General features: G+C 36.5%; 6 protein-coding genes across 14 annotated transcripts in view; all 6 read left to right on the top strand.

The window, feature by feature from the left end:
* The window catches only part of spa17 (sperm autoantigenic protein 17), a 9546-nt gene extending 8443 nt beyond the window's left edge, over nt 1-1103 (top strand). For 2 of the 4 annotated variants that reach the window (XM_059514470.1, XM_059514468.1), the window contains exon 6: nt 346-1103. In XM_059514470.1, coding sequence (XP_059370453.1) covers nt 346-363 — 18 coding nt within the window. In that variant the 3' untranslated portion in view covers nt 364-1103. Of the gene's footprint in view, nt 1-342 lie in introns of all 4 variants that reach the window. The other 2 variants (XM_059514469.1, XM_059514467.1) reach the window with 1 other exon arrangement.
* Nucleotides 1104-6175: 5072 nt separating this feature from the next.
* On the top strand, nt 6176-12257 carry hepacama (hepatic and glial cell adhesion molecule a). Its single transcript, XM_059514471.1, has 7 exons — nt 6176-6404; nt 8552-8890; nt 8964-9245; nt 10919-11012; nt 11311-11378; nt 11692-11762; nt 11831-12257. The coding sequence occupies exons 1-7, from the start codon at nt 6317-6319 to the stop codon at nt 12143-12145; spliced, it is 1257 nt and encodes a 418-aa protein (XP_059370454.1). The 5' UTR covers nt 6176-6316; the 3' UTR covers nt 12146-12257.
* Nucleotides 12258-16656: 4399 nt separating this feature from the next.
* On the top strand, nt 16657-24914 carry pde9ac (phosphodiesterase 9ac). The gene is made up of 19 exons (XM_059515125.1): nt 16657-16807; nt 17986-18056; nt 18167-18244; nt 18325-18368; nt 18513-18567; nt 18668-18738; nt 19275-19362; nt 19484-19565; nt 19669-19743; nt 19817-19903; nt 20012-20116; nt 20195-20277; nt 20460-20616; nt 22882-22995; nt 23146-23250; nt 23331-23459; nt 23568-23663; nt 23840-23926; nt 24108-24914. The coding sequence occupies exons 1-18, from the start codon at nt 16739-16741 to the stop codon at nt 23888-23890; spliced, it is 1560 nt and encodes a 519-aa protein (XP_059371108.1). The 5' UTR covers nt 16657-16738; the 3' UTR covers nt 23891-23926; nt 24108-24914.
* Nucleotides 24915-40967: 16053 nt separating this feature from the next.
* On the top strand, nt 40968-56331 carry oafa (OAF homolog a (Drosophila)). Its single transcript, XM_059514459.1, has 4 exons — nt 40968-41705; nt 52713-52847; nt 53139-53319; nt 54715-56331. Exons 1-4 carry the CDS (start codon nt 41475-41477, stop codon nt 54981-54983), a joined length of 816 nt encoding a protein of 271 aa, XP_059370442.1. The 5' UTR covers nt 40968-41474; the 3' UTR covers nt 54984-56331.
* A 250-nt stretch (nt 56332-56581) lies between these two features.
* Nucleotides 56582-60762, top strand: LOC132108021 (TLC domain-containing protein 5-like). Of its 2 annotated transcripts, none has more exons than XM_059514460.1 (3): nt 56582-56910; nt 58596-58806; nt 59568-60762. In XM_059514460.1, exons 2-3 carry the CDS (start codon nt 58611-58613, stop codon nt 60098-60100), a joined length of 729 nt encoding a protein of 242 aa, XP_059370443.1. In that variant the 5' UTR covers nt 56582-56910; nt 58596-58610; the 3' UTR covers nt 60101-60762. The 2 variants fall into 2 exon arrangements, with proteins under 2 accessions (XP_059370443.1, XP_059370444.1); XM_059514461.1 differs by lacking the exon at nt 56582-56910 and adding an exon at nt 58121-58513.
* A 991-nt stretch (nt 60763-61753) lies between these two features.
* LOC132108022 (rho guanine nucleotide exchange factor 12-like) lies at nt 61754-140283 on the top strand. Of its 5 annotated transcripts, XR_009424396.1 has the most exons (42): nt 61755-62360; nt 62894-63057; nt 91067-91161; nt 93552-93608; nt 103259-103357; nt 103926-103975; nt 104167-104224; nt 104299-104471; nt 104652-104726; nt 105150-105260; nt 105958-106059; nt 106206-106334; nt 106414-106512; nt 106584-106694; nt 108730-108828; nt 109305-109347; nt 109971-110076; nt 110182-110307; nt 111220-111252; nt 111816-111933; nt 112585-112684; nt 115392-115607; nt 115701-115830; nt 116938-116973; nt 117408-117550; nt 117682-117828; nt 117919-118004; nt 118110-118235; nt 131856-131970; nt 133709-133809; nt 134204-134281; nt 135280-135355; nt 135437-135604; nt 135701-135788; nt 135860-135937; nt 136107-136186; nt 136274-136459; nt 137574-137774; nt 137911-138131; nt 139320-139395; nt 139487-139786; nt 139903-140283. XR_009424396.1 is itself a non-coding variant. In XM_059514463.1 (41 exons), the coding sequence occupies exons 2-41, from the start codon at nt 63026-63028 to the stop codon at nt 139522-139524; spliced, it is 4203 nt and encodes a 1400-aa protein (XP_059370446.1). In that variant the 5' UTR covers nt 61754-62360; nt 62894-63025; the 3' UTR covers nt 139525-140283. The 5 variants fall into 5 exon arrangements, 4 of the variants coding, with proteins under 4 accessions (XP_059370446.1, XP_059370448.1, XP_059370445.1 ...); XM_059514463.1 differs by having other exon boundaries at nt 61754-62360; nt 137914-138131; nt 139487-140283; XM_059514465.1 differs by having other exon boundaries at nt 106212-106334; nt 139487-140283.
* Nucleotides 140284-144179: the final 3896 nt, after the last annotated feature.

Here is a 144179-nt window from a genome sequence, read left to right as displayed (position 1 = left end):
TTTATTTAGCTTTAGTTATTATACTTCAATATATTGTACTTCAAAGAAAATTTACTTTTTTAATATCATTTCAGTTAATGTTTGTTTTATTTCAAGTAATAAAAAAAGTTTTTATAGTTTTATATAGATTTCCTTAGAATTTAATTGAATTTGTTTTTCATACCCCATTGCCAGATATTTTTTTCTTGATATTCTTTCAGATATTTTTCATGAATTTGAATTTTTTTTTTGCAGTGATTGAGGTTACATTATTGTCTTGTCACTTAGTAGTTGCCTAGACAGCTGTTTGTTTCCATACCGAAGTGCAGTAAATCTAAAAAAAAAAAAAACATATTTCACAAGCAGGGGGAACAGACGGAGTAGAGACAGACGTCACATCTGGACCAGAGCAGTGAAGACCCTTCTCAAGGTGGATGGCTTAAAGGACGCTTTCTCCAGGGATTTTTTTGTGTCCAACAAAAGTAGTACAATTAAGCTGGATATGTCATCTGATGTGTGAACTCTTTCTCTATTTTCTGCTTCTTATCCAGTCCGGTTAAATATCTGCTCCAGCATGCGTTTGCATCCCACAAAAGGCATCTGTATACTGCATATCTGATATTTGTATACCGTAAATTGGAGAACGGACAGTGTAGAATTTAACACAGCCTTCTTCAGTCAGACAGTCAAGTAGACTTAAAACAATGCATAATGATTGAGTTTTCTCCTTTTTGTTGCTTGATATTCCTTTCTTGTGGTAGTATGTTAATGATTGCCTTGATTTGACCATGTAGCCACTATCACATTAATATGTGAGATTTGTTTATCATAGAATGTTATCAGTTGTTTATAATTGTGTTGACTGATCTGTTTGGTTTGCTAGCTGTAATATGTTGAAAATGAAATCAGAGCTTCCAAAGCAACATATGGCATGGCAAGATTGACTATAATTTATTTAATTCTGTTTAATTTGTAAAATGATTGATACTAGGTCTTTCGTATCATTAGAAATATAGAAACTGAGTTGTGAAAGCTTAACGAGTGATAGTCAAGATTACCTTGCATGATGACATCAGCGTCAAGCTCTGTATCAGTTGATAAATGAATAAAAACTCAGAAATGTGTGTTGCCTGCATTGAAAATGATTTTGTGCAGTCAGGGGCTGATCATAAGTCGTTTGAAGTCTTTATATAAAGAGTCCAATAACAAACAGGCAGCTATATATACAGCAGAAATTGAAATATTAACATCAGACTCATTAGTCCTGCTGGAGCTTCTGACTGGAGGGCTCACAGCTGGAAGGCTGTGCTAATGAAGCCTGGACAGTCATTTATCAAGGTCAAATTGCCACATGCCCTGCGCTATACTCAATATTGCATGTCAAAACAGCATTTAGGCCTATAATAGCATTAACTGTTTTCAAATCTGTTCCAGTGTGTTCAAGCCACCACAAAATTAAACTTTAGCACCTCTTCTTACTTTGAGATTTTTCTGAGGTTAAATACAGATTCAAAATCATATTTAGTTAATAGCTATGATGCTGTTTTTTAAATCAAAGCTTTGCTCAGCTATAGGACAATGTCTTAGAAAAACATCTAATAAAAAAAAAAAAAGCATATCCATAAACCTAAAGTGGACATAAAGCAGTTATTAAATAAGTATGTGTCCTAAACTCCTGAAACTTTGGTGTCTCATATTCAGTTTGGGAAAGCAATCAATTAAATCTGTGTATGTGTGTGAAAATATTCAAATTTAACCATCTTTGTAATCGTTAACATTTTCAAAAGTAACTGTAATTTAAATACATATTTTATTCAGTAACTGTAAAATTACAGCAACATTTGTTTTGTAATTAAATTGCATAATTCTGTTACGTGTTACTCCCCAAGACTGAATTTGCAATAGCATAAAACTTGTAATAACGAATCGGTGTCAGAATGAATCAGAATCATTGAATACTTTGGTCCATTTCAAAACCAAAGCTAGACTCGTGTGCTATATTTAAGTCTTCTGATGTTGTACAGTAGCTGTTTGGGAGAATAGGACCAAATGAATTATCCACTGATTGATTATTTGCTTGTTCATTGTTCAATAATTCATTATCATTTTCAGTCGGTGAGAACCAGATCTGTCTGTGCTGTTAAGAATCAGTACCTGTTTTGTAAAGCAATCACTATAATTTCAGACTATATTCATCACACAAAACTATCAAATTATTCTAAAACTTAAAATTTAGTGCTTGAGTTGTATGAACCATTTTTATAATACTTTTTATGGTGCTTCTGTGTCCTTTTATAGAGCTTAAAATCTTCAGCATACATTGATTGTAAGTTGAAAAATATCTTCTTTTGTGTTCCACAGGTTTAAAATGACATGAGGGCGAGTAGCTAAATGACAAAATTAGCATTTTAAGTTTAACTATCCCTTTAAGAATGAGATGTTTGCTGTTTCCCCATGACAATATTAATCTCTCAGCCATTACATTAAGAGCTGCACTTAATTAGACTGTTTACTGCAGTTCCTAATTAAAGACATATGGCACTCTGTTAATCTTGTTTTTCAATTGCGTCTCAGCTGACATACCGTGAACATTTATTACACACTGAATCACATTTCTCAGATTTAACAAATGGGAATGACTTCAAAGATCCCGCTTCTTGGATAGGCAGGAGGAAAAACTGGACAAGATGTCCTCCGCACAGCAACAAAGACCTGCCATAATTGTCTTTTTGTGTGTGTGTGTGGCTCAACTCTTCTTTCCTGGGTGTGAAATGAGCGTTGGAAGTCAGTCGCCCACGTTCCCTCCTCCGCATGCAGGCCTCAGCTTTAGGGGCTCCAATGTAGCCTCTCAGAATGAAGTCTGTCACTGGCTCCTCGACTTACAGTCTCCTAACAGCATTTTTACAGGTTGCCTATGGCAACACAAAGTGCCATGATAAAACAGTTTTCTCTCAGACTTCTGTGTGTGTCCCATGGTTCCTGCCCTCTGCAGACTGCTGCTGACAACACAGCACTGCTGACCTGAGAGCTGCCATACACCAAAAAATACTCAGCTAACATGCACAACACAGACACTTTATGTATTTTTAGCCTGTAAATGACCGGATTACATTTGAAAATGTGTGCGTGTGTTTTAACACAAAACAGAAGAGTGGATTTGCATAACAGTGACAGCTCGTTTCTGTTTTGCCTCACGGAAACATGCTAGCATTAGCACTGGCTGGCTGCTACATTTGTAGAATATTATAGCATCTCAACTCTCCACATCTGAAATACCTGTCTTAATCTCAGCACTTCGTGAACTTTTCCGTTTTCGTGCTTAATTGGCTCTTATGTATTTTATTATAGCATTACATCAAACCCTCCAGCAGAGGGAGCCTGTATATAACAAGTTTACCTCTCGCAAACAGATTCATAAGGCGATTACATTTTTATTATATGCACTCTTTCTTTCCATGAGCATATAAAAATAGTTTTTGATCATTTAAATTAAGATAAAATAACATTACCAAGCCTCAGTTTTTAAATGAAACTTAACAAAAATAAATAATAAAAATTAGAATTGCCTTAGCAGCTAAATGAAATATAGTAAGTTTGGGATGAAGTGTAAAAAAAGAATTAATAAAAATAAGGTTAAAAAAAAATATAAGAATAAAAGCAACTTATTAATAATAATTGTAAATAATATAATACAATTATTAAAAAATAAAATGATACATAATACATATTAGAACAGTATACAAATAATTCTAAAATAATTACATTTACGAATTATATATAATTTTAAATACATTATAATTACAATCGCAAACAATTATTCTTAAACAGGAAATGATAGTTTAAAAGTTAGTTATAATTTGACCTGTATGTTATATTTCAAGTCTTGTGAATATACTGCACACAAAATGTAGTGTATTCAGCATTGTGTAATGAAATAGATGAAATTTGTAATAATTGTTGGAAAAAATAATACAATGAAGCATCCTACAAAGCCCAAAAGGGACATGGTGATGAGATAGAATTCAGATGGGAGGAAAAATTATATTTGAATGTTTTTGTTTTCTTGCGAAACCAACTTTCCTGAGAGATGTTTTTAACAAATAAAAAAAAAAATTCCAAGGCAAAAACTTTTTTTTCATAAAATATTCTGGCATCTCATAAAGTCCAGTACAATATAGCTCTAAGAAGATATTCTCCGGCTGAGCCATGTGTAAGGATCTTTCATGCTTTCAGTGCACTTTTGACCTTGGATGTTTCTACTGACTCTACTTGACAGATTTCTTCCCAAGATGAAAGCGTCCTGGAGGACTTTTATCCTCCGGAGGACAATGGCTAATGCCAAGCTTTGTGTGTTTGTGTCTCAGAGCCCTTCTAAAGCCTTGATCAGCCAGAACAGAGGAGACCCTTGCAGATAACAGACTGCATGTTCTGTGAAAAGCTGCTTCTGCTTTGCCATTTTGCATACATCATCTGCCCTATTTACTGAGAGGGAGAGTAACATTTCAAAGTCTGATATGGGACAAATACAAAGTCTGGATCAAAAATATTAGCTCCCTTTTGCTGTCTTGGGTTGGCAAATATTATCAGAAATGCAACCTGTAGTTTTCTTTATAGTTTTCACTGTGTACTAAACAATTAGTTATTTTTGCTAATAATTGGCATTAAAGGAATAGTTCACACGAAAATGAAAATGTATTCTCCCTTCAGCCATCCAAGATGTAGATGATTTGGAGAAATTTGCATCACATCACTTGCTCACCAATGGATCCTCTGCAGTTATTGGGTGCCATCCGAATGAGAGTCCAAACAGCTGATAAAAACATCACAATTATCCACAAGTAATCCACACAACTCAAGTCCATCAATTAGCATCTAAGCTGGATGTTTAGAAGAAATCCATTATTAATACCTTTTCAAATTTCAAACAGTTGCTTCCAAAATAGAATCCCATAATCTAAGATATCGCCTTTCTTCATTTGAAAAAGTAGCCTTGTCTGAATCTGGAGAGAAATACGCATAGATCAAGAACCGTTCAAGTGTAAACAGTTCTAAATAAATACACTACTGGTTCCATCAAAGAAAGCTGAAACAACATATATACATTATAACATTATAATAATATTCTGTTAAGCAAAGTTTTCTGAAATATCATGTGACAGCATTGATGACGCTGAAAATTTAGCTTAAAGAAGTAACTACTGAAGCAACGTTTTAAAATGCCTCAATTATGTTTATGTTTATTTTTCTTACAAAGATGCAGCTTTTCACTTCACAAGACAATAATTGATGGGCCGTGTGGATTACATGTGGATTATTGAGACATTTTGCATTCATATTTTTTTATTCTTCTACACTCATAGTGAATATTATTGTTATTGTTATGAATGTGAATATGAATGTTACATTTATTTTAATAAATTAATACATTAATGACTGAATATAACATAACATAATTTTATAACATTTTATTGTTCAAATAAATAGTCATATGATATTTGTTATTAAAATAAATTAATATGAAGCTGGCCATGTACTGTAAATCCATTATGAAGTGACTCTCTAGGAACTGTTTAAAACAAAGCATCCAGGTCTTGTGCACAAAGGCCTTTTTGGTGAAGACTGATGGCTTAGCAACCTGTAGGTCCTCTTTTCATCCGTCATGGCCTGGTGGGTCAAAGATATATAGGGCTTTCAATGTGCTCATATGGGAGGGCCTGGTAAGGGGTGGTGAAGTAGAGAGGGGTTTGTTTTTGTTTTGTTTTTTAGAAAAAAAGCACTTGTCCCTGAGCAGTTGAATAGTAGCTTCAAAATAAGTTCTACTTCAAGTGACAGAACTTGAACCCTTCAACTGATTTGCCTGATTAACTTAATGGCTTCCACTAAATAAATGTCCATGATGAATAACCTACCACTGCATATTCACAATGGCATAGCTGAGGCATTATAGCATATTTCCTGTGTGGTCTAATATGTATCTTGTGTCATTTATGACTGTTCAGATCTGTCATGTAACAGCAATAAGTCTCAAAGCTCATCTCACCCTCATCCTAGTGCCTTTACTGCAGAGACAAGCACACACATGCACAAATGTACACACACAAAGGGCCCCTGAAAATAATCACTGTGGAGAATCTTATAAAGCGAGCAAAGCACACACACACACACACACACACACGAGTTCACACATAGAGCTGTTGTTCAGGCTGGGGTCCTGAGAGCGGGGTTCAGAGCAGCCAGTGTCCCGTCTGGCAGGAAGCACTCTGCATTCTCAGCGACGTGCCCTGAGTGGACAAATCATGCTGATTGTGTGGGTGAGAAACCCAGCGCTGCTCGCAAGATGAAGGCAGAGAGGCAGGCATCATGCAAAGAGACAGCTGCTCCTTCAGCATTTCTTCTCCTGTGGCTTTTCATTTTTTCTTTGGCAGGTAAGACATCGTCATGACTTTTCTACTGTGCATGTTGAGGGAAAACTTTCTAAAGAAGGAGAAGAAGAAAAAGTGTATGTCATTGTCAGTTTCCCTTTTCCAGTGTGTGTTTTGTTTGTGGGTGGCTCTATATCACAAATAGAGCGATCACTTAAGGGAATTAATTAGGGCACTTGATGAAACTGTAATGCTTAATGTTTTGTTTTATTAGAAATACTGTGTTCTTAATATGAATGCAATAATAAGGAAGTTAAAATGCAAATGGAATGATTATGTGACACAGACTTTAAAAAATGCCCATCGCAAAAAAAGTTTTTTTTAAATAAATAATCACACCACAGACCAGTTTTTATTTTTATTTTTTACGTTATGGCAAAAAAAATCATGCTGTCTTTAATCTCTATCTATACATTACTGTAGATTTATTTTAGAGGTCGCATTTGTGCAAAAAGTTTAAAAATATTCAGTACAATCACAACGGCATGAGTGAGTTGGCATGAGCTTTGCGTGACATTTTCTTAAAACCAGGTACAGTTGTGTCAAGGAAGGAGGCGAAGGCAAGAACATGTCCCAACTAAAGCTTAGTTTTCCTTGGAGAGCTTTGATTAGCAGAATCACTGGGCCCCACTGTCTACATCCCCCCATCCACAAAAGAGCATGTCTCTTGTACCCTGCCCCTGATTGGAGGAGAGCGAGCCTACAATCCAGACCTTTGTTAGCTCATCCTGGCAAGACCTTAACACTGAGAATTGTTGCCACAGCGATTGAGCCATGCCACACTGACTCACACTGCCCTGGCAAAGCAGGCAAGGACATCAGCAGGTGTCGCACTGGAGAGTTCAAGCAATGTGTATTTGTGGTTCATACTCCATAAACAGGCTGAAAAAAATACATATATAAATAATAATAATAATAAAATATATATCTGTGTAGTTAGGATATAAAAAGTTAAGACAAAATATTTAATTTAATAATGTACCATATATATATATATATATATATATATATATATATATATATATATACAGGGGTGCAAATAATTTTTTCAGCCTGGTTCTCATCAGAGAACCTGGAGATTTGGTTTGGTCCTTACACTGCATATAGCGTGACACATTAAATATAACTATAAAAAATTAATTCATAATAGTTATAATATTATTGCACTTTATTATTTTTTTTTAATAAAAAAAATCTAAAAATAAAGAAATAAAACCGTTCAAACTTAAAATCAGCAGGCTTTTATTTTGGCAGGTTGCCGGCAAGTAAGTATACGCGCTTCCGGATTTAGCGCTGCTGATTAAAGAGCGTCAGTGAATGAATTTCACGGTTTTGCATTGTGCTTTGAAAACGGTATTGCATAGCCTAGATTCATTCAGGCTGAAAATAAAACTTATAGTACAGTTTGTGATCTAAAATGGTAATTGTGTATTAACAGCTGTCAACCATGTTGGTACGCAAATGCGCTGTCAGAACATATTTTTTATTTTTATTTTATATATATATATATATATATATATATATATATATATATATATATATATATATATATATATATATATATATATATATATATATGCAATATCACACAAATAGTAATGCGTTCTTTCTATATTTTGGACGTAATAGTTTATTTGATAATTTTGATTGAATAATTATACAATATTGAGTAATATATATATTGATATATTTTTTATTAAAAAATTATTTAAAAGATAAAAGAGTATGATGCTAACTGCAGACTGAATCTTCTACCCTTTTTGAACTCATAGTTACAAATTTCAAAATAATTTATTTGAAAATAATTTCAAATTAAGTTGGAAGATGCATTTTGAGTACATTTTACTTTAAAATATAGTAATTTTGTGTAGTTTTAATACAACCCAAATTTATATTTTTTCAGTTTTCGGAAATGTTTATCCAAAGCCATTTACAGTACATTTAAGGTATTTAGTGTAAAGTTGTCACACGTTTTCCTCCAGTCAGTGAATACTGATTTGTACAGTATCATGAAAAGTTATAAGTCTGAATGGAAAATTCTCTTTTCCCCTTACTGCTCAGGATCATTTAACACATATTGATTTTTGTGACAACATGCCCCCATTGCTTTAATGTGTCTGCTTGTGAATGTATTTTCTGTGTGTATTTAGGTGTATGTGGGGTGAACATCAGCAGTCCGTCTCCTCTAGTGCGAGGTACACTAGGAGGCTCTGCTCTTCTCTCTGTGACCTACACCAGCACCAGCTCCGACCAGCCCGTTATTAAGTGGCAGCTGAAGAGGGACAAACCTGTCACTGTGGTCCAGTCCATTGGTACAGACATCATCGGGAACCTGAGGCCCGAATACCGTGGCCGAATCCTCCTGTACGAGAACGGCTCCCTGCTCCTGCATCACCTGCAGCTGTCAGACGAGGGCGCATATGAGGTGGAGATCTCCATCACTGATGATACCTTCACTGGGGAGAGATACGTCAACCTTACTGTGGATGGTAAGACAGACATAGACATTCCACTTAAGCCAAGAGCAACTTTCCCAATACATGTTGTCCTGTTCTCTCACAGTTCCAGTGTCCAGGCCTTCTGTTCACATGGTGGCCTCGTCCGTCCTAGAGCTGACTGAGTTCTTCATACTGAACTGCACTCATGATAGTGGCACCAAACCCACCTATAGCTGGCAGAAGGGTGGGAAATCTTTGACCAATGACTCGCGTCTGCTGCTGTCACATGACCAGAAGGTCTTGACCATCTCCCATGTTGTGATGTCAGATGATGACGTCTACAGCTGTAAGGTGGAGAACCCCATCAGCAGTATGAAGAGCCTGCCTGTCAAACTCACTGTCTACAGTAGGTGTTGAGACTCTACTGTCATCTTCATCCGTGAACTATGACCTAAAACGTTACATTAAATCTTGCTATGTTACATAATAGACAGGAACACATACAAATTGGAAAGCAGAAGATGCATGATATCTACATTCTTGCATTTGGCAGACAGGTTTATCCAAAGTAACGAAACTTGCATTCAGTGTACACATTTACATTTGATCAGTTATTGCTTTCCCTGGGAATCGAACCCATGACCTTGGCATTGCTAGCACCATGTACTGTTTGAGCTACAGGAAAGCCTTGATACATTTACCCCTATATGGGTGCCTATTAGTACCATAAATGTATATGTATTAGTACCTAAATGGTACATTTGAGTGAGTTGTAAAAGAGTACTGCCCCACTGATAGCTTTTCTACCTTTTATATATATATATATATATATATATATATATATAGAGAGAGAGAGAGAGAGAGAGAGAGGTAGAGTATATTTAAAAAATGACACAAACAAATAAATAGAGGCATTTGCATGTAAGATGGTGTAAAATAATGTGAATATTGTACATTACATTTTGAATACAAATTATACTTCATATACATATATTCATATTCAAAGCTTTAAATATTTAAAGGGATATTCACCCCCCCAAAAAATAAGTAAATTCTAACATTATTTAATCATCTTCATATTGTTTCAGAAATTTCTGTGCAACATAAAGATTTTTTTTTATGTAGCTCTTTTTCAGTAAACAATAGTTAATAGAGGGAAAAAATAAACCATAACAATATATATATATATATGTATATATATATATAAAATTGTGCACTATTCTAAGTCTTCCGAAGCAGCATTGTTGTTATTGTTGCTGTAAACTAAAACTATTAGAAATCTGTTTTAGTAACCGAAATAAAACAAAAAAATAAAAAACCTAAACTTTAAAAATAATAAAAATTAAAAAATAGAAATTTAAACTTAAACATAAATAAAAAGAATTAAAGTCCTAAAATTGCTAAAACCAAAAAATGAAAAAGTAAGTATACAAATGTTTATAAAATATATTTATAGAAATATTTGAAACAAAAACAAAAAAGCACATAATAAACTAAAATTAAAATGGAAACTGAATAAAAATAAGAGAATTAAAACATATAAATAAATACTATAATAGTATATAAATAATACAAAAATAACACTGTTCCACAGTCAAGTCAAGAGTCATAGTCACCGTGAAAAAGGGCGGCAGATTCTTCAAAAACTGAAGAAAAACTAAATAACCGCATACGGCTTTGGAACAACATGAGTGAAAAAATGAAAGAATGTTCATTTGGGTAGTTGGGGTGTTTATGAAAGGGCTGACGAAGGACATTGTTTATGAACAAGTGTTTTGCTCCACTGGAGCTCAGCTGATCCTCTCATCCATCTACCTCTTCACTTGCACACATTTCTGTCAGAACACTGAGCCCAGCAGGGTCCTGCATTCCTCCACACAGTCTACCCTTTAAAAAGCCCCAAGTTGACCCATTCATTCTTGCACTTGGTATTCCTGGCAACCTGTGCAATCAATCTTCCATTTGAGCTCTCCTTAATTTGGACCTTGTCTGCAGAGTTTGGTCCTTTAGAGCACTGTTTGTATTCTGGAGAGATATTGATGTACTATGTAACCTTGTATTCTGCTTTAAATTTTGCAGGACGGAGTTCTCTCTATATCATCCTCTCCATGGGAGGCATTTTCTTACTCATCACCTTGGTGACTGTGTGCGCCTGTTGGAAACCCTCCAAAAAGTACCAGCTCTATTGTCCTTATCCGTTCTCTTTGATAGGTCTAAAGCAAGCTGCAATAAATCTCAACAGCTCGCACTGTTGTTGTATGAAATGTCTTTGTGCTTGAAATGTTAGGAGGTCAAAGTTCCACAGATCAGACGAAAAACAAAGACCAAAGCAACTGATTAAACTGGAAAGAAGACATCTTTAACACATTTAGGCTTCTGTTTGTACACCACATGAATATGGTATTGGATTTGATATTTCTATCACAGTCGGTTATGTTGCTAACCAGAATACATCATTGTTTTATCTACAGAAAAAGGCAAGAGCTTGCCGGACAGAGCAGACAAGATGTAGCAGAGCAGAGCAACGGCAATCATGAGGGTAACGACAATTCACTGTTGTAGAAGTACACAAGATGAATCTCAATGTTTAATGAAAAAAGTCATTTTTTTCTCATAATAATATATATTACTTATAGTAAAAATATGTTACAAAAAAATATGTTGTTACTATTACTGTAGGGGAATATTTAGTTATCTTTCAATAGTATTTATTAATATTTTGAATAAGCTTATGCTTATATATTTTTTTCTTTTTACTTATTTTAACTTATATATTTTGTAACTTTGTAATCTTTATTATTATTATTATTTAATAACTTGCTTTTAAATCTTGAACATTCTCTTTACTGTAGTTGATATTGTGCCTGCTAGAAATTACCAGAACCGTCGGAACCCGGGTGGACTATATGTCCTCAAAGAAATGGTAAGAAATTATTTTTATTAATATAATGAATTGTTGTTTTATTTATTATTATTGATTATTATTTCCAGGATTTCCCTGATGGAACAGATGAGTCTTCTTGCAATTATATCAATCCTACTGATCCCCTCAGTCCACCTTGTTATCCCAGCATGGCTTCACCTTCTGTTCACTCTCCAGAAGCTTATATGCATTCAGGAAGAAGATACCCCCGTACCCCCGTCCCCTCTCCTCCATCAACCCCTCATCTGACTCTCACTCCGCCACACATGGGCAGCTTAACACACAAAGCCCACCCTCAGATACTAAGCCCCTCCCCTCCACATGCAGAACAATTTCCGATTGAACAAGAAAACAATATGCACCACCACAGCCTCCCGCGATGAGCAAGACGATAGAGAGTTAATGTGAGATGATGAGACTTTGTGGATATGGTAGTTTTAATTTGTCATTTGTATTAGTTCTCTTATGAAATTTTAGTATTTTATGCTTTTCAAATGCTATAGGTGACTGAATGATGTACAGGAGCAAAACATGTAGTTGTGTAGTACAGGTGAGTTTGTGGATGTACCGGATGATTTAATTGTTTTTGTATACTAATAGAAACATTCGATTTTTATCAGAATCATATATGGTTTCTAGCTACCTTAAACTAAGCCAATATAATATTTAAATAAAATAAATATAATATAATATATAATACTTTCATACTGTTTTATTTCATCTATATTGGGCATTTTTGGGATCTCTTAGGATTTACTGTAAATATTATTTCACACATCAGTATTAAAATGATTTTATTCTTTTTGTTTGTTTATTTGTTTTGAAGGAAAACGAATGTAAATGTCATATACTGTATGTTCAAAAGGACAAAAAGACACAAACCTTTGGGTAGGCCTACAAGGTTGGCAATTTACACGTTTTAACCACCAGAGGCTCCCACATCACTATCAATCAATTAAACATCTGCGTCATTTCAAAGCCTAGCTGGACCACAAATCAGCTTCTCTCTCATTCACTTTTCCTGCAGAATAATAGAAATAGTTTTTAATCGAGTCACTTTAACTTGATTAATTGATAGCATTTCTCACTCATTATAGAAAGTTTTACCTGAAGGTTTTAGTTTTGTTATCCAAATACTTAAAAGAGCATGGTGAAAATGTCTGTATTGTGTATAAATCTTAACATTTAATCGAAAATGTAGTAAACACTGATTCCGTCATCAGATGATGACGCTCTATCTTGTTCATCTAATCCTGTCAATCACAACAAGAGCGGGAGTTTACCTCAGACACTCCTGACAGTTCTACCAACACCTCAAACACCTCAAGTTAACTACAGCTTGGTTTATATATAGCCTATATATATAGGCCAAATATAATGTGAAGCCTGTCTGCTTTAAATAAAGGAACAATGTCATTCCATGTCAAATGCATGGATGATATTTTGGAAACAACCTATAAGTTTATAGTGCATTGTTTATCTGTTGAGCACATCTAACTTGCAGTTAGACACATTATAGTCACACTGTCAAACATTAGGTTTGTGATCAGTCAACCACAATGTTGGGCCGTAACTAGTTACAGTAATAATATTACTTTGTGCAGTAACTAGTAGTGTAATTACTAATAAGATTTCAGTAATATTATTAGTTACCATCCATAAAACAGCTAGTTACTTCATTACTTTTAATGCCTCAACGCCTACTTATTTAAAGTCCAACAATTCCTAGATTTATTTTCCTAATTTTCACGACTCATGAAAATTCCTGAACACATGAAGTCACCATGAAGTCACCAGAGCAGCAGGAAAGCTTGGAATATGGAAAAGCTTACAATCAACTGCAGAAAATATTGCCGTTACATTGATTTTGTGAGAAGATAAGATAATCTGAACACCAGTGTGTAAATTGTGGCATAACTTTACTCTGGCATTACATTGCTTGCTCACCACATCCCTCTGATCCCGATATAAATTGTATAACTATAATGAAAAAATCTTTTTAGAAACCTAAACATTTTCTTAATAACCTATCTATTCCTTTTGATAAAATAAATCATGAAATATAATCGTATATGGGTAACAGAGAAATGATAGCTACAGTTAGCTTCAAGCTACATATCACAATTGAATGGTGAATACAACACTTATAAGTCACTATCAATCTGAGTGTTTGTAATAAATTCTGACTGCGATCCAGTGTGGATTATCGTCAAATGATGAGGAAGAAATGTACTGTTAGTAACATTTTAGAATATCTTTTTGGGGTAAGATACACAATTACAAAGTAATGTAACTAGTGTAGCTATACTGTTGCCAGAAAGTAAAATTACTTTTGAAAGGAGTAACTGTAGCCTAATAAAGTAAATTTTCTCAGTAACAAGCCAAACACTGGTAAACCAATCAAATGTCAGGCATGGTAAAGTTGAGGATTTTATTTTCACAATAGACCTGTCTTGGAAAAACAAAATGAAACAGAAAATATGTAACTCTTACTCCATAAATAGCTCATTCACCTTGTTTTTAAATGCAGAAGGATGAGTTAATGGTAATATTGCTGTTTTCTGAATTATTGAAATTATTGGCATTAGGTTTGTTTAGATTCCTCTCAAGGGTTGGCAGTTCTATCACTCTTCTTTGCCTATGAACGCTAGTACTTGACATGGTAAAAAGCATTGTGTGTAAGTGGTGATTATGCAGAATGGTTGCAATCAAGGCTCATGGGAACATTTTGGAGTAGATACTCTAATCAGACCAGAAAACCCCAAATCAGAACGTCTGATTCTAAATGTAGTAGTAAGCTTTTAAAACAATCTTTCCACTCACTCTTTAACCTATTTCTATAAAGAATATAGTGAAATTGTGTGCTGGAACTTACTTCTACATCATTAAACATCCACAAGTCTTTCGCTGTGTTCAGTTATGAGCTGTTTGGTAGATTTTGTGTGGATTTTGAAGTCAATACAGTGTGGTTGCTTTTCCCATCTCAACAGGTCAGAGAAACCCAATATGAATCCTTCAAGAAGACTTTCAAGCTTCAGACACAGAGAGTGGGTGAAACATTAAGGATGCTGAAAAGCAAAAGGAGAAGATGAAAGGACCCTAATGGAGGAGTTTTCCATATTCCTACCCAGATCTGGCCCGGACACACATCCATAAACTGAACAACCATAAAACCTTTTATTATCAGGATAATGTCTTCCCCTTAGATCCTTTATTATTGAAATATGACCGGACTCCTCTCTTTTGTCCCGTGATTAGCAGCAAGCATATGCATTTCTGATTAACCAAGGTGTGGTTTTCTTTCTCACCTAGTCACATAAGCTTTTAAATTTATGCTTTTGTGCATGTCCGTTGTTAAGTCACCTTTGGTGATGTTGAAAGTTAGACATGAACTGCATTGGCCAAATGGTTAAAAAACAGGTTTGATCTCTTATTATCCACATTAGCCCTATTCAGTCTTATGTTCTTATCAAAACCGTCAAAACCCTTTTGTCAGCATTAAAAGAGCCCCTCTGGGCGGCTCAGACTAATAATCTATTTCCGCAGAGGAGTGTAGTCAGTGGCACATGAGACTCGGAGAATTAAGACGTAGGAAGCTTTTCTGGCCCCTCGGGGATGAGATTAGAGAGGAAGGAGGCTCAGAACAGGTTTGCGCTTGTATCTGCTGTTCACACTTCCATCCCCAGTTTGTTCAGGCTGTTAATGACCCAGCCGCAATAATAATGTTCGTGATCCAACGTTTTTGTGAGTGGCTATTTCAGCTGACCAGAACATATGTTGCTGTGAGTGGACACAGAAAACTGGCACATTACATTGACGGAACTGTCATTGTATTCAGCCACAATTACTTTCACACAGTTTCGGTTTTATAGTAATCGCTTCATTTTTATGTAAATGTGTATTTAGTATCACCTCAAAATTCTTAGTTTTTAGTTAAAAAGTTACGTTTCTTAGTTCAATCGCTGAAGCTGCATATGACATAATCATTTTTTCAGACGTAAATATAGACTGTAGGGTGGGCTGCTAAATTAAGCAGGATAAAAGAAAGGACTAAATTAAATGATGACAACAGACAACAAGGGGTCTGGGCACCTTTTCACCGTAGTAACTGTTTCCCTTGACAACAGTGGAGAGTGACAATTATATTCAGGGTCCTTCAATACCCCCCGGTTTCCCTTGCTCAGTTGCTCTGTTAGGCTCCATTGAGCACCTGGGACGGCTGAGAACGCTGCCTGCATGCGGAGAGAACTGGGAGCTGCTGACACCACACAGGCAAGACTGCTATTTTCTGACTCAAACATTTTATCTGCAATGCTACGAATAGAACATTTCATTACGTCCAGATTAAGTTACATGGTTAGAATTAAAGGTGGCCTGCTATATCTTTAAGAAAGTTTCCATGAAAGTCTCAGGTGACACTATGTCTGATTGTTTGGCAATCAGAGTCAATTGAGAGTTATTAAAGTTGTACTTCTGCACAGATGTGCACTATAAAGTGTGTTCTGTGGATTTGATTGGTCTTGTGAGAACACTTAATTGGCTTTTTGAGAAATAATTCACCAATAAAATGTAAATTATTTTCTCATTTACTCCAAACTTTTATAATTTTCGTCCTTCTGTAGAACACAAAAGAAGGTATTTAAGAATGTTTCAACTTCATACATTCAAGACTGGACCCTACTGACTCATTGTATGGGAAATAAATAAATAGCTTGACCCTTGTTTCTGCAAAGTGTAACATGGTTTAACCCTAGGTTATAGCTCTGCTCCATAGCCTGGTTAGGACAATTTTAAGGGTTAGCTGAATCTTCAATTACTGCTTAATTGTTTGTTTGACAGTGCAAGACTACATGGCTAAAGACATGTACTTATAATTCTTTATTTATTTAGAGAGAACATTTTGAGATCTGGTCTCGGTGGATCTGCTCCTGGATAGGGGTACCAGGGCAAGTGGCTAACTAGTTTATCCTGTCAGCATGGGGTCTGGCTCCTCCTCCTATGCTCCCAAAACCATCTATTTGGATGTAGATGGTAAAGTTCAGAAGGTGAGTGGCTCATTTTAGTGTATTTTTTTTTTTTTCTGGATTTAAACTCACAAGCTAGTGTTCCTCTTGCAATCTTGAAGTACTATTGGTGGCTGACCAATAACTAGAAAGCAGGATGTCTGATGGCCAATATAATCATGACAACTTAATGAGTGGGTGAATTAAATGCACACACAATTGCTTAAATTATATTAATGCATTTTATAGAACAATATTGAAACAGAAATATTATCAATTAAAAAAAAAGTGGTCCTGGTCAATATATATGTTTATTACAAATATTTGAGTCCTGAAATGCTGAATCAAAATCAATAGACTATTAAGCAGTTTGTCATATCACTAAATCTGTCGAGAGGAGTTCTGGGAGATCAGGTTAAAAATAAAGCTGAGGATGGTGTGTTCCACGGGTGTGACTGACATTGCATTCTATTGTGACACTTGACACATTGTTTTCTCCTGTTGTTTCCCATGAATGACTGAAGAACTGTTGTGTTTAAGTCCAATTTACAGAGCGTTGTTCTACCTACAGATCTAACAGATGCTCAGTCATACTCACAATCTGCATATTATAATCTCTGATTGATGAAAAATGTTTTATGCATTTTAGAAATACATGTGTCAGATTCAGCAGTTCATCTTGACCCATACACAACTTCCCAAAAGCTCAGAGAGACCAAGTGGTCATCGAGAGCGTTGAGTGTGGAATATGTTTATTGGCGATCTGAGCCTGTCTACCACAGCTGCCTCTTTCACCTTTTGTTATTCTCTATTTTAATGCTTTTAATTAATAAACTTATTTAATTGTACATATTAATTCTAACATAACTGTCTATATTTATTTACATTTCCCTTCAAAATGTGGGGTGTGTAAGATTTTTAAATGGTTTAAATCATTTTAATATGCTGATTTTGTGCTCAGTTCTGAATTAAGTTTTAGACCATTAACTTGATGATACTGTGAATATGTGGAAAGCAAAGCTGAAGTTTTCAATTTGATGGTTGAGTTTATATTTTGGGCTATGACTTGTGATGACAAACTTTGTTGTCTTTGACAATCTGAGTAAATGCAAAAAATTGCATTGCAGTATTAATAGCGCAGTAGCATGAGACTATTAGTACAGGTATGACAATAAATACACCCATAATACAACTAACACACCCTTATTTGTCCTGCTCAGGTGCTTTTCAGTCGTCACTGCAGCCCATGTGATATTAAAGAACTGCTGTGTTCCTCCTCCAACATCCCTAGGTCTGTATATCACTGATAATCTACACATCAATACATTTTCTCTGTAGTGTACAACATGTTCAGTGCCAGACATAATACAATCATTATTTTTTTATTTCATCTGTCTATAGGAACACTGCTATAATGATGGTGAACCCTGAAGGTGCACTTGTGTCCATTGATCCCACAATGCCCACCAACACCCCCAAGTAAAACACAGCCTGACCCTTGTTGTTTCTATAAGCAATTAAGTAAATTTTCAGTTTAATCTGTTATTTTGCCTTTTTAGCTCCCTGTACAAAGTCATGCCTTCATCTACTGGCCAGCTGGGAGGTAACATGGATATTTTTTTATTTTTATTTCATACAGTATTTGACTCACTTACCTTTAGTACCCATGTTTACATTTGCTTATTATAATGTTTCAAGCTATGAGGTGTCCTGCCCTGATTTATAGCCTGTGTATTTAACTCAACAGAAAAGGAAGATATGTTTCAGAATGTAATCTCACAGGTAGCAGAGCAGTTCAGCAGGTAATGGACATGTTTGTTTTCTCATGGACTAAATATGAATCTTTATCACCATAATGTTTTTGTACTCAAACCAAGAAAACATTTTTCCTTCCCTCTGCAGAGCATTCAGGATCAACGAACTAAAAACGGAAGTGACCAACAGACTGGCAATGCTGGAGAAGAGAGTAGAACGTATGTAATGACAGTGTTGCTGTTTGACTACTTTCTTTTTGTCTGGTTTCATTGCTGTTCAGACTTAGAGCTGAAGTACTCTACAAGACTCACACGTATCTAAACAGATTTTTCAGTTCAAGCAGCACGTGAACTGATCATCTTTTACTCTTTTCTAGTTATTGCACGAAATAAACATGAGTGAACATCAGAAGGTTTCTTGTTTCAGTTGCAGAAAGATGTAAATACACACCATTTTTCAGGTTCACATTAAACTACTCTCTTGTCTGGTTTGTTTGTCCGAAAAATGGCACTATGATTGGTCAGACTGCCTGTCAATCAAACTCCTGGCGAAGGGTCAATTATAGCTTGTTGAGGAGAGGTGTGATATTGCTTTTGTAAGCCTTCACGCTTCTGTTAAACACCCTGAGGAGAACCCTGAAACCATATCTAGAGACCCAAATATCATAAAGATATGCTCTTTTGGCTCAGGCCACCCTAGCAACAGCACAGACAAGTGTTAACCACTCTTCTTACTTTGATGATTTTCTATGCAGTGGAGGGGTTAAAGGTCGTAGAAATCGAAAAGTGCAAAAACGATTTGAAGAAGCTGAGAGATGAGATGACTTCCAGAGCAGGAGGAAGGTAAGTGAAAGAAAATATCACGCAAGCATGAAGATCTCTCTCTTTATCCATCTAGAGCGGCTCTTTTTCAAAAAAGAAACACAGATGAATTTAAATGACTAATCAACCACTCTCCTTTTAGAGTAAATTGTCCATGTAAATACAATTTCTCAGACAATGGAAAGAAATTAACTCCTAGACGTGACGTCCCCAGCTACCCAAAGGTGCTTTAAAGTTTTATGACACGCTTTGATTGAATTATGGGCCCTGCGTGAGAACATCTTGTCTCTATGTGGTATTAATCTCTGTTAATCTTGATTTCCTCAGTACACACTTTCTCAGGAGACCATTGACGCGCTGAAGAAACCAACCTTTGATGTTTGGCACTGGGAACATAATGAAGTGAGTCTGACTCACTTACATTTAGAGATGAAATCATGCACACATGCTCATTTTATGTTTTCCTGTTTATCAGATGCTGAGCTGCCTGGAGTACATGTACCATGACTTAGGCCTCGTGAAGGAGTTTAACATGAACCCGATTACTCTCAAACGCTGGCTGGTAAGAAAAATAGTATAATTGTCAAAATGAAATGGTGCAAGAAAGGTGATTTGCACTGAATTTTCCAGGTTAACAGCTCTGATTCTGATTATTTTTATATGTTCTCAGCTGAGCATTCAGGAAAATTACCGCAGCAACCCGTTCCATAATTTCCGGCATTGTTTCTGTGTGAGTCAGATGATGTATGGCATCATCCACCTCTGCAACCTTCAGGTGAGAACTTTTATGTACGTAGCAATTAGCACAGCAATGACTGTGGAACAGTAAAAGTGGAAACCTTGTGGCCTACAGGAAATGCTCACGCTGACAGATCTGGGCATTTTAATGACTGCTGCTGTGTGTCACGACTTAGACCACCCTGGATACAACAACACGTAAGATCTTCACCTCTGTGTAATTATGCTCTCAAGTCAGTTCTCATAAAAACATACAGGTGTACCCAGGTATTTGCCTACACGTTCATGATGACAATTTTACAGCCTTATATCTGTGCCGTTTATCTTAATAATCATTCCCATGACATATGACGAGATAATGTAGCGATGTCTTTATGCAGGTACCAGATCAATGCTCGTACTGAGTTGGCAGTGCGCTACAACGACATCTCGCCCCTGGAGAATCACCACTGCGCTGTGGCCTTCCAGATACTCTCACTGCCAGAGTGTAATATATTTGCAAATGTGGACCCGGAGGCCTTTAAACAGATCCGACAGGTATAGCACAAAATATCAACTTTATTGTGTAATGTTGCTGTTTGAGCATAAACAATATCTGCAAAGTTACAAAGCTGAAAGTTTAATGCCTACAAAAACGGCTGGTAAGGGACTACAACGAGCTTCTTCCCAGGTCCGTTATGTCACAAACCCAGATAAACCCCGCCCTCTGGAACACGCAATAAAGGGGGCAGGGCCATGCCTCGCTGCTTTATTTTATTTTATTTATTTATTTATTATATTTATTTGCTGAGCTGCTTTATAGAAGAGGAAGAGAAAACTAGGAGATGTAAAAATCTGTTCATATATGTTTCAAAACCAAGTTTCAAAACCAATGTTCTAAAGCAGCGATTCTCAATCCTGTTCCTCGCATCGCCCTGCTCTGCATCTCTCTCTCTCTCCCCCTCTCGCATTCAGATCGTGAGAAGCGTTATACATGGACGTGCATACTATTGATGTGCTGTATTAAAGCTTTAATCAGAATAAAACCATATATTAAAAGCTAACAGAAGTAGTACCAATTACAAACAACAGCGTATCTAATAGTATGAGACAACAACAAACAAACATACCATTAAGAGCCGTGATTGCACAGGTTCTGCGCGATCCTCTTCATTAATATACTCAAATTGATAAGCAATATAAAGGACGTCATTGTTTACAAGAACCGGAGCAATTTCTGAGCTTGAGAGGGGCCGGATGTTCAGACGCACTCAAGGCCGTTAATCAAAATCACAGCACACCGAGCCAACTGACCAATCTCAGCCCATTACGTATTTCTGAGGGAGGGGCTTCATAATAACTGGAAATAAATGGAGGCGTTTGTCAGAGAAGGGACAGATCGGTGTGGAATAAAGGTTAATTATGTAAAAAAATTATGCATAAAAAAAACAAAACAAGCATGAAAACAATCAAGCCTAGAAAAAAACCAACCTGTCCTCCAACCAATACGCTCGTATAGGTCGTTTGTCCAAATCACTGAAATACGACCCATCAGAGCGTATACTACAATTGCACCCCTATCAGCAAAAGGTCGTTTTCATATTAATGTTTTGTACTCTTTTATTTGCACTCTGATTTGCGTTTTGTGTAGCTCAGTTGGTAGCTTATTGCGTTATACCTTGATATTTAATCATGCTATCATGGGTTCGATCCCAGGGAAGGGACGTGCACGAAAATGTATATGCTCAATCAATCATAATTTAGCATGATTTCTGTGAGGGTTAGGTTTAGGGGTGGGGTTAGGTGTGGTCATTCAAACGAATAAGCCACAATAAGCCTCCTAGTAAAATATGTAGGAAATACTGTGAGATCGGTGTAAAAAGCCCACACATTGCATTTAAATAAAAGTTGCTTTTTTTTATTGGTAATGACGTTATACGTCATTTCATGACGACAGACGCAACGCGATACTGTCATTATTTTTACGCCCGCTAGAGGGCGCTTAAGTTTAAAACGTAAATATAGGTCGTAATAAGGTGCTTGCACAAACGACCTATATGGTCGTTTTTTGTTGTAGGACAGGCTCAAAAAAACTGTTGACCACCCCTTTAAGAAATGTAAGGGGCTGTTCACACAGAATGCATTTTTGTATTTAAAAAGATGCAGGGTAGTGAGATGCAGGGTAGTGCACACTCAAAATACAAGTGTAGGAAGGCGGAGTGAAATTTGTAACCATAACTGTACATAAGCATACAAAAAACATACAAAAAACAACTTCCAGTTGTCGATATGTGCTTGCTGCAGACTATGATGTTTAACACCCCCCCCCCCTTTTTTTTTTACAGAATCCAAAGAATACACATTGGTGGCTAACTTATTTTTTACTTTTACTTACTTTTTTTCAGGTGTGAATAGATTGTCTTGATTTCATATTCTCCGACATTGTATTTTTTTCCTTTAATTATATGACAGGTAGTGTTAAGGTGCAGTACTGCCACCTACTATGTTGGAGTGTCAGCAAGATGAAATGTTACTGGTGCTGGGTTACTTATGCTATTATTGCATGTGTGCTACTAACGTGATATCAATATACATTATATATATTTTTATATTATGTTTATTGTCAAAATCGGTATATTGCTACACCCTTACACACGCTACTGAAAAAGATGTAAGCGCAACCATCAAAGACGTCTGTCTAGCACATATTAAATTAAGAGTGGTAGAAAGCAAAATCATTCTGTGTGAATGACCACAATGTTATTTTTTGCAGTAAATGTTCTTACAATATCTAAATATGTTTTTATTATATGCCAATGGCAGGCTATCATCACACTGATTTTGGCCACGGACATGGCCCGGCATGGAGAGATTCTGGACTCGTTCAAGCATAAAGTGGACAATTTTGACTTCACCAATGAAGAGCATGTGACTTGCGTATGCATCATACACGCTTTCTGCCAAAACCACATCTTAAACTAGCTATAACCAACAAAAAGATTGTTTTTCAGCAGTATATGCCATGAATTTGTCAGGCACAGATTGTTGACAGACAAGTAAGGATTTGTCATCTTCTCATGTGTTCAGCTGAAGATGGTTCTTATCAAATGCTGTGACATTTCCAACGAAGTCCGGCCTACAGAGGTGGCAGAGCCGTGGGTGGACTGTCTGCTGGAGGAATATTTCATACAGGTTTGCTGACTCTACATCTTGTGTTATAATTGCTCTACAGTGGCAGGTGGATTTGTTTACGCTGTCTTGCCTTTGTTCAGAGTGATAGAGAGAAATCTGAGGGGCTTCCTGTGGCAGCCTTCATGGACAGAGACAAAGTCACCAAGCCCACAGCCCAGATTGGCTTCATTAAATTTGTTCTCATCCCCATGTTTGAAACTGTCATGAAGGTAGGTGAAATAGTCCAACAGTAAAGTAATAGTTCACCCATAATGCAAATTCTGTCATCGTTTGCTCATTTCATGATGTTTCAAACCATCTCATGTTTTTCCTCTCAGCTCTTTCCTCAGATTGAAGAGATTATGGTTCAGCCTCTCAGAGACTCACGGGACCATTATGAGGAGCTGAAGCAAATTGATGATGCCATGTCCGAGGTAAACACTCCTCAGCTCATAGTAATAGCTTACTGAAAGAAATATAATAATATATAAAAAGACGTGTATATATTATATATAGTATATAGACATCATAGACAAAGTCATACATATCATAGAGCCTCATTATAGAGTCCCATCTTGCTAACATAAAGGTATGTTTTTTGTTCAATGAGGCACAGAAGAAAAAATCAGAAAATATGTCATTAGGAGGGAAGAAGAAATAGGCACTGCTGTGAGCATAATATTTGATCCATTATACAGTGAGTACAGTGTTTTGTCCTTTTTAATACAACAGAAAGCCATTCTTTTCTGTTATTTGCTTTGTTTTCTTGTTCCTTCACTTGAATCTTACAGTCATTTTCCAGTAATCTGTGATTTTTATAGTGGAGGATTATTGGAAGAGTGATTATTTGGCTGATGAGTTTTCTTGTGTAATTTTAGGAGTAGGTTTTTTGACGCGTCTGCACTGTGTGGACAGAGTTCTAGCGCGAGGATCTGTGAGACGCTGGGCTGCTGTTGAAGACGGCTGGTTTGAATCCACTGAATCTAAAGGGTCACCTGTTTGACTCACGAAATCACGAGTTGATTCCTTGTGGCAACAGACTGCTAGTCCAGTCTGATTATTTCTTTTTGTCAACCTTTTTGGCTGACATGGGCATATATATTTATCACTGCAGTTTTAGTCCTGTTTGTTTGTTTTTTGTTTGTTTTTTTCTGTTTTACAGTGTTCAATGGAAACATTGCATTTCTATTGCATGCAAATACATAATATGTAGTCATCTAAAAGATTCTTGATCCCAAAGCAATTTGGAGACCGAATTACAGCCAAACGTATGAACGTAACTAGTGCCTTTTGAAAATGTGTTTTGATGAATATAATGGTCAGCACGATATGATACGGTACCTTTTGTCAACTTTTTCTCTCCTGAGTTCCTCCAGAACACAGCATTTCACATTTTAGGTGGTTTTGTGGTGAGCACAATAGCACTGTAAATCTGAATAGCAGCTTTCCAGGAACCCGAGAACTCCCTTTTCAGGGATTTGATTCGGTTTCCCATTATTTATTTGGTTTTTGAGATTTTAAATCAATGCATTTGCACTAGAACATCCAGATAGATGATACACTTGAAAGGAAAATTAGATCATAATTTACACACCCTCGTGACTTTTTCCCTAGAGAACATAAAAGAAAATACTTTGAAACATTTCTCAGTCCTGAATTTCATTGTGTGGACAGTTGAAACATTCTTTCAACTTGAAGGAGAGTAAATAGCAGAATAATAATTTTGGGTCATCATCAATTTAAATTATTCAATTTCTTCTTTTGCTATCGGAAAAGTTCCCACCAGAAGTCATACCTTGCTTACCACGTTCAATATTTGTACCCTTCTGCTCAATGTTCCCACCATTTTTTGTTCTCTGTATCCTATTAGCTCTGGTTTGCTTCTAATACGTCCTCCAAATAAGACAATAAAGTCTGTGGGAGTTCTGCCTTGTGGCTGTTCTTTTCTCCTTTTATCAATGTGGTAATAAAATCTCTCGCCAGGAGGTCACATGTGTTTGTTATTATGACAAGGTTAGGCCTGAACGCATCATTTCATTCATATGTTCACTGTCAGCGTTTGGCGTCTTAGAGCAGCACATTTTGATGGATGGAGATCACAGCACATATTTCCTTCGCTTAGGGCCGCGTAACTTGTAGAAACAGGATTGGAGTGCAAGGTTTGTCATTGCAAGCTATCAATTAAAGCAGCTCATTTTAAAAGAGGAGTGGAAAGTGGTGTATAAATAGACTTATTTTTAAGTCATGTGACCCAAAATGCAGGTCTAAAGCACAAATTATATAGCGCTGTTTGTCTGTCATTGTTCTCGATGCACAAACTGGAACATGTACACCTCAACCTATATTTTAGAGCCACGCTTTTTCCATTCCAACTGTATCTGTTTTTGCCTTTGGCTTGTTTTCATGATAAATGGCATCATTTTATACACATTTCTTCATCTTGTTGCCTCTATTAGATGATGAGCTTTAATTTAAGCTTTCAATTACCCATCTGCTGACGTGTCTTGCTTCGTCTCCACTCGACTGTGACATATTGAGTTCACAGATTATCAAAGCCTGTTTCATCACCCACTTCAGAGAAAGGAAAACATTCATTTGAATGAAAACAACGCTCGTTCCGATTCCAGTGCATCCAGGCCCGTCTTTGCTTTTAGCTACATGCGCAAAATATTTACATGTACATTTTATTTATTTATTTATATTTATAGTTATTTAACTCTATTTATGTCTCAGACATGTTCCAAAAAGTCCCAACATTACTTTAATCCTTCAGATACTAAATAAGAAAGTTGTTTTGTGCCTAGAAGGCACAGACTGACCCATTAAGTTGTGTTTTGTGTGTGCTGGCACCTTCAGGTTTTGTCGCCTGTGCTCCACTGACTGTTCACAGGGTGGCAATATTTCTCTAAAGAGCTCTTTTGTGCTCTCCACTCAGACCACTGAAAGAAGAGCAATTACATGACAAAAGAAAAATTCTCAAGAGTGGAAACTGAAAACGGTAAAGAAAGTCACACCCAGACATATAAAAGCCTGGTTTATGGTCATATAATTAACTTACTGTGTGAAGTATTATATTACTTGGTGCCATCTGCATTTACTATACTTCTGACATATAACTTTGAACTTTTTACCATTTCTTTATATTTAAATTTTGTTTAATGTATTTTATTTATTTATTTATATATATATTTTTTTGTTAAATGTAACATTGGTAGTTGTTGAATTTAATTTTCTGGAAATAAACATAATAAAATAGAAAATATTCAGTAAAAAATGCATTTCTACAGTAGGTCACTAATCAAATATGCAGTTTTTTGTCGATTCCTCAATCACTTTTTAATTCTAATCATTTAATTTGTAAAACAAATATTAAGTTAGAATACAAAATCTAAATATAAAAGCAAAATAACATTTGCACTAGTGGTCTCAGATATTTTTATGAATATGAACATAAAAGTAAAATGGAGTGCAATTTACTTGTATATATTTACTTATATATATATATATATATATATATATATATATATATATATATATATATATATATATATATATATATAAAGTTTGGGTATGATTTCAGTATGATTTCTTTAACACTTTTACTGTTAAATTGATCAAAAGTGACATTTATAATGTTATTTAAAATAAGTGAGCAGAAGAGAAACTTTTATGTGTACAATATTAAAACTGTTCTGGTCGTTTTTAAACATTGAGGATAATAAGTTTGCTTTGCACGAGTGTCAAGAGTGAGTCTCCTGGAAAGCAGCACACATTATCTGTGTGAGGAACGGGCCTCTGGTAATTTGACTCCGTTAAAATTCTCTCTCCTCCACTTATCACCATTTATCTGTCCAGCGTCTCACTAGAAGCTGTGCTTGTCAGTGAAAGTGTGTTGGAGATAAGATTCCTGGAACGTTTTTCCAAAACAGATTAAATCTGCTTTGTATCACTGCGGTCGATGTGGTGTAAACAGTAAAGTCAAATTAAAAGTGATTTGGATTCTCTTTAAAGGGCCGTGTTGTTTTGCTTTCCTTTCTTGACATTAGTTTCTAAATCCCTCTTGCTAATTAGGGGCTTTTCCACCAATGAATCCCGTTTGAAGTTTTCTGATTTTCAGGGTATCATGACAACAGATATGTATCGTATTTCAAAAAGCTGGACTGGATGTGTAGAGTGAAGAGACTGTCAAAGTTTATTCGTCAAATGTGCAACAACACATTACTTGTTGATAATGAAAATGTGTGAAAAATACAGTTGTCAACATTTGATGTGAATCAAAAAAGTAGTTACAAGGCAAGAACGCATTTTAGGCTTTAGGACAACTTTGATGAAAGGTTTTGAACCACTTCAAATGCTGACTAGTGAATATGAAAACAAATGATATAAAACAAGAGCAAAAATAAAAAGATGTTGAAAGTTTGTAAATGAGAAGCTCTGAGTGAGTAATGGACAGCAGTGGAGCTTTAATAACATTCCTCATACAGATTCTATTAAACATCAAAGCTGTAGAACTCTCTCCTCGTACTGTATTTCCTCTCTAGATACTGTCTTTGTCTAAACACATAGGTCTCCTCCGGTCTGTGTCTCCTTTTTTGTGTTTTCTTAAAGGGGGCCAGAGTTAAGGGTCAGTGTTCAGGCTGTCAGGGGCCTCTCCTTTAGGGGGGACGTCTAGATTTCAGTTCACCACAGACCCATGAATCATCTTCCTTTAGGAGAAGAAACAGTACTGAGCAGAATCATTTCCTTTCTGCCCCAAACTATGGGTTCCCAAACTCTTTCACCATTCTGAGACCCACCAAAGGCGTTGTACTGAAATATAAGGAGAAAATTGCATTTTTATTCTGTTAGTAATTTTTTTTTCCAATGCAGTAATGATGCATTGACATTAAGTCATAAGGATGATTCATTAGTTGTACTGATTCAGTGAGTTCATTCAGTGACAAATTTGTGTGAATGACTGTTAGTTTGTGAGTCTTTCTAAAGCATTCTAAAGCATATGTCCTTAGGTGGGACTCCTTCTATGATAATCACCAAAAACCTTATAATTACTTATTAAAATAACAGATTAAGAGTTTATGAACTGAGTGAGATGCACTCAAAATGTTAATTAAATATGGTAAAAATAAATTTATTCTGTTTACTTTAACACTTTTTTAAAATCTTCCTGGCAGTTCAGTGAGTCATTCATTGATTCATTTAGTGAAGGCTTTGTGATGAAGAACTGATTCTGAGACTGATTCAAACCCTTTTGAGTCTTTAGAATCATTTAGATAACCTGCTATTTCTTTTTTCTTTTTTCAGTTAAAAAGAATGAAATATGGGGGCTGGGGGATATGAAATCTGTCCATTAACCCTGTTTTATATAAATAGTAAATGACATAGAACTTGAGTTTTTTGTGTGAAGGATTTATGATGTGATGAAGTGATTCAAATGGTAACATTTGAGTCTTTTGAATCATTTATAAACTCATTTGTTTGTGAATCAGGTGGGACCAACTCCTTTGTGGCAGGCTAAAAAATAAATGAAATATAGGAGGCGGGATGTATTTACTCTCTTTACATCACCACTTTTTGATTCCTTCTTAAAGTGAATCATATATTGATTCAATGAGTTTGCGAAGAATTCGTGGAAGGATTCAGCAGACTGATTCCTGAGTTTGTGAATCTTTTATATGGATACATTTGAAAACCTGCTCATTGAATCGGTGGTAAAATCAGTTCATGAAACTTGTTTCCCTAAGCCACAGCTCTAAACTGTTAATAAATACATGTAAACCCGTTATTTAATAAAAAAATATATTAAAAGACACAATTGTCCAGTTCCTCTCAGACAGTCCAAAGGCAAACCAAGAATGCTCTTCCTGTGAGGTTTGCATGGCTTCAGGGGCATTCCTTAGATAAGGACCACAAACCGCAATCTCCTCGACAGACAGCTTTTACAGGACACCTCAGACTTTCCAGACAGTGAACACCTGTAGTGCTCATCAGGTCATTTGCAGTCTAAACAGTTAAAGTGTTAGAATAATACAAAAACCAACTGTCTGTTTGTGAGTCAGACTGGGGATATCTGGGACATCTCCCAAGATTTATCAACAACCCGACGGTCACATCCAGACAATGTGTTGATAAATATTTTGTTTAAAAAAGAGAAAAAACAACATGCCTCAGAAGAGATGGAACAGACAAGCTTTAAACGTCTGGAAGCCTCCTCTCAGGATGGACCCACAAAACCTCACTCTGCATGAGCTCATACTGCTCAGAACATCACAAAATACACTGTGTGTCAATCAGTTATGCCTGGAGAAAAGCCAAACATGCCTCAACCACGTTTTAGAAGAGCAAAGTTTATGTTCAAGCAATAATGTGTTTGGAGAATTGCCTTATCGGAGTCATTTGACTGCTACATTTTTTCACCCCTATCAACCTCTGCTGTGCTGTATTTTGAAGATGTTACCATTTGAAGAGACTTCAGTAGACTATTCATCGGTATATTCAAAACAACTGGGTCGAACTGATTTGAGATGTAGTTGAAATCTCATTATCATCTTAAAAACAATTGCACGATTGGTGCATTTCTCTAGACAGCATTGCCTTTGCTCCGACTTCTCTTTATTCTTTTCCCCTACATTTTTATTTCTCCATACTGCGATGAAACCAGAACATTTATTTTGCTCGACTGTGTCCCACAAGAGTTCATAACTTTTTATTTGCAAGGTTCTAAAGGTTTTATATGTCTGCAGCCGTAGACACTTTAATAAGTGGTTCTTTAAATAAAACAATAAATATAGGCCTCATTGGCATTTCATTTTGAACCAGAAAAACATTACATTGAGCATATACTGAATACTCCTGTTGAAATGCTCTTTTTTGTTTTAATACAGAACTAAAAATAGGATTTACAAAAACTTTTTTCACTTTAAATTATTTTAATATGTTCCTCTGACATACCGAATCAAAATCCAGTATAGTAAATTTAAAAAATCTGTATCCTCTGTAGAATAACTACCAAATTTGAAAATAAATTCACCTAAATAATAATTAAAATGTATTAAAATAAAAGTATTTATTTGAATAGTTATCTATAATGTGTATCTTTTATTTTACATTCTAAATAAATTTAAAAACAATAAAAATCATGTTAATATTTATGCATAAAACATTTTAGTTTGGGGTCAGTAAGATTTTTGAACTCAACAAGGCTACAATTATTCGATTAATATACAGTAAAACTGTAATATTGTGAAATAGTGTTATAAGAATTATTGTTGAAAAATAGACACACATAATTAAGAATAAAAAAAAAAATTTAATTATATATTACAATTAATAAAATATTTATTAATTTATATACAAAAAATAGAGTAAAACTGTAAAATTGTGAAATATTATTACAATTTCAAATATTTTTTTCTTTTCCATTTTGATATATTTTAAATTGTAATTTCTGTGATGGGAAAGCTGAATATTCAGCATCATTACTCACTCATCGTCAGTGTTACATGATCCTTCAGAAATCATCCTAATAAGCTGATTTGCTGCTCATAACATATTGTAATTAAAAGATTAAAAAAAAATGGTACATCATTACCAATACATTTCATGAAGGATTTTTATTATGTTCACTTCTATTAAAAATAGGAAAGACAAGATGATACCTGAATGTAAAGTATGCTGCATTCACATTTTAAAGTGCCTTGGGATCCAAAACAGAACTTAAAAACGGTAAAGAAAAAAAAAATCAAGTTGTCTGCGAGCGATCGTGCCAGATGTGTTTACATCTCCCAGTTCTGCATTTATCTCCAGCAGGCATCTTGATTGCAGCTTGGCAGCAGATCAACAGCTGTATGTCGGCTGTGCCTTAAAGGGTTAGTTCACCCAGATAGCAAAATTATGTAATTAATAACTTACCCTCATGTTGTTCCAAACCCGTAAGACGTCCGTTTATCTTTGGAACACAGTTTAAGATATTTTAGATTTAGTCCAAGAGCTCTCAGTCCCTCCATTGAAGCTGTGTGTACGGTATACTGTCCATGTCCAGAAAGGTAAGAAAAACATCATCAAAGTAGTCCATGTGACATCAGAGGGTCAGTTAGAATATTTTGAAGCATCGAAAATACATTTTGGTCCAAAAATAGCAAAAACGACGACTTTATTCAGCTTTGTCTTCTCTTCCGTGTCTCAAAAGTTCAAAACAAAGCAGTCTGGATATCTGGTTCGCGAACGAATCATTCAGTTCACCAAATCGAACTGAATCGTTTTAAACAGTTTGCATCTCTAATACGCATTAATCCACAATGACTTAAGCTGTTAACTTTTTTAATGTGGCTGACACTCCCTCTGAGTTCAAACAAACCAATATCCCGGAGTAATTAATTTACTCAAACAGTACACTGACTGAACTGCTGTGAAGAGAGAACTGAAGATGAACACCGAGCCGAGCCAGATAACGAACAAAAGACTGACTCGTTCATGAGTCAAGAACCGGTTGCATCGGTTTTTGGATCACCAGTAGTTCTTTCGGACAGTTCGATTCAATAAACCGTTTGAAGAAAACGGTTCACCGGTTCTTTTGCACTCGACGTAATGGCGTCATTTGCGATGATTGCCCTTGCCCTTAAAGCCTTCGGTTTACCTGCACTCACAACACTAACACAGAATCAGTTCAGAATCAATCACCAAAAGAAGCAGTTCGGTTCAGATGCTCTGTGTGTCAGTCTGCTTCACGCTGAATCACACATGCGCAGTATCATCAGCTCCTCGATTCTTCTTATCTGGCTCGGCTCGGTGTTCATCTTCAGTTCTCTCTTCACAGCAGTTCAGTCAGTGTCAGGGCCGGCCCTGGTCAGTGTACTGTTTGAGTTAATGAATAACTCCGGGATATTGGTTTGTTTGAACTCAGAGGGAGTGTCAGCCACATTAAAAAAGTTAACAGCTTAAGTCATTTGTGGATTAATGCGTATTAGAGATGCGAACTGTTTAAAACGATTCAGTTCGATTTGGTGAACTGAATGATTCGTTCGCGAACCAGATATCCAGACTGCTTTGTTTTTAACTCTCTCACACAACAGACACGGAAGAGAAGACAATGCTGAATAAAGTAGTCGTTTTTGCTATTTTTGGACCAAAATATATTTTCGATGCTTCAAAATATTCTAACTGACCCTCTGATGTCACATGGACTACTTTGATGATGTTTTTCTTACCTTTCTGGACATGGACAGTATACCGTACACACAGCTTCAATGGAGGGACTGAGAGCTCTTGGACTAAATCTAAAATATCTTAAACTGTGTTCCGAAGATAAACGGACGTCTTACGGGTTTGAAACAACATGAGGGTAAGTTAAAAATTACATAATTTTGCTATCTGGGTGAACTAACCCTTTAAGACAGAACATAGGATTGCTATTATCCACGCCTCCTCTGAACATTAGCACTGATATTAACCCTAACACACTTTACTGATGTGCTAAAGAAGACCTCTGCATCCGAACACACATGTAAAGGTTTTTATTCAACCTATCATTAACACCTAGAATTCAGTTTGGTCTTTATTTTCTGGTAATAAAAAATAAGTGCGGAAACACAGAGTGTTGCAGGGTATAATCACATATGGAAAGAATGAATGAGGTTTGTGTAAATCGGTTTTCCGATGATTTTCCAAAGGGAGATTTGCCAGGATTGTTGCAACCTAAAGTGGAAATGCAATACCTTTTCCATGCAATGAATACAACACATCTTTTCTTGCAACAAAAGGACGAGGTTCACATGTCTCCAGAAGATTCGACAGCACCTGGTCAAGGCCCATAAGCCTGCAGCACCCAAACCACACCACTGGAAGAATTTTCCAAGAAATACATGGCAAATTGATGGGTGCAGCGATGACTTCACATGCCACAGATGACTGTTTCCTCAAACTCAGCCGGGAACTCTTATTTATAACCAGAGTGTCAGTAGATATAATCATTTACAGACCAACGTGATAGAGCGCTAGCCAGATGTGTGTGCACAGGCCTGCGACAGCCAGTTCTGTAATTACCAAAAGACCAAGTCTTACTCATGGTATTGTAAAGACAGACTTGGAGTGGAGCTCCAGCCGTTCCATTATGCCATTTAAATGTGGATTTTCTTTCATCTTTCATTTGAGTCGAAGCTACTTCTGAGGTTCCTAATGCTTTCCTAGGATGAGCCAAAACATGTTTGTTTGTTTTGTCATCTGAAAACCCTCTTCTCGCTTCTCACACTTTGGGAATTTCCTCAAAGAAGTCTGTGTGGAAAGACAGTTTCCACTAGGAGTTAAATAAGCACACTAGCTGCTCCAGTGCTCTCTCTTCAAACACACTTTGGAACGTAACGCAGGTTTTGCTGGGACGGTCCCATCTGGAAGCCAGTCGTTCGGGTCAAGAGACAATGAGAGCTGGGGAAGAGGTCTGTCACGTAGGTGAACCTTTGGGATGTCCAAACACACTAATAATTCACCACTATTTGTTTTCCACAAGCAAGTTAATTCAGGGCTGTCTTGGAGTTTCTTGTATAATAGGAATGTTTTGAATTTAATTAAATGCGTTTCATTTTCCAGTTTTTATTGCATCACATAATCAATAATAAAAAGTCTAATAAAAATCATATTTATTTTACTTTATATATTCACATAATTGATCATAAAAATTGCTAAATATTTATTTTACTGTTTATATATTACATTTTTAGGTAGTATTTATATCATATATATGTCATATATAGGTCAACACTTTTCAATGTTTTTAACAGAACTGTGAAAGGTTTTTTTTCAGGACACTTTGAAGAATAGAAAGTTTAAAATAACAACATTTATATGAAATTGAAATATTATGTAGCATCATAAATGTATTTACTATCAGTTTTGTGGAATTTAATGCATACTTGTTGAATAAAACTATTAATTTCTTCCAAAAAATCCTACTGACCCCAAAAAGTATAACAGTATGTCAAATAGTATATCAACAGCATATACAACAGGATATCAAATTATTTTATACTATATTATTACTGTTTAAATATATAATATATTATATAATATGGATGAATATAAAAAAAAAAACTATATACATTTACAGTACTGAGCAAAAGTCTTAGGCCTCTAGTATTTTCATCAACAAAAAATGGTTTTAAGTAAGTTATTTCTATCTTTTGCTGTAGTGTGTCAGTAGTAATTATCATCTGACATTTTCAAACGTTATTTTTTGCCATTAATTGTAATAATCCAGTGAGATTTTTGTTTGCACAAGAAGTCTGACAGCAGCCAGTGCTTCACACAGAGATCTGATCTCACCATCATCAGTCTGTCTGGAATGACATGAAGAAACCGAGACAGACTCAATCCAGAAGAACTATGACTTTTGCACAGTAAAGTAAATATATACAGTATATACATATATATATACACATATATATATATATATATATATATATATATATATATATATATATATATATATATATATATATATATATATATATATATAATCTTTTGAAAACTGTGACACTTCAGCTTCAGCTATTACTAAGCCTCAGTGCTCCTGAGCCTTTAAATCCAGAAAAAAAGGCCATCGGATACAGTTACATCAGTGTTTTGCCAGCTTAACACAGTTGTCACGGTTTGCTGAAATAGGGAATGTGATGTGCATGTGCTCTGCAGATGTTGGGCTCTTAGTGGAGATGAAAGTGGGGTGGCATTGCACATTGTGTACCCACTCAGACCTCCCTGAGCTGTTTACTCACACACCCACATGAGAGATTCAATCCTCATTATAGTATGACACACTGAGAGTGGGTCTGCAAACATTGCTTATGGTCTGGATTGAGTCCTGTTCTCCATTTGTGCTTTTACTCCAGGGGGTGAAGTGCTCTCAGAAGCACACGTGTAATGGGATACCCTTCCATCCACCATCCACAGACCAAAGCTGTGCAGACAGATATTTCCACCATGTGGAAGTGACGCAAACCTAAAGCCAGTAGGACTTTTTATATAAATCCCTCTTTATGTTGCTCTGGAATAATGATCAAGCTCCAGAATTCAGATCTCATCCATATTGCATGCAGCTTTAGGAATGAGCTGACATGCAGACATTGCTTTTCTATTTTTCTGCCAAGTTCTGTGTACTGGGCTCTTGAATCATATTTATTCAATGATTTCACTTATAATCTACTGAAAAGTTTTTCAAAGAACATGATTTACCAGGGGACATCTTTTTATCTGAAAAGATTTACTGATGTTTGAAACAGGAGTAGGATGAGTTTTTAAGAGCTGAAGAGTTGTTCCTATTATCTATTTGAAATGAGTACTTTCATTATAAATCTTACCCCCACCAGGGAGAGGATTTTAAGGCCTATCTGTGGAATTGATCAACTTTAAAACAATTCAATATCAAAGGACATCCTGCTGGCCCAAGTCATCGTACAATTTTTTATAATCTATGCATTTTATGCTTGCAAACTTAAACATTTTAAAATGATATATTATTTGATTGGATAACACAGATGAGATTTCGTCAAAATTTCAAGAATTAGTTGTGTAAGAATGACTAGCATCTGTAAGAATGGGTGGTAAACTTCAAACTAATCAGTAACATTTTTTAAATGAATTCATGGTTCTAGGAACACAATTTCCAGCTGTTTTTGGTATTGTTTGTGAGAAAACATAATATTTGATTAAATAAAACATTAAAAACTAAAATATTTAAATGATTACATTTTTTTATAAATATTACCAAATAAAATATTTGTTAATATTTGTATGAAATATAATGCTAAATAAGATTAAATAACTAAATTAATTACCTTCAAAATCATACATGTGAATATAAAAATATTTAAAAATAAATAAAAAAATACATTTTTATTTTTTATGCATTGGTCTATACCAAAAAGAGTCATTTGATTAAAGCTTATGACAATGTTTGCTCTCCTTATGGCACCTGTTAACCTTAAACAATCCTGAACCAATACAAAATCTCCTTTGAGGTGTAAATGCACTATGTGAAATATTCTTTTTCAACAGAGGAATTCTGCATTAGAAATCTTTAGACTCAAACACAAGTTTAACCCAAATACCACACAAACATTCTCGCCAATCATCACATAAGAAAACATTCTCAGGACATTTTCTTAAGTAAGACAAACATTTCTTTGTTGTTGCACTGAAAGAAGAGGAAATAAGTAGCAGGATGCCTTATTTTTATATTGTTTGCTAAGTTATTAAGTCATTGCAACACCTCAAGGGGAATGTTTAGAGAAATTCAGTTTAAATAAAAGCACCTGCAGACTCTTCAGTCTTTACAGGCTCATTAGACAGAGCGTTTCCACTCAGAGACAGTTTGCATGAAGACATACAAGCTGTCTTTATGTGAAAGGTTACTTGTTTGTCACCTCATTATAGGAGTTGAGCTACACAGGCCCTTATTACATACATGTGCATAAGTGAGCTCTAAATCTTTGAAAAGGGTCGAAAGCACAAAGTAGGAAATGATGATCCTAAGATGGCATAGATGATGATTACAATGGAACAAAAACAGTGGCTAGACTCGTTGGTGCTTGTCCTTCTCATCATATTTCTGTCATTGCACTGCATATAGAGACAACAAACCTCACACTCACGATCAAACACACCCAATGCCTGGCACGCAACAGCATTTTATTTGTGGTGGACTACTTTGAAACTGCTATTTTTTTTAAGTTATAAGCTACTTATAATGTCCTCGTTTATGAAGGCATTATATATCTGCCACATAAGCATTGAGATTCTCAATAAGGTGACGCTGTTAAACTTGTATTTAAAAAATGGCCACTGAATACAACTAATGCAACTAGAAATTTAAAGTAATTTAACCAAATACAGGTGCTGGTCATATAATTAGAATATCATCAAAAAGTTGATTTATTTCACTAATTCCATTCAAAAAGTGAAACTTGTATATTATATTTATTCATTACACACACACTGATATATTTCAAATGTTTATTTCTTTTCATTTTGATGTTTATAACTGACAAATAAGGAAAATCCCAAATTCAGTATCTCAGAAAATTTGAATATTGTGAAAAGGTTCGATATTGAAGACACCTGGTGCCACACTCTAATCAGCTAATTAACTCAAAACACATGCAAAGGCCTTTAAATGGTCTCTCAGTCTAGTTCTGTAGGCTACACAATCATGAGGAAGACTGCTGAATTGACAGTTGTCCAAAAGACGACCATTGACACCTTGCACAAGGAGGGCAAGACACAAAAGGTCATTGCAAAAGAGGCTGGCTGTTCACAGAGCTCTGTGTCCAAGCACATTAATAGAGAGGTGAAGGGAAGGAAAAGATGTGGTAGAAAAAAAGTGAACAAGCAATTGGGATAACCGCACCCTGGAGAGGATTGTGAAACAAAACCCATTAAAAAATGTGGGGGAGATTCACAAAGAGTGGACTGCAGCTGGAGTCAGTGCTTCAAGAACCACTGCACACAGTCGTATGCAAGACATGGGTTTCATGGGTTTTTGAACAACAGACAGCATCAGAAGCATCTCGCTTCAAAAAGGACTGGACTGCTGCTGAGTTGTCCACAGTTATGTGCTCTGATGAAAGTAAATTTTGCATTTCCTTTGGATATCAGAGTCCCAGAGTCTGGAGGAAGAGAGGAGAGGGACACAATCCACGTTGCTTCAGGTCCAGTGTAAAGTTTCCACAGTCAGTGATGGTTTGCGGTGCCATGTCATCTGCAGGTGTTGGTCCACTGTGTTTTCTGAGGTCAAAGGCCAATATCAGAGCAACCTGGGCTCTCATAACACCTGAGCAGTGCCACAGACTGATCGACTCCATGCCACGCTGCAGTAATTCAGGCAAAAGGAGCCCCAACTAAGTACTGAGTGCTGTACATGCTCATACTTCTCATTTTTATATTTTTTAGTTGGGCAAGATTTCTAAAAATCCTTTCTTTGTATTGTTCTTAATTTATATTGTAATTTTCTGAGATATTGAATTTGGGATTTTCCTTAGTTGTCAGTAATAATCATCAAAATTAAAAGAAATAAACATATGAAATATTATCAGTCTGTGTGTAATGAATGAATATAATATACAAGTTTCACTTTTTGAATGGAATTAGTGAAATCAATCAACTTTTTGATGATATTCTAATTATATGACCAGCAACTGTATATCTTTATCCAAATGTTTTATTTTAAGTGAACCGATTCTTTAAAATGAATCAATAAATCAATTATGAACACAAGTAAAATGGTTTACAGGTGAAAATAATTTTAACAGGAATCCACACAATTTAGAATTTTGAATTAGGGGTGTGTTAGGCCAAACCCCCCTGCGCTGGATGGGAAAATACCAAATACCATGTGAAATACATTATTAGTTTAACTTAAAGAACAGTTTTAACAAAAATTTAAAATATGAAATATTTAAATCTACTTAAAATAAAAGATACATTTTTGCAACCCTGACCATATAACTCACCTATAATTTATAAATTGCATACATGTCCTTTAGGCCAATTTTTCATATTTTACAACACATGAAGGATATAAATCAGCCTTCATATCATTATTTGTTGATAGCCACATCACAGCATAAGTGAAAGCACATTACATAAGCCACATTTTATGAAATTAATCATATTAAAATAAACTTTAATCAATTATATTGGTATACAGCAACAAAAGTTAAAAAAAGACACATTTTAGTGTGGTTTTTATGTGGCATTAATGGTGCCAAATGTACCCAAAGAACAGGAAGTGTTAAATGTCCACTCTTTGTCTAACCATAAACAAATAACTCCGTACTTTTGTAGCTCTAAACACATTCCAGTAGTTTTAAAGATCAGAAAAGGCTTGAAACAATGGCCTGTTCCAGTGTAGCAGTGTGTAAGCATCCGATAGCTAAATTAGAGAATGACTTGTTAATGATTTACAAAAGTTAGAAACTATAACCTTACCAGGACGCCAAATGTCACTTTATACTACAATACTTGGAAAGACCATAGATGCATGATTTCCAGAAGAAGAAAAACTATTATGTAAAGCAAGAAAATATTGTCTGTCTAACTCTGATGTCAGACGCCAGAGATTTACATTCGCACTAAATACATTTTACATTATAATTCAAATAGACAATGTGTATCATACAGTATGTAACTGCAAAATGATGTAAACATTCAAAACAAAAATAGGGAGGAACAGCTGGTCAAATGTTGTTGACTTAGATCCACCCTCACTGTCTCTTTTACCTCCTCCAAAGCTGTAAATGCTTTAGCTTAGCCAATCACAAAAGGCCATGTTTACTTGAACTTCCCTCCAATCTGTCACCTGTATTGACCAGTGTCCTGATCCAGCTGACAGTGTTTACTCAAGCCCGTAGTCTGTCTGTTTGCTTTCTCCTCCAGTGAAGCTCTCCAGCACATGTGCCCAGTGGTGATTTGCTCCCTGAGGAGGTCACATACTTGGGCCACCCAGCTTGAAACACATCACCTGGTAATAAGAGCTGTGATGAGCCACAGCTGGAGGATCTTCTCCTCAAGACGGAGTTTGTTGTGTATGCAACTTCTATCAACATAAACATTTCCAGATCTGGTGTATGGAAATCATTATAGTAGCTATTGTTAGAGATCCAATTTAGTTAATGAAAGTAATTAAAGATGGCATAGAATAAAAATTCACCAAAATTATACAGACTGAAGTGACCTCAGTACTTGATTTTTTTTTGCCCTGTAATAAAACCTACAGAGCTTGGATTATAAAACTAAGCATTTAAATATCATCAAAAAGACACATTATTGGAACAACTGATATTTATAAGGTTTTTCTTTTTATCTAAGTAGTCTGCTATACAATTATAAATATCTCAATGTTTTCCATTACAATCAGAATTTCATCTTATACTTTCTGGCCAAATGACAACAACTGCACCAAGCTTAATATTTTTGCTTTGAATAAATTTAAGCATTTTACCTCTTCAATATTTATGGTTCTAATTATCACTTTATGGACCATAAAAGCCTGATGTATAAAACATAATACAATATATAAAACAAATTTTTTTTTAGATATAAAGATTTTGTCTAAAGGTTAAATAAACTGTTCAATGCCAGGCTTTACAGTGTTAACATGCTACCATTTATCATAAATAAACACAAACAAACAAATATAAATAATTAAATATGTTGGTCTTGTTGGACATTGAAATGTAGCCTATGTTTTTTTTTACCCCCATGGTATGATTTCCGTAGTTTAAAAAGTAAGTTACTTAATATTTTCCATGGCTGATTTTCATATTTTAAGACTGCAAAGCTGAAAACTGTATGTCAGTTTTAACGTGACCACAAAAACACAGAACGTTACCCCTCAAGTCCCTCATGAAAGTATCCAAAGTTGAAGAACTATATATTTTGGATAAATCAAAATAATTTATCATAAACATCCCCCCATGATCTGTCTTGTAAATCTACTTTCAAATCAAATTAAGAAACATTTAACTTTAAGTGTGATTTTGAAATTTCTGACTTCGAAATGAAATAAAACAATATTGCCTAATATAAATTTGTACACAATTATGTTTTCTGCTTTGTTAATGAATATGAGATATCAGTTACCTACATTACACAAAGAGTTTAGTGCTAGAAATGTATCTGAAGAGTTGCGTGTTACTCAAGCTGTTATTTGAGAGGGCGCTATGCCTTTAAGAGTTCCCGAGCGAGCGCTGCCTGAGAAACTTTGGGAGGCCGTTGGACTGCTGCACTTTGGATAATGAAGGAAGTGACGAATCCGCATTACTAGGAGAGAAAGAGAAAAAAAACTCCAAGAGGAAAAACAGAAGCTTACGTAGAAGTCAGCGTGAAGCGCACTGTACTGAATGAAGGCGAGCGTCAGAGGCATGAGCACGAGTCTGCAGAAGCTCGCGAATCAAAGTTCCCTCAATGAGAGAGAGACGCGACACGAGTGCAAACACCAGATTTGATCCGCGCGTGACGCGGCTCTCCTAAATGTTTATTTACCAAACGTGAACAGCGTCTAGATCCGTTTTAAAGGACTTTATGAATTATTTTGTATATCCAGCTTCCAGAAAATATGGATGAAGCAGTAAAAGTGGAGCCGCTGTGATGTTTTGAGGAGATCTGTTTGAGAGACTTGTGGAATGAGTCGAACCGCATCGGCGACTGTTATTCCCGTGGATTCTCCTTCTGAGCTCGCTTTTTGAGTTTTAGGATTATCTGGAATGTTTGCGAGGTGGATTTCGCCGGGTTCAGGTCGTTTAACTCTTTTGCTTTGGCTGCTCACGGGTGCAGTAACCTTCGGGTCTGCTTCAGAGCTGAAGGTGAGGGTTCGTTTGGCCGATGGACAGATCACAGATGAACTTCTGGAGGCGGACAGCGAGAGAGACTCCATCTCTGTGGAGTTTAAACAGGGAGATGGGACACTTATAACTTTTGTGGCCGATTTCAAGCAGGTAAGTTGAATATTGTGGCCAGGATGAACGCTTATGGCGGTTTAATTTGATTGTCACATATAACAGAGGTGTGTAGAAATACAATACATTTCTTGACTTTTCATAGTGGATGAATAATTTGTTGATTAGTCTGAATATCAATTCAGTTTTACTCCTAAACAGTTCTAAGTGATATTACATAAGGACAGATGCTCTATTACTTTCAGAATAAGCAGTAGGATATTCTGCGTATTTAAAGTGAATGATCTTAAAATTATATTAAGAATCAGAAGTTATGTGTTTTGGATTTTCACAAATTTCACAAACCTTTTGCACTATTTAGATACAGTTGCACTTATATTCCTTTAGTTGTCTGACACAGTATTATACTTTCACACAAACGAAATATGCAATATAAACTTCAGTATAAATATAACATATTTTGCATTTTAACATTTTATACGCTATTAATAATTATACATTTTTATTACCAATTATGTGAAAGAATATATGTAATTGTCTTTAAATGATATTGAGAATCAGAAGTTGTTTTCCTTTTTATATATAATTTTTTTTTATACAGTTGCATTAAATAATTTAGATGGCTGACACTGTAATCCAAAGCAAAGTACAATGCATTTAATGTATCTTCTCAAACCCCATGTGATTTTAACCTACATTTCTAGCTGGACTACATTTCTTTTTTCATTTACCAGATCATTTACAGTGATAAAGCCTCACATATTAGTGATTAAACTTGTAATTTGAGTAGTGGTTAAGTTTCCTTCCTTACACCATTATAATCAGTGCATTTGAGTTAAATCATCCACATTAGCGCTGAACGTCTGACCTGAGGTCAGATTCTTTCAGTAGTGATCATACCATCAGGATTAGCAGTGGCACTGTCACTGCCCTCATCTGCCTCCGTTCTGTCACGTCAGCAGCCCTCTGCCCTCTCGCGTCCCCTGATCCTGCACAGAAGTGGTCAGTGTGGGGGTTTGGATCACATTTGGAAGGCTTGAACTTTTCCTTTCCTCTTTTTATCAGTTCCACTGGCAAGCCGGTCTCCATTCTTCTCACATGTGTTTCTCATCTCAAGTTTCCCCTGTATCTCAGGGATTTATGGAAAGTTGAATTAACGATGACTTCCAGCTGGATTTACTGCACGCTACACTGCAAAGGCTTTAACGGGGATAGAGGAAGACAAATATTACTGAATGAAGTATGGTTTTGCTGGCATCTGCCTATTCAGGTGCTAACTGAACCCTCTGATTTGATCTCCGTAGCAGAAGTATTCATCTTTTGTTATCTTTTCTACTAATTTCTTTCACATAAGCATTCGATGACAGATTTAGCACAGCTCTCAATTTGTCTTTCGTTTATCAAAGCTGCCTGAGATTTCTTCACATCAGAAAATATTAGTCTTCTGGAATTTACATGGCTGAAATGCCAAGCATGGCATATTTTAGACCAGATGCAGCCAATGTTGTTATTTTGTCTTTTACATGGCATCATTAAAGAGGGAAATTCAACAAGAGAGAAAGTATTTCCTCCTGTTTAAGGTTTAAAAGAAGTCTCATACAGTTTCCTCAACACTGCTCAAATGACATAGCAAGGTGTTGTTTTGTCACCATTCAGTTCCAGTTTCAATAGAAATGAGATGCGATTGGAACATCACGCATATCTAGAAGGAAAATGTCAGTGGTTTTGGCTAATTTTATTAAAAAAAAGCATTTTCATAATATAACAAAAAGGTATATCCCACTCAATCAGAGTAAAAGACCAGTCTTTATCCAGTCTGTGTGGACTTTTTGAGATTCTTCAACCATGTGGTCTGCTTCAGCTCCGTTTTGGGGCTGTAGGAATTCCAGTAACCAATCACAATCCAGCAGTTTGGTGGAAGAGAAACCATGTGTTATCATGAATCTTTCATCTCCAACTCAAGCTCTTCTCTTAAACTGTTCCATTGTTTTTCTAGTGGTATTGTGTTACTCAGAGCTCTGCCTCTGCCCATCGGCAGCATAGACAGCAGTGAAGATGAATTCATCTCAGCTTGCATCCTCTGCCAACTGAGGAGCAGAGCGGTCTGCTTTCATGCTCATCTCCCTTTTGGGATATCTGTGTCCTGTTTGGACTCAGTCCAACTCTCCTCTTTGCTTTGAAATGTTATCGGCACGTAACTTTTGGGCTTGCTGGAAACTTCATTCTTTTAGATTCAACTTTAGGGCAATCATTTATTGTTGCTTGTGGAAAGATGTGTTGCGTTGGCTTTTGCATGGGAAACTCATAAGTTCAGTAGCATTTTGAAGTTGTTTCCCTTTTCAATTTGTCATTTTGTCACTTGTGGGAACTTGTCTGTCTTTTATGTCCCAGTTTTTCAATCAACACGCAGTGTGGGTGAACCTGCCCAGTCTAACCTGTTTCAGAAGGTCCCACTGAGTCGGAGTCATGTGAGATGGATGTGACCTTAACCACACACCGCACAGGCTTGAACAACCTCTCTCATGAAGCGTTATGACACAAATGGATGTTTAAAAGATTTATGTCAAGATGAATGACAGACCACACCCGTTGTGTAGACTTTGCCGTTTTACATTACAGTAAAGGAACTAAGAAATTGCATGACTGGTGAGGTATAAATATTGAATTGCAAAGTGCTGTATTTAGAGGTGGTTTGTGTCAGAATGAAGAAATGGCACAATTTGCCTTTGAAATCACTTTTTTTCCACTACACAAAATAGGCTGCTTGAAGTATGGAAACCAGTGTGCATTATCTCTAACTAGTTTCAGATAAATACAGGTTGAATAAAAATTTTCATGCAAGTGAGTCGGCAACAGGCAGGCCATCCCTGGCGGCCCCTTGGCTACAAGCTGATGTGTTTATTCAATGCAGAATATGGCAGATGTTGACCCTTTGAATGCTGCTGAGTAGAAAGAGGCCTCTTTTACCCGCAGAGAGAGCAAAATGCTTTGAACTGCTCAAGTCAGTTGATCCAGAGCACATTTGCGCAATGAGCAACTGAAATATGCTGATTTTTAATCATACTTTTCTTGAACCTCCAAGCACAGCAGTCCTTTGATTTGTGTGTGTTGCAATTTGGTAAAACTCTTGATTGCAGAGCACAGATTGCTTCAAACAATCCCTGTGTGAACTCAAAATGGACTGTCTTCATGTTTCATAAATTGTCACATGCAAACGGCGATTTGATTGCTCAAGATTGCTTTCCTTGTACCTTAGCAGCATATAGTGAACTTAATCAACATGGTAGTTTCTTCCTCAGTCACTGGATTTGTAGATAAGAAGGATACACATATTTACACTTTTTTTTTCAGTGGCAAGATAATGGAGACAATAATAATTTTTAGTAACTGTGAATTGTAATTTTTATTATTAGTTTTTGTTATTTCTTTTGTAATTATGTTCCATATCCAACTTCTAAATGAACTTCTGATGGCAAATTGTTCACTTAGGAAGAAGTTAGAGAATGTGAGCATTGCAACAGATGTTTTACATATTACATTTTATTTTTTATTTAATTTTATTTTTAATCACTACTGAGGCATCCATTGTTTTTAATCCTTATATATTTCCTAATAAAGACACTGGGCAGCTGCCTGCCGGCTCACCAAATCTAGTTTTTATTTGCATAGGAACTTTTCCTTTTTTTGCTTTTGGACCCTGAAGGTACATAAAGAGCATTTTACTACTCATAATTCAATCGCTATATAGCCAGAATTAGTTTTCATTGTAAAACGTGCTTTATCATTATTAAGGATTAGCTGTTTCCTTAAAGCCCCTCCAAAATGGCATGTCTTAACAGCCACAAGAGAATAAATAACCTCTGATCTGTTTGATTCATTGCTTTATGAATCAAGCCTTGGGTTACGTCAGGTCTTGTGGAGTCCAACTTCCCATTGAAATGCATTGTATAACCCAGGGTAACATTTTTGTTTTCTTGATGAGGCATATCTTTATAGAAATGAGATGAACTTCCCCTTTTAGTTCACAAGAACAGCATGAATCCTCCCTGAATCGTTAGGGTCTTGTCTTTTCTTCTCCCACGCTCTGACGTTCACCGCCGGGTCTTGTGCAATACCTTTGTCTTGGTGTGTTGTGTTGAAATATTGGCATAACGGTTGTAAAGAGGCGTCAGGTTTAAGATCTTGATTTATTATTGAACACATGAGCCTTTGTGCCAAATCTGGAGGCTTTGTTAGTTATGAGATGGTTGTGGAAGGAGTTAACAGCTCATAGGAGGTACTGCTGTGATCTGACTAGAGAAGATGAGCATATACAGTGACTGTACAGCACAATCAGACAGCTGTGACAGGGCAAAAACGTCCCTGCCGTCCCGCAAGAGCTCAAGTTAGCCACATGCCAAATGGGAGTCAAAGGTCACCCGTTGACAGCTCTGTGGAAGCAATGGTCTTCCATTACCATTACAGCCAAGTGCCTCTATTTTTGCCATGCTGTTTGCTTTTTGGTGTCATATTCAGAGGAAATCTACTTTTAAGATGTTACCAAAACAGAATTGCGTTGACTTTTATTTAGCACAATAAATGTTGTTTTTTGTTTTTAGGTGTGTAAGACGTCATATTCTTTTTGTAGTTATGAAGCACAGCTCAAGCATTTCTCCCATGCTCTGTCTTTTGTCCGAGGTTGCTGTTCATCAGAGCGAAAGGTTAAATGCTGGCATGCACCTGTGCCTTTTCACCAGCCTTCTTGTGAAACCAATTAAACATCTCTGCCGTCACAGAAAGCGCTATAATCTAGTTATGGGAAATTCTAGACAATAGCATTTCTGTAATTTCTCAAAGTGGAACCACAATTACAATAAACATTTAGCATACCTGATTCTACTGGATCATGTCTGCATGCCTTGTTATTTGTTTGTATTAGTCTTGAAACTTTCACCTGGTTACCTGTAACTGCTCTGGGTGTTTGGTTATTTGTAATGCATCTTAACCATTCAATCTTTGAAGTCTTGCCTATCTGGAATTTTGTTTCACAAGGGAAATTTTTAAAGCATGCAGACCTGCATTCTGACTCGATTACTTCAGTCTAGTGATATGGCTTGAAGGAATAGTTCACCTGAAAATGAAAATTATCACTCTTTACTCACCCTCATGTCATTCCAAAACTGTAAGACGTTCTTTATTCTGTGGAACATAAAAGATAGTTTGAAGAATGTTTCAATGTTTTTGTATAGACAATGAAAGACAATGGATTCCAAAACCACTTTAGAGTCCACTGACCTTCATTAAATGGATAAAATACATGAAGACATTTTAGGTTTGTCATAACATATGTCATGCAGGTTTGGAACGACGTGAGGATAAGCAAATTACTTTAGCTAGGAAGGCCAGAAACATACTTTACGCAGATCAATGTTTGGCGAACATGAGTTTGTATTTATTTATGTGGTAATAGGGGTTTTAAAAGTTACCTTCAAATGTATATGCCATTAAACCAGATGCATTGTTACTCAAGTAGCAGCTATAAACATGTCGACGGTTGAATGTGTGCTGTTGTATTTACTTACTTAACGGTTGCTCCTCCATGACACTGAGTAAACTGACTGTTGAACTGATATAACTTATGACTAGACATGTGCCGGTATTCGGTAATGCCATAAACCACGATAATGAATTTGCAAAATATTTTTATCGTGGGCACTTCAAAATACCGCAAATAATGATTTATTACAAATTATTCCGAATTTTGTAGTTCTCTGACAAGCTGTGCAAAACCACGTTCATAATCGCAGACGATATAATTGTAGGATTATGTAATCGACGAAATCGTTTGCAATAATGACAGCTGTTGTGTATCTTCTCAGTGAACTATGACTCCGTGTAGCAAATGCAGTTCCATTTGAGAGCACGTGAAAATACCACATTTAATAACATGTTTTAACTCCAAATTCACTTCATAACGTCAGTCAAGTGTTTAAAATAAATCCTTCTGTGAGATGATGTTGCTTCTTAAACAGAATAATTAAGGCACACAATATTTCATTGTATTCTAAGCAGTGATAAAGGCTATGTCAATTAGCATTTCATTATAGATATACTTTTATTATGATGAAAATTATAATAATAAGAACTCCGATAAACCATATATTGCCGTAGTTGTGTGTTTATTAGTCACATTGAATCAATGAAAGCAGTTTAATCTTCTGTAAATTCAGCTGCAGCGATTTCCTGGATTTCTTCTTCATGGCATATTTGGATGGAGATTAACTGCTGGTCACAGATTCATAAATTTACATTAGTTAACAAACTGCCAATGAAAGTACCATAATAAAAGTTTTAGCAATTAATTGCAAAATGAAAATTTTTATACCGGCATATACCTACTTATGACGCATTATGAATTATGTTCAGATAGATGGGATTGGGCCTTAGAGTAATTGATGTGGTAAATTAAAAAGGATCTTTATTCCTTCATCTAATCAAATTCATCCACATATCTGTCTGTAGTTAACTCACATTTTTGATATAGTAATGCAAAAGTTAATAATGCATATAATGTGAAATCTTGAAATATACCAACTTCTTTTGTCTTTTGTGCAGTACAAAGTTTTTTTGATGACAACATGTGCATTAGATTGCAACCACGCATCTTAAGCAATTCCACTTAAGGCCTCTTGGGTAGATGTTATTCATGCCAGTTGATACAATGGAAAGCCGCACTTTGCAGACACAAAACAAACATCTTTAATGTGGCAAAACAAAGAGCATTTAATTGAAATGGTTTATAAAATCATTCATCAGTGTCACTGAAAAGTACTGGCAGAATTAACAAAAATACATTCTATCACGTCTTTCATAGTTGCTAGTCTCTGGAGATGAATTGAGAGAGTGTTTTATGTTTTAGAGACACAAACAAACATGACGTTGGAAGGCTAGTCTTATATAAACTACCACAAATTCAGATCCAAACAACAATCACTTAGATACAAGATCCAAAACGTTAGCACAAAATAAAGCAATAATCCTTGGAAAACCTTGAGTCGTCTTATTTTGGCTTTTGTTAGACTAACAGTCAAAATTCTGGAATAATTATTTGTTTCTTTTTTTTTCAAGATTCTTGAAAAGAGGTCTGTTATACTCACTGAGTCTGCTGATAAAAAAATGATCAAAAGAGACCATAAAGCCATAATGTTACAAAAAATTGTTGTCTATTACAAAATAAATGCTGTTCTTTAGAACATTCTAGTCATCAGAGAATTCTAAGAAGTATATCAGTTTGAACAAAAAATGTAAAGCAGCAAATAGTAGTCAACCAATTATCGGCCTGGCTGATATTAAGCATTTTATGGTTATCGATATCGGTCATTTTGACAACTTATTTGCCGATAAAATTATTTAAAGAGAGTTTTTGTCAGAGCATTTTATATCGGTTATCAGCCTTCTTGATATTTAATAATTGGTATCCGCATCGTCCCTGAAAATCACATATCGGTTGACCCCTATTCCTCAACATTGGTAATAATAAGAACCAAATCACCATAGAATGATTTTTGGATGTTGTCGTGACTCTGAACACTAAATTAATTACTGCTGAAAATTCTGATTTTGTTTATTGTGTTTTTGATCAATTAAATGCAGCAGTGGTGAGTAAAATATATATATATTTTTGTAAATTATGAATCACTAATTATTAATTTTCTTTGTTTAATCAACTTTCTTTAATTATTAATTTTCTTTAATTATTAACCAACCTATATTCAATGCAAGTCAATGGTAACCAATACTGCTTTGGACTCCACATAATTTCATTGCATGGACAAACAATCAAATTATCTTTCAAAATATCTTTGGTCCAGCCAGCCTTTCACCTATAACTTTATTGTTCTTGATGATGAATGAACAACATTGTATATCTGACTTGAATTTTATAGCATGAGCACCGTTTGGAACTGACAGTGAAAACAGTGCCATGGTTTGCGATAGTGCCACAGTCAGACATCAGCATAGTCCAAATAAACATGTTGTGATCCTACAGCAGAAAGCAGGAGCAGAAGCTAATGTTTGCTTTGACTTCAGAGATGCCATCTATTTCTTCAGGACTGTCAAAATAAACTTTTCAGCACTAAGATTTGTTCAGCCTCTAATCTGGGCATTTGGTAGACCTGCTGAAGGTGGGCGAACAAATGAAAAACTGAGCCCAGGATCAAGCTGACTGAAGTATTTACTTGCTAACCTGGCCTAGACATGTTCCTGCATAGAATGGGTCAAACAGACAATTGTAACAAGACCCCGGAGGAAAGCGAAAGAGATACTCACCACAGATAAGGAAAGAGGAAATGGCCAAGCAATGAAGATAAATCGTAGTTGTAAAGAGAAATCAATGATTGAGCTACTGATATCAGGTCGGCTTGCGTCAGCAGATATGAGTGGTCTACCTTTGCAGTGTCAGTTTGCTGGGTTTCTCCCTGTTGTCATCGAGGTGTTTGCAGAGCAGTGTCGCCAACATTTCCCTGTAATTAAACTGAGTGCCTAGAGCAGCTCCCCCACCAACGCCCCCTTCTCAAACCAAACCGCCTGTCTGCCGGCTGGAAAGTCCTTCAAGTGCCGGAACTTGAAATAACAACGGCCTGCTCCCTCCCTCCCTCCCTCCCTCTTGTGTTTGCTGATTGTTCTGTCCCCATGCGATAATTCCAGCAGGTCTGCCTCCTCCGTCAGTCTAATCACCTTCCTGTTTTTATGTTTTAGTGTCTATTGTGAACACAAATGCTAGTAGATAGAATTTGAACCACTTACTGATATTTTTCCACAAAAAGTATTATTTTGTAATAAAGATCTGACTTTTAGATTCACTTAAGCATTGTAAAAATACAATACCTTTCAAAGGTTTGAAGTATTTTACATTAAAATGTGATATTATGAAATGTGATAATTAAAATAAGCGTTCTACTATTATTATCAATGTTGATATAACATTTCCTGTTAATATCAGTGTTGAATACAGTTGTGTTGCTTTTTTATGTAAAAACATAAAAAGTTTAAAAGAATAGCATTTATTTAAAATAGAAACATTTATATAGGTGTATATATCTATGTGTATGTTTGTATATATGTATGTGTATGTGTATATATATATATATATATATATATATATATATATATGTGTGTGTGTGTGTGTGCTCTTGTTTTTGTGACATATCAGGACACAACTCTGTATAATGACATGGGTATGACACAGATATTACAAGGAAAGGGTGACTTATGAGGACATAACCAATTACATCTATGCCATTACATCACAACCATTACATCTATGGGATGTCCCCACTTTTCACAAAAACAAACGTGTGTGTGTGTGTTTTGGCCTTTTAACTTAATAGACAAATCTAAAATGGTTAAAGAAATGCAGTTTAAATGTTGCATTAAAAATAACACTAATTATTTAGTACATTTAACTACCTTTTGAAAACCGTTGTGCTTGAAACTTTTTTCAGGATTCTTTGATGAATAGAATTTTTAGGAGAACCGCATTCATTTGAAAGTATTCAGTGTCACATTTGATCAATTAAAAACATCCTTGCTGAATAAGAGTATTGCTTTTCTTTAAAAAACATATTATTAATAAAAAATAAAATTAAAAAAAATTATTTGTCAATTTATAGTGATTTATATTTACTTTTTAATATTATTTTAAGTGCCATTCCTAGTCATCCACAGAAAAGCAGGTAACTTAACTAAAACATTTTGCCAAGTTTGCACAAGAAAAACAGACACGTTTAATTTAGGTTGGATAGCAATGCAAAGTTTGTCTGCGGAACTGAATTTACACCCTCAGGCAAAACTTTACAAATAAAATCATTGTCATTCATATAGAATGCCAGAGGAGGTGTATGATTCTTGGCTGTCTGTCTGCCACGAGTTCAGTGAGACTGCTGCTCCTTGAGTTTGGGGGTTGACCATCTCTGGAAACCAGATGGAAGATTCTAGAAAGTGGGTGAGATGAGAGCTCCAGAGCAAACAAAGACAGCCTGGGCTTGTTTATTTGGATTGTCTGAGAAAACCTCCTACTTTGCGAGCGAAACCCTGAAAGCTTGCTCCCTTCTGTCGGCTCAGTGCTCAAGACCTTACTGTGAAAAACAAGAGGAGGAGGAGGAGGGAGTGAGGAGAATGTGTGTGTCTTTCTGCTGGCAGAGTCATGGGGATGCCAGAGCAAGGAGAAACTGATGAATGGGTAGACAGGTCCACGGCCTTGCTTTCTTCTCTTGGGTTTCCCATAATGCCTTTACATGGAAGTCTTTATAGGCACGGGGCGCTGCCAGATATCTGGTCTGGTTGCTAACAGCAACTTAATGATGTGCTGAAATATACAGTGTCTTTTTGTTGTTCTGGGCTGGAACGCTATAAAATCTTCTAATGAGGGTCTGACTGTAAACTTGAAGGTCGACGGCTGACTTTCATATGCTAAAAAGCGAGAATTTAGGAGCCAGAATGAAACAAATTGATTGGTATTTGATGCCATATGCCATTTTATCCAATTTTCAATGTCACTCGATCCTTCAGAAATCATTTTATATTAGATGCAGATTTGATGCTCAAGAAACATTTCTTATTATTAATGTTGAAAATAGTTGTGCTGCTAAATATTTTTTTTTTGAGGAAAGTGTGATTGCTGAAAATTCAGTTTTGCCATCACACAACATCAACACACAAATTTTAGTAGTTTTTACTGAATTTTACTTGGAATAAAAGCTTATTTCTGTCTTTTTTTAAAAAGATTATTTTTTTTATAATTTTCTCCTTATTTATGATAAGTGGGAAGTGAAGTGGGAGAGAAAGAAGGGGTTGGGATCAGGAGAGGTCTTTAAACACATGACGCCCGAAGCACAACAGCACTATATCTCGGCACGCTGCCTACAAGGCAATTGGTGCCAACTGAATAAAAGCTTATTTCAAAAATATTTAAAAAAATGTAATAACTTCAATTCAATTTTGACCACTAGTGCATTTCTTAAGGAGTGGCACAGTTGAAAGATGACTAAATGTTTTTCTTCACAGGATGTGAAGATCTTCCGGGCACTGATCCTGGGAGAGCTGGAGAGAGGGCAGAGCCAGTACCAGGCTCTTTGCTTCATCACACGGCTCAACCACAATGAGATCATCCCCAGCGAGTCCATGGCCAGACTCCGACAGGTCAGTCCACTGCTCCCAGACTCCCTCAGAGGCTGATGACAGTCACTGGGGTGAAAACAAGCAGATGCTGAGTGTTAGAGTTGAGCTCATGGGTTAACTGTGCTGCGTAGGAGTGTGATGTTTTAAATGGGAGATGTCAGAGGAACAAGGCTGTAAAAGGCCTTTGATGAGCAGTTCCTGGGAGGGTGGCCAGATGTGTGAATATGAATGAAAGGTGTGAGAAAAGAATGGAAACCTCTAGGTTTAAAGGACAACATGACTAATACTAAAACCTTCTTTTCTGTATTACAGAAAAATCCCCAGGCCATCCGCACGGCGGAAGAGAAGAGAAGCACGGAGATGCTGAGCATGAACGTAGCAGTTAATTTGACACGGACGTGGCAGCTGAGCGCCCACATCCACAACATGTGCAGCGTCGCCCGCGAGGCGGTGTACACGCGCGAGGCTGATGTCAAACACTGGCTGGACAGAGGCAAGCATGCTCACTGCGTCCCTTAATTACACCCTACCAAACCCAGCACAATTAAATATATCACTGACATAGTGCACTTCACTTATTAACCCTCTGTAGCCTGATGTAGAAAATAATAGTCGGACAAATCACTTGGAGTGAATCAAGAACCTTTAGACAAAATATGTAAAAAGTTAATTCATTATAATTTCAAGAATGCACACTGTAGGTCATGTGTCATTTGATACATCAGGCCTTAATGGTGAATTAAAGATACCAACAAAAGTGTATTTTCATGATTGAAATTATAGTCTTTGAAACATTGATTAAATTCTGCATGTTTTGATGTCAAGAAAGGATAAAACCAGGTTATGAATGAATATAAATTTATTGTAAATATAAATGTGTATAAATATATATGAAATGTATTTATATATTTTATATGTAATTATGTATTTGTATATATGTATGAATAATATTGAACATTTAGACAAAACACGTCAGTAACACTTTAGTATAGGGACCAATTCTCACTATTAACTAGGTGCTTATAGCATACCTATTATTAATGTATTGTCTGTTTATTAGAACATATAAAGCACATTTCTGCTTGATCATATTCTACTAAATACCTAAACTTAACAACTATCTTGGTAACTATTAATAAACAGTAAATTATGAGTTTGAGGCAAAAGTTGTAGTTAATGATTATGTATAATAATGTTTTTGGATCATATAAATATATATATTATATATATAAAAATAAGATAATGTGATTTTAATAATTAAAGAGCAGACTATAATGTATTTTATATAAAACATATAATATATAAAATAAATGATGCATCAAGTAAATTTTTATAATGAAAAGTGTTTTTTAATAATTGTAGAGTAATTGTAATATATAACATTTGTCGTTCTCTATATCTATTATGTCTATTAATATCATATAAAAATGTAATGAAATTATTATGAATAATTCAAATAATAAATAATAGTAATTCAAAAATAAAACGAATACATTATGATATCTTGAATATATAGTGAAAAGTAATATGATTTTAATAATGATATCAATAACTATATTTAGACTATACTTGTAAAATATATATATTTTTTTAATTAATTTATGGTTTGATTGGGTTAAATAATAATATTAAATAACGAGACTCTTGAATTATCATGTTTAATTATTATTACATATACATGTCAACAGTACAACAAAAATAATAGTTAAAAATAAAAATTGAGCTTTATCCAACTCTTTTCCACATCAGTTTACTGTAGTTAGACCCAGTACAGATGCATTGCTGTTTTAATTGGAACACATCTGCATTTGTAACACCTCACTGACCTACATAGCTTGAAGCTTGATGATCGTTAACTATACAAAATGATTTTTTTCTGATTCTTCAGGCATGGACAGCTCCATGTTCGAGTCTCAAGCCGTGGAGGTGCCAGGCCTGCAGAGCTGCGGGACAGTGAAGGACCTGTGGCAGCCGTGCTTCTGTAGCTACAACCTCAGACTGGAATGGTACCCCTGCCTGCTGAAGTACTGCCGCAACAGAGACGTCTCCGGCAGGGGCAGCCCGTATAAATGCGGCATCAAGAGCTGCAGCAAAGGCTACCAGTTTACTTACTACGTGCCCCACAAACAGCTGTGCCTATGGGAGGAAGAGAACTAGAACCACATATGATTCTGCATAAACATATTTAATGTGACCTTCAACACTTCCAAACATTCAGACTCGTGCCTTATGCACAACGCAGAAATGATGGAGTGTGATTTGAGCAGTTTGCCACGTCTTTAAACTGGTCAGTAGTTTTAAAGTTCTTCCTGCTCTTACCAGCACTATGGAATGGAATTGAGACTCAATTTCATCTGGGACGAGCAATCTGTGAATTAGTCACTATATAATAAGATGTAATCTTAAAATTAGCTGGATCCCATCAGGTTGCCAATTGTCTTTTTTTTTCTGAAACTGGTATTATTTATTTTGCAGTGGGATATGATTGAAGACACAAGCAAAGCGCACACGTTCAGAGAAAATGCCTTTTTTCTCACTCCCTTTAGTTTTATATTTTGACTGTTAGATTCAAAGCACTTTGGTGGACATATACATGCTTTGATTAATATTGGTGCAGACAGAAAACGCTATTAATCAATCAATCAGTCATTCAACTTTTAATTCAGACCGATTCAATCATGTGAATTATCTCCCCTCAAGTCTTAATGCTGGGATTCTTTGGGAGTGTGTTTTCATTTTCTTAAGGATGGACTTGTCTTTACTCTTTTGCACAACAGTAACATTTGGATCAATACAGTTTGAAGTATGGTCTTGTGATTAGTTGGGAACAGGCAACACTTCAAAAGTGACATGAGAAAACCAAAATAAGTGTATGTTCTGAGGGATAGAAAGTATAGAGAAAGGCATGAGGCTGATGAAATCCCATCGCAACTGTGCATCCAACACTACCATCTTCTGGTTTTGCAGCATTACTGTCACTCAGGCTCCTATCAGTATAACCTCAGGACAACAGCAGAGCTGTGAAACCATCACAAATACGGATTCACATCCTTTTGTGTGGTATCAGGCGCGCTAGAAGAAAATAACTTTCATTCAACTGGATCAAATGCGCAGACTGAGCTCTATCATGAAGAAGAGAAACCGTTATATTGTTTCACATTTCACTAATTTCACCCTCAACTCACGACTCGCCTCTCTTAACATGTGAATGTTCGCGTTTAACATGCTACAGGTGATTCGGTTGTCTTTCATGGTACTAAAATGTTTATACCGATTTATTTAATTTTGTTTCAGAGAGTTTAAGTGTTATGTTCAAAGTGTTTTTGAGATTACGCCTCCCCATACAACAGCCATTGTCTGGGACACAAGTGCCTTGGTGATTCAGTGTTTACTGATTCTTTTTTAAAGATAAAGCTGGTATGAATAAAGTATCAAAACTATTTTCCTATGAAAATGAATATGAGCATAATATGAAGTAATTTGAAATAAAAGCTCCTTCAGCAAAGCGTCTTTTATAACCTGTCTTGTTTACAGTTAGGAAAACAGTTGTTTTTTAAATGCCTCTGCAGAGCTGCAACATTGTGATGGTGTCAAACCACCTTTATGTTTAACATGTTATAATGTTTTGTTATACACTACCGTTTAAAGCAAGCGACACAACTGTGAGAGGTTTGTAAATCCCCTCGCGTGTCACCCTCTAGTGACCGTGCCTCGTGCTAACACCGGCGGTAACTATGAATACGTTGTGATTTGTTGTGAAGTCCGAGCCAGCAGAGGTCGCCGTGCTGTAAGGAAAGGATGCGTCTTCCTCTTTGTTGCCATCCTCGTTGTTGTCCAGCCGCTAAGGGACTAAGAGGCTGAAATGTGGCTTTTGTTTGTGTGGTGATTTGCGTACCATCTCCAAGACGATGCCGGAGCTGCTCACTGAGATCCCTCGAGGCCTTGTGTCGCTCCGCTGCTGCGCTTCTGTAACGGACGTGATGCAAAGACTGGAGGCTCGGAGGAAGCAGACAGCATCCAGGCTGAGCCTCAAGAACCCTTCGGCCTGTCAGTGAACATGCTTTTGATGAGACTATTTTAAGAGGTATATACTTTTTCCTTTTTTAAACAACAGATTTTATTTCATGGCTACACGTTGAACCCGCTCATTTTAATTTAATGAAGGGTGCTAATTAATTTAACCTCAGTCAGCCCACGGCTCAGAAGATTAGCCAGTCTGGATCCAGCAGTAGGCTATCCGTTTTGCACTGTGAATTAATAATGTGTGTGTGTGTGTGTATATGTATACATACACACACACACACACACATATATATACATATGAACTATGACTCTTTGACAACAGTAGGGATGGGAATCGTAAGAAACTGAACGATTCCTATTAATGATGTGCTTTTAGTAGCACTTTTAATCTGAAAAAAAGAAAAGAAAATCCAAATGGTTAGAGAATTTCATTTTCCAACAAAACAAATTAAAATAATAGAAAGCACAAAAAACATTTATTTATTTTACTTTATTTTTTTAGAAGTGATATAAATGCAGTGCAACAATTGATTCTTCATATTTATTATAGAACAATAATAAACACAAACATTGGTAACATTTTATTCAGTCATTTGTTTTTATTCATCTGTTTTTTTTTACACAGTTTGCGTTGTATGTTTTTGATTAACCAATAGCAACAGCATCATATGAATAAAAATTTAAAAAAATATTTGTTTTCATTGCATAATTTTGCCTGAAGCAGGAGCATGTTTTAAATTAATCTATTTTATCTATATAATTAATCTATTAATCCGTTATAAATATAAGTTATAAGTTATAAATCTGCTCCTGTGCCTCAAGTGGTAGAGTATTGTGTTAGCAGCGCAAGGTTGTGGGTTTGATTCCCAGGGAACACGTTAGGTAAAAAATGTTAGCCTGAATGCACTGTAAGTCCCTTTGGATAAAAGCGCCTGCTAAATGCATAAATGTATTTATTTATAAATAAGAATAAGAACCCTTTCTCAGTTACAAAACCTACGTATATATCAGTTTCCTGATGTATGTTTGGTAAAATACCCTAATATTTACATAGTTCAACTGCTTCACTTCCATAGTTTAAAGCACACAATAGGATAAAGAACTGTACATATAAGAATTAGAATTATATATATATGTATATGTGTATGTATGTATGTATGTATGTGTATATGTATGTTTAAGAAAATAACCTAATATGGACATAGTTAAACTGCTTTATTTCCAAGGTTCGGACAACATTAGGATAAAGAACTTTGGATAAGGTTGCCACAATAACTTCTGAGTGTTAATTTGATCAAATATTTCTTATCAAACCTGCTATGAATAATAACGCTTTCTCAGTTCTCAAACTTCCATACAGGCTATATCAGTGTCTGGATATATACGCTAAAATAAAGTAACCTAGTACTGACCTTGTTCAACATCAGCTGCTTTACATCCGAGGATTGGACAACATTAGGATAAAGAGCTGTGTCGATAAGGTTGCCACAGTAACTTTTGGTCTACTTTTGACACACCCAGATACCAGCCAGACTCTTGTATTTCTCAACTGTTAATGTGAAATCCTCTGCTAGCCCTTCAGACATCCTCAAGTGGTTTTAGGAATCAGAATCTAAGGAAAAGAATAATTTTTAGACAGTCACTCATGTGCTGTGGTGCTTCACGTAAGTACTCTCATGAATGCATGCATGCAATCTAACATGATACAGTGTTTTGTGAATGTGACAGCTCATTGTATTTGATTAGGTTCACCGAATAAAGATGTCGCCATTGGTGCTGGGAGTCGGAGTGTGCTTAGCTGGGTGGATTGCTCTTTATGCTTTGCTGTGCTACACAAATGGTTCTTGTGGCTATGAATGGAACTGTCGGCTAGTTACCCTCTTCCATGGCATCCTTGCAGTCTGTATAACTGCTTACATTGGATACATAGATGGACCGTGGCCTTTCACCTACCCAGGTAAGATGTACTAAATGCTAATATATATAATAGGAGTGTATAATATATAGAGACTATTTAATGCAGCTCAGAGATGACATAAATGCATTTACACTGTGATTGCAATTGCATAATTGATGCTAAGAGATTTCAAATGTTCAAGTACAAAATTATGAACATTAAATAAAAACTAAAACCACCAGTAGTTGTTGGCAAGTCAGTTGCTGTGTCCAAAATAGGTACTATATTTGATAGGTTTGCGACAGTAAAACCACTTACGATGTCAGTTGTGTCATTTCACTGACATTTACAACTCTTTCTTATTATGGAATCTCAGTTGAACTTGTAAGTTCTCTCGTCTACTGTTTTATTAATATTATGAATTTAGACATACTACTGTTCTCATATGCTGTTTTTTGCTCTTCCAATTCTTATCTTCGTTCAGCTGGCTGATTTTTTTAAATAGCAAAGCCAAGTGGCAAAGCAGCCATTTTTGAATGAATCATTGAATTATTCACTCAACTGATTTGTTCTAAATGCAGATTCAGGCTGTTACAAAACACCAGTTTTTGTTTCTCAGAGATTTGTGTTTAAGACTATTTTGGTTGGTAAAATGGAGCCACAACAGACAATATTTTTTCTATAAATGTAATATAAATATAAAAATGTAATAAAAATCTAAATTATGTCTAAATGAAACTCACATTAACATCGTCTTTTTTGCACTGTTGTATAAAATCAATATCACATTTGCAATCATGCTGATATTTTATCATTTGCAGGTACAAAGAACACCCCTCTGCAGATCACCGCTATGGTGGTCAGTCTGGGCTACTTTATTTTTGACATGGCCTGGTGTGTATACTACCGCACAGAGGGCCTGGTTATGCTTGCCCACCACACCATGAGCATCCTGGGTATTCTGCTCACTCTGTGGCTGGAGGAGTCAGGCATCGAGTCTTGCGCCGTGCTGTTTGGCAGCGAGATCACAAACCCCCTCCTTCAGACGCGCTGGTTTTTGAAACACTCCGGCCGCTATGACGGCTTCCTCGGAGACGTGGTGGACATTCTATTCGTGCTGCTGTTTGTGTTCATGCGTATTTTCGTGGGCGGCACCATGTTGTACTGTGAGCTGATCTCTCCAAGACCCAAGTTTATCATTAAATGTGGCGGTGTGGCCATGTACGCGCTGTCCTGGGTGTTCATGGTTGACATCGCCCGCTTCGCATACCGCAAATCCCAGCTCAAATCCAAGCGCTGGATGAATCGGCGCAGGATGGCAGAGGTCAACGGGCAGGATGTGAAGAGAGACTGAAAGATCTCTCAGATCAGTGCTTTGGCCTCTCGTTTCTAACACTGGAGAGAAGAATGAGAATCAGAACAAGTGTACCAGCTAATAAATCTCTGCAGCTAATAGATGTTTACATATTTTTAAAAAAGGATTAGATTTGGTCTTAATGTTTTTTATTATTATTTGCCATTATGATTAACTCAAAATTCTTACAATCAATTCTAATTTGATATATTTGTACTCATAAGGAATGAAGTGTTTAAACTTTTAAGTACTGGAAATATTTGATATTTTTGTAATTAGGAACACTACTTGTTATAAATTTTAATTAGTGATGTTGCTTTTACATTAAACTTGTTTGTGCAATATTCCAAAATGATCACGAAACACTACTAAATGTTTCTGGAAGGTTACTGAATGATTTGTGTGTGATTTAATGGTTTGAGTGAAAACGTAAATCTTGTCTTTGAAATGTAACCCTTTTTAAATTGATGTCTTACAGGCTGTTTGCATCAGTTGTTTATCTGTTATGGTGATTTGACCACACCACTTAATAAATCATTAAACATCATCATCACCATCATCTGCATCATTACAATAATGTATTTTAGGATGTTGTAATGTTGAAGTTGATCAATGAAAATGTATTAAAGTTTATTCAAAGACATTGTGACTTTAATTCACCACTTCTGATTAATGTGATCAAATTATGAATTACAAATCCTTAAGATATTGGGGTTTAATAACCGAAATCGAGGTCTAGGTGGTTTAATTGTTAAGAGATTGTAAAAAAGTGCTATTAAAAGGTTACAATTGGTGATTTGTAAGTGATTTGGCATACTGGTTTATTATTTGTTTTAAAAAGTGGTGACGCAGTTTTGTTATAATAATTATATATATATATATATATATATATATATATGTGTGTGTATATATATATATATATATATAGTAAATATATTTTAAAGTGTTTTTTATTCAGGTGGAAATATTTTAAGAAATTATTTAGATTCATGACTCAATTATTTTTCTTGCAAATAAGAAAATATATGTGCATCTTAAACAGTATATTGTTATTATACAAAGTATAATTACTCAACAAAATATAATGTACGTAAAAGGTCCGACTCAATTAAAACTAAGGTGTTGCAGTTTTGTGAACGTCCACCATGTGGCAAGCGAACATAACACTTGAACGGTTTTTCGCACTCTAGGGCTTGACGTTTTTAATTTAAGCAGCAACTGCCTCATTTTCCAAAGGATTAATAAAACGATTTAGCCAGTTGACTTTAAATCTAAAAATTCTCGACTGTTACTTTAATAAAAACATAATATGACGAAAAAAAATAGGGCGAAAAGTGAACGCCTTGTCAGAATCACTATAGATACTTAAATGTTCCATTCAAAACAAGTACGTTTAAATGTAAATATGAACAAAATACTAACAAGCTTATACTCAAAGCTATCTAAATCGGTATCAGCTGTATCACAGACAATTTTTTAACATGTCCTAATATTTTATATTCCACTGACTGAACGCGTTTACAGAGTTTGAATCTTTGCGAAAAAGAAACTTTGAATTACCACCTTCAATCTAAACTATAACCAAAAACACTGTCAGTTTCTGAAATTCCAGTGAGCCTGTCTACCTAGACAGCATTTTTGTGCACGTTGCGGGTCAGTTCAGCAGAGCGAGCTGGCGTGAACTGGGTTGAATCGGAAATGCTGTCTATGCAGGCGGCACACTAGGTTTTGAGACGCAACCCCGCGGGAGACACGGCACATCTCAACTTTCTCCAGTCTAATGGACCGGAACCAACAACCTCTAAACTGATTTCACCGTGGACCCTCGCTTTCATACGAACTCAGTATCATCTGGAAAAACACTCGGGAAGAGCCACGCGAACTTTGTCGAGTGGTTTTGTTTATTTTGATGCTGAAGTGATATCGTCGCCGCTCCATGGAAACTCTCCGCGAGGTGACACGTGTATGAGCTTGTTTCGCCCCTGTCTGGGTGACTGGGATTGGTGCTGGATGCACACGTTTGTGTATTGTGGTTGCGAAAATATCGCGTCTCATTTTTGGAGTGGCGGTTATTAGGCTGCTGTTAGCTTTAGCATAGCAAGGCCTCGTCTGCAGTGTGGGTTTGCGGTATTGCTGCTGCTGTGTTGGCTGTGGACGTACACACATTCAGCATTAGAAAGCCCAAAAGTGTCAAAGGAGTGTAATTTCGAGCAGTAGGAAGTGTTTCTTCTTCACTTGGGAGCTGCTGCTGAATATGAAGGTAAATTTACAGCTGCACGATAACGGAAAATCACAATTTGTGAGTTATTTTGGTACAATTTTTTTTACTGATCAGTACAAGGCTCCTGACGTATTACTATATTGTTAAAACTAGCAAGTATAACGTTTTTATAACGTTTTTGTGTACACAGAACATAATTAGTTTTGTTTCTATATGTCCAAACTGCAATTACATTAAAGGTAGGTGTTAATGTTATTGTTGCAGGATTATTTTTTGGTAAACGGCACCATTACTCGAAGAACCAAATGTTATTTGGGTTACTTCAGGAGGATACTTGGTAAAAAAAAAAAAAAAAAAAACACATGTTGATTTTTGGAAAATATGATGTGTAAGCACTTTTAGGTCTTCAATACATATATCATATGCTTTTATATTTCTAATATTTTAAGTAATCTGCACATGGGTTAAATAAAATTGTTGTATATGTTTATGATTGAATGGAATCATTGGTATACATTGCTGTTTTGGTGCAACTTTTATAATAAATCTTATTTTGTTTTTTTTGTAAATAGTGAACCTCCTGGTCAGCACATCAAAATATGGATGCAACAGCCTCATGCAACATCATAATCCGATGCCTCTCCTGATGCATCTGAAAATGACTATAGGATATAGGACGAATAAAAGCTAAAAACAAAAGCCCAATGAGCGACACACGGTCCACAGTCACTGACAGGTATGGATGAGTTATGTTCATGTTTTACATTTGGTATGATTCATATACAGACATTTCAGCCTACATCTGTATTAACTCTCTGTATAGTGATCTGCATTGGACAGCGTTGAGCTTTCATTGATTTGGTTTTGTAGTTGGTTTGGTGTAGGTTTATGGTCATGAAGTCTGGTTTTGTGCCTTACTTTCGATTTTGAGAGCTCTGTTCCCATTGACCAGTCAATGCGTGTATGAGAATTTGGATGCACTCAAGTATGTTTCTTTAGGTTTGCAGGTGTGTTGTATAAATACATTCACAAATGCTGTGTGATGTGCCATGTTGGTGTTGTTTTTTGACCTGTATGTCTTTTGACCTATCAACAGTGAACTGATTTAACTTAAGTGAAATTTAGCCATGGTGAGCAACTTTCATGAAGCCTATAGCACTTGAAAAGTCATTTACTGTGGCAACATTTTGACTTTGACAGCTTCTGTGGCATTTTGGGAGGGTTTGTTTTGAATATCAGCAAATGCAGTAGTTCATCTGGGTCTTTTTTGCCTACTGTTTTGTGAAACTGATAAACTACTTTTTGCATACTATATAGTAGAGAATTAATCATACCATTGAAGTACCTGTTTTATTTTAGTAATATTTTTATACCTTTTTAAATACCTTTTATATAACATATAATTTTTTTTTGTTTTAAAAAAGTTTAAAAGTTTTATATCTGAACTAGCTTTTTATGCACAAAAGTTTCAATACTTTTGTGCTTTTCTCAGTTTAGTTAGGATTAATTTTCTATTTAGCTTTTATTTATTTTTATTTCAGGTTTACTAGTTTTAGTACTTCAGCTATAACTTATTTTATTTATATGCCAAGGCAATGTCTTCTAATCTTTACTTTTTTAAGATCAAGTTTTTCATTTAATATTTATATATTATTTTATTTCAGCTGTTTTCAAATATTTTTAGTAGTTTTAGTTAACAAAAAATAAAAATAAAAACACTGTCCTGAACTGCTTTTTTTGTCTTGAAAAAAGCCTTTTAACATTAGATGTTAGACATGTTTTCAGTACTACCTTTCTTTATCGATTTTTCTGTTGCTCGATATTCTTGTTTTAGCAATGCTGGCATCTTGTATTCTGCATCAACCAGTATCATGCTTCGGTTTGGTTTGTTACAAAACTGTCATGTTGATTACAGCGTGATCCATACTGTTTCAAATCTAATTTCTGAAGCTAAATGGCAACACAATGATAACCCATAGCGAGAATGTTGATAATTTTATATAGACAAGTGTTTAGAAGAAAACGGTTGTAATGTATTTTATTGTATTGTGCTGCTTCACAGCAAAGCATGTTACTTGGTTACTGCTCTTTAGACCAGAACACAAATCAAGTGAGAATTCTTGTCTAATTTCATCATTCTGCCATTTGATATTGATCATACTCAGACTTTTTCATAACAAGTGGTAAGTGGAAACTAAGCTATGGGAAAGTTCAATAAATGTACCAATAACAACTATTTGCTCAGCCCTCACACATACTTTTCATTCATGATGGCTGAAAAACGTCAGTCACAGAGTGTTTTCTAATGGTAAGCTCTCACAGGTCTTTGCCACTGACGTCACTGTGGAACAGCAGACTGGTTGTCTGTCTGGTCATCTTCGTGATGACAGATGCTTTCAGTGCTGCAGGGATTGAAACACAAGCATCTGAACTTAACTCTGAGGGAGAGACTCGCTTGTTGATCTGCCTTTCATTCCATCTAGAAGAGTAGCAATATCAGGATTGAAAAGTTTTGGCCACCCAGGCCTAGTTGAAGATGATTGGTGTTCGTCTCATCTGTTATCACTGCAGGTGATGCATTGTCCGGCACAGTGTATGTGGCTAATGCGTCTTTTGTTACCTTCAGCCATGTGGCGTTCTGTTTTAATCCTAAGGTTATGCCAGTTCAAAGTCATTTTTTGTTTCTTTGTGTCTAGACCTCATTTGCTTTCACTCCTACACTGAAGAATGACATGTAAGATTTAACAGGATATCCTGTAAGCAGATTGGTTAACAGCTTTTAAGTCTGTGAACCGATTGTTTTACCTAGACATTATTCCTGTATAGTATTTAGGATTGAAGTAAAAGTTTAGTGTAAAGAAGCATTTCTGATTACAGCTTTACAGGACATTGAAGGTAGGCACTCAGAATTTTTTGTTTACTGTAAAAATAAAAACAAAAATTAGCATTCTTTTAAATTAAAATAATTTTTTTTTTAATTAGCATTCATTAAATTTACATGAAAATAGATTTACAAAAGTTTAGGTATTATTCCTATTTAAAACTTGACTCTTCTGTACTAAGGCCGACGCAAAATGAAATGTGATTTTCTAGGCCGATATGCAGGGCTCCAAACAAAAAAATCGAGTAAGGAGCCATTGGCTCCTATAAGAAAAAAACGTAGGTGCCAAATTATTTTTTTAGGTGCCACAGAATAAAAATGTTTTATGCGTTTTATTTAAATTATTTATTTTACATTTTAACTTTTTAATCATACTGAAGTGTTTATGTCTCATCTTTTCATGACTTTATCAGCATTTTAATCCATCTTGTAGATGACCTGGGAATGAAGGTTCACTTAAAGTGGGAGCTAAATGTCTTTTCCAACTTGAAACATACAGTCATGGGTTGTTTATTACACAAAATCTGTACCAATATCATGGACCATAAGCATCACTTGGCCCCTGAGTATAGTTTGGGGTCCTCCTCGATGCATCCTGTAAATGTTGTCATATTCTCTTAAAAATAAAGGTGCTGCATGATACCATAGAAGAATCTTTTTTTCCTGTCTAAATGGTTTCATAAAGAACCTTTAACATTTGAAGACAATGACAGATTATGAAAAGGTCAGAAAGAGATTGTTCTTTAAAGAGCCTTTGACTGAATGGTTCTTTGTGGAACCAAAATTGTTTTGTTAAGAACCTTTTAAGCTCCTTTACTTTTAAGAGGGCATGTCTTTCACACTTTCAGTCTGTTTTTCTTAATTAGTAAAATTAAATTTTATAGGAGGAGTTGAATCATGTAGACAACAGGTTAAGTAAAAATATTAAAATTCAATAGCTCATAAATATAGCAAAATGCTCCTCTTTATAGTTATTTTTCTAGCTGACTGATGAGCTTATGGACACCGAAAGGTTACTGAAGTTAATTTTACGTTGCAATGTTTACAAGCTTTACACGTTTTCCGCAGTTTGAAAGTGTTGTACTGTAGAATCTCTTATAAAATAGCATACCTTTTGATGTTAATTCATGTTCATTATGTACTCTAGTAGTAAAGAGCAAGGTATGATAGGTTCTCGTGCTGCTTGAACAGAGGCACTACTCGCGATCGCGCCTGCCGCATTAGGGGCCGTTCACATGTCGCGTCTTTTGCGCGCTCAAGTTCGTTATTTCAAATGTAGGCGCGCGGTATGCGTGCGTGCTCATAATGGAAGCGGCGCGCCTAGCGTTTTCCACGCGTTTTTAGGCGCGATATGTCAACGGCCCATTAAAGAGCACCAAAACTATATTTATTGTTTGAATTTTGTTTAAAGCTGATACTTTGTAAATTAAAAAGTAACAAAGCACAAAGCTTTTTGCGGTTACTGGACGGCAAGTGCACTTCAAATAATGAAGTTAACAGAACACAGCATGGACTAAGATCTTGTTAAGAAGAAGCCTTATGATTATAAACGAGAACTGTTAACGATATTGCCAATATCCACACAGATGACAGCTTTACCTGTTGTAGTTTGTTCAAGTTATGAACGAAATAGACGCTGTTTTTCTGCACTTTCTCTTCAAGTCTCCATCATTTCTCTCTCGCGCGCGTTTATCAGGTGTGTGTCAGCGCTGCTGCGCGGCAGATGAGGACTGTTTAAAACTCTTTTTCCCACTAAAACTTCGATGTGCATTCTGTCAATGCGCGAACATAACAAAAGATGTGAATGCAAAACAATCAGGAAAAAAGGCATTACATGCAATTTTTTAAGAGATAACATGTAAATACATAGGCCTAGTTGCCAGTGGCGACCTCAGCAAAAACTTCAGTCGCATTTTAATATTTATGGTCGCAAATGCGACCATTTTAGTCGCAGTTTGGAGCCCTGGATATGGCTTGGAACTATACTCTCATTCTGGCGAAATAATCAAGGAGCTTTGCTGCCGTACCATGGTTGTAGCAGGCACAGCGATATTATTATTTTAAGGCGCTGCGTAATATCATTGCGCCTGCTGCGAGATGTTAACAGTAATCATATTCAGTTATCTATGCTAGGCTAAGCTAAAAGTGCTACCACCAAATCCAGAGATCGGCTGAATGGATTCGATTTCGAAAAAGGTAAAACTCAACTGTTTAACTTTAGGGGAGTTGGAAAATAAGCCTATTTCCTTTAAAACTTTTTCCCATCATAATAATTAATAATTGTTGAATTAAACATTGCTGACACTCATGCATGTTCTTTTTTTTCACACTTGGAGGAGTTATAACTGAAACGTGTTTTCTGTTCATCAGTGATAAGCATAGAGCAGCTTAATAACCAAGTTGCTTAAAATAGCTGTGCTGCTGAGCACTGATGCATAGCTTCACTAATGATATTTTGACACTCCAGTATTTGAAACTGCACTGTCATTAATGAATTCTGACATGAAATGAATGTTGTGGTCATTACAGCTGTAGCTCCAGTAGTGTAAACTAGTTGGCATCAGTTAGCAATGATTCAGTACTAGTTTCATGAAGACATTATTATTTGGACCATTGTTTTTTTTTTTTCTGACAACACAAACTCTTCAATTCATGTTACTGTAATGAAATTAATCACATTCCTATCCTTATCCTGATGTTTCCTGTATCAAGCATGCTGCGTTACTGGTTAATCTGCCGCACTGTGACCAAAATATAATTGCTGTATATTTTAGCTGAAACATGTGAGTTTGTGATTTTTTGTATGGAGAGAAAAAAAAACTTGGGTGTTGGAAAATAATCTTTTGACAACAAAAAAAATCAAGCCTGCTTTTTCAACACTGGCTGCGTGCAGCAATAAACCTACTGCAGAACATGCTGTTCAGTTCCCCACTGAATCACTTGATTAGGGCAGTTCTTTTTAATTAATCAGAAGAACCAATCAGACTAATTAAACACAACCCTTTACAGTCTGAATCATCAGCTAATGTGGTCATTGTTGTTTGTAGTTATTTATTATGAAGCTGTTTGGGTGTTCCCCCAATGCATACTAAATTAGGGGAAAAAAACAATAACCAAAAATCATGGTTTTTCTGTCTATACATACATGCATACATAATTAAAATTAGTACATATGTATTATAATTTTTACATGTGTATATAGGCCTATTTTATTATCTCATGTAATTGGTTTTATTATTTTACATACGGTAACTATGTTTTGGAGAAGGAAACAGTCTCCGCTATGTAATTATGCTTAATTGCACATAGTTAGTATTTTAGATGTCAGTATATCAATCTAGCTGCATTGTGGTTAATTAAGCTGCTATGCAGAGTATGCATGTACTGTGATCATGCAGAGCTCTCTTGAATCTCATATGTTCAGTCCATTATTTCTACACACAAAACCGGTCGGCCTGCTGTAGCTTTAGATCATAGTGTCAACACGAGGGCTGTGTTCTCCTGACACACGCCCAGTGCTTTCTGCAATACAAAGATTTACGGTTGAGGATTTATGAAGCAGTGCGCTGATGTTTTGAGTATGATATTGTTGTGTGCTCATCCTTGTGGCCATAGTGGCTGACAGACGCTCTCACTGGAGTGTAAATGAAGAGTGGAGTGGGCCGGCCTCACACCCTGCTGCCACTTTGGCATGCACACAACAGCCACTCCTTCTCCTCTCCGGTGCTCTTTCTGCACCAGATCTGTCTCAGTAAAGATCACCAGCCCCTGCTGAGACGCAACAATGTCTGACACCCCCCCCCCCCCCCCCCCCTACATTGTCCCCTGCCCCCTCCACCTCCAGACAAATGGGCCTTTCACTACAGCACCGGGCCACACCTTTGCTCACCTTTACCTTGGGCGAAGCAGCTGAAAGTCTCAGAAACACACCTAGTTACTCCATTGTCAGACATAAATATATGAGTATGTAAGCTTTGCAGCAGGTGAGTCATCCGTCTTGTCAAAGCCCTCATTGTGATTTCAGCGGTGCTGCCTTGTGTCTTACAACCTTCTGAGCTGAAATAGAGAAATTGGTTTCTTGTTGTCTTGATGGATAGGGTGGAAATGCTGAACTTTGCAAATTGACATAGATGTTTGATTTTGGATTTGGACAAGAATACCAGTTTTGCCCAGTGGAAAATCTTTAAAAAATGCACAAAATCATAGTTCGGAGGAAGGCTGGTCTGTGCGGGGTGGATATTCTGGTTTCTCTGGCAGTGTAGAAAATCTCAATAGACAGTCATGAAACCCAGACCGCACTGTGAAATCAACTGAAAGTCTATGAATAGAAGTAACTCAGAAATCTCAGTCTCACGCAGAAGATAGCCATGAATGTGCATTTTGTGTTACAGAATGTCCCTTTGGGAGTAATGGCAAGAAATGCATTTCACATGGCCATTAAAGTAATTTTAATAAGTATGGGCAAGTTTCAGGTATGGTGTTTTTCAATTTTTCAACACCCATTTACAGTCAACGTCCTTGACAATTGTGGCATATGTTTTTCAGCTTAAAACCACATTTGGTTGTTATTGTTTTCATCAGTTAATGATCATATGCCAGATGTATGATTACAGGAATGACTTGATGAAGCGTTTTGTTTTGAATTAGCTGTTAGCATATAAATTAGCACATGACTGTTTTGATTGTAATATCATGTGCTGCAAATACTTTACAACCTACAAGGCTCAAATGTCATGAAAGGAAACAAATATTTTGTCACATTGGGCAGATATTTGGAGGTTTTGTATGTAATTATTGGGTGGACACATGAATATTTGAAAACAAAAAGTGATGAGTGGTGCTACTCTGGCAGCTTTTGCTAAGGTGGCTGGTCATGTTATTCGTTTCGTTCCATTGACTTCCATTCATACGTGTGTACATGCAAAGAAATGTTTCTGTGTTCCAAAGTTCAAGTTTGGTGCAGGGCATCCAAGATGTAGGTGAGTTTGTTTCTTCTGTAGAACACAATTTATGATTTTTACCTTCAGTCATTGCAGTCTCTCAATTGTACAATGCATGGCAAATGGTAACAGAATAATGCAATAATGCACAGACAAATCCAAATTAAACCCTGCGGCTCGGGACGATACATTAATGTGTAAAGACACAAAACAATCGGTCTGTGCAAGAAACTGAACAGTATTTATATAGTTTTTACCTCTGATTCACTCAATGTCCGAACTGTTAGAACTCTTGTGAACGCGCTTCACATCAGCAATTCTTCTTCTTCTTCTTGTTTCTTCTTGCGGATCGCAGACTTATAAGTGCATTACTGCCACCTATCTCTCAAGTGGACCATTGACACTCCTAATGTATCACAGATCAGATGTCATTTATCCAGTGAGGAGAGTAAGTTGAGCTGATTGACAAGAAGAGTGAGGTGAGACAAACAAGACGATTGCAGATGATTTAGTTTTGAGACAAAATGCAAAAGTGCGTGTTTTCCACTATTTTGGATTTTGAAAAGCCTGTTGACTTTTGCCATTTATCTAAGGTTATTTTGGAAGTTTTTTTTTTAAAACATTAGTTTCTCGTTTAATTGGTTCCACATTGTTTGCTGATTTTTACTTTATTTAAACTCTCTGTCATTTATTTATTTTATTTGACATCGAAATTGTTCTGTTTTTGCTGTGGAGTCAAGAAATCTGTAAATATGATTAAAAGATGAATATGAGACAAAACTACAGAATGTCACATTTTATTATTGGGTGATTCAACAAAGATGTTTTACCAGCTACGAAGATCAGCACTTTTAGAGTTTCATCTCCCTGTCTGATGTGACCTCACAGGTGTTTCTAAGTGTTCATCTATGTCCTGTTGCATTACTTCTTCAGATATTAAAATCAGGGAATGTGTCTTATCAGTTATATCCATTGCTTCTGCATTCTAAGTCTTGCATTCGACAATGACACACACAAACCAGGATGAAGACGAGGAAGCCGACTTTGAAAGAAAAGCAAGCAGTTTGGATGCTAAAAGATAAAAGGAAGTCAATTAGAACTATAGGAAAAACAAAGGGCATGGAGAAATCAAGAGTTTGGAAACTACCGGCGACATCAGCAACCAACAACGACCTGATTGGCTGAAAAAAACAACAGTAGTTGATGACAGACAAATCATAATAGCTGTGAAAATTAACCCTAAAATTCATGTCTGTAAAATCACCAACAACCTTCAGAAAGCTGGGGTGATTCTTTGTCAATCTTCAGTCCGCAGGAAATTTGAGACCGAATTACAGAAGCTACACAGCAAGACGCAATCCTCTGAGCATCAAAAATAGAAAGGCAAGATTCTTCACAAATGTGAGCCAGTAGAGTTTTGGAACTGAGTTGATGGACCAATGAGACACAGATTAACCGTTATCTTAGCGATTGGAAAGCAAAAGTGTGGAGAAAAAAGGGAACGGCAAATGATCCTAAGCATACAAGCTCATCTGTAAAGCTTGGTGGAGGTGGTGTCATTGCATGAGCATGCGTGGCTGTCTCCAGAACAGGACCTCTTCATTTTAATAATGACTTAATGTATGATGGCAGTAGCAGAATAAGTTTGGAAGGGTACAAAATCATCTTGGCTACCAATAATCAAAACAATGCCACCAAATCATTAGAAAGCACTTCATATTAAATCAGGACAATGACCCAAAACCCCTACCAGTTCAGTCAAGGACTTTATCAGGGCAAAGGAATGTAAAGTCTTAGATTGCCCAAATCAATCTCCAGATTTAAATCCAATTGAACATTCATTTCACCAGTTGAAGAGAAGAATAAAGACAGAAACTCCCCAAAACAAGCAACAGTTGGAATTGGCTGCATTAAAGACTTTCAAAAAATTTCAAAGCATAAAACCAAGAGTCTGGTGATGTCTATGGGTTGCAGACTCACTGCTCTGATTGCATGCAAGGGATCTGCAACTAAATGTTAGCTTTTAATCTTTTACATCTGCCTTAAATGTTCCAATACTTATGCTCACATCAAATAGTGGGATAAACTATAAAAGTACTGTCCTTTTTATTTGGTAAAACATGTATGTGTCAAAAGACCTAATAATAAAATGTTACATTCTGTCTGTTTTGTCGCATATTCATATTTTAATATTTGCAAATGTCTTGACTCCACAGCAGAAAAAGCAATTTTGACTTTACTGTTCCAATACTTATGGAGGGCACTGTATATTATACATGTACTGTATACTTAGCCCATTTCCAGTTTTGTATACCTATTTAAAGTTTATGCAAGTTATGTATTATTTTATTATTTGTATTATTTTATATTAGGCATTATATTATATTATGTCCTGTAGCATGGTGTATTTTTATTTGTTTTGTTAATAAAATATATTTTTTATAAATAGGCTAAAGTGAGTTTGATGTTGTATTTTGTTGTTGCATTCAAGCAATTGACTCTGAAATGTCACTAATTTGAAAGTAAAAAGCAAAAAGCGCATGGCGCTTTTAAGCTATTTATAATCGAAGGATAGCGAGGAAAAGAGGGAAAATTCAAACAAACTAAAAATGAACAATTGCTTTAAGTTGAATTGGTGCTATTTGAAAGTGAAAGCTAAATGTGCACGCCGCTTTTATAAGCTATTTAAAAGTGAAGTAAAGCAAGGAAAATAGGGAACTGACCACCCGCATGGTGATACCAGTATTACCGGTGGAAAACATTCCTCACCATCACAACCCTATCTTAGCGCTCTGCCTAATCGCAATTTTTTGCCTTTGCAATTTAATTTTGATTAATTGTGCAGCCCTAGTTAGTGTTGTCAAAAGACCCGGTACTTCGGTACCAAGTCGGTACTAAAAAAATGAAAATGTGACGGTACCAGGTTTGTTTAAGTACCGGTGGTACCGAGTACCCGTCCAAACCCGGTTCTTGACGCACACAGCGCTATGATTTCCGCAAAGCAGAAAACGCTGACTGAATCTCAAAATACAGTCATGATAATGAAACTTACATTTTAATATGGACAATCACGGAATGTGTCAAATTTATCATAAATTAATTAAATCAAATCTCCGTATGGACCATTATCTTTAAATGTTAAGCCGCAAAAGTTGGTTGAAATATGAATCCTGCATGTTCTGCGTGGCTCTGTGTGAATGAATGAATGGTTTGTTTTACTACATAGACTGAAGCGCGACGCTTGCAGTAATTTCAGCATCTGTTGTCTCAATGAGGACATAAATACATAAACTACATTACCAGAACTGTTCTGAGTCACTTCACAAGCATTTTACCGTTTCATTTGAGTAAAACCAGTGTCAAAATAAAAGTTCATTTTTACACAAAGGCATTGTGCTAGATATTACTATTATTTAGTAGAATGTATGTGATACTGCTACTACTGTGGAAAAAATTAAGAAAACTTTATTTTTTAAAGAAATAAATCACAAAAATGTTTTCCATGTTTAAAATTTAAATGTTTACATTTCATTAATTAAAAGACAAATTAAATTTGGGTGAAACTTGTTTACTGTTATTCATAATTATATTACTTGTAGAAAAACTTTAAACATAATTGTAAATAAGTATAAAGAATGGTACTGGTTTTATTTTTAGTGATAAAAAGGTTTTTTTTTTTTTTTTTTTTTTTTTTTTTTTAGAATATTTTTGTGTTTTGCTTTGGTACCGAAATTTGTACCGAGAACCGTGGATTTTCACTGGTATCGGTACCGAATACTGAAATTTTGGTACCGTGACAACACTAGCCCTAGTGTATATGACTTTCTTTTTTCAGAAAATACAATAACAGTTATATTAAAAAAGTCCTGGCTCTTTTAAGCTTTATAATGGCAGTGAATGGTGGTGAAGATTTTGAAGAAAGTGCCTCCATCATCATAAAAAGTACTGTTATAAAGGCCTTCTGAAGTGAATCAATGCATTTGTGTAAGAAAAGTAACCATATTTAAAACTTTATAAACTGTAATCTGTAGCTTCCACTAACTGTCATGTGTTCATGAGAGAGTGGCATTACAGTGAATGACGTAGGACATAATAATAGCTTTGAATATGTAATAAAAAGTACATATTTTATGGCTTTAATGAAAATAGAAGATTGCAAACAGCATGTTGTCTATAAAATTTCAGGCTTATTTTCTCAAAGGCTCACACATTATTGGTTCTTTATATGTGAGAGTATATAGTTGCCATTGACATTATATTATAAGAGAGGGGTCACTAGCAAGGGGTCAGCATATTTAGACATCTATGGCATCAAAACAGTTGAAACCCCCTAATTGTGTGTCCAGCTGACATGTCAAACAAGTATGTTTGTCTTTACATCTTCATATTAACTTTCAGTGTGAGAACATTCAACCATCAAAATGAGATGGTGTTTGCAGATACTTTAGAGACGGTGCTTTTTTTCAAAATTCTATAAGCAAACATGCAATATCATCTTGTGTACGGCTTCAGATTATTGTGAACCATGTAAACTTCAACAAATCAATTCCGATAACTGGTAAACAAACTTTGTTTCTCGACAGACAGACATAAACTCTACACCCTGTCTCCTGAAAGATATGTGATTTCTAATCAATCAGATGAATGATTTTTACTGTACACCAAGCTTCAGATGGTCCAGGAATTCTCCTCTGTGTACTGGGACAGAAACTACATTACCAGTAGTTTTTTGTGACCTATAACAGATGTCAATAAAGAGCTCTAAAATTTGGATGCCTAGCAGTACAGTAAATGCCAGCCGAGTTTGGAGAGTCCTTTCACAGGGTTTGTTTGAACATAGATTCCCCTATACACCCTGGCAGCGAGTAGGAAATGTGGAGCTGCAGCCAATAGCCCCCTGGCTGTTGAGAGGGGGAGGGACATTGACCGAGAGTTTGCAGTGTTGTGATGTAGATGTTAATGCTCGCATATACTTGCCAATACCAAAACGCATGAAAGGTGCAAGTCTTCACCAATGATATGATGCAAGAAGACATATGTGGCTGGTTACACGACGTTGAAGCTTGCCGCCAGTGTTACTTTCAACATCAAATTGAACATCTAATATTCTCTGTTGCCTGTGCCATATCGTTAAGGTCTGATATATTCCTTCTCCATTTGCAGTCTTGGCTTATGCAATCCCTGGCCTTCTGTGCCAAGTGGAGACCAGACTGCTGTGCTGTATTTTCTCCGGTGCATTAAGCTGTGACTGAAAAGTGTGGGGAGAGAGACGACTGCCTCTCTGCAGAAGGCGATTGGATATGATTAATTCGCCTGTCCTCTTTTCCCTCACGCTGCGTGGATGCTTAAATCTTATGTAGTTTCAGGGGCAGCGTGGCAAGGCAGGCTCACTGGGCCGAGGTTAATCCTTTGTGTTGCGTGCTTCACTGCTGTGAGATGCTATGACAGTTGGCTGCAGGATTAACGTAGAACTGATGCACTAAAATACAGATTTTCTATATGGTGTTTTGAAAGAACTTGGTCATTCAGGAACATTAAAGGCAAATTAAAGATGCAGGTCACTGCAAGTCTTTTTTGTCTTTTTACTCTTTTGTTGTCCTAAACCAATTTAATTAATTTAATACAACTTAATTATTGGTGATTTTTGCATGGGGAATTTGTAAAAATAATTTATATTGGAAAATGATTTACCTTTTTTTTTTTTCTTACTAGTGTTGTCAAAAGACCTGGTACTTCGGTACCAAGCCGGTACTAAAAAAATGAAAATGTCACTGTACCAGGTTTCTTTAAGTACCTGCTCAACCCGGTTCTTACAGCACTATGATTTCCGAGAAGCAGAAAACACAGATGGAATCTTAAAATCCAGTCATGAAAATGAAACGTGCATTTTAATATGGACAGTCACAGAATTTGTCAAAGTTAGCATAAATTAATCAAATCAAATCTCCATATGGACCAGCATCTGTAAATGTTAAGTCGCAAAAGTTGGTCTCTGTGAATGAATTAATGAATGGCAGAGACGTGCAGGTTTGTTTTCTACATAGACTGAAGTGCGTGACGCTTTTACTGCAAGTGTCAGCCTCTCAATTTCAGCATCTGCCATCTCAATGAGGACATAAATACATAAACAACATATTGTTCTGAGTCTCACTTCAAAAGCATTTTACCGTTTCATTTGAGTAAAACCAGTGTCAATTTAAAGGTATTCTCGGTAACCCGTGAAAATAAAAGTTCATTTTTACATAAAGGCATTTTGCTAGAAATATTACTGTTATTTAGTAGAATGTATGCGATACTGCTACTACTGTTGAAAAAACTTACTTTTTAAAGAAATTAATCACACAATATTTCTTCAATGTTTTAATTTTAATAGCAAATCCCCTTTATTTACCAAAAATAAAATGTTTAAATTTCATTCATTAAAAGACAAATTCAATTTGGGTGAAACCTGTTCACTGTTTTTCATAATTAAATTACTTGTAGAAAAACTTTTAACACAATTGTAAATAAGTATAAAGAATGGCATTGGTTTTATTTTTAGTGATATTATTATTATTATTATTATTATTTTTTATTATTATTAACATATTTGGTGTTTTGCTTTGGTAGATTTTCACTGGTATCAGTACCGAATACTGAAATTTTTTGTAACGTGACAGCACTAATTCTTAGTTTATTTATTTTTTTAATTTTATTGTATTTATCTTGTGATGTGTACAGATATATATATATATATATATATATATATATATATATATATATATATATATATATATAAAATATGTAGCAGGCTGCCTCTCTTTAGTTTTTGACAGAGAAGGACCCATGTCGGTTGTGATCTTTTGTTTTGGGAGGCATGGATTGGTAAGAGTTCAGTCTACCCCTTTGCTTCAGCTTGTCCTCCTGACCTTGGTGGCGACAAAGTGTGTTGTGAACTTGTCTTACTCTCTGCTTTCCCACCTCCTCCTGCAATATCAAAGAATTTAAACAGACAATCTAGCGTGAAGAAATGCACATCCTCCAGCCCTGTCAGGACGGGTGATTGAGTTTATTGGAGCAGAAAAGGAAAATCTCCCCAGGCCGCTGCTGCTCAGCACCCCCCACCCCCACCCCTTTCCTCATTGTGATGTCACCTGGGGGAGGGGCCGCTCATTTCAGAGGCCCAGCTCGACCCGTGTCTTCTGGCATTACCCCTAATGACACTTCCACATCCACTTACCTTTTCATTTCGGTTCTCTTTTGCTCTCGCTTCCCATTATTATGTAGACTGTGTGTGTGCACTTTCACAAACACACACAGTCGCTGTGCTCTTGTTTGATCATGTCATTACTCAGTCATCACTGTTTAATGGGTTTTAACAGCTGATGTTTAGAGCAAATGTTGGCTCCTGTTGGAGCCAGTTGGTGTGCTTGGGGCCATAAAGACTGCCTCTCCTATCTGTCTGCAAAGCATTTGTCCTCTTCTTATTTGCCTAGACGTTTCCCGGATTTGCTTATTCATTTTAGTTTATAATGGCCTTGCATGCAGCCTTTTATTTATTAAATGATTGAGCTTTTGTGAAGAGACATCCGCAGTGTTTATTTTTCAGTTCACTTCTGCTTCACTTATTTTCACTGACACAAGCAGCCAAAATTTGACAGATCTGCAAATGAGACCTCATCTTTTGACGCGGGTGATTTTGGCTCTTCTAGCTTAGCAACAAGTTCCTCATTTGGTATTTGAAGGGGAAGTGAAAGGATGTAGTGTACATTTACTCAGGGGTGTCCATGTGATGTTATTTCTTATAAAAAAAGATTTTCTTCTAACACTTCATGTGAATCAGTTAAGGGAATAATCTGGGTTATCTTTCTTTCTTTTTTAATTCTTCTCTGAACAGCATGATATCAGTTACTACATAAAATAGTTTAAGTAATTTTGTGTTTGCTAAGATTTTCTTTTTTCTTTTGCTTTTTTTTACAACTAAAAAAAGGCCTTTTTTCTTTGAGATTTGTACTCAGAGAATTTTAAATTTTTTGCCATGTTTATTTGTAAAAAAGAAATCTATACTTATATTTGAATTTAGTCTAAATTAGTTTAAAAAAACGTAAAGTATTCGATTTTTCTTTAAACACTGTATTTTTCTGAAAATCAAGTTATAAAAAAAAGTGTTCTTTTTTTATTTAAATCGGCACTAAAAGACTTAGACTTCCTTTATAAATAAATAATCAGAAGTATAATGTAACTTCATGACGGACATAAATGAAAGAAACATACAAAGTTGAATCATAAAAATGATGACATAAAATGACTTTGTAATTTGTGTATTGTTTGGGATGTATCTTACTCCTCCATGCTGGCCAGATGACTTTACACAAAAAATTTTATTATAGCAGGGGGAAAAAAAGCAAATTGCTACAATTATGTTCAATACCTCACAGCCCAACATGTTGTAAGATCATTTAAAAAGTAAAGTTAGAATAGCTTAATAATAAAAATTAAATATTGCATAAGTGGTTACACCACTATAATATTAACTTATAATTATGTTAATGTATCACATGCATACTTAAGAATCAAATCAAAATTATATTGTGTGATAAATCTTGCCATGTTTTTTTGTTTTTTTACTTCTAGCCTATTAAATCTAAACATTACTTCATATTATTACAAGGCTATATTGTGAATCCTTGTGTGTTGAGTATTGCCGTCTGGCTGTTGGGTCAGGTCACTGTCTGACGCACACAGACTCTTGCACGAACACATACATGACCATTTGGAGCGATGCGGCCGTGCTTGACAGTGGTGATGTCATGAGTTGGAGCACAGAGGTCCTCTGGACTGCATTTTATACAAACAGCAAGTGTTCTTTCTTCTGCAAAGTCACTGCTCCTTCTTGCTCGCTGCCAACCCAGCACTCACTTGTTTTTTCCTCCAGTCCTCAAGCCAGCACTGATTTCATCCCTCGGTTCTCCGCACCCCCATATCTTCTTGCCAGCCTGCCCACCGCAACCTGAGCATGACACCATCACATGCACACACATAATGCATGCACTAAAGAAATCTGTATGTTTAACTTCCAGAAAAGTGTGGAAGAGAAAGGACAACGTAGCAAAAGAGCCATGTTTTCCACCCCGTGTCCCGCTTTTCCTTCAAGTGGTTTCTGACAAACACGCCTTTCAGAGTCGAGTAATTGGGGTGTCCCTCATGCAGGCCTTTCTGGCTTCGTGTGGAACGTTTTTCCATTATTGCACAAAACCTCAATTGAGCGGAGAACCCGCCCCGTCCACCTCACCAATCCCCTCTGCCGTTCTTGCACTTCCTTTACCACTCCAACTCACCCCCATTGCTATGGAAGCATATGGGTAGCAATATTCAATTTGGAATTTAATATGCAAAATGACAATGCAATATGTAAAATGGCAATGCATTTCTGTATTTACATTTACAATTTCCAATACATTTGTGCAACGTTTGGTGCAAAATGAAAATGAAAATTAAATTACATCATTTTCATTTGCCATTTCACACACTAGTTTTAATATGTAAAATGAATACTAATTTTAACGCTTTATAAGTTGCAAAATTAAAATGAAATTGTATTACAGAAATTATTAGATATGTATAACACATTCAAGCAAAAACTGTGGCAAAATTATCATTCAAATGCTATTTTTCTTAATTGCATTAACACTCACAGTCAAGACACTTATGATTGCATTTTCATTCAATGTCCCGCAATGAATGTAGCAAAATTCAATGTGCACATTGAAAATGCATTCCGAGCCGAACACATCTCCGCCCCCTCGCACCATGTCAATCACTGCGTGAACAAGGCGGGGCTTGCAGAAGGTCAAGAGTCCGTGTACGTTTTGATCATTTGGTTAACTATTTTCACTGTATTTATCAGTGGGACAATATTCATACAATACTACAACCTAGAAATAATTTGCAGGTCGCAGCAGCACGAATTATGTGCCCAGCTACATCTGATTCAAATATTATGCTAATTAACAGTGAGCGGTGGTTTCAGACATTACAGTGCTTCACTCGCACTGACTCTTATTCTGTCTGAAAGAATGAAAAGACCGAGCTGAAGGTGGAGCGATTCAACCAATCAGATGAAAGCAGTGTTTCAGCTCCGCCCACAAGTGTGAATGAAATATTGAAGCCATAAACCGAAATGATCAAAACGTACACGGACCAACTGTCTTGTCCATGTTCTCTCACTTGAATCGTCGTCTTGAGTCTTGAGTCTCTTGACCTTCTGCAAGCCCCGCCTTGTTCACGCAGTGATTGACATGGCGCGAGGGGGCGGAGACGTGATCGGCTCAGAATGCATTTTCAATGTGCTCATTGAATTTTGCTACATTCATTTCGGATCACTGAATGAAAATGCAATCGTAAGTGTCTTGACTGTAAGTGTTAATGCAATTAAGAAAAATTGCATTTGAATGATAATTTTGCCACAGTTTTTGCTTGAACATGTTATACATATCGAATCATTTCTGGAATACATTTTCATTTTAATTTTGCAACTCATAAAGCGTTAAAATTAGTATTCATTTTACATATTAAAACTAGTGTGTGAAATGGCAAATGAAAATTATGTAATTTAATTTTCATTTTCATTTTGCACCAAATGTTGCACAAATGTATTGGAAAATGTAAATGTAAATACAGAAATGCATTGCCATTTTACATATTGCATTGTCATTTTGCATATTACATTCCAAATTGAATATTGCTACCCATACGCTTCCATACATTGCTGCCGCCTCCTCCAAGAGGGAAGATGGCCTCATTTGCATCAGATAGTGTTGTTGACTCCTACATTTACAAACTAATCTAACGCTAGAGAGTATTGTTACTCTAGTAAAGTTTGTTTTCGACATAGGAGGAAAAAATTCAAAAGGTTATTGTTTTTATTTCTCTCTCATAATTCTGAGTTTACATCTGGCATTTCTGATTTTACGAACTCAAGATTGCAAGTAGGGATGGGACGGTATGAAAATTTAATATCACGATTATAGTGACTAAAATTATCACGATTATCAATATTATCACGGTTTTGTTGAAACGAGATGAAAGTGTTCAAAAATAGTTGATGCTCACACTGAAAACATTTCAGCAAGTTTTATATTTAATAATCAACAAACAACTAATAAAACAAGCAACTCTATGCACTTAATTTAAAGAAAGATTAAATTCTGTGGCATTTCCTTCCTTACAATGAAAAGTGTAGAAGCATAGAAAAGCATAGAAAAGTCACTGACTTTCGCCATTCCTTCTCGAAAAAAAACAAAAAAAACATTGTGCGCTGCGCTTGCGTCAGACTGTTGCTGGCTGGACATGATTTAATAGTGAGTTATTAAAACCGCGATAATCAAACACGGTTTTAATGATAATTCATTTTTAAACGATATTACTAACCTTCAGCACATTTTATCACGGTTATCAATAAAACCGGTTATCGTCCCATCCCTAATTGCAAGAAACTTTAAAATAATTAATTATAGCAATTGTGAGGAAAAAAGTCAGAATTGGGAGATGAAAAAAGCAATTAATTTTTTTTTATTCTGTGGCTGAAACATGAAAAAGAGAAAAGAGTTGTGTGATAACTCAGATCAGAGAACAAAAATTTAAATTGCAAAGATGTCAACTCAAAATTTCTGATAAAAAAAGTCTGAATTTTGAGAACTTGTAATTGAGTTATTAACTTGCAATTTAGAAAAAAATGGCAGAATTATGTAATATAAGCTCGCAGTTACAAGAAAAATAGCTGGAATTGTGCGAGAAATTTTAATTTTTTTTTATTCCATGGTGCAAATAGGAAATAGGAGAGGGTAGACCAGTTGGAGATAAACCAAAAAAAAAACCTTTATGTACATTCATAAGCATTACTTGTAACTGTTGTGGTCATAATCACAAATAGCAGTATTCTTACATGTACCATCATCATGCATGATTCATCAGGGAGAGAATAACATGTAAAAAGTGGGATTATTGGCTGCTTTTGGTTGTTTGGATTTACTTTTCCATTCCTCTTTTCCTCTTGAGGTTTTTAGCTGAGTGGACCATGGAACGTTTTACAGGCTCTTTCATAAATGGCCCATTCAGTTCCCTCAAACTGCTCTCAAAAGGATCCTGTGTCACTACAGAAAGCTCTGATGCAAGCAAGAACACCCCCTGCTTGAAGACTCAAAAACTATAGCCGCGTTTCCACCGCTGGAACTTTACCCTGGAACTAGGGACTTTGGGCTGGTACTCTGTAGCCGCAATTCCACCGCCGGAACTTTACGCTGGAACAAGGGACTTTTGGCTGGTACTCTATAGCCGCGTTTCCACTGCAGGAACTTTACCCAGGAGCTAGGGACTTTGGGCTGGAACTCTGTAGCCACATTTCCACCACCGGAACTTTACCCAGGAGCTAGGGACTTTGGGCTGGAACTCTGTAGCCACGTTTCCACCGCAGGAACTTTACCCAGGAGCTAGGGACTTTGGGCTGGTACTCTGTAGCCACGTTTCCAGCGCAGGAACTTTACCCTGGAACTAGGGACTTTGGGCTGGTACTCGGTGTGTTTCCACCACAGGAACCAGGATCTAAATAGTGCTGGGTATTGTTCAAAATCTTTCAATCCGGTGCCCATTTTGATACCTCCTTTTCATTACCGGTTCCTAACGATACTTTTTTCGATACCATATGTTTTAAAATCCATTTCAACATCAGCACAAATACATTAAACACAAAACTTTTATTTTTCACCTTAATTAAAACAAATTCTGGTAACACTTCACACTCAGGATAACCTTATTAATACAACTGGTTGTGCTTTTTGGATAGGGGTGTGCCATTCAGGGGCGGACTGGGACCAAAAAGTTTCCCTGGACTTTCTGGCCCACTGCAGCCCACCACGTCATAACGCAGGCGCCCCTGTTTTGATGTCATTTATTAATTTAATATTTAAGTAAACAGTTTGGGGATTTTAACCAATAGGGCAACTGATCCTCCGTTGAGAAAAAAAAAAAAAAAAAAGAACAGCAGCTGTTCATTTAGCGACTCCTAGTGAGTGATACATGCTCATCAAGACACAAACATTCTCCTAGAACTCACACTTTGCATTCAGTTAGCAGATCCATACGAATCATGCATGAAATTGAAGTTTATAAACTCAAACGATAGCTTTATGTGCTTTACAGATGAACTTGAAGTCTTTATTCATTCGAGATGTTCAATAATAGATAATCTTTGGCTCGGTAATACAAGTTCATGATCCGATTAGTGAACCGATGATTCTTTTGAGTCAATCTTTTAAAATAATAATTTATTTTGTTTATCGAAACCAGTGTGGTCAGCAAAATCGCTAGCCCCACGTCCCGGGGCTATTGTGTTTTTCAGTCCGATGGGCTATCGTGAATAGTGATGTAAAATTCCTAACTTGATTCGCGTTGTTCACTCGCTTGAAGGGGTGAAACGGATCATAGCTGATCGTTTGCACTTGTTTCTAAATGTTTTTTAAACAATTTGCGCGTGTTCGGAGCTTGCGCTCACTCATTCAAAGCACGCGCTGCAAGCAGCATTTCAGACAATGCGCGTACAGAGAATGAATTCATCTTTCACGTATCGTAACTTCTGAATGAACACACAATGAACAACCACAATTATATAAAAATAATTGTCTCTGCATGTATTCTCGTAAACACAGTCGGTTATGTTTTAAGTGAACGTATACAGTGGCCTGCTGCTTAGAGAAATTCGCTGTACCGGATAAATCGGTCTCTCTCTCTCTCTCTCTCTCTCTCTCTCTCTCTCTGTATTTTAGATGACGTGAAAGGGGGCGTGTTTCAAGATACGCAATGGAGTAGACCAAACTAAACAGGGAGGGAGGGCAAAACACTCATCCAAACAAATGCTTCATTAAATTGGTGCAATACTCTTATCGCCTATGTTGCACTTTGTTGACTCTGCATCCACTTATATAAAGTGTAGCCACACTTTAGACCTCTTTGGCATTGTAAAACGGAAACGTTTTGAGAAAAAACAACTACACTTGTGTTGTGTGACTACGAGTATCTTCAGAAATCCTCCCCGTCACGTCACGTGGTGGTGGACAGCCAATCACGGCTAATTTAGGTCTTTACATGCACGTATGCTACTAGCTCACACAGACACTGGCACCGAAAAATAAAACAATTTTCGATACTCATAGTATCGAAGTTTTTCTTTCGATACCATAAAGGCATCAAAGTTCGGTACCCAGCCCTAGATCTAAATAAAGTTCCGGGTAAAAAAATGCCCCTCAGAAAGTCCCTGCTGGCGAGGTAGTACTTTTTCAAAGTTCCGGAACTTTCGGGGGCGGGACTTGGGCGCTAAACATGATGATTGGTTGAGTTCACTCAGCATTATGATCTCAACCACCATTTATTTGGATTATTTTCAAAATATTACTGTTATTGTGTCATGAAATGTAATTTTAAAAGTATTTCAGGTGAGAATGTTGTTGTTTAAAACTCAAATCTGTGGTTTATTTATAAAGACAAGGCCTATTTAAAAATGTGTTTCGCCGATTTCAGAGACAGTCAGCTCCACGCGATCAGCGGGAGCTCAGTAATCAAGTATCTGCCGAGAGCACTCTCACCTTGGCTATACCTTCTGATATGTGCCGCTGGCTCTGTGTGTCTCTTTAGTGGTTAAACATAAAATATAATTTGTTTTTGGTAAATCTAACAGGTAATCTTTGGTCTTTATTCAATTTATCTAAATGTTAAAATGAAAATAAAAAGAGACAATTGATATACTATTTTGTTTCATTGTAATGGCTGTATATATACACATTTCCCCTGAACTAATTATATTTCTGCAGCTATTATTATATTTAAATGAAAACGAAAGGAGGCAGTGGTATTTGATATCCTATTTCGTTTTATTGTAAATATACAGAGAGGAAAATTGCAGTAACCAAGGCAAGCTGACGGATCTTATCAATTACGCTACTGTTTGCAGAATTACCGGAATTACACCGTCGCGGACATCACACTCCCGAGTCGAATGCGAAAAGTCCGAACTACTGAGGATGCCAGTCCAAAATGTGCGTGCTTTGTATTGAGAAATGCGCGCAGACCAATATCACCAGACTATTTGTCTAATTTTCCGGTACTTTAGACCGCGGTGGAAACACAGAAAGCAACCGGTGTGGGGGGAAAAAAGTTCCTGGTACAAGTGTTCCGGGTAATTTCGGTGGAAACGTGGCATGTGTGTTTCCACCACAGGAACCAGCATCTAAATAAAGTTCCAGGTAAAAAAAAATTGCCCCTCAGAAAGTCCTTGCTCGCGAAGTAGTACTTTTTCAAAGTGTTGGAACTTTCGGGGGTGGGACTTGGGCGCTAAACATGATGATTGGTTGAGTTCAAGCAGCATTGTGATTTCAAGCACCATTTATTCTGATCATTTTCAAAATATTACTGTTATTGTTTCATGAAATGTAGTTTTAAAATTATTTCAGGTGAGAATGTTGTATTTTAAAACTCAAATCTGTGGTTTATTTTTTAAAGACAGCACCTATTTAAAAATGTGTTTAGCCGTTTTCAGGGGCGATCAGCTCCACGCGATCAGCGGGAGCTCAGAGCTCATGTTTACCGACAACAGCTCGACTCGGCTAGTCCTTCTGACATTTGCTGCTGGCTCTGATGTCTCTTTAGTGGTTAAACATAAAATATAATTAGTTCTGGGTAAATCTAACAGGTAATCTTTGGTCTTTGGTCTTTATTCAGTTTATCTATTAATATGTTAAAATGAAAATAAAAAGAGGCAATTGATATAATATTTTGTTTTATTTTAATGTAGGCTGTATATATACACATTTTCCTGAACTACATTACTACGGCTATTAATATGTTTGAATGAAAACGAAACGAGGCAGTGATATTTGATATCATATTTTATCTTATTGTAAATATACTGTGAGGATAATTGCAGTAACCAAGGCGAGCTGAACGATGTTATCAAGTACAATCCTGTTTGGAGAAATACAAGACTTGCATCCTCTCGTCCGTGGGAGTTCACACTCCCAAGTCAAACTCGTAAAGTCTGAGCTACCGAGGATGCAAGTCCGAAATTTGTGTATTTTGTATTGAGAAACGTGTGCAGACCTAGATCCCCAGACTATTTGCCTAATCTTCATGGTACTTTAGACCGCGGTGGAAACGCAGAAAGCAACAGGTCTGGGGCGAGAATAATTCCTGGAGATAATTTCAGTGGAAACGTGGCATATACGATTGTTTTGGCTCTATTCATTTTAAAGTGATAGTTCATCTGGAAATGACAACTCGAGTTCATGTTTTTCCGAAGATCCTGTATGTAAGTAGGGCTGGGCGATAAACAAAAAAAAATGATATCTAGATATTGTCAATTTTTTACGATATTCGATATATATCTCGATATGTTTGCATTTAAATAATAAAAAATAAAACATGATTTTCTTTTGCCCATTAAAAAAAAAAAACATTTAGATTAAACAGCTAATTTAAGCAGTTAAAAAATCTAGACCAAGAGATCACTTACTGCTTTTTATTAATGAATACATGTAGGCCTATATGTAACTGAAGCAGTGCAAGAGAAGCTCTGTGGCATGAAACTATGTTCCTACTGACACTAAAAACCCTCTTAGATGGGGAGCTAGTTGCTGAAGCACATAGCTATTTCTTATATATAAATATATATAAATGAATACCAAAGACTTTTGCATTCTCTCTGTCTATATTATGGACACTGGTAAACATATCAGTGAAATTCCCCAATAGTAATTCCAAATGGCCATAGCCTATGTTTCTCTATTCAAACATCAGCGGTCGAGTAAGTGCATTTATTTTGCGATCACAAATGCAAACAATACAGTTAAGATCTCACGACAGAACACAGACCGGCTGAACGACGCTTTCATTAGATCGCTCAATTCCAGCTTGTTAGTGTTTTCAGATTATCGTCAGCGGCTCTTCCGCAATGAGGAGTGAGCACGTGCGCATGGTTGCCAGATTGTTTAAAATAAGCAAACACCGGGAAGAAAATGTATCCTTGTAACAGTGGAGCTCTAATTCGGAGATTTAAACTTTTGTTATCTGGCAACCGCTATCATTACAGCTCTCGTAGTAGAGGGGCGTAGAGCAGTCAGCATTTACAGGTTCCTTTTTTGGACATTCGGCGCGTTCTTTTGGGAAAGTATGCTTGAATTTGAAATATTCGATATTCCCGATATATTCAAATTGTACATCGTCGTCAAAATTATTCCGATAGTATCGCTAATATTCGATATATCGCCCAGCCCTATATGTAAGGTTTAAAAGTTTGGGGTCAGGAAGATATTTTATAGGGCCCTGGAGTCATATTTAAATAGTCTTTTTGCGGCTTATTATTCATAGACACTAGTCCATATCTTCATTTGATTTACTTGTACTGACCTACTTTTAATTAATTCATCAAAATTTTGACAAATCCCGTGATATTCCGTGTTAAACAGTAAATTACGTTTTTATGACTGGATTCCACGATTCCATCTGTGTTTGTCACATCACTGATATCATAGGGCCTTAATTTTAGTTTTTTTTAGGGAGGACTTTTAATTTCAATATTTCAATTTCAAGTAAATGCTATTTATTTGAACTTTCTTTTCATTTATTAAAATCAGCATCAGCAAGTCAGCATATTAGAATGGTAGGCTATTTGAAACATTTTATAACACTGAAGACTGGAGTTATTGCTGCTGAAAATTCAGCTTTGCAAATGTATGAAAATAGAATAGAACATTACATTTGTATTGTAATACTATTTCACAATATCAATATTTTTGCTTAATTGATTATCAAAAATTATTATTATTTATTTATTTATTTTTGTCCTCAGCATCTGATACGATGCTTTTTAAGGTCCAAAAATGACAAAACATGTCTACAAGTTCGGCAATATTCAGAGTCTAGTCATGATAATGTCACTATTCACTCACAATCCTGTCTTCCAGCAAGCCAATCATTTGAAAACCTCTGTGACAGGATCATTGAGTTCCAGTCGTTCCCAACCAGTTTAGTGATCAAATTGTTCATTTAAACTTGTTCTTTTCGATAAACTGTTGGTCAGGTTCATAAATTGAACTGATTCATTCAACTCAATGATCCGTTTGCAGTACCGTATTTTCCGGACTATAAGTCACACTTTTTTTCATAGTTTGGCTGGTCCTGCGACTTATCAAAATTAATTTGACATGAATCGAGAGAAATGAACCAAGAGAAAACATAACCATCTACAGCCGCGAGAGGGCGCTCTATACTGCCAGAGATGCTGCTCAGTGCTCCTGTAGTCTACACTGAGCAGCATAGAGCGCCCTCTGGCGGCTGTAGACGGTAATGTTTTCTCTTGGTTCTTGGTTCTAAATGAATGCGACTTATAGTCCAGTGCGACTTTTATATGTTTTTTTCCTCATCATGACATATTTTTGGACTGGTGCAACTTATACTCAGGTGCGACTTATAATCCAAAAAAATACGGTAGTTAGAGTTAACAGCTCCTTTGAGGGGAAGGTTATTACATAATAACAGTGACTTAAATTAGGGCTGCTCCGATCACGATCGGCCGATCATTAATGCGCATCTCGTCAGTAAAGCTGGTTCTCTAATCAGCGGTAAATTCCATCAGGTGCGTGATTTCAGATAGAGCAGCTGTTACTACACAGAGCCGTTGTTAACTGAGAAGCTGCGCAAATAAACGGTGAAAATGAACGAGAATTTGCGCAGCTTCTCAGTTAACAATGGCTCTGTGTAGTAACAGCTGCTCTATGTGAAATCACGCACCTGATGGAATTTACCTCTGATTAGAGAACCGGCTTTACTGACGAGATGCGCATAACGATCGGCTGATCGTGATCGGAGCAGCCCTAACTTAAATTTAGTCATTCCACACCAAGCTATTCGCATCAAAACACTTGAGTTATAGCATATAATACGTGTAAACTACTTTTGTATACTACTATGACTACAACTTTTATGATCCTTTAAAAATTAGTTTTTATTGTTGCTTAACAGACATGGTTACTGTTGATTTTACATAAATTGAAAAGCTACAATAAATGTGTAAATCAAGACCTCTGTTGGGAGCGGGAAGAGAACTGCTTTATATTGGCCTGCGCCGGTGCTCAAGGTTAATTTTATTAATTGAGTTTTAATTGAAAAAATCAGTGACTGCTCTCTCATTAGACTTATCTAGTTTACCAGTGGTGACAAATTGCTCTGCGTAATCTACCGGCCTCATAAAAGGTGGGCTAATCCCACTGAGTCCTTTCCATTACTTGGATGCAGTGTTAATTTCACAGTTAGCTGACTTCTGAAGCAATCTAAGAAAAGTAAGTTAAGCATTCGCGTGATTATTCCCTGTGTTCAGAACACTGCAAATGTCTCGCACTGCACTTGTGAGGGTATGGAGTCCACTCTCTCTGATACTGTCCTGTAATGAACCAGCCGTTTGGCTGCCCCGCAGAATGAGTTCAAAATCCACAAACTGGCAGTCAAATGTGAGGTCTAGCTGACCCTCCATCATTTAAATTGCTGAAGTGATTGTCTCGCAGAGATGTTTCTCATTCTGCATATTATTTTTAGTCAGTTTGGCGTTCTGCGAGGTCCACGGGTCAAGCTAGTGAGTCCATGTGAAGAAAATGGCAGTGGGTTGTAAGTACAGTGGCTCTCAGTTAGACGCAGTCGGACAAGCCTACAAAGGGCTTTTTCAGCACTGTGTCCCATAACTGACTAGCCTAGTAAACAGAGGGTTCTCACACGGCCTGTGAGCGGGAAGCGGAGCGCTGTTAAACACATTCACCTCACCTCGACTTGCTTTTCTGCCGAAGCTACTTTTAGACCTGGAGTCATAGTTACTGCAGGCTTTTCCACTTGCCTTTGTGATAAAGAACCGGCAGGACTCATGTGGAGCCTCTTAATTGATGTGTGTAATGAATAGGGCGACATTAGCGCAGTGGGGCACATCTGTTGTCCTAGCAGGAAGTTAACTAAGCAAATAGTCATTGCACAAGAGGATGCTACTCAACACTTCACAAAAAACAGTGCCATCAGTGCACTTAAAATTAATAGTTGACGATATGAGTTCTTTAATGCTGTCGCTGATATCTAAAGAGAAAGGTTGTCAATCTAATGATGATACAGTACAGTTAGTAAAATTATAATATACTTTTAATAATTTTTCCAGAATTATGTATAGATAGATAGATTCAAATATGAATCACCTGTTACTTTACTGTAGAATGTGGTTAACTGGACAAGCCTAAACATCTATCTATCAATCTATCAATCTATCTATCAATCTATCAATCTATCTATCTATCTATCTATCTATCTATCTACCTATCTACCTATCTACCTATCTATCTATCTATCTATCTATCTATCTATCTATCTATCTATCTATCTATCTATCTATCACGGTCTTTCTCTATTCAAATAGTCAGGAGCTGTAGTTGCATGCCTGGAAATAGCTGCCCAGGGGCGTTACCAATATGGCCGCAGAGTGAACTAACACGTCTTAAAGGGACCTAGGGAGTTTTGTTTTTGGAGATCAGGGCATGTGTCACAACCATGTGCATGTTGGCATCTGACAAATTCTACTTACTTTCACCAAGTAGCAAATTAATTTGTGTTAAATATTGTTAGGTTTGATGTCCTTTCATTTCAGCAACGACAAAAATAAGAGAAGCATTTTCTCATATAGTTTATGGTTTCATTATTTGCATTTAGTATTTTTTTCACCTAATGTATTCAACCCTATTAGACTGCAGCACATTTTTATGTCACAACCCTCCCAGATAAAAAACACTGGTGTATTATTTTATGTGCTCATTGCAGTGTGTTAATGTATTTCATTGACTTTGTATATTGATTTCTCCTGTTTGTGTTTACAGAACCAGTAGCACTCTCAGCAGAGACCACCCTCCCGATAAGAGACCCGAAAGCTTTAAGCAGTCTGGTACCCCTACACACGAGTTTGACCCCACAGGTACATTTGATCCGAGAGTTTCTTTCACACTCTACTCATACAGAAAGGCAGTGTTTAGCTGTACTAAAGGCTGTCCTGACTGCTCGTGTGTGCGTGTGGTGTGGACTGAAGCACACTGCTCCTCTCACACAGTCTCTTCAGTCTCTTAAATGGAAACAGTTTCCTCCACACACAGCACAGATGGATGGCTGCACCCATCCACTAACTGCAGTGGAACTGCTTTAAACAGCGGCATGATTCATACTTGCTGACCATAAACGATGCACATGTTCCTGGCCCCGGTTTTGGCATTTGAAAGACATTGTCAGTGTGTTTTTCTTTCAAGTTTCGCCTCTGTTTTTCCTCTCAGCCGCTGGTGAGGGTAGAGAAGGAAAAGCAGTCCTGTGCATGGCCATTAATGTGAGGTTTATGGTGGAGAACAATGTGATAATCATATCGATTAAAATGTGATTAACATTGTTTGGATGGGGAGATGTTTTCCTGTTTGATTGAAAGACGAGATGATGACAGAATTTCGTCAGCAGTCTTTTCAAAGATTTCTGAGCTATTCTGAAGCAGGTTTCACATGAGCATAGTATGTTTTATTGGTTTTATCTAACAAATATCTCACTTTCACATGTTAGAGAGGATAGCGGTGAATGGAGGATGTGATGCATGTTTATTTCTGATATTCCTTTGGTGTTGGAACTGCCTCTTCTGACGCATGACTAAAACAACTTAACCACAATGTGGCATTCAGTGTACTATGGGGTTGGGCAATATAACTTAAAATATAAAAGATTTTTTCATTCTTTTGACAGTGTTTGGAATTGGCATATTTTTGGGTTTGTTTTGTTTTTCAACCAAGCAACCATTTTTGGCCACTACTTTCAAAGTGGTTAATGCAAAAAATTAAAATACAGTAAAAATGTAGTTAAAAATAATCAATGATGTAATACTATAAAAATATATATTTATATACACCAATATAAAATTACAATTATAAACAGTAATATTTACAGTAATATTTATTATTAAAAATGCAATATGTAAAATTACATATTTCAGCAATGACCGGAGCATTGGAGTTGAATCAGAGATTTGGAGTGCTGCTGAAATGAGTCTTAAAACCCAGAAACAAGTTAACATATATTTACATATCCAGTTCCTTCAGCCCGGGTTTTTTGAAGAAGTCTTTGGTCAAATGCCAGAAATAAGGTTTATGGATGATAACAGGCTGAAGATATTTTCATGTTTTATTCTATGACAAAAAATATACCAGTAATACCCTTTCTTTGTTGATTGAGGTTTGTTGGCCACAGCTTATTTTCTGCAACAATCCAAGAACAATGGAAAAATCCTGCTGGGTTTTTGTTGAGGGGTCCAGGATGATGCTTGCTTCTAGCATGGCCTACAAAAAAAGTCATCTCTCAGCATCTCTCTGATTCATGGAAATGGATTCAACTAAAATTCTATTAAATGCCGCTCCATTTGAAAGAAGGTGATGGTGATTTACCGCTAATCAGGGAACCGGCTTTACTGACGAAATGCATGTGACAATCGCATGCGATATATCGCCCATCCCTAGATTCAACTTACAAACATTAACACAGTTTTGCTGCTGAAATTTAAAGAGAAATTAAAAAAAAAAATTAAAAATACCTAGAAGCTAAACAAAAATAAAAAAACACCGAAATTAGAATCATTGCACAATTCACAATGTTACTTAATCTTACATTTCCAGGAAGTTCATTGAGAATACATTGATATATCGCCCAACCCTAATGTCTTCCCAGTATCTCTTTAGGAGTGTCTGAGAAGTGTGGCTGTTTTGTGTGATTAATTTCAGCCCAAAGCTGTATAGCCTCACAATGATGGAGACTATTGCTATAAATCGTATACGTTCCGTTAAACAATATCACTGATTACATTTTTGTGAGAAATTCAAGTAGGCAAAGGCTAATCAAGTCCACAGTTTATTCTCTTATGTTATGATTAACTATTATTAACCATAAAACCAACATCATTAAGTAACCTTTTTTGAGAATGTTATCTCTCGTTAAAGTACTTTTACAGCTCAAACTTTGTTTATTGGTTATAATCTGCATCTGCGCTAAGCGCTGATTTCTGGGTTAATACCTGGGGTCCTTAATACATGAACAACTTATTAATAATTTGAGGGTAGACAATTTGTTAATATGTAAGACCTTGGGGATTTGACTGCTTATCAATAGACAATGACCCTTTCCAAAACAGCCACACTGTGTGTGTATTTGTGTCATTGCTCTTTTCTTTTCTTTTTTTCTGAGTCCTCTCTCTGTGTCCTCTGTGATATATGTGTGTGTGTGTGTGTGTGTGTGTGTGTGTGTGTGTGTGTGTGTCGTGTTGTATCATGATGTTGTGTGGCTCAGAAGTGCTGGTGCAGAAGAGTGGATTTGTAGGGGCTGACAGGAGACCTGAGTCTTGTGGTAAGATTGCTGTGTTTCTAGTATTGTTTTTACTCTTGTGCAGGTGATTCTTCTCCAACACTGTGAAGTTCAAGTGTTATCAGCGTTTATTTATGTTCAGCTTCCCTGCTGAGTTGATTTTGGTCTCTGTGTGTATTATTGGTAAATAACATATAGCATTATTCTTAATGGTTCAGAAGATAAAGACTGAGAGAGTCTGGGTGCTCGGTTTAAATGCCTGATACTTTAATTATTCAATGATACACTTAGAACTTTTTTTGAGCAATGGAAATGTTTGCACTACAGTTGTTCAAAAAATGTGATACTAAATTGTGAAATATTATTACAGTTTAAGCTTTTATATTTTAATATATTTTAAAATGTAATTTATTCCTGTCAGTCGAAATTGAATTTTCAGCAGCCATTATTATGACCGTTCGTATCAATGTTGAACACAGTTGTGCTACTTAAAGGGATAGTTCACCCAAAAATGAAAATGCTGTCATTAATTAAAGAGCTTTCTGACCCTGCATAGACATATTAGGGCTGTGCTATATTGTAGAAAAATGTTATATGCGATACCTTGTTAAATAATACAATGTTTGATATGCGATAAGATTTTGCTTTAAGTGTGTGAAATCAATTTTAATTATATTTAAAAAATTACAATTATACAATCGATTTTTCTTGGAAAAGAAAGCAACACTACAACGTAGGAATGTGAGCAGCAGTGTTTTAGCCTACATAAAAAGCAATGTCACAAATAAAAAAAAAAAACTAAAAAAAAAACAAGGAAACAAAGATATAATATACAGCTTGTCAGTGAAATATGGTTCTGCGATCAGTAGTAAATACTGTTAGTAGTCAGACAGCACAAGACCGCAATTAGTTGCTGTCTGCAACTTTTTCTGCACTTAATGGCTCTTTAACATCAAGCAAGTCATGTAAGTAACAGTCACATGCCCAGTCTGTTCTCTGCTATATGCATTGACCAAAAACATAACTTTTCACAACATTTAGAAGTATCGCATGCCATCATGCTATTATATACATATCACAATTTGTCCATTTGACAAAATTACGCACTTTCATGATAGTACCTCAACATGTGTGTAGTGGTCCTAAAGCTGGAGCTGGTGTTCTGACATAGAATGTCCATCTCTCTTAGTTCATCGTCTGTATATTCTGGTTGGGGTAAGGCTGGGGTAAAAAAAAAAAAAGCAAGTCATCTTCTCTGATTAAATCTTCAGACATGTTTACTAAGACTGTTCAGTGTTTCCCACAGCCTTACACTCTATTTGTGGAGGCCCTGCCCCGCCCCCATATATATATATTGCATATATATATATATATGCAATATATATATACATATATATATGTATTAGGGCTGGGACAACGCATCGAGGTCATCGATGACGTCGACGCAAAAAATACGTCGAGGCAAAATATGCGCATCGATTCGTCGACCTGTTTTTATTTCTCTAAAAAACGTTTGCAAAACGTATACCTTATGTGCGCGGAATATACGCGATGGCCGGATCGTTATATAACCAATCCAGGGGTTTTTCTGCATTGATCTTTTTTTTGGCGGCTTTCAAAGCCTTATTTGATCGGTGAGTGATGACTGTGCTGCGCCTGACAGGGCGCGTACGAGAGAGAGCCCCGGCTGTGCGCGCGCACTCACAGTCTTCAAACAACACGAGCACTTCTTGCTCTCTCTCTCCCTCGTGCATATTAATCAAAATCATTAAACACGATAGAAAAAGGGCGAAACACCCAAATTTAACTCACTCACAGTCTTCAAACTACACGAGCGCTGTCTTGCGCTCTCTCTCTCTCTCTCTCTCTCTCTCTCCCGCCCTCGTGCATATTAATCAAAATCATTAAACACGATAGAAAAAGGGCTTTCTTCGGTAACGGCTGTAAAGCAGCTCTGAGCTCACAAACACTGCCTTATCAAGCATTACATGCAAGATGAAATGAAAATGAAATCGAAAATTTTCTAAATACAGTCCGTTTAATTCTGAAATACAGTGATATATAAACATCTGAAGCGGTTTTTGATTTTGAAACGTGCAGTGCTCATGTTTATTCAATGAAGTCGAAGCCTTTTGGAAAATCTATTTATGGCAGTCAGTTTTGATATTTTGGCGGCCCGCCATAAATCACTGTGTGGGAAACCTGTGCTAGGGCTGTGTATCACCAGCAAAGTCACTATACGGTATGTATCACGATACAGGACTGCACGGAATTTCACCTCAGCAGAATTGATTAAAACAGCTGTTTATTAAACACAGCATACTGTAGTGTAGGGCTGTAGCTATCGAATATTTTAGTAATCGAGTATTCTACAAAAAATTCCATCGATTAATCGAGTAATCTGATAAAATGTGTTTTTGCTTAAAGTGCAATATTAATTAAGCAAGAGAAAATAAGACTCCTGGGTCTTGTGATGGTCACGGAGGGACCGAACGTTCAACATGAACGTTAATACGCACACATACGCACAAACACAAACCGAGACTGTTTGGTGATACAAGAGTTTATTGTAATTATTGATCAGATAGGGAATGAAATACCTGTAAACTATGTGTATTGTTCACGTGTAGCGTTTGTCCCGTGATTTTTAGAGTCCTGGTAAGAAACAATGGGAGGAATTATTGGTTCTAAAGCCCTGCATTTCAGCCAGAGCCCGACGGGCCCCGACTTATTTATGCCCCTAGGGCCGGGCTTCGGGCCAATTTTCACGTTATAGCTCACATGCGGGCCGGGCCTCGGGCCTTTTTTGGGTTATTTTTCTATTTATATTTTTAGACATTAATAAAAATAAAAAAAAGAGAAGTTGACGTCGACGATAGAAAAACAAACATAGACATTTCATAACCTCATAACTTTCATAATCTGATAATTCAACCCGTTATAATTATACTGACATAGCTACTGACATGCTTAGGAAAATAAACCTGTCAGCGCGTCTCCTGGTGTCATTCTACCGATGTTCTATTGAAAGTGTCCTAACATATAATATGCTGGTGTGGTATGGAGGCAGCTCGGCTGGGGACAAAAAGGCCCTGCAGAGAGTTATAAAAACCGCACAGAACATCACAAACCAACAGCTACCTGCTTTGGATGATATTTTTAACTCCCGCTGCCTGCAGAAAACACGCAACATTGTGATGGACCCGAATCATCCAGCCCATCAGCTTTTTGAACTGTTGCCATCTGGGAAACGCTTTAGGTCAATCAAAACACGTACAACCAGATTCATGAACAGTTTTTATCCCAATGCCATCAGGATAATGAACCATGAACTGGAACTACAACCTCAAATTTTTACTATAAGACACTCTTGACATGCAGTCAATTAAGTGGAATAACATTAAGCACCTTACTTAATAATTGGCAATTTGCAATATGATTGTAACTACTCTTGCTGTGTACGTTGGAAAGTATAAAATTTCATTGTACGCTGTACAATGACAATAAAGGAATCAATCAATCAATCATGACAGTCTCACGCACGCACGCACGCACGCACGCACGCACGCTTTTCCGTCAGCGCGACCCACGATTATACTTCTCTTATATCCACTTATTGTAGTAGTAGCTATTATAGGCCTCTTAATTAATGTATTAATCATAGCCTAGTTGGCCAACTAATAATTATAAAATGATGATTCATGCAGCGGCGAGCATTTCTGTGTCTGCGCTGAGAGCGCTGGCCGAGTTTGAAAACATTGTGGAGCAGGACGAGGATGACGACGATGAAGTACAGCAATACCTGCGCCTCAATCACAACATGGAAGGTGATGGACGAGATGGTGGAAACAGCACGAGACCCTGCTACAACAACTGTCAAGACTGGCTCGCTCTGTGTTTAGTGTCCCGCCATCAGCAGCAGCGAACGCATCTCTTCAGCGCAGCGGGAAGAGTGATAGAAGAGAGGAGGACTGGGTTAAAACCTTCCACTCTGGATGCTATTCTTTTTCTCCACGATGCTCTGTAAGAGACTGTTCTAACTTTTCATTTGACTGGACTTTATTTTCGTTTAACTGTTGGAAACTAATGGAAAAAAGAATGGACATGTTCTGTGGTGCATTTTTGAGGTAAGATAACCTGCAAGTTTGTTTTTAATTAATTTAATTTGTTTAGATTGTAGGCTATTTTTCATTTCGTTTGCGAGCGCTGTTGCGAGCCTGCCTCAGGATTTAAATTTTTTTTTATTTTACTCACTGTGGTTTAATAAATAAACATGTATTAAACCAACTGTCTGTGTGATATACTTGAAGTGTTTTATATCTATGGATTTTATTGTAGCCAAGTAAAGTATTAGCGTTAATTTGAGAGGCTTAATTGATTAAATATGTTTTAGGCTACTCGCTGTCAGCTCGGCTGATTAACTTAAATCTTCATTTAAAAAAAAATGCTCCAAACATTTTTCTAAATTAACTTGATAAAGAAATGAAAAGAAACATAACACAAAACTGACCCCTTTTTTAATTGTTGCAAATAGGGCAGGCTTTAGCTGTGTAATAAAATAAATAAATAAAAACACGGGCTCGTGTCGGACTCGGGCTGATAATTCTGATGAGCTGTCGGACACGGGTCGGGCTAGGGCCTGAGCGTCTCGGGCCAGGGCCGGGCTCGGGCCTAGATTTGAGGCCCGTGCAGGGCTCTAATTGGTTCCGCTTAGGGTGGGAATCTACCATGTATTAATTGTGAGTGGGGGTTTCAGGGGCAATGTGGCCGAGTTGTTGCTGTTATTTCCCGTTTAATGTGAACGAATTAATAACATCAAAGTAGATTTATTAAGTAGAACATCATGCCAAAATGTTTCTTTCAGACTCTGTATATTTAAGGGAACATGTGTAAAGTGTTTTCTGTGAGTTTGTCCCTCCACATGTGGTAATGGTGCTGGCCACCAGTATAAATGTCTTTGTAATGGAAGGTAGTCTGTGTTTGTTTCTGCAGTGGAGAGTGTGGCCTGAGGGTTGCAGGTATTTTATTCACTCTATGATCAATAATTACAATAAACTCTTGCATCACCATACAGTCTCTGTGTGTGTTTGTGCGTATTAACGTCCATGTTGAACGTCCCTCGGTGACCATCACAGGTCTCTTAAAATGAACAACTAAGTTTCCTTTTTTAGAAAAAAAATATTTTTATTTTTTAAATGCATAGAATGCAATGCATACATAAAAAACCATTTAATTGTTACCCATTGTTTCTCTCTCTGTACTTGTACTGTGAACAATGACAAGAAAGTTGACAGATGAATTAAGTGCATTTAAGTGCCATTCAGTTGGGGTTTTAAATAAAGCATTTTCTGAGATGCACATTAAACATTAAACACATAAAACAATAATTTCATTTATCTTTTAATTATTGATTATTAACTTACCTTTTTGTAAACAAAGGGGATTTACTATTAAATAGAAAACATGGAAGATATGTTGTGTGATTAAACCTTAAAAAAAAAAAAAAGTGTTTTTTTTTTTTGTTTTTTTTTTAGTGGTAGGCTATGTACATTCTGCTGAACAATAGTCTTTAACCGGACTTTCATTTTGACGGGTTGACATACCTTTACAGTTCTGTGTATGTGATGTGTCAAATCAAACGGTCAGATGCTCATGAAGTGACTGTCAGAGCAGTTCTGGAGATGTTGTTCATGTGTTCACGTCTTATTTAGTGAGACAGCAGACGCTAAAATCACCTGAGCATCACGCGCGCTCATTGTGTTAATAAAGGAAGACACGCTTCTGCTCCATTCATTAACAGAGACACGCAGAACATGCAGGATTCATATTTAAATAGACTGTTCCGGCTTAATATTTACAGATATTAGTCCATATCGTGATTTTATCTAAGTTCAATGAACTATTTTTGATTAATTCATTCAAAATTTGGCAAAATCCATGCCATTCCGCGTTTAACTGTAAATTCCGATTTAATGACTGGATTCCGCGATTCCCTCCGCGTTTTCTGCATCACGGAAATCATAGGACCCTAGTTGTGGTATGCCAGCTCTATCTTGCAATGGACACACGCCACAATGTTCTCTTTACGTTTGCCCGCGCCCTTAAATCAAAACACTGCTGACTCCTTGCAGTATGCGATTTCGGACGCAGCGCTTGTGTCTCCTTCCGCTTTGTGGGTGACGTAAACGCTTTGTGTCACATTAAAAAAATCATTGCGAAAGAACCTGACGTGAGATTTAAAATGAATTAAAAGAGGCTTCGAGGAATTTGCCTCGATCATTTTTTGTAATCGAGTTACTCGAGGAATCGTTTCAGCCCTACTGTAATGTCATTTCTAACTACTGGCAGAGCAGGCAGTTGACCTCTGCATTATGAAAGGCCTCCATAACTTTACCACAGTGCAATGTAAGTAATGGCATATGTTTCATGTTTACATTGGGCACTCCCCACCAGGTACAATATTCTGATTGTTTGCATCTTGTTTTTAAGCCCATAAATAATAAAGTACTCATTCTAATAAATGTATATTGTGATGTACTCATTCTAATATAATAAATAATCTTTATTTTGCTGTTAGGTTATCACTGCACAAAATAACACTTTCTACGTTTAAAAAAATAAGTTCTTAACTAATGCACTGTTTTCACTGTGTCTTACGCACACACACAAGCTCAGTCACTCACACAAATAACATTGCGTCCACACTCAGACATTCTGGAACATACTTCCCCCTGCGATTTTATCAGCTAAATAGCTTAATCGCTCAAGAGCTACATTATCTTTCTCAACAAGGAGCTGGTAACATTGTTTTTTAAAGGAATTAAAGCCACCGCTTCACTGTTAATAGAAAAATGTGGCAAAACGGTGGTAATTCATAAATACACACCCTCTCTCTCTCTTATAAATGAACACATAATTGTATTGTAAGTGTATTTCCATATTTCGCAAGTAGGAAGCTCTGTTTCGGGGATTATGTCTCTTTATATCAGGAAACCCAGTTATGTTCCTCTGCAGCCAGATTAAACCTTGATGTAGCCTATGTATTATGTTCTATTCATTATTTTTTTTTTTTTTTTTAGAAACCACGCACTTTTCTACTCATTTTTAAAATTTGTTCTTGTATTCAAATTAAGCATTGTCCACTGCTGCACACGTGCCACAATATCGATACAGGGCCAGCTGTATCAATACTTGTATCATCAAATCTCTGTGGCGATACATCGTCATACCGAAAGCAGCACTACAGCGTTCCTCATCCTCTGCTTGTAAACAAGGTGCAGGGTTCTATGGCAGGCTACGCCGGCTCCTGCATCAGCATACATCGAGGGTACTCTCGTGCAACTAACAATTATTTTGATAATCGATTAGTTATCCGATTATTTAATCAATTAATATGATATATAAAAAAATTATTTATTTGAATTTTATTGACAATAGCACACTGTTCCACATTCTGCCCAATGTCCTTCAAACAAATGTGTCAACTAATTGTTATAAAAACATGCAATGCTTATCAATTTATTACACCACCTGTCATAATAGAGAAAACACTGTGAATCTGTGAAAAAAGTAGTTTAGATCTAAAAATGTTATTGCCTTGTATTAGGCAAATTAAAAAACCGAAAAAATGTATTTATCCTGTAAAAGCAACTGACATTTATATTTAGATACTTGTATTCAATTACACACTGCTGTCCATTCACAGTTCCTACTCTCATAAATTACTCGCACTGCATGTTGACTTTTTTTTTCAATGTTCAACAACAGATATTTCAGCACAATTAATGTTTTTGCACTGAATATTGTCTCCCTCTCCATGCCGTTGCTCTTTCAGTAAAGAATTCAACTTAAAACATGCTGTCAGGGTGTGCCTTTATGCAAAAATGGAAAGGCTTGCATGAATTTGTGACATTTACAGATAAGGACATGACCGTTAACTGAAAGTTTTTTGAACTGAGGATGCACAAATTTATCTGTCAAAGTGCCTAACAGGGCAAGCCATTACGCTAATGCATCAGCTTGAAGCTTAAAATAAAGATTTCTCATGTTTTGGGCAGATTTGATCAAGTACTTTTCCTGCAGGAGTTCATTCTGTTTTCTGCACTATTTTTAGATGCATTTTGTCCATAGAAGTGCATTATTATTCAGTGCTGTAATTTGATGCGACCAGCTGAAGTTGGACATGTCTATGATTTTCATTATCGATAATAATGGATTTGATCAATCAGTGGTTGCAACCCTACTCTTTTGAACGAGTGTCTACATTTTTTTAATAAAGTAAAAAAAAAAAAGTAAAAAAAAAAAAAAAAAAAAAAAATATATATATATATATATATATATATATATATATATATATATATATATATATAATTTTTTTTTTTTTTTTTTTTTTTTTTCTCGCACAAAAAGTATTCTCGTAGCTTCAGAAAATTAAGGTTGAACCACTGATGTCAAATGGACTTCCATTGATATCCTTACTACCTTTCTGGACCTTGAACGTGGTAGTTGCATTGCTGTCTATGGAGGGTCAGAAAGCTCTTGGATTTCATGGAAAATATCTTAATTTGTGTTCTGAAGATGAAAGAAATTTCGAAGATGAACGAAGTTTGCAAAGACTTATGAAATTAAATTTTTCATTTTTGGGTGAACTATCCCTTTAACATTTTTATAGAAACCATAATATTTTCAGTATTCTTTGTTGAATCTAAAGAATAGTTTTTATTTGAAGAGTTATTTTAAAACATAAATACTTTTGATAAGCGATTATTGTTACATTAACTTCAGAAAATCTTTAATTCATAATTTTTTTTTGTTAGATAATTTGTTTTAATTTGGAGGGTTAAACCTGTCAGACAGCATCTGTATGGTGTCCAGTTAGCAAGAAAATAAACGGTATTAAACAGTTAAATTAAAATGACTTATGAAAAACATTGTTACTTACAGTAATGCACTTGAAATCATAGCACTGGATCACCGTTTTAGAAGTATATCCGTAACACCTAAACATCACATGGGTTACCATGAAATGTAATCAGTTACCAGTTCTCTCAGTTAAATTCAATCTTTTCAAATTGAGTCATGACCATTTAGATCAAGTAATTTTCACAATACATGCAAGGATGTGAGAAAGACATGTAATAGAACTATATTTTAAGCATAGCTTTTACTCTGTGGAAAACAACACTGACTGTAGTCTTGTTTAAACTGCAATATTTCTTGAAGAGTTGAGGGTATATTACATATGCGTGTGACTGTTTGAGCAGTTCATATTCATTTCTGTGATCTGAGAACTGTGGCTTTTGTTTTCAGATCTGATGAGCTATCAGTTTTGAAAGTAGGCCCATCTCTCACGCTGCAGCATTAGATGACCGTGATAACCCACATCTCCATTGCTCTCATCATTTCTTGTATCTCTCCATTATTCTGGGGAGGGGGGCTAGATTTTAATTGGATTGCGCGATTGATGGTTTCATTTCACGACTGCAGATTTTTTTATATTGCTAAGTACTTTATGCCTGTGACTGTCTGCACTAACTAGCTCTGTCAGTTCGATCAGGTATCGGAGTCATTGTTACTGTAATCTGCTTTGATAGACCTCTCCTGATGAATGCTTTAATAAAGACATTGGCAATCCAGTAAAATCAGTTTCATAGCTCAATTTCTCTCTCCTCTTGTTCTCTCTCTTCCTCCAGGGCTGGTTCAGAGATGCGTGATCATTCAGAAAGATGAGAACGGCTTTGGGCTGACCGTCAGTGGGGACAACCCTGTTTTCGTGCAGCTCGTCAAACAGGGTAAAATGCCCGTCTATCATGCTGTCGTCTTTCTGGCTCCGCCCACATCAGCTTCTGTAGGCGTCTTTCGAGACTCTCTCTCTCTCTTTAAAAAAAAATAAGCTGAATGTTATTCAACTTATTCATTTTTTTAAGTCTGAACAGCAAAACTATATCTAAATATAAATGGTATTTATAAAACTTTTTTTGATCTTAGTCTGAAAGGTAGTCATTCAGGACGCAAATCACGTCATACAGTGTGGAATATTCTCTAGAAGTACACTCATAATTGCTTAGCTTTCTCAAAGTTTTTAACTACATGACATTGTAGTGAATTGTGATCGAGTCAACATGTTTCCATGAGACGTAAATGCATGAATACCCAAAATGGGGGTTTCATCATTTGCAAAATGACAGTGAAAACCAATTTGTGTGCAATGTAAATGGAGCACATAAACCACACAGCAATGTGCTGAAAAACCACCCAGAACCCCTTAGCAACCAGATGGCTGCACTCTAGCAACCACTCATTGCATCAGGAAATGCTTTCAATTCATAATTGTCATAATCGTCTCCTGTCTTTTGGTAGATGGCGCTGCAATGCGTGCAGGTGTTCAGACGGGGGACAGGATCATTAAGGTGAGACGCTTACAGATGCAAGAGCTGTGTTTCTCACTGCCCACTCCTCTCTCTCTCCACCACTGCATTCCAGCATCTGTCTATTCTGCCACCTGCTGGTCACAAAATGACCTCATGTTTGAGTCTGTATAAGAGAACTTGCATGTATGTTGGAGTATAATGCATTTTAATGTTTGTCTCCTCTGCTTTAGGTGAACGGGACATTGGTGACGCAATCGAACCACGTTGAAGTGGTGAAATTAATCAAATGTAAGTATAAATCATTTGCTTGGGTAAAGAAGACATATTTCCACCGCTGACCAGAACTCATTTGTACTTCATAGCTGGCTCATACGCGGCCCTCACAGTGTTAGGCCGGCCTCCCGGGTTACCCCAGATCCCCCTATCGGAGGTAGACGTGGGTCTCGGGTCACCAGGGGATTATGGGGACCCCTTTGTTACATCTCCCAACTCTTACAATGCAACGAAACGTACCTCCTCTCCTTTGGTATCATGGGTAAGATGCCCATACGCCCATTCCTGAAAATTGTTTTCCCATCTGATTTTGTTTTGTTTTTCATTTTGTGTTTATTTGTTGTATGTAAGTTCACTTCCTCATATCTTCCTCCAATTAAATTACATAATCAGTATTTATTATTTGCTCCTCCTTGTCGTCTGTCAACCCAACCCTACATAGGAAGAGAACAGTTCTCCACTTATCCAAAGAATGGACAACAAGAGGATGGTGTCCATAGAACAACAGGACATACAGGTCAGAATCTAAATATCAGACTCAAAACTACTAGTTTGACAGTTTAAAGTGGGCACACATGCTACTTTCAATTTCACAAAGTGTGCCTGTCAGTAAAGTGTTGAGATATTTTGTACTGTTGCAGTATGACTTAAGTTGATAAGAAGGAGGCCTTTCCTGTTTAGGAGGTAATTTAGAGATATAGGATAGCTGATAAATGAGAGGGGAGACTTAAGCTCCTCCTACTATGTTTCGACACCGTTACCACCTTCACATGTCTTGTAAACCAAGATCTGTCATTCTCTTTCTGTCTTGTAGAGCAACACAGAAGTAGACTTTTACAGAGCAGAGCAACAAGTTCTTAGGTTTAACTCGTCTGTTAACCTTTTGTCTGTGTGTGTATGAGATCTGATTTTATAGTATATGAAAATTTCTCTTCTTTAGGGACTGAAGGAGGACTACAGCAGAGTTCCTACACCCAAACCACTACGGGATATCCAGGAAGCCAAGAAGAACATTCCACATCAGCAGGGCCAGCTTAAGAGGGCTCCACATGTATGACATTTCTGAGTCTGACCAGTTTATATGATACTCATATTCAAAGCATCAGTAACACACTGTTAGGGAGTGGTCAACCGATTTGGATATAACTAGAGAAATAGATTGTTTGATTATAAATATGTATATATCATATGCTATTAAAATCTTACACAGTCCAACTGTTTTCATAATTGATATATTGATGATAATAATAAGAAATGAGTGTCAAATAAGCAGATTAGAATGATTTCTGGAGGATCATATGACAAATTCAGCTTTGCCATTAGAGGAATAAGTTACATTTGAATGTATAAATACATAATGCATAATATCTATTTAAATATATAAAATATATATTTAATATATAAAAAGAAAAGTTTACATGTTAAATATCAATATTTCACAATATTACTTTATTTTACAGTATTTTGTAGGCAAAATAGGTGACTTTAAAAACATCAAAAATTAAAAATTATTTAAAAACTTTGAATTATTAAAATAAAAAAAATGTTTGTAAAAAAAATATTTTTTGGTAATAACAGCTTCCTCTTGTTTCTTTAAGCAATATTTTTTAGGCAAACAGTCTTAGGTTGATATTTTGCTTGACCATCAACTAGAGATTGTTCACTTCAAAAGCTCTTGAGTCTGATTGAATAGCTTTGAATTATGCGCACATGTATTGACTGTAAATCTATGACTGTAAATCTATTAGGAGAATGTCAGGAACAGTGAAGATGGCTGTTGGCTGGATGAGGATCAGAATAAGGGAGATTTCAGCCCGGAGGGTTTCTGGAGTGGAAGTTCAGTGTCAACTGTAAGTGTACACTGTTCTCTCTATTCTTTGAGATATCTTCACTGGTCTCAGTTAAACAGTGGCACTTATCACGAGTGTACTCGGTGGCTCTTGTTCCTTGCTTCCCTGTGGTGTGATTAATTGTGCTTATGGTGTGTGATGTTTAGGTCCAGCGCGGTTTCTACCCGGCCTCTCCAGAGAGCCAAAGGGAATCCAACTGTTCCAGTCCGAAGTGCACCCCCAGAGACAGCCTCAACTCCTGCCCCTCCCTGGAGGTCGAGGACAGTTCCAACCTAGTGAGAACCATTGCTTTTGACAGACCTTTCCGCCTGATTTCTGATGAGCATGATTGTCACACCTCTATACTTCCCATAGAATTCTCGTTTCTCATCCACCATTGGGAGCCCACCCTCCCGCCTGGCTTCAGAGATCATTGCTGCTGAAGATGATGACTTTGACTCTGAGCAGGAGCAGGTATTTTTTTAGTTCCTTTCCTTCAGTGGTCTTGGTCGCCTGCTTCTTTAACCAGATCTGATGTGCTTCAGGTGAACGGACAGTGCAGCTCCTTCCAGAGTATCGAGCTGCTCAAGACTCGCCCCGCTCATCTTGCTGCCTTCCTGCACCATGTGATCTCTCAGTTTGACCCTGCACCTCTGGTGAGTTCCAGCAGTAATTAGCAGTGCTTTTTTTCACCTGATGGGCAATAATAAAACAGACAAAAGAATCTCATGGAGTTATTTGAAGAAGTGATTAGACCAGTGGTTTTCAACCTGTGGGACTGCGGGGGTATTGCAGGTGGGCCGCCAATTACTATTAAAGTAAATAATTTCTAATTTTCCCATTTTGCTGAGCGGTGCCAGTCCGAGTTATTTTCTGTTCATTGCCAGTTCATTCTAGGGCTGTGCGATTAATAGAAATCGTCATAAAATCACGTTTTGAGCGTGTGCAATTTGTAAATCACTTTATAGCACAATTTTCCGAGGCCCTGACCTCCCGCAGTATGCTATCCGATCCAATCAGAATGAAGCGCGCCTAGCGCGAGAACCGAACAGAATGGGCATATGCCTAACTCCAGGTTCACACACGTGATGCGCCTTTTTCTGAGCCCATGTTAATGAATCAGAGCGTTCACACTGCATGCGGTAAAAGGCTATAAATAAAAATGTGCGAAAATAATATCTAGCACATGAGCATAGAGAGAGTTGTGAGTGAACAGGACGCAGTTTAAGTGAGAGGAGACACGTTTTAAGTGCGCAAACTCTCTCCGCGCGAGAGCAGCGTGTATCTGAGCGAGCACGTCTGGTTTTGTGACAGAGCAAAGGAAATCTACGTGCGAACAGAGAGATTCATGCTCGTGCATTATTTTAATGTGATTTCGCGTTACAATAACGCACTCTCGCTGCTGCTTTTGTACCGCTTACACATACTGTATACGCACTGCAGACGGAGTACGTCTGAACCTGCATAATGTATAACACATCTATTTCAACACCTGAGGCACCGCTACAATTAATGAGCTCTATGAACAATGCATGGCAAAAAAGAAAAATAGTCCCTTGACACGGGATTTATTTATTTATATATTTTTTGCCATAAGTCTAGAAATTTTGTAACACCTTTACAATAGTGATTATTTTGACTTATGTCTGTTCTAGAGATTTGTAACAACTTTTTGATAAAGCTCTAATTGGTTTTCTTTTGGAAATATGTTTCAAATTCAAAATTGTGATTTAAATCGAAATCGCAAAATTGATCAAAGAAATCGCGATGTTTTTTCTGTATCGCACAGCCCTATTCATTCCATAAATACAGTTAACAATCTAGCTTCTGAGTACTAAGTTATTACCCCAACAATAGCGGGGTCAGTTAATTTTTTTTGCAGTGGGCCGCGCAAACATATTTGTTTGGTTGTGTGGGCCGCGAGTTGAAAAAGGTTGGGAACCACTGGATTAGACTTTGGATTAAGATTTTTGCTCAAATATGTTTTTTTTTGTGTTTTTATTTTTGTCGAACTGTTTAAGCTATAAGGATGTCTGCATAGATTTGGTTCACCATATATGAGAATTTAAATTGTGGTGCCATTTATTATGCTTTTCATAAGCAGAGGATCCAAATCTCAATACATTCATTGCAGAAAACATTGTTAAAGAAAACAAATTGTAGCATATGTGTTTCACTGAAGTCACAAACTCTGATGTAACAACCAGTTGCACAATGAAAGCACAATAAACCACTCAAAAATGCATGTCCAAACTGCGTGTTTGGGCTAAGATGCACTGACAAAATTTCAAAAACTTAAGAAGAGACTAATAAAAAAAAAAAAAAATCAATTAAATAGACAAAAAAGGAAAAACCGGTTTTAGAGTTATGGATAAAGATACACTACGGTTATGGATAAAGAGAAACTACTGTTCAAAAAAAAAATTATCAATGTGGAAAATGTCAACTATTATAATACAAGACATGACAAATGTCATTGCTGTCCATTTTAATCAGTTTATTGCATCCTTGCTGGATAAAACTGTTAATAATAAAAATAATAAAAACTCCTGACCTCAAATATTTGAAACCTAGTGTTTATCAGTGACTAAATCTGTATCATTAGTAATGTTTTAAAGTAAAGGGATACAAATGTACAAGTCTGTCTCAAATTGCTATTAATTGCTCACTGAATCTGACTTCCCTCGACAGCTCTGTTACCTCCACGCTGACCTCTACAAACAGACCAACTCCAAAGAAGCACGGCGGATCTTCATGGACTTCTTGACGTTCTTCATAGACCGGGGGGCAGTAAGTGGAACTTTTCTCACCTCGTCTCTTCTTGCTCAAACCCGTCATTGTCTGCTCTGTCTTGGTATCATTTGGTCTGCGGGCAAGTTGAGGCAAAAGCCTGTATCCACCCAGATCAACCGTGCCTTTTGTCCTGAGAGGTGTGTGGAGGGTTACTCCTTTCCCAGCACCCTCGGGGTCAGGAAACAAACACGCTCTCAGACAACCTTTTACCTTCACGGTCATTGCATATTGTTGTTCTCGAACTCTGTGTGCATGTGTGTGTGTTTGAGTACGTGCACGTCTTCCCTGCAGCAAACTTTTTTCTCTTTCTGCAAGATGGACGGGTAGCTCATTTGGGACTCATGCATATCTTTTCGTACAGCTCTGCTGTTTTGTTACCTTGTTATTGTAGTGTTTATAGTTGTTTTGCAGGAGAAAAAATACTGCTGCTTTTGTCAGAAAGCCCTTTTTAATTGATTATTTTCATTCAACAGAATTTGAAAGTCGCTGTGCCTGAATCCATCTCCTCTGAGCTCGGTAAGCACAGTTCATTTTAGAAACGTCTTAATGGAAGCACAAACGTCGTTCTCACCCTCACACTGTTGTTTGTGAGTTCATTTCAACATCCAACCACATAATCATTTCTCAGCCCTTGGTGGGAAACCTGCAGTTGTTCAGAAAACACCAATTTTGTTTAACATTCATGTTGACTCTTCATATAATTATGGATTTAGCTTCTGAAGGACATGTTGACATGTTTAGTGACGCATACTGATGCCGTTTCTGTTCATGCAGGTTGTTTACTGGTCATGTATGGGTGTGTATTTGTGAGAATTGTTTTTGTTTTGTATGCACCTAGGTATAATTTGGGGGAAATTTGAGGATGTCCTTAATTGTAAATTGATTTATAAACCATGCAAAATGTTTTCCTTTAAATAAGATTCTGGTTTGTCTAAAGCAATTATTAATACATTTTTTATTTAAAAAAAATTATATAATAATAGATTATTGGATCAGCTAATGATCCCCATGAGAATTTGCTTAATAAACATACAAAAAAAAATTGTTTATTGAAATGGAAAAAAATGAAAGCCTAAACTTAAATTAATATAAACCATGAAACATGTGACTACTCATTTTTTGTGTGTACATGTATTCAGAGCGACGCAGACCAGAGCTGATTCCAGAGGAATTACACAGGCAATATATACAGACAATGCAGGAAACTCTCCATCCGGATGTACAGAGAAACTTGGAGGACTTCAGGTCAGGAATATAGACATTCTCATTTCATCACTAACCTGTGCTGCCACGTTGCACTCTTTCAGACTAACAGTAACACGTACAAAACAACTGCATCCACTCTTACAGGCAGAAGCGCAGTATGGGCTTGACCCTGGCTGATGTAGAGCTGTCTCGTCTGGACTCTAAACAGCTGGCTCCAGAGAGACAGAGATTATGCGCTGAAAACATCCTCTCCAAGATAGATGATGTTCTGTGAGTTTCACATATATGTGTGTTCTGTGTATATTTATCAAGTATATATACATGCACACTCATACATTTATATATTTTGAAAATATACACTTATTTACATGTATCTTTTAAAATTAATATAACTTATATTTAATATAAATGTTTAAAATAGAATCTTAACATTTTTCTTATATATACGTCCATGTGTGTGTTTTATATATACATAACAAATATACACAGTACACACACATTTTATGTAAACAAAAGCTCTTATTTTGGATGCGATTAATCACAATTAATCGTTTGACAGCACTAATTAATATACATATATAATATTTTTTTCTGAATCTGTATGGCTTCAGTGGCTGTTTTACTAAGATTAAATGATAAAAGTCTTCAAATTTATAAAAATATCAAGTATTTAAGAGTTTAATTCATTTATTTATTTATTTAAAATACATAAATATCAAAATACAAATCAAGTCAATAGGCAAAAAAGATTTAGCTATTTTGCTCAATTATAATTATTCATTTATATTATCACCCTTATAGCATTTTTTTATCTGTTTCAGAGCAAATACATAAATCTCAATTTATTGTCATGTCAGTCGACTAAAAATAGAAATTGAGAAATGATTTAGCTATATTGTTTTCAAATAAAAAATGATTTAGCTCTATAATTTTCACAATTTTAGCCCTTTATTTTAGCTCTTTCATTGCAAATTCATGAATATCAAAATATAAATGTGATATTGTCAATAGACTAAAAAGATTTGAGAAATGATTTGGCTATATTGCTAAATAAAAATTATTTGGCTTTTTTGTTCAACATTTAACTTATGCATTTCAGAGAAAATATGTAAATATCTAAATATATTTTAAATATTGTCTGCCCGGTGACTGTTCTCCATCTTACATGCGTGTCTCTTTCAGGTTGTCTTCACAGTCCACAGAGGAGGAGAAATGGTGAGAATTTTTCCTATTTTCCTCCAGAAAACCTCATCCATAATGATCGACAATAAAGACATTAAGGATGAGGGTTGCCTTAGATTTGTTTGTAAATTGCCAGCCTGGGGTACGCCAGCATATTGACACTTGACACAAATACAAGATGCTGCAGAACAGAGCGACTTAATGAGATTTCTAATCTTCATGCATTTCCTAGTCCTCATTTACCATAATGGAGGCAAACATATTTGAGATGCCATATGGAAACACCACAAGCCTGTATGATTTATGATTGTACAGGATATATGTAAGGAGATAGATGGCGAACTTGTCCGCGTGTGCACGTGAGTTTTGAGACATATGGCAGAAGGCACAATAAGATAGGAGTCATGTGGAACAGAAGGAGTTGGCCACATGGAGACAACAGCACTCAACAGTCACAACACAACCCTCAGAGAATCGAATCTTAATTAGGAAATGAAAGACTTTGATGATGAGTGCTCTGCTCTAGTTACTAAGCTTGGACAGGGAGTGAGAAAAGTGCTCAATTAAACCCTGATACACAATTTTGTCTTTTCCAGCAACACCATACAGTATGTGATCTTTCTGTACATGAAGCATCTGGGAGTTCGAGTGAAAGAGCAACGAAACCTGGAATCCAAACGAGTTCGAATTAATTTTCTTCCTTCTAAACTAAGGGTATGTGTTTGTACTGACACAGCATGATCACATAACTCTGTTCCAAAACCTGACTTGCTGTCTAAATAGGCAGTTACCTTCTGAGGGAACATTCCAATGGAGATTGTTTTTATTGATTTAAAGCATTCTTTGTACATACTTTGACATTAGTATAGTTATATGTCAGCATATTAATTCATTTAAATATAACAATTAATATTGCACACAAATTGGTGTCTTTTTTGGTTTTCGTTAGATAATTGTAAAAATAATTGTAAAAATCAAAAATGAAATTATGTATTGCTACTGCGCTGTAAAAAGTTTTATTTAAAAAAAATATATTTTACTACATTGCGCAGGAAGATTTTGTGGTCATGCTGAACCCAGTGGAATCAAAATGATGTAAATGCATGAACACGATCCATGCAATCCATTTATCATTAACATTTTTCTCATCCTGTATGTCTCTTGTGAAATTTAGCATGTCATGTAAACGATACATAATTAGTGTGGCATAATTGTTTTGTTTAAATGTCCGGAGCACACTTATAATGTCTGAAATACTCCCTCTGTAGGCAGTTTACTAGGTTATGGAATAAAGCAGTTGTCTTCTCAGTCTTCCCGAGGTAAAGTTGTTACCCTAAAGGTTGTTTTTTTATTATTCATGAACAGAAAAGCAAAACAGAGAAGGAAGGGGAGGAGAAACTGAAAAAGCCTCGCTTTCCCATCCGGGTGCCCCCACGGTGGCCCAGTCGCGTCGACTCAGTACCATGTAAGTCTAATGCAAAGTTCTACAACCTGCAGCTATTGAAAACACAGAATATTTTCGTAAGGCTTTGAACTTTTTTTGTCCAGAATTAACCAGTGGCTGGTATGAGAGAAAAAAAAATGTACTGGACATGTTTTGTTTACCAGCTATGAACCTGTCTTTAAAGTTATTTAACTGAAAACGGACATATAAGTAGGCTTGACTTTTTTTTTTTTTTTAGTAAACATGTTAAAACTCCGTCTGCATTTGTTTGTTAAAATATTCATCTGCAGTCAAATATACACTACCATTCAATATTTTGACAAAAGTACTGTTTTTATTTAGCAAGTATTGATTAAAGGTGACAGCACATTTTATAAATTATATAGATAAATAAAGAGATTTATTTTAAAGGGGTCGTATGATATGATTTAAATTTTTCCTTTCTCTTTAGAGTGTTACAAACTCTTGGTGCATAAAGTAGATCTGTAAAGTTACAAAGACTAAAGTCTCAAATCCAAAGAGATCTTCTTTATAAAAGTTAAGAGTCAACCACACACCCCTAAAACGGCTCATTTAAACACGCCCCCCACATGTCTATGTCACTGTGTGGAAAGATTTGCATAACGCCGCCCAAATGTTCATGCAAAGAAAGAAGGTGTAACTTTGATTCTCTCTGTTGCCACCGCTGCCATGTCGTGGAGTCGCTGTGTGTTTCGTTGTGAAAACGAACCTACTTTGTCTGGCCATACAAAAGAGGACACAACTAGAAATCAGTGGTTAAGTTGTATTTACAACACTGTTCCAGAACAGTCCAACCCAAATATTCAGATGTGTGCTGCACATTTTGCAGAGGATGAGGACTGTTTCCTGAACCAGTAGCATACAATGCGTCTGTGGCACAAAGGCTGTTTCTATAAAGTTGGGCAGTTCAAACTTTGCAAGGACAGTCTGGGATTTCTGACGCACAGCCTGTGAATAGTTTTTTATATTTAAATAATTTGCTAATGATGATTAAAACGCGAGTTTTGAGCAGGTTTGAGCAGATTTTGGTATAATAAAGAGTCCGATTTTTGTTTTTGTTTTTGACATCATTTCGGGTAATTTGTATCAATCTCAGACTGGTTTGGTCAATAGTTTGCCAGGTCTTCTTAGGTAAATGGAAACCCTACTTAAAGAGGTTGTCCCACATTATTAAGCAAGTCACAGTTCTCATGAAATATGGCGAGGAAGAAAGATCTTTCTGGAGATGAAAAGTATGAAACAATGCAATGTCTTGCAAAAGGCATCAAAACAAACAATATTTAGCAAAAAGCAAATAAAGATTATTGAACCGTCAAAAGATTTGTGAGTGATCTTGGTCAGATGAAGATTTATTTAGCAAAGCTTCTGTCAAACAAATGAACTGTATTGTAATACCAGTTGTATAAAGCCACCGCTGAGCAGCAGACAGGTGTTTAAAGCTACTGGAGTCTCCAGATCCTCTCCATGCAGACTGGCAGTTGTGTAAAGCTGCATTTCAGTCACTGCTAACCAAACCTCACAAAGAGAAACCTGCACAGTGGCTATAGAAACACATTTTCAAATGGTTTAGCACCATGGTATTTATGCAGCATGGGATAGTGTGTGATCCTGCATGAAAATCCTTTTATTTCTGCGAACACTATTCTTCATTTTATACCATAATGGTCAGTTATGTACTCCATATATCTTGCAGAAGTCATTTTGACACCCTAAAATGACCTTACATCTCACTTCCCAACATCCCAACCCTAAATAATCACCCACCACCTCCTTGCTGATGTTGCAGTCTCATTGGGATAGGATGGCCATTCATTAATCTGGACCATTGTACTGAAGCATTTGTAAGTGAATAAAACTATTCAAAAACAAGTCTTCATGTGTTTCTACAGCCACTGAGCAGGTTTCTCTTTGTGAGGTTTGGTTAGCAGTGACTGAAACGCAGCTTGCCAGTCTGCATGGAGAGGATCTGGAGACTCCAGTACCTTAAAGCACCTGTCTATTGCTCCGCAGTGGCTTTTTTACAGCTACCATTACAATACAGCTCATTTGTTTGACAGAAACTTTCCTTCATAAATCTTTATCTGACCAAGATCTTATGTGCTCTACAGTAAGTCACTCACAAATCTTTTGACGGTTCAATAATCTTTATTTGCTTTAGCAAAATATTGTTTGTTTTGATGCCTTTTGCAAGACATTGCATTGTTTCATACTTTTCATCTCCAGAAAGATCTTTCTTCCTCGCCATATTTCATGAGAACTGTGACTTGCTTAATAATGTGGAACAACCTCTTTAAGTAGGGTTTCCATTTACCTAAGAAGACCTGGCAAACTATTGACCAAACCAGTCTGAGATTGATACTAGTTACCTGAAATGATGTGAAAAACGACACAAACAAAAATCGGACTCTTTATTGTACCAAAATCCTATTGATATGTCACTTGCATAATAATTTGGAACACGGTGTATTACAATAGAATAAAGTTACATTTGATCAAATAAATGCAGCCTTGGTGATCTTAAGAGACTTTCAGAAACATAAAAAAAAATTCCACAAACATTTGGTAGTGTTGTGAATGTTTGGCCTGAAAGCTTGCAATTCATGGCAAATTCTAAAAGCAGAAGACTTGCCCTCATTTCACTTTCCTTCCTCTGGGTGGTGAAAGATTCATGTTGATGGAGAATCTTGTTCGGTGTGTTTTTGAGCAGCTGGGAGGGTCGGGGACAACATCAAGCATCGGCCTCAGAAGCAGATGTCTCAGCCTACTTTGGGCGGGTCAGAGTTTATAGAGGGTGGACGTTTTCGGAGCAGTCAGTCGAGTGAGGGCTCAGACCTCCTACAGAGCCCGAGTTTGATCACCTCTCCCCTCTTCAGTGCCTCTTACGGCTCACCCTCAGACCCCTTGGGCAGGGACCCAGAGTTTAGTGAGTACTGCATCTCCATCTCATTCATCTGAGTGATCGTTTCTTTAATTTCCTGGACATGCCATCTGAAACTGGCTCTTCTGTCTGCTTCAGGTATGAGCCCGCCTGCGGTGGTTCCCCGGCTCAATGATGGGCTGCAGTCTGGAGATGTGCTAGACAGCATTTACCCACCCTGTGACTACATCCCATACAACATGGAGCAGCTAGATGAAGATGCAGACAGGTGCATGTTTAAAAGCTTATGAAGCAAAGCATCTCTCATTTTTTTCTGACATATTTCTAGCATAGTCTTGAGATTTCACATTTACTGTTGTTTTGCAAAATTTTGTCAGCAGAATACAGCCAATTCAGTAGATATCTGCGCAGTTTCGAGTTTCACATGAGTGCAGAAAACTTGCTTCATGCATCTCTACATTTGACACTGGACACTTTTTTCTGGCATCAAAATTTTGTTGAAATTTCACTAATGTGACCCCCCCCTTTTAGTGTGTGATGCTAAAAAACTAAGTATTCAACTTCTTTTCTCACTTTGTTAAAGGGATAGTTCACCCAAAAAATAAAAATTACTTGATTTACTTACCCTCAAGCTATCCTCGGTGTATGTGACTTTCTTCCTTCAGATGAATATAGTCAAGACTTATATTAAAACATGTCTTGGTTCTTTCAAGCTTTATAATGGCAGTGAATGGGGGTTGAGATTTTGAAGCCCGAAACAGTGCATCCATCCATCATAAAAAAGTACTCCACCGGCTGAATAAAGGCTTTCTTGAAATGAAACAATGCTTTTCTTGATATAACTGATTCTATTAGTCTGAAAGAAGAAAGTCATATACACATAGGATGGCTTGAAGGTGAGTACATCATGGGATAATTTTCATTTTTGGGTGAACTATCCCTTTAAGTTGAAGATAGTGTTGTATCAATTATTGGTAGATACTAGAGGTTTTCATTTCCTTCCTTCTTTTTGTACTTACCTTTTTCGAATTGATATAGAATGTTTAATTATGCGTGCTAATTGTTGCTATTTGTACATTTTGAATACCTTTTCCACTTATTTAAAGTTAAAATTTTCAACAATAAAAATTGAATAACACTGTTAAATATAATCTTCATCAAATTTCAAAATGAATATACATTTTTTTTAACTTTACATAAAGTTGGGTTTTCTAATTTCATTTGTATATTTTTATGATTATTATTTTTTATGATATTAATACCAGACATTTGTTGCTTATCCATAAAAAAAAGATTTATCTTATCATACCAGGATTGTAATATAAGGGTGGTCATTTTATGTCAGTGAAGTGAGCAAGTATGTCTTGTTTTCCAGACTCCCTGATGGGGGCACACCAAAACTGAGTAGAAGGTACTGGACACTGGCTGCTGTCAATCACCCACATCACTTATACACTGTGTCCTAACCAGAAGCGACATGATAAAGCGACAATCGATAAAAGCTATTTCTTTTTCCCTAACCAGCTGTAATGAGGACATTTTCTCCACTGCCTGGTTTCTGTTTTGTGCTAGGCTGCCATGCTCATAGTGCAATATTATTTGTTCAAAGTATCAACCACATTGAGCATCAAAAATCGATTGGCTGAGATTATACCAGTATGTTTCACAGTCTGAATAAAATGTTTTTCACATAATGTTTTGCATTAAACTTGGTTAGAATACAGTGTTTACCCTCTTTGATGAGCTTCCTGTGTGTATGCCCTCTTATTGTGCGCCAGCTCTCACATTCAGGTACACATTGAGTTAATGAGATTGTTAATCTATGTACCATCTCCTCCCTCACAGGTTTGAAGAGTTGCAAAGTGAGGATGATCAGGGGAGTGATGTTTACTCTGATGTAGATCCTCCAAACTGGCAGCAGCTGGTCGGGCGTGATGTTTTAGCAGGCCTGACACCCCACGAGATCAAGAGACAAGAAGTCATTAATGGTACGATCTTGTTCGCTTTTCACTACATAAATCAGACAGTTGCATGTCAGATTTAACGTGCACAATGCATTGTTACAGTTGCATCTTTGGTTTGCTTTTGAAGTAACTCTCAGTCTATCTGATGCTCGCAGAACTATTCTACACGGAGCGAGCCCACGTACGCATGCTGATGGTCCTAGACAGTGTCTTCTACCAGAAGCTCACCCGAGACAACATACTGCCCCCTGCTGATATCAAGAACATATTCACCAACCTGGAGGAAATCGTCCAATTGCACAGTATGTTTTTCACAGTATCGTTTTTTCTTTTTCTTTTTTTTGATAAACAGCCATGTTTTAGATCATGGCATCTGCTTTTTAAATTTTAAGTGAGGATAGCAGATCAAATGACGGCGATACGCAAGAAGAACGAGTTGACGGTCATCGACCACATAGGAGATGAGTTGCTGTCTTGGGTAAGGGCTCATGTTTTGCTCATATCCTGTGGCCGTTGTGGTAGGTCTTCTCTGGGTGATAAGACTCCCACACGCTCACAAATCCTCTGGCTTGTTGTTTTCTAGTTCAGTGGTGGAGAGGAGGAGAAGATCAAGCAAGCAGTGGGCACTTTCTGCAGTAACCAGCCCTTTGCCCTGGAGCTCATCAAATCCCGGCAGAAGAAGGACCAGCGTTTCACCTCCTTCATGCAGGTGGGTCGAGACTCCTCGCTGGCCGCAGGGCCGTGAGAGCTGAAGTTCACTTGAGAGAGACTGTGTTTGGAGCGTTACAGACATACAGTGCTGTTCAAAGTTTTGGGGTCAGTAAGATTTAAAAAAAATTCTTTTGAAAGATGTTTCTTATACTCATCTACACTGCATTTATTTCAACATCATCAAAAAAAAATTTTTTAAATTGATATTATTTATGGAAGCCCGTTTCCGCCACTGAAAAAAAAATGGTAATTGCGGGGGAAAAAAATCAACTTTTTTTTTTTTTTTTTCTCAGAATTGGCAGTTCATATCTTGCAATTCTGACTTTATAACACGCAATTGCGTTTATATCTCGCAATTCTGAGGGGTTTTTTTCTCGGTTGCAACTTTATATCAAAATTGCATGTCCATATCTCGCAAATCTGACTTTTTTTCTCAGAATTGCGAGTTATGAAGTCAGACTTCCGAGATATAAACTCACAATTCCGAGAAAAAAAAATCTAAATTGCTAGTTTATATCTCATAATTCTGACTTTACTACTCACAATTTTGACTTTATAACTTGCAATTGTGAGTTTATATCACACAATTCTGACTTTATAACTCTCTTTTGCAAGTTATAAAGTCTGAAAAAAGTCAGAATTGTGAGATAAAAAGTCACAGTTACCTTTTTAATCTTTTATTTAGTGGTGGAAACATGCTTCCATAGATATTACAATCAGAGTTGTTTTCTACTTTAATATAGTTTCAAAATATAATATTGAATTTTTTACATGATTATAATTTTAGAATTAATTATAAATATATACATTATTACATAATTATAATATAAAAAATATTTAAAATATAATTTTAAAAAGCTGAATTTTACTTCAGTCTTTAGTGTCACGATTCGTCAGAAATCATTCTAATATGCTGATTTGATGCTCAAGAAACATTTCTTATTATAACGACTAGTGTTGAAAATTAGGTTTTTGCTCCTTAATATTTTTGTGATGCATTTTTTTCAGTATTGAAAGTTTGAAAGAACAGATTTTATTTGAAACAAAAATTTCATTACATAAATTTCATGCATTCCTGCTGATTGAAACTATTAATTTCTTAAAATAATCTTAATCAGCCAAACTTTTGAATGGTTGTGTACAGTCGTGGCCAAAAGTTTTGAGAATTACATAAATATTAGTTTTCAAAAAGTTTGCTGCTAAACTGCTTTTAGATCTTTGTTTCAGTTGTTTCTGTGATGTACTGAAATATAATTACAAGCACTTCATACGTTTCAAAGGCTTTTATCGACAATTACATGACATTTATGCAAAGAGTCAGTATTTGCAGTGTTGGCCCTTCTTTTTCAGGACCTCTGCAATTCGACTGGGCATGCTCTCAATCAACTTCTGGGCCAAATCCTGACTGATAGCAACCCATTCTATCATAATCACTTCTTGGAGTTTGTCAGAATTAGTGGGTTTTTGTTTGTCCACCCGCCTCTTGAGGATTGACCACAAGTTCTCAATGGGATTAAGATCTGGGGAGTTTCCAGGCCATGGACCCAAAATTTCAACATTCTGGTCCCCGAGCCACTTAGTTATCACTTTTGCCTTATGGCACGGTGCTCCATCGTGCTGGAAAATGCATTGTTCTTCACCAAACTATTGTTGGATTGTTGGAAGAAGTTGCTGTTGGAGGGTGTTTTGGTACCATTCTTTATTCATGGCTGTGTTTTTGGGCAGAATTGTGAGTGAACCCATTCCCTTGGATGAGAAGCAACCCCACACATGAATGATGTCAGGATGCTTTACTGTTGGCATGACACAGGACTGATGGTAGCACTCACCTTTTCTTCTCCAGACAAGCCTTTTTCCAGATGCCCCAAACAATCGGAAGGGGCTTCATCGGAGAATATGACTTTGCCCCAGTCCTCAGCAGTCCATTCACTATACTTTCTGCAGAAGATCAATCTGTCCCTGATGTTTTTTTTGGAGAGAAGTGGCTTCTTTGCTGCCCTTCTTGACACCAGGCCATCTTCCAAAAGTCTTGGCCTCACTGTGCGTGCAGATGCGCTCACACCTGTCTGCTGCCATTCCTGAGCAAGCTCTGCACTGGTGGCACTCCGATCCCGCAGCTGAATCCTCTTTAGGAGACGATCCTGGCGCTTGCTGGACTTTCTTGGACACCCTGAAGCCTTCTTTACAAGAATTGAACCTCTTTCCTTGAAGTTCTTGATGATCCTATAAATTGTTGATTTAGGTGCAATCTTAGTAGCCACAATATCCTTGCCTGTGAAGCCATTTTTATGCAACGCAATGATGGCTGCACGTGTTTCTTTGCAGGTCACCATTGTTAACAATGGAAGAACAATGATTTCAAGCATCACCCTCCTTTTAACATGTCAAGTCTGCCATTCTAACCCAATCAGCCTGACATAATGATCTCCAGCCTTGTGCTCGTCAACATTCTCACCTGAGTTAACAAGACGATTACTGAAATGATCTCAGCAGGTCCTTTAATGACAGCAATGAAATGCAGTGGAAAGGTTTTTTTGGGATTAAGAAAATTTTCATGGCAAAGAAGGACTATGCAATTCATCTGATCATTCTTCATAACATTCTGGAGTATATGCAAATTGCTATTATAAAACTTAAGCAGCAACTTTTCCAATTTCCAATATTTATGTAATTCTCAAAACCTTTGGCCACGACTGTACATTTGCATGTTTCATGGAGTTGTTTTCATTTTCCTTATTTAGGGCTGTCAAAGTTAATGTGTTGATGCGTGTGATTAATTCAATAATGCTGGTAGCACATTTATTCACTTGACTATTTCATTCTGTTGTATATGTATTTTCTTATTAGGAGGAAGAGAATGTGTTAATGTGTTAACTTATTTTAATTTGCAATTAATTAATTCTAATTGCATTATAATAAATTAACAGCCCTAATAATTTACAGAAAATGGCAGGTTTGCTGTGTTGATACAGTGTTACAGCAGAAGAGATCCTTATCTAAATAAAGTAATCTTCGACTTGTTAATAGTATCAGCTTTGCCTGACAACCAAACATCAGAGAAAAGGAAGACAAAAGAGATTTTGTTTAATTGGAGCTATATTTGTAGGATATACTGTAGAATTTGCTTATCTTGGAGATAAGAGTGTATGAACCTCAGGCAGAGGTAGTTGTGTTGAGCCTTGGGAGTGTTGAGAGCTTGTGTTTGTCTCTGCACTGTTTTTATCTCATAGTAGAAGTGGATGGAGGGAACACGGAGAGTAAGACTTAAGATTTAAAAACCTTTCCACATACATTGCATTTTCTGAAATCAACCTCGTTAATCTCTCCATTGAAAAATCTAGTGTGTAAGCACTAGAACATAAAGGTGTAATAAAAATGTCAAATCCACTGTAATGCCTATGATACCATTGATGTGTATATTAGAGAAAATAGAGCTTTTCACATCAGTTGCTGTTGATTATTCACCTCCACGTTGTTCCAAATTCATTTGACTGAATTTCTGCTGAGGAACAGAAAAGGAGATAGATGGGAGAATTTTCCCGCTACTCTTTTTTTAATGTATTGAGAATTAACGCTGACCAATGACAGCAGAGGTAAAGGGGAACATTTTATTATTATCTTATTTAAGTATTTTATATATATATATATATATTTTTTTTTTATACTCATTTTAATTTGCAATTAATTAATTCTAATTGCATTTTAATTAATTGACAGCCCTACTAATTTACAGAAAATGGCAGGTTTGCTGTGTTGATACAGTGTTACAAATATATATGTAACGTGTGTATATATATATATATATATATATATATATATATATATATATATTAGTACACTATTATAGAGTTTATTAAAATGTTCAGTTAGGTTTTATTTTATATTTTCAGTTTTCATTTTAAATTTAGTTTATGATATGATGATATGATGATTTTTATGTTTTTCAATATTTCTATCTAACAGTATTTTTATTTCAGTGCTATTTTCATTAAATGTAGTATTTCCGATTGAACTTATTTCAGTTAGTTTCCAAAGGCACCATTTCTAATTAATCTAATTTGTAATTTATAGTATGTTTTATTTCAGCTTTATTATTAAAGCTGGCGTGGAAAAGAGCAGCATGAACATTCTGCCAAACATCTCCTATTGTCATCTACAGAAGCAAAAGTCAAACAGGTTTGGAAAAAGTTGAGAGTGAATAAATGATGATAGTATATTAATTTTTAACTAGAAAAAAAAGTTTGAGACAAACTTTAAGTTGGCTTGAGAAAGCCTGACCAGAAAGTTTGAAGAAGTTTAAAGAAGTTAGAAGTTTATAGTTTAAAGTTAGATTGATAGATTAGTTGAAAGAAAGAAAGATATATTAGAAAGAATGACAGATAGATTAGTTAGAAAGAATGATATAGATCAGTTCAAAAGAAAGAATGATAGATAAATTAGTTTGACAGAAAGAATGCATGCGACTAGCATGTTGCTAGTATGATTAGCATGTTGCTAGCATAATTAGCATGTTGCTAGCATGTTGCTAGCATGATTAACATGTTGCTAGCATGATAAGCATGTCGCTGGCATGTTTCTAGCATGATTAGCAAGTTACTAGCATGTTGTTACCATGACTAGCATGTTGCTAGCATGTTTCTAGCATGCGACTAGCATGCGACTAGGTTGTTGCTAGCATGATTAGCATGCGACTAGCATGTTGCTAGCATATTGTTATCATGACTAGCATGTTGCTAGCATGTTTCTAGCATGATTAACATGCTAATAGCATGTTGCTAGCATATTGTTATCATGACTAGCATGTTGCTAGTATATTTCTAGCATGATTAGAATGCGACTAGCATGTTGCTAGCATGTTTATAGCATGATTAGCATTTTGCTAGCATGTCGCTACCATGTTTATAGCATGATTAGCATGTTTCTAGCATGATTAGCATGTTGTTAACATGTCGCTATAATGTTTCTAGCATGATTAACATGTTGCTAGCATGATTTTAGCATGATTAGCATGTTGCTAGCATTGTTTCTAGCATGATTAACATGTTGCTAGCATGTCGCTATCATGTTTCTAGCATGATTAACATGCGACTAGCATGTTGCTAGCATGTTTCTAACATGATTTTAGCATGATTAGCATGTTTCTAGCATGATTAGCATTGCAACTAGCTTGTTGCTAACATTATTAGCATGTGACTAGCATGATTATAGCATGATTAGCATAAAGCTAGCATGTCGCTAGCATGATTAGCATGTTGCTAGCATGATTTTAGCATGATTAACATGATTTTAGCATGATTAGAATGTTGCTAGCATGATTTTAGCATGATTAGCATGTTGGTAGCACATTTCTAGCATGTTGTTAGCATGTCGCTATCATGTTTCTAGCATGATTAGCATGCGACTAGCATGTTGCTAGCGTTTCTGGCATGACTAGCATGCGACTCGCATGTTGTTAGCATCATTTTAGCATGGTTAACATGTTGTTAGCATGTTTCTAGCATGATTAGCATGCAACTAGTGTGTTGCTAGCATGATTAGCATGTGACAAGCATGTTGCTAGCATGATTATAGCATGATTAGCATGAAACTAGAATGTCGCTAACATGTTTCTATCATGATTAGCATGCGACTAGCATGTTGCTAGCATGTTTCTAGCATGCGACTAGCATGTTGCTAACATTATTTTAGCATGATTAGCATGTTGCTAGCATGATTGGCATGTTTCTAGCATGATTAGCATATTGCTAGCATGTTTCTAGCATGACTAGCATGCGACTAGCATGTTGCTAGCATTATTTTAGCATGATTAGCATGTTGCTAGCATGTTTCTAGCATGATTAGCATGCGACTAGTATGTTGCTAGCATGTTTCTAGCATGATTAGCATGCGCCTAGCATGTTGCTAGCATGTTTCTAGCATGATTAACATGCGACTAGCATGTTTCTAGCATGATTAGCATGTTGTTAACATGTCGCTAGCATTTTTCGAACATGATTAGCATGTTGCTAGCATGACTAGCATGCGACTAGCATGTTGCTAGCATGATTTTAGCATGATTAGCATGTTTCTAACATTATTAGCATGCAGAGGTGTCAAGTAACGAAGTACAAATACTTCGTTACATTACTTAAGTAGAAATTTGGGGAATCTATACTTTACTTGAGTAATTATTTTTTAGCCGACTTTTTACTTCTACTCCTTACATTTTCACGCAAGTATCTGTACTTTCTACTCCTTACATTTTAAAAATAGCTTCGTTACTGCCATTTCATTTCGGCTTGTTTTCATTCCGGCTTGTCATCATTCAAAAAAAAAAAAAACTATCCAGACAAATCGCGCCATCCGGATGGAGTGAATTTGATTGTGGTTGGATGAGAAGTATAAACAGATACCATTCCGACACCCTATTGGTTTGTACGCGATCCATCGCACCTGCACAAGACACAAATCACATCACACTCCAGCCAGGACATAGCCAGTTTTGGGTTCGTTTATCAAAAAATATATTTCTTAAAAGTAAGGTTGGATATGGAACCGGTATGCACCTAACTGAATAAGAGGAAGCCGATTTCGGTGCCTTTTAAATGCCTGAGCGATCGATTGAAATTTTTGTCCTGGTTCTCCGAAATGTACACAAGAAGCACGGGCATCGCTAGGCTTTTTTAGCGGGGCTGTAGCATTTAGCTCCATAAACTGTACACAAATTTGTGATCGCCTCAGAGTCATTCCCCTTAAGTTTCATATGAAACCGGCGTCAGACCGGTCTCCTCTCCGTCTTTCAGCGCGCTCTTCAATCCGCAGACCGCGGCGGAGCAGCGTGAGCGGAAACAAACACAGAGGACACAAGGTATGTTTTTATCGAAAGATTGTTAGAATATCCGTATCTGTGCAGTTCTTTGTCATAAATACAGTTTACAAAAGGTCACGAGGGAGCAGTCGGTTTCTCATCTTCTGTAAAGTTTTCGCTGCGTTCACCGCTCATCACTAAACAGCTGTTTCCTCCAGCGAAAATCTAGCCCTTAACACATATGAACGAACACTTAACACTTATTTAAATATACTTAATTTAATCGTACGTACTTCATACATACACCAGCTACTGTGCAAAAGTCTTGGGCACGTTAGTATTTTCACTAAAGAATGGTGTTCGGCCAGTTATTTATATACTTTGCTGTTTCAGTATAAAATATCAGTTTACATTTCCAAACATTCATTTCGCCGTTGTCAGACTGCTTGTGCATTCAAAATCGCACTAGATTATTAATAAAATTAATGGCAAACTGATATTTCCTACTGACACACTACAGCATATATATAAATAACTGGCTTAAAACCCTTTTTTGGGGTGAAAATACTAATGTGCCTTAGACTTTTGCACAGTACTCTACTTTACAAACGACTGTTGCTACTTTATAAAGAATAATCCATTCTGTGAATGACTGTATGCTCAAAGACAGTGACAGACAGCACTCTTCTTAACTAAATATCAGAGTGAGTGACAGAGATACAGTCGAAACATTATGTGTGGTTTTTGTATTAAGTAATGACCCAGATTATGAAATACATTTATTAGCCTTAGGCCTTAGATTGAGCACAACTTGGGAAAGTAGAGCATCCAAGGTGAAAGCTATGTATTTATTTTAAATATTTGTAATGTTCTTTAATGTTATCCATAGTTTGTTTGTGGGTCTTTTTTTTAAAGTATCGTTTCAGGCACCGTTTAGGCGCCGGTACCGTTTTAAAAGTATCGAAATGGCACTGGATTATTTCTCACTGGCTCATTTACCAAATGGGTGCTTTCTCTTCGTCCTCCACAAATTAAGCTACTGTAGGTAGTTCGGTAGCGAGACGTTTTAATAAATTATCGTTTGCGATTGACGACGCGATTGACAATGTTGTGATAAGTAGGCTATACCAACTTTGTAACTCGTTACCCCCCCCCCCCCCCCCCCCCACACACACACACACACACACACTGGACATAGCAAATACAGGAAGCTATCAATCAAGAAGGTATCAGGATTATGAGTTATTTTTCATTTTTAGTTTTTGATTAATCACTTGGATTAATCATTAATTTTGACAGCACTATAATCTTTATTGTATATAGACAACCATACAAGGCTAATTGTTTTTTAGCCTCCACCAATGTTCTTGTCCATTGCCCTTGCAGATTCCTGCAGCTAAACTTGGATGTACATTTACATTCCATTAAAGGTTATTGATGACATGCCTCTGAAGTTTGACTTTTTGCACCATAACAATACTTATAGGCAACTATAGGGTGACCATATGAGCAATTTTCCCAGGACACGTCCTTACCAGGATTTTTATATTGCCTAAAATATCCAGATTTTGGCTGTTTGTGCTTTGCAGATCGATCATTGTATGGCATTCATAAGAGCTATAGAGAGCAGAGCAGACGGCTCCTTATGCATTAAAACCACTCTCTTGGTACTTTGGTGTCATACAATGATTGGTGCGCAGCGATGCTTCAAGTTGAATGAACGAACAAACACCTAACATGTACGTGTATTTGCGTTACTCTGATCGTTCTCTGTAGATCTCACCTTATCACACGCCACGATTGGTTGATTATGTAACATACCTGCATGTTATTGGTCAAACTACTTTGGATGTTTTAGGCAATATAGAAATTCTGGCAAGGACGCGTCCTGGGAAAATGGCTCATATGGTCACCCTAGGCAACTAGTCATCATTTCTCTAGTTCTTTAATGTATTTGCATTGTACTAAAGTACATTCATTTTCAATGGGCATATATGTGGCTGAAACAGGTAGCCTAGTGCATCCCAAATTTTTCAACATGAACATTTTAATATAACATTATAGTCATTATGGCCTATGGCTTTTAGAATAATGTTTTTTTGAGGAGGTGGGGTAGTGCACAATAAGCCCCTGTGGCGCGGCCTAAGCTTTTGTTCTTAATGGCATTTTTTTCCCTTACATTACTTTTACTTTTATACTTTAAGTAGTTTTTTAAACCAGTACTTTTACACTTTTACTTGAGTAAAAAGCTTGAGTTGATACTTCAACTTCTACAAAAGTCTTTTTAAACCCTAGTATCTCTACTTCTACTCAAGTAATAAATGTCAATACTTTAGACACCACTGTTAGCATGTTGCTAGGATAGATAGATAGATAGATAGATAGATAGATAGATAGATAGATAGATAGATAGATAGATTAGAAATATTAGATGAGTAGATAGATACGTAGATAGATAGATAGAAACAGTCTAACAGTCATGACTAGCAGGTCGCTAGCATGTTACTAGCATGATTAGCATGTTTGCTAGCATTATTAGCATGTTGCTAGCATGTCGCTAGCATGTTTCTAGCATGATTAGCATATTGCTACCATGTCGCTAACATGATTAGCATGTTTCTAGCATTATTAGCATGTTACTAGCATGTCGTTAGCATGTTGGTAGCATGATTAGCATGTTGCTAGCCTGTTTCTAGCATGATTTAACATGTTGCTAACATGTTTCTAGCATGATTAGCATGTTGCTAGCATGTTTCTAGCATGATTAGCATATTGCTACCATGTCGCTAACATGATTAGCATGTTGCTAGCATGTTTCTAGCATTATTAGCATGTTGCTAGCATGTTGGTAGCATGATTAGCATGTTGCTAGCCTGTTTCTAGCATGATTTAACATGTTGCTAACATGTTTTTAGCATGATTAGCATGTTGCTAGCATGTTTCTATCATGATTAGCATGTTGTTAGTATGACGCTAGCATGTTTCTAGCATGATTAGCATGTTGCTAGCATGTTTCTATCATGATTAGCACGTTACTAGTATGACGCTAGCATGTTGCTAGCATGATTAACATGTTGCTATCATGTTTCTAGCATGATTAACATGTTGCTAACATGTTTCTAGCATGAGTAGCATGTTTGTTAGTATGTTACTAGCATTTCGTTAGCATGATTAACATGTTCCTAGCATGATTAGTATTGTTGCTAACATAATTAGCATGTTGCTAGCATGTTTCTAACATGAATTACATGTTGCTAGCATGTTGCTAGCATGACTAGCATGTCTCTAGCATGTTGCTAGCATGATTAGTAAAGTCAATGTCAATGTCACCTTTATTTATATAGCGCTTTAAACAAAATACATTGCGTCAAAGCAACTGAACAACATTCATTAGGAAAACAGTGTCAATAATGCAAAAATGAGAGTTAAAGGCAGTTCATCATTGGATTCAGTTATGTCATCTCTGTTCAGTTAAATAGTGTCTGTGCATTTATTTGCAATCAAGTCAACGATATCGCTGTAGATGAAGTGTCCCCAACTAAGCAAGCCAGAGGCGACAGCGGCAAGGAACCGAAACTCCATCGGTGACAGAATGGAGAAAAAAACCTTGGGAGAAACCAGGCTCAGTTGGGGGGCCAGTTCTCCTCTGACCAGACGAAACCAGTAGTTCAATTCCAGACTGCAGCAAAGTCAGATTGTGCAGAAGAATCATCTGTTTCCTGTGGTCTTGTCCTGGTGCTCCTCTGAGACAAGGTCTTTACAGGGGATCTGTATCTGGGGCTCTAGTTGTCCTGGTCTCCGCTGTCTTTCAGGGATGTAGAGGTCCTTTCTAGGTGCTGATCCACCATCTGGTCTGGATACGTACTGGATCCGGGTGACTGCAGTGACCCTCTGATCTGGACACAGACTGGATCTGGTGGCCACGGTGACCTCGGAACAAGAGAGAAACAGACAAATATTAGTGTAGATGCCATTCTTCTAATGATGTAGCAAGTACATAGGTTGTTATGGGAAGTGTTTCCGGTTCCGGTTTACCTAATTAATGCAGCCTAAAAATCCTTTAACGGATTTGGATAATAAAAGCATATTAGTATGTTATGTGTATGCCAGGTTAAAGAGATGGGTCTTTAATCTAGATTTAAACTGCAAGAGTGTGTCTGCCTCCCGAACAATGTTAGGTAGGTTATTCCAGAGTTTGGGCGCCAAATAGGAAAAGGATCTGCCGCCTGCAGTTGATTTTGATATTCTAGGTATTATCAAATTGCCTGAGTTTTGAGAACGTAGCGGACGTAGAGGATTATAATGTAAAAGGAGCTCATTCAAATACTGAGGTGCTAAACCATTCAGGGCTTTATAAGTAATAAGCAATATTTTAAAATCTATGCGATGCTTGATAGGGAGCCAGTGCAGTGTTGACAGGACCGGGCTAATATGGTCATACTTTCTGGTTCTAGTAAGAACTCTTGCTGCTGCATTTTGGACTAGCTGTAGTTTGTTTACTAAGCGTGCAGAACAACCACCCAATAAAGCATTACAATAATCTAACCTTGAGGTCATAAATGCATGGATTAACATTTCTGCATTTGACATTGAGAGCATAGGCCGTAATTTAGATATATTTTTGAGATGGAAAAATGCAGTTTTACAAATGCTAGAAACGTGGCTTTCTAAGGAAAGATTGCGATCAAGTAGCACACCTAGGTTCCTAACTGATGATGAAGAATTGACAGAGCAACCATCAAGTCTTAGACAGTGTTCTAGGTTATTACAAGCAGAGTTTTTAGGTCCTATAATTAACACCTCTGTTTTTTCAGAATTTAGCAGTAAGAAATTACTCGTCATCCAGTTTTTTATATCGACTATGCAATCCATTAGTTTTTCAAATTGGTGTGTTTCACCGGGCTGCGAAGAAATATAGAGCTGAGTATCATCAGCATAACAGTGAAAGCTAAGAGTAAAGTGACTAGCATGTTTCAAAACTACTTTAAAACCATGTTAAAAACATGTTTCTAACCTGATTATCAAGTTACTAACATGTTGTTAACATGTTTCTATGATAATCTAGCTAAAACCAGTTGATTTAGTAAAGAAAACCAACTAAAACCAGCTAAGACCAGCTAAGGCCAGCGTGACAGTGGCCAAAACCACTTTAAACCATGTTAGAAGTATGTTTCTAGTCTGATTAACAAGTAACTAGCATGTTATTAACATTTTTCTATACTAAACCAGCTAAAACCAGTTTATTCAATAAAGAAAACCAGCTAAGACTACATAAGGACAGCGTGACAATGTCCAAAACCACTTCAAAGCCATGTTAAAGGCATGTTTCTAGTCTGATTAGTGAGTAACTAGCATGTTGTTAGCATGTTTCTATGCTAATCCGGCCAAAACCAGCTAAAACCAGTGGATTCAGTAAAACCCAGCTAAGACCGGTGTGAGAGTGGTCAAAACCACTTAAAAACCAGCTTTGGAGACTAGCTAAAACAACTGATCAGCTTAGGCTGGTTTTAGCTGTATTCTCAGTAGAGAGTCTTATTTTGTAAAAGTTTGTACCCCCTCAATGAAAGTCTATGGGATTTAAGGTGGTTTTGGTAGTCTGTGCCCGGTTGCATGAAACTCCTTAAGCTAAGAAATCCCTTAGATATAAGGTTAAGGGTACCCTTAGTGAAACTTGGGTTGCAAGAAAAAACCCTAAGGGTTTCCTTAAGGAACTTAAGGCTGTTATTAAGTTTTTCCCCTTAATTATCTAAGTGTTCCCTTAAGCGTTGCTACAAAGTCCTTAGTGGCCATTTCATCTTAATAAATTTAAGGGACCAAAACAGCTCCCTTAAGTCAACTTAAACTCAAAATACGATGGTTGATTTAGTGTTAATTGACGAGGAGGAAATACCAAGGCATGTTTTTAATGATCGTAATAATCCCTTGGAGACGATGAATGGTTGATGAAAGGCTGAAAAGTATTATTATTATTATTATTATTATAACCACTTACGAAAACAATAATTGCCTTTTCCTCCTCTGTCCAGTTTAGTTTACGTTTTTTTTGGTTTTCTGTTAAGTTTGTACTCTCCATAGCAAAAATATATTAATACAAGTGTGATTTTAGCAAGGGTTTGGCTTTGTGGTTCGTTATGTTCTGTTTACTGTTAGAGGTAGTAACTACAGCAACCGCGTCGATCTTTGCCGTATGTTGTCAGAAACTACTGTGAAACGCTTAGTATAAACACTAAGGTAAGGGTGACAGTTAAGAGGTTTCTTGCAACGCTCTTAATGAAATCCCTTACCTCAGGGATTTTTTTCTTCCTCAGGGAAACCCTCACTTAAGGAGTTTCATGCAACCGGGCACTGGTTTAAGAAAACCATAAGCCGGAACAGTTAGAAAAGATATAGCAACCCGAGTCAGACCAGTCTTGAAAGCTCTAGGAGGAGATAGTGTTTAAAATTTGGCTCAGAATAATAATAATAATATTAAATATTAGATCAGTAAGTTGGCTTTTTCAAGCCAACTTAATAAATTTAAGAAGGATTTCAGTAAGTTGGCTTTCTCAAGCCAACTTAATTAACCCTCTGATGAAGTGACAGTATATTTACAGATTTCAGAAATGTATTTTGGTTGTTTACCAAGACGTTAGTGATTCCAGATACCTTGCTGATGGCTTACAATGTTGTGACTTGCAGAGGATTACTTTCTCACTTGAGTAAAGGATGAAACCCACTCTGAAGTGTATTATTCATGACATGAAATATGCAAAAGATTAGGGAGGACTTTGTTGTGGATTTGCATGTACTGTTGTCCTCAATTTCTTGTTTGATTGTCTGCACCATCTGCAGGAGGCTGAGAGCAATCGACTGTGTCGACGATTACAGCTAAAGGACATCATCCCTGCAGAGATGCAGAGGTTCACCAAGTACCCTTTACTGATGGACAACATTGCCACGTTCACAGGTACTCTCCCTCTTCATGCAACCAGTCTTTTTAAAGCATTGTGTTGCAGCAAGGTTCACATTAAAGTTAAGTGAAAGCTTGTTCTACAAAATATTTTAACCAAATTCAGCACAAAAACATTTAAAAACAAAATGGCAATGTTTAAGATTGACATCCAAGTTTAGCAACAGGTGTGACTCCTGTTCTGCTGTGCACTTAAAACCGAAGGAGAACGAGGGAGAACATCTGTTCTGTCATTTTCTCTTACCCAGAAGGGGTTGTCAATCATAGCATTGCTGATTGACAGCAAAAAAAATATTTGTTACACTCTCACCTCATGCCATAGGTATGTCAGTGACGTGACATGTAGCTAGTTGTTAACTAGAACAACCAAACTCATTAAAAATTCAGTTATGAGCCCTAAAAATGTTAAGGAAGTCACTTCCGTTATTGAATGCAGGTGACGGGCCTTTTTTTGTTTTTTTGGGGGTTTTTTTTGTATAAGACCTAAAGACAACAATTAATTTCAACACGGACAAGAAGACATGAAGGAATGTTTTCATGAGCAGCAAATCAGAATATTAGAATGATTTCTGAAGGATCGCATGACACTCAAGACTGGACTAATGAAGCTGAATATTCAGCTTTGCATCACAGTGATAAATTACCATTTAATATATATATATATATAATTTAGCAGATGCTTTTATCCAAAGCGACTTACAGTGCATTCAAGCGATCAATTTTTACCTATCATGTGTTCCCGGGGAATCAAACCCCCAACATTGTGCTTGTTAACGCAATGCTCTACCACTTGAACCACAGGAACACTATATAATAATATATAACTATTTTAAATTGAAATACTTTCAAATAAACTAATTTAATAAGATACTTTAATAGTATAAAATATTTATTAATATTTATATTGTAATATTTTTAGTATACATTTTAAATTTTAAGTAATTTTGTGCTTTTGTTTTACTTTTTTCAGCTTTGCCATTAGTCATAAAATACCATTTAAAATATATTTTAAAAAATTAATTTAAATTTAAATATTTCAAAATAAACAAATCTTATTTATTAATAAAAGAAAAGTAAAAATTTTTATTTAAATACATTCATACAAATCTATATTATATATAGATAAAAAAAAAACTACTCAGATTTGGTTTTTATTTCTCATTTTACATGTTGTCATTTTGTAAGATCATTTTATTTTCCATCAATTTTTTTTCCGCGGATTCCCATCACCCCTTGCAACCCCTACATTTTGGGGAAAGTAAGGATTATTCTTGATAGATATATATGTATGTATATGTGGACAGAGTATATATGTTTGACAAATAAGGAGTCAGACGCTCATCTTTAATAGTGTTGGCTCTTCAAAAAGCATTTACTGTCTGGACAACAACCATTAGTAAATTAGGGCTATGCCAGCTCTTAAATCCCCATTAATATTCTGAAACATTCTGTGGCGGGAACCGCACACTTTCAAAGTGTCTCTCACATTATTTGGCAGACGTGTTAAATTGTGGCTCACTTGGCATTGTCAGAGAAAGGCATCAAAATCTAAAGTATAACTAGTGATTAAGGAGGAGGTGGTCCTCCTCATATTCATCGGCACTTGGCAATAGTCTCAGTGCTGGGCACTAGAGGAAATAGAGGGCACTTGGCTGGCCAGGATGTTCTTAAAGAGTTGATTAGTCTCTTCTTGAAACGTGTGTGCATGTACGTTATGTATCGTCTTTACCGACAGATGAGTCAGAGGAGAAAGACAAAGTGAGACGAGCAGCCGAATGCTGTCGGCACATTCTCAGCCACGTCAACCAGTCTGTGAAGGAGTCCGAGAATAAACAGGTAAGCACTCAGTGTAACTCTTTCTCCTGGCTCCAGGTAGGCAGACTTTATAGCCTCAGGTCAGCTTAAAGGAAAGACTGGAAAACCTAAAATTAATGATTGACAGAATTCATCTTTAGGGTGAAAGTTCTAAGTCATCTTACATAAGCCCTGAAACTGCTCTTAGAGTAGAAACATGATGATCCAACCTGCTGGAGATCATCCATAAGAAAATTCATTAATAAGACTCCTTCTAGGAAAATCTGTTCTTCTCCAGGATCTGCAGTGTATTTCTTAAACGATAGTGGCTTTAAAGGTCTTTTATATTTTATTTTAGGGTGGCTAAATTCATTAGAGGTCAGCCAATGTTAATGGATTCTTCAGCATAAATATGTATTGTGTTTGTGTCCCACAGAGACTGGAGGACTACCAGAGACGACTGGACCTCTCTTCCCTCAAGCAGAGCGAGAACCCCATGATCTCGGAGTTCAAGGTTAGTGCTTATCATACAGATTTGTCTAGGTTTTTCCCTAGAAAACCTTATTTGAGGAGCAGACAATAGCAGGGTTTCCCACAAGTCTCTCTGTCATGCGGACCGATGTCAATCATATTTGTGCGTCTGAGATTTATTTTTAGGAAGACAACATTGTGAGGAGCTAAAGTCAGTGTTTTTTTTTTTCAGACAGACAAAAATATGGTTGGCTTGGCATCCTTTTAGTTTTTGTATCTTGGAGACAATTTTTTTTATTTAATTTATACAAACTTAATCCAAACCCAATCCATGTATGGTTTTAAATTCAAATAAAAATAGATTTAATTGTTTCAGTCTAAAGGTTTCAGTCAGATTAAAGCTTTTATTATTCAGGGCATGACATGACCAGAAAAATTTATTAATTTATTATTAATAATTTAGTACATTTTTAATATTTTTTTAATTAGCTTTTTTTTTTTAAGTTTCAGTTTTTATGTGCTTCATTTTTAATACATTTTTAATTTTTAATACATTTTATTTCAGTTATTTGCCAAGGCAATATTTCTCATTTTTAAGTTTTTATTCTGTAGTATTTAAATTTGTTCTAGTTCAGCTATATTTTAACTAAAAAAGTAATCGTTTTTGTTGCTAGCATTCATAATTGTATTTTGTGATTGACTCAGAGTAAGGAAGTTTTTGCCTAATTTAATTTTGATCTTTATTAACAGATTGAAACTCTTCTATTGGTTTATTATTTTTCTATCTCTGATTGAATAGCATCCATAAAAAGTTCAATTTCAAATGTACCCTTTAACGTTCATATGTGGCATTCACAATGTAGTAACTAATCTAGATGGGGGACATTTATCACCCTCTCTGAAAATGTGGACCCAGTTTCATGTAAGAATCAGATTTGAAGAGCACATCTAAATCGGGTTCTGTATGAATGAAACTTACAAGTCCTTTCTACAATGAGGATTTTAAGGATCCAAGTTGCTCATTAATTTCTTGTCCCGCAGAACCTGGATCTCACTAAAAAGAAGATGGTCCACGAGGGTCCTCTGTCCTGGAAGATTAACAAAGACAAAACTATTGGTAAGCCACTGCACTCAAACTTCCCAAAAGCTTGGTGTCTTTATGATTGTATAATAACACTAGTTTCTGTTTTTGCATCAGAGCTGTATACTTTACTCCTGGAAGACATCCTGGTGTTGTTGCAGAAGCAGGACGAGCGTTTCATTCTCAGGTGTCACAGCAAGAACCTTGCAGGAACGGCTGACACAAAACACATATTCAGTCCCATCATCAAACTCAGCACTGTGCTGGTGCGCTCGGTGGCAACAGGTGGGCATCTGACTTCTCATTTGTCAAAAGTACACACTCTCCCCACATGTATTTCAAGTATGAATCCTTACAGGGTTCCTTGATTTCCCCACACAGATAACAGATCATTCTTTGTAATCTCCATGTCCAAAAACGGAGCACAGATTTATGAGCTGATGGCACAAACAGTGTCCGAGCAGAGAATGTAAGTTTTCACATTTTTGCAATCCACTACTCTCTCGTTTATAGAGCAGCGTTAATTGTCTTTTATACCAGGTGGCAACGGCAGATTGCTCAGAGGGCAGATGTTATAAACGCCAAACCCCACAGCGTCATTCCTTTGCCTCAGCACGAGTGAGTTCCTCTCTACTTACTACATAATTTATATCTTTTTATCTTTGATTTTCAAAATCTTAGTCTGGGACGAGAGTAACAATACAATCTATGCATAAAATGCATTAGAATGTAGCAAATATAAACGATAAAAGCCTTCACCTTACATAATAGTTCCTTTGTTTTCTAGTGGTGACAGAGACGGTGTAGAGTTAAACAAGTTCAGCAAAGGCTCCGAACGGATCTCCACAGGAAGCATCCAGTCCGCGGGTAGCTGTGCATGCACAAACGCTCCTCTGATTGTACAAGGGTTGATTGCCACCATACCCAACTCGAGCCTTCATCATCTGTCCTCAGAGAAAGACAGTGAAATTTCACCCACGGCAGCCCTCCGAGATTGTGTCCCGGAAGCCAACCCTGGGGAAGAGGACCAGGTCCCGAGAGCTGCCAGGGATGGCTCGTATCTGGACTCTGAACTCTTGAACGGCAGGGACGCAGACTCTCAGTCCTGTTTGTCTAAAGCAGATGAGGCTCTTAAAACCTGTAAGATTGCATTTAAAATGCATTACCTTACAAATGCATCACTTTCGTATTGTGCTTATTTTTGCCAACTTGAAATAATACATGTGAAATAATAATTTACATAATAAATTGTGCTTGCCAAACATCTTAACAATACCAGATTCCTAGAGCAACACATATACTTGAACTTGGGATCATCTCTATTTTAACATGAAGCTTTGTATGAGGTCAGCATGGGTCTTTTAGTATCTGAGGATCATGTTGGAAAGCAGTTTGTTTTAGTAATAAGTCTCATTGCTACAAATCAGTTCCCTTGATTGTTTTCAGTGAACCGATTTAAAAAAAGGCACACTAAATGGTTGTTTTACATCCCTGATATCTCCTCTAATATATTGAAATAAATCCATACTTAGGTGCATATTCCTTTTTTTTGTTAAAGGGATAGCCAACCTCAAAATGTTGGTAACCAAACTCTCACACCATGTTATTCAAGGAACTTTGTTCTAGAAACTAGTCAGCAGAGTAATTCCTAGAGAACAAATTTTCTCCCTGGGGCCGTTTTCCTGGTTGCATTCGCACTGGCAGCAGGAACTCTGAAGCGGTCGACAGCGATGTCTTTTTATAACGGAGATGGAGATGTAAACGCACAATTTACGAGATTGCAAAAGCAAAAAATTGGGCTAAGAGACAAATTTTTTTATGACAACTTGCAGTGTTACATATCATCGAAGCTGAGAAAAGTGCACACCACTGCAGACAACAGTTAAATGCAGTTATCGCTGTTTTCCAGTAAATATGTTCACATTGTTTTTGACGGGTGGCCGGTGTTTCGTGTGGGTTTGGCCAATCAGCGTACACTATCGTCACTTATAGTTCCTATAGAACTGTTAGAACCTGCTCTGAAGTAGGAGCTAATTTAGTTCCTCCAAATGGAGTTCCTAGCAGTAAAACTGTTCCTAGTTCCTGCGATGCGAACATGCCAAGAAGTGAGTAGTTCTAAAATTTGTTCAGGTACTATGAAAAGGTTCCCACGGTGTGAAGGGCCCTTATGTTATCAACATCTTCATTTCAGGTTGTTTTGGGGTAATGTAATAATTTAATAAGATCTGTGTGTACACATCATGATGTTTTTCAGTGGCGGCACTGAAGCAGGTGCTGGTGACCCAGCTGATGGCTCAGGATGAGGGCGAGCAATTGTGCCGATCGGCTGGCAGTCGTCTCCTCAGGACCACCTCTCTACGCACACCGGTGGAGCACAGCTCCATTCGCACCCCTAGTCGAGCTCAGGACTACACCTCTGGAGATACGGGCTTCTACGAGTGCCCAGAGGACTATGGTGAGTGTTTGACCAGGAAACTTCCCGAGTTAATGCCGGTTTATATGGAGAGGTGGACTGTCAAGATGTGGCATGGAGGGTATTACACATGCTCCGTCATCCAAGTGTCCCAGCTGATTGTGGTTGTGCTTTCCAGCAGCTTACCTGGTTCTGGAGGGGTACGGTGGCCCAGGCGAGAGCAGCACAGATGATGATATTCAGGTCCGGAGAAAGGAGTCGAGTTTGGCCCACAGCTGTGCTGCTGACTCGGGCATCAGCCTCAAGTTCTCCTCACCCTCCTCAGGCAGCACGTCCCGCCTCAGCAGACAGGTCCTCTCACATTTACGCTGCCTGCAGGCCAACCTCAACCACCTCAAGGTCGGTCTGCTCTCACCACTCTCAGTTCCACAATATATTCGGTATTTACAACATACTCACATATACAGTTTTTTTGAGGACATTAAATTCTTAAAGCTGGTCATTAGGCTAGTTTTGTCATTTGCATCAGGTTTTTTTTTTTTTTTTTCGTGAATTTTATATGTGTGTGTGTGTGTGTGTATATATATATACTTCACAAGTTTTTGGCCGCTATACTATATTTTTATTACTGATACAGATCATTTTTGTCTAATAACCAATATGTAGAAGTTATGGAATATTTTTTATTAATAAATGAATAATAAAATTTTATTTTATTTTTTTAAATATTGTCATTAATTAATTGTCATTTATAATTTTTGTGATTTATGCACAAGTGTGTTTGTGTGTGTGTGTATTATAAAAAAAATCAGTTTTCAAAATGTTATAGATTTATTTATTGATCTTTATTACATTAATAATAATTGTATCACTGTTCTTGATTTAATTAAAGTAATTATAAATAATTTATATGTATATAATTTATTAAAAAAATATTAAATTATATAAATGTATTAATGATTAATAAACAATTAATTGTTAAGAATTTCTTAATAGTAATAATATACATGCATTATAAAAATTTTGTTTAGAATAATACAATTATATTCATTTAATGAGCAATACTATCAATAAATATAATATATTAGTGCTGTCAAACGATTAATCGCATAAAAAATAAGTTTTTGTTTACATAATATATGTGTGTGCTGTGTAATTTATTTCTATATAAATGCAAGCACATACATGATAATATATTTAAATATAAATTAAATGAATAGAAATACATGTTAATATTTTCCAAATATATACTGTATGCATGTGTATTTATATATGCATAATAAATATACACCGTACGCACACATTATGTAAGCAAAAACTTTTATTTTGAATATAATTTATCTTTTGACATCACTAATAATTAATAATATAAATATTTTTTTTATTCTCATTTGAAACTATTATAGCTGTTTGAAAAATCTGTTAATTATCCAAATAACTTATCAAATAATAACTAATAATTTAGCCACCAGATATATATTAAAGAAACATTTTTTGAAGTTTATTGACCAATTATTAATGTTCATCAGTGTTTCTATACATTTAAGACCAAATTAATTTGGATCATACCTTTGTAATGTTTTTCAGGAGATGGAAACAAAATATTATAATCTACTTCGCCAAAGGCCGGTTGGCTCAGCCACAGATACGGACGAGAGCAGAGGTAACGTGAACACCGCAGTGACTGCTAAACATTTCACATCATCTGTTTCAGGATTATTCCATCATTCTGCTCGGTCTCATTCCTCCCACAGATAAGAAATTGGGTGGCAGAAGTTCCCAGCTCCTGTGATGAAGAGGGCATCGCATCTATCCATAACATGCTCCGCACAAGCCTGTCTTCCTCACTGCTGAACACCTCCATCCAAAAATGAGGGGAATATTCTAACAAGGCCTCTCGCTTCTGTCAGCACTCGTCAATTAGGGAAGACGGACTGTCTCCTCTCAGCCTTACCTGTCCCGAGTACATGTCCTCATTCCAACGAACGTGGGCAGCCCAGTGTCTTCTCCTTCCCCAGCAACCCTCGCTAAAGAAAGGAGAACCATACCAAAATGTACAAAGCTGTGTGTTTAGAAAATATATAAGTTGAGAAAGGATTTTTTTTTAACTAATAATGTATTAAGCTGTTTTTTTTTTTAAACCCAAGATGTATTTATTTTTCCTTTTTAGTGTTTTCCATGTTTCTCGCATGCTTCTGGCTGTTGAAACTCTTTAAGCTGTCTGTCGCTGTAGGCTCCAGTTTGACTGAACAGGGTGAGCGCTCCAGAATTCAGACTCTTTTTCTCCCCCACAATCTTTACGCGTGGAAGCCCAAGCTTGTGCAGTACATAAAGAGAAGTTTTTGCTCAAGGCCTCCCTCAGTTACTCCAGCCAGCTGACATTCCTCCCAGAGCCCTAGATTGATTCATTGGCCCCTGAGACCCTCCTGCTGAGATGAAGAGTGGATGGAGTCTGCAGCTACATTTTGATGACTGCAAAAAGAGAAGATTGGCCATCAGGATTGAAGGTGATGCAAAACCTGGAAATAAAGATGCAATGACAAAATCTTTATACTGATCAGTTTTGGCCATTTTTTTAAATGCAGGCGCTGGAGGAGTATAATGAGTGCATGTGCTGGAATGTTGGTGTCACAGAAAGGGAATTCAAGTAGCTTGTCAATCAAAATTGCATATAATAACTGAAACTCACTGTTGTGATTGTTTTTTAAAATGGACAAGAGCTTCTGGCAAGTTCCTCCTTAGGAGTTTAAGTAGTTTCATATTTCTTTTTCTTCACAACAAGTCAGGAAGCTTTTTAGTATTAGTGCTACTAAATGGAGAGCAAAGATTGCAAGCATAATTAATGCTCTAATTATGTGCCGCCACGGAGAATGATGGGAAATTTCGTTTGTTTTTGAACTTGTGCAAGCCTCTCTCCTCATAAACCAGCTGAATGAGTTGTGTTTTCTGGCAAGCTTTATCGTCATTCCTCATCAAGGGTACATAAAAAGGGTACAAACTAAATCGTACAGTCATCATTCACAGTTACGTTTTATGATCAATACCAATTTGCTTCTGCCCTGATTCTTTCCTTGACACACAACTAGTGTGCAAATTACACACTTGACTGTCGCTATAATGAAACTTTATAGAGCTTTCTGTGAGGGATTTTAAAGGAAAGTCTAAGGTTTGGCTTTTGGAACCCATAGTCTTTAAAATCTTACATAAAGAATCAATTTTGTACAAGATTATCCTATTTATATCAATCTAATAAGTAAGGTCAAAAGTAATCTAAAAGTAGTCTGCTTTTATTACCTAAAATGTGAAATGTAATGGATTACGTTAAAAAAAATTTTGTCATGTAATTTGGAATCTGTAATGGACTACAATTTGTAAAGTATCTACCAGCACTACTTTTCAGTTCCCCTTCAGTTTAAACTATTTTGAGTTCAAAATCTGTTCTCGCTACAAATGAAAGTTCTTAACTAGTAAATATAACATTGTGGTGGTGTTCACTATTATTATTTTAGAAATCCGACCATTCCTATATAACATTTGCTTGAGACATCCACCATTACATGGTATAAATAACCAAGTATGCACCAGATGTTCTTGTTGATTATACAGTGACAGGCCAGTAGAGGGCAGATAGTGCTTGTTGTCTGTCTAGAGACTCTGTTTGCCCATAGGGCTGCAATGACATCAATGCTCTGGGTTTAACTGGGCTCTACAGGTTAGCCATGCAGATACAGAGCAGAGCAAGTGTTTAAAACTACAACTCCTGTTAAGCTCAGTCAGTCCACCTCAGGCACTGCTCATTACTATGACACTTGTTGCAAATCATTAAAAAAAGAAGAAGAAAGCTCTTCACTTAACCATGCTCTTGCATACATCAGTAGTTCTCATTCACATGAATCACAGAGCTGCATTGTAGCCTCAGTCTAGTTTCCCCTAAGCAGTTTTAGAGAGACACTGTTCCTCTGAAGGAAAGTGGTTACCTTTTTACCTTGTGTCTCCCCTGAGGTAGTATGTCCTCATCGTTTCACCCTTAAAATACAATGCCGTTAAGTGCAGAGAAACAGATGGTCAGCAGGATAATTCATTTGTCTCAAGTCTCGGGGTGCACCTGTCAATTATCTAATTGAAGCACTGAAGAAGGGTGAACTGTGGTGTCGCATCACATCTCTCGTAGTCTCTCAGGTCACCTAGACCAACCCAAGAGCCATTGCTGTTTCCATACTCTCTGTTCCACAGTGAAAACATCTGAAAGCAGTGTGCGTGATTACACAAACATAAACTATTGAAATATGCGGCCTTATGAAGATCTAAAACGTGACGTGGTTCTTACCAAAGGATGGGGTCCAAGTTGAGACCTTTAGTGAAAAATACTTCCAAGATGTAGATGGGTTTGTTTCTTCATCTGAACAGATTTGGAGAGACTGAACATCGCATCACTTGTTCACCAGTGGATCCTCTGCAGTGAATGGGTGCCGTCAGAATGAGAGGCCAAACAGTGGATTAAAAACTAGTAATTTACAACAGTTTCTCCAAATCTGTTCTGAATTCTGATGAAGAAACACACTCAATTACATCTGCGTTCATCACAATCTGCATTTATCACAATCTGCATTTACATTCATAAAATCCTCGTATTATATATTGTGCTCAGTCAAATTTAGAATTTTGTCTTTTAACTTCCGTTTTTGCGGTAGCCTGTTGAAAATGAGCTGGTTAAGTGGATTTACTTATTGTAGCGTTAAGTTAACCGAGTTATTATGTACACTGTAGTGTTCGAAGCAGATGTCATAACAAATGTAGTAATTTTAAAACGAGCGGTTTTTTCGTTAAGTCGTACGGCTTTACCCTCATGCTGTGCAAATACAAACGGAAGACAAGTGCAGCACTGGGTCGGAGCTACACAGAAAGGTAAGAATAAAAAGACTCTTCTTCCTTCCAACTCGTGTGTTTCCTTCACTATTTTCCCCTCAAACACCATGTGAATGTGAGGCGCCATTGGGTGTCTGTTGCTAAGCGTCTAATGGTAATATCATGGTATTTGTAAAAGTAGGTCTGTCAGTAGGGTAACAAAATATAGATTTATCAATTTTAATCGATTCTCATTTTTACGAAACGATAGGGATTTTTAAATCCCGGCATAATAAGATTTAGTAAATAACAACTTGTAAAAAAAGAAAAAAAATATTCGGTGACTCGTTAGTCAGCTAGAAAAATGGAGAGGAGACTTTTGCTAAATATATGCACATAACATATTCATAATCTCTCTATCGCTCTCTCTCTCTTATTATTTGAATGTTTATGTTTGAATAAATCTGTCGTTTATTATGACAGCCAACATTTAAATGTTTGTGTGTGTGTATATATATATATATACACATGTATGTATGTATATTTGGATTAGAAATATAATTATGTAATTGTAACTTAATTATTATAAAAACTGAAGCTTATTGTAATATAATCATTTGCATATAAATCTGTTAACTTTAACCTTCAATATTGATGTAGATACAAACTGACGCATGTATTTTTTTCAGCAGTAGTTGAGGGATTTTCTATTCCTTTAGAAAATTTGACATGTACCTGCATGTATATCTAGAATCAGGTATATTGAATCGAATCGGATCAGAAATAAGAAATTTGTGTCAAAACCCTGCCCTATTTGTCAGTTGGCTTTTATGTTAGTCTAGCCTAATCTTGCTTTGATTAACCTACAACACTGTCGGTGCAATACATCCACTGGCTTTTCACTTCTGCCTAAAACTGAGCTACTACTTAAGAATAAAGATGCTTCACGATGCCATAGAAGTCTGAATGGTTCCATAAAGAACCTTTAACATTTGCAAAAACTTTGTTTCACAAAAGATTCTTTGTGGCGAAAGGTTCTTCAGATTATAAAAAGGTAAGAAAGATATGGTTCTTTAAAGACTGAATGATTTTTTGTGGAACCAAAAATGGCTTTTCAATGGCACTTCTATTTTTAAGAGTATCATGTACCATGATTTTTGATGTTGTTCTGCAGGCGCACGTATATTATGTGTGGGTTTGGTTAGCTCATTCATTACATCCGCACAGCCACTTTCTGCCTGACATATAATGCTACCCATATTTTAATACATTTATTAAGGTATATAATCATAGTTTTTTTCAACTTGACACGATGTGATACCCATGTTTTAATATTAAAATAAGTCATCATAACAAAAAGGGCACATTTATAGGCAAGCACGACTGTTAAAATCACCCTGAGTGATTTTCAGAGGAGCTGGCCATGGCACGAACAAATACGCATGCTTGACATGAATTTGGACTTTTATTTTTATACTAAAACAATAGTACTTAAAGGCTTGATTAATGTAAATGGGCTATGTTATTGTCTTTTGAGACATCTGAGTTTGACCGAGAGAGTTTTTCCCAGTACAGTGAAGACAGTAAGCTGGGCTATTAAAA

This window comes from Carassius carassius, chromosome 28 (assembly GCF_963082965.1).
Source record: "Carassius carassius chromosome 28, fCarCar2.1, whole genome shotgun sequence".
In the NCBI taxonomy this organism is placed as follows: Eukaryota; Metazoa; Chordata; class Actinopteri; order Cypriniformes; family Cyprinidae; genus Carassius; species Carassius carassius.
This window is presented reverse-complemented; position numbering and strand designations above follow the sequence as displayed.

Coding starts and splice junctions, on each gene's coding strand:
- LOC132108022 (XM_059514462.1), top strand. CDS start 63,026: ATGAGCGACACACGGTCCACAGTCACTGACAG. Junction 104,727..105,149: donor TAGAACAACAGGACATACAG/GTCAGAATCTAA, acceptor TCTCTTCTTTAG/GGACTGAAGGAGGACTACAG. Junction 136,460..137,573: donor AGATGAGGCTCTTAAAACCT/GTAAGATTGCAT, acceptor GATGTTTTTCAG/TGGCGGCACTGAAGCAGGTG.
- oafa (XM_059514459.1), top strand. CDS start 41,475: ATGTTTGCGAGGTGGATTTCGCCGGGTTCAGGTCGTTTAACTCTTTTG. Junction 41,706..52,712: donor TTGTGGCCGATTTCAAGCAG/GTAAGTTGAATA, acceptor TTTTCTTCACAG/GATGTGAAGATCTTCCGGGC. Junction 53,320..54,714: donor CAAACACTGGCTGGACAGAG/GCAAGCATGCTC, acceptor CTGATTCTTCAG/GCATGGACAGCTCCATGTTC.
- LOC132108021 (XM_059514460.1), top strand. CDS start 58,611: ATGTCGCCATTGGTGCTGGGAGTCGGAGTGTGCTTAGCTGGGTGGATT. Junction 58,807..59,567: donor GTGGCCTTTCACCTACCCAG/GTAAGATGTACT, acceptor TATCATTTGCAG/GTACAAAGAACACCCCTCTG.
- hepacama (XM_059514471.1), top strand. CDS start 6,317: ATGAAGGCAGAGAGGCAGGCATCATGCAAAGAGACAGCTGCTCCTTCA. Junction 11,013..11,310: donor TGTTGGAAACCCTCCAAAAA/GTACCAGCTCTA, acceptor TTTTATCTACAG/AAAAAGGCAAGAGCTTGCCG. Junction 11,763..11,830: donor TATATGTCCTCAAAGAAATG/GTAAGAAATTAT, acceptor TATTATTTCCAG/GATTTCCCTGATGGAACAGA.
- pde9ac (XM_059515125.1), top strand. CDS start 16,739: ATGGGGTCTGGCTCCTCCTCCTATGCTCCCAAAACCATCTATTTGGAT. Junction 16,808..17,985: donor TAGATGGTAAAGTTCAGAAG/GTGAGTGGCTCA, acceptor TGTCCTGCTCAG/GTGCTTTTCAGTCGTCACTG. Junction 23,460..23,567: donor TGTTTGAAACTGTCATGAAG/GTAGGTGAAATA, acceptor TTTTCCTCTCAG/CTCTTTCCTCAGATTGAAGA.